This window comes from Drosophila arizonae, chromosome 3 (genome assembly GCF_054131065.1).
Source record: "Drosophila arizonae isolate 15081-1271.41 chromosome 3, UAZ_ARI_1.0, whole genome shotgun sequence".
Lineage (NCBI taxonomy): Eukaryota > Metazoa > Arthropoda > Insecta > Diptera > Drosophilidae > Drosophila > Drosophila arizonae.
Window position 1 is genome coordinate 29,949,511 of NC_142923.1, and position 122,201 is coordinate 30,071,711.

Here is a 122,201-nt window from a genome sequence, read left to right on the forward strand (position 1 = left end):
AAAGTCTAAAGACAACATTATAAGTCAACGCCCATCAGGGGCGTGGCAAATCGGACCTGAAGATTAAGTGATTTTTTAAATTCTCCTTTATTTTGGACACTATTGATGGCAGAGACCTCAAATTGTGTATATATACTCAGGCTGATCATCCAAGACCAAAAATTTTGTCGGCTATATGTCCGCCCACAGGGGGCGTGGCAAACCGCAAAAGTTGATATCTCCTAAAGTATAATAACTAGAAGCTTTAAAATTAGATAGCTAGGTTACCAGTAACCTCCTCTATCGATGACCCAAAAATAATTTTTACGCCTCTTTAGGGGCGTGGCATATCGAAAAATACCCTGTAATTTTCACATTTTTGAGGGTAAGCATTTAAACTTTGCAGTTAGGGTACCGTTCTCAGAACAGTAGGGGCGTAGAAAATCGGAAAAACTGTGCGAGCGAAACTGAGCTACTAAATTGTGTATGGGATGTGAATGAGTATTCCGCAGTCGGTAACGCCCGACTGCAACGTTCTTACTTGTTTTAAATAATATTTACTATTATTAAATATTAAAGCTCAATTACACTTCTGGTTTGAATTTCGCAGCAGTCTTGACCAACATCTTGATAGGACTGTTCATTCACATCCATCAGACCTACGACAACAATTCTCTCACCATATTTATTTATCGTCAGAATAGTCATTTGCATATCACGTTTCAGTTGCGCAATTAGCACGTTAAACCATTCTACGAATACTCATATGCATGTATACATAAGCACATATTGCATCTAAGAAGAAGAATATGGTGAAGAAAACACCCACAGCAATTGCTAAAATTACTCAATGAAATTTGCATTTAATTTGTTTTTGATTGCAGCTAATGAGAGAAATCTCCTCGGCAATTCTCACATAATTAGCGTCTAAATTGGTCAACTGCATAATTGTATTACATGAACCCCTCAAGTCGCAAATCCAACGAAAATACCCCTACGCTAACTAATCACATGTTAGATCTATAATTCGTGCGATTTCAGTTTATGCCTATTGGCCAAGAAAGGCCTGCTGTTGCTTAGCATAATATTAGTGATCAATGAGGATAAAACTACACTTAACACACTTAAAGTCTATTGAACTTGTGCAAAATACAAATTTGCAATAATTCAGAGGTCCACTCTGAACTTATTTGAGGGGTTCCTTAAATTCGTATCGAAGGTTATTATTAAGAGTAATATAATTTGACGAAAAGTAGTATAATACATTTTAAATACGGTTATAAATATGTGGTACATTCAACCACTATAAATAAATTATTTATATCTGAATAGATCTCCATTCTTAATTATTATAAATTGTATATTTTCACCATTAGTTCTTAAATGTCATAAATGATTTTGTAGAGTAATTCAGAACAAAATAAATTGTTACAGCTAAAGTATTTATTTCTTTCTTTCGTTATAACAATTTTATTTTATTTATTTATTTCCGACAAATTATTAATGTTTTTTTTTTACTCTCATTTATACAATGAGAAACAGAAGAAATAAAATAATAAATAGAGAGCTGACCGATGCAACTGAAAGCGAAGCCCATTCGAAAGGGGTTTAGTTTTTGTACTTTAACCAAGGAAACTCCCACCAAATCGACTCTTGTTAAAGTTAGCCGTCATTCAAGTAATTATCGTAAATAACTTGGAATCGCGCCTCTCTCCAAAGTTAATTATGAAACCGATGATGGGGATGGAATTGGGCTTGCAGGTGTGTGTTGTACTTTCCCGATTACTAAAGTCAATGACGATCGATCGTTACGAGTAAACAAAACCAGCTGAGAATCGAGAACCGAGAATAGAGAACCGAGCGGGTTGAGCGATCTTATTTGTGAGAGCGTCGGCATTGTCTTTATGTTAGTCTCGTCTGTGTGTGTGTGTGTTCTCGAGCTTGTGTGATTGTGTGTGTATTTCTCACAGGTTTTATAAAAGCAGCAAGAGGTGCAACAATTCGTTCAGTTCGGTTGTGAACTTCAGAATCATTGTCAAGAGTGCTCAGCTATATCAAGGATCAGCTACAACCCACCAGTCGCAGCAAAGGCAATTACTTTAGCTCAACTGAAAAACACAATCAAAATAAACAGACATCAGCCACTGAGAACGTGCTGCCAAATAAACCAAAACAAAAGAAAAAAAAAACAAAAAACAAAAAAACAGAACACAACCGAAACAAAAATGCTGGCCAGTGAAAATTTTCAAACACACCTCTACAACCGCAGTTCTATATATAAGCCCTACAATGAGGAATTGGCAAGCATGGCAAAGCAATTGACGACGGCCACGGCTGATGCAGCTGGTATCGATGCAGCGCAGGCGGCAGTTGACTACGGCAATCCAAGCAAGCAAATGTTGGGAAGCAACAATAGTAGCAGCAACAGCAGCGGCAGCAGCAGCAAAACCTCCTCCTCGAATAGCAACAATAACAACAACAACGTTGCCAATGGCCTATCCAGCTTTGTGGCCAGCCACCCCTCGGCCGAGTTTGAGGGCTTTATACGTGCCTGCGTCGATGAGATAATTCAGCTAGCCGTCTTACAGGGTACCAATCGCTCATCCAAGGTCGTGGAGTGGCATGAGCCTGCCGAGCTACGTAAGCTATTCGATTTTGATCTGCGGGATCAGCCCGACTCTCCAGATAAGTTGCGTCAGCTGCTTCGCGAGACAATACGGTTCTCGGTCAAGACTGGTCACCCGTATTTCATCAACCAGCTGTACTCGGGCGTGGATCCCTACGCGCTGATCGGTCAGTGGCTAACCGATGCACTCAACCCAAGCGTTTACACATATGAAGTGGCTCCTGTTTTCACGCTGATGGAGGAGCAGGTACTTGGGGAGATGCGACGCATTGTTGGCTTCCCCAACAACGGTCAGGGTGATGGCATCTTCTGCCCGGGTGGCTCAATAGCAAACGGTTATGCAATCAGCTGTGCTCGCTATCAATATGCACCCGAGTCCAAGGTAAGCATCGGGCCGAAGGCCAAAACCACTTTCGGGTTCCGTTTTCATGATCGTTGTCGCTTTTACGGCTAGCGTTGTGTGTTTGAAGCCAAACCAAGCGGAAGCGAATACGCGGCCTAGACGCTCACTCGACTAACGTAACAGCGTTTACAATATAGTTGCCCTCGAAAATATTAGTCAAAGCTTTATGCTGACTGCACTATACTCTTGACACTAGTGTTGCCTAGTTGGCTGTATTCTAATATTTGAATATCACAAAATCTGTAGAGATTTGAATACAATTTCAATTATTGGCCGCAACTCGAAACGAGACTATACACTAACGTACTCCAATCAATAGGTCAGATCAGTCTCAGCTATTAAGTAACTTGAGAAAATACTCTAGAGTCGAATCCATAAAAGTTTCAATTCTTGTCTTGGCACTAATACCGTTAGAATCTATCAATTCTGAAAATAAACTCTAGTTTAGAAGCTACAAAATAGAAATACCATTTACATACATGTGAATATATGTATGTTTATATATACGTATATGTTTAGTGGATCTTGATTTAAGAGTTAGCCCAATCAATTGAGGTTAGAGATTGTTTTTGGTTTGTGGAAGAGAAATAAGTGTCAGTGTGCTTCCTGGCGCAACATCCTTATCTGTTTGAACTCAAAAACTCAACACTGGTTCAACCGAATTATGTAGATCTTTGTAACAGACTGACTGACTGAACTAAATACTGCTGTAAGCTCGTGTTCTGATCATTCATTTAATGCTTCTTACATACATATGTAATTTACGGCTGGGCCGAGTTTATAGCCCTTACTATGAGAACTTTCTTATAATTCAATTTAAACACATTCAAATACATTCGACATATTCGTAATTCTATTTAATACTTATCTCAGAAAAATGGGTTATTTAATGCGAAGCCCTTGATAATATTCACGTCCGAGGATGCCCATTATTCAGTCGAAAAGCTGGCCATGTTCATGGGCTTTGGCAGCGAGCACGTACGGAAGATAGCTACCAATGAGCTGGGTAAGATGCGTCTAAGCGATCTGGAGCAGCAGATTCAGTTTTGCCTGGACAACAATTGGCAACCGTTGATGGTATCTGCGACAGCGGGCACCACAGTGCTGGGTGCCTTTGACGACTTGTTGGGCATATCTGAGCTTTGTCGCAAACACAACATGTGGATGCATGTAGATGCGGCCTGGGGTGGCGGAGCGCTTATGTCCAAGAAGTATCGACAATTGCTGAATGGCATTGAGCGGTAAGTTGCGAAAGAAAAAATGTGGAATAGCCAGTTTAAATTGTAAAATTCTTTGAATAGCGCCGACTCGGTTACCTGGAATCCACACAAGCTCTTGTCAGCCTCGCAGCAGTGCTCGACTTTCCTCACGCGGCACACCCAAATTTTGGGCCAGTGCCACTCGACCAATGCCGCGTATCTGTTCCAGAAGGATAAATTCTACGACACATCCTTCGATACAGGGGACAAGCACATTCAGTGCGGTCGTCGTGCGGATGTCTTCAAGTTCTGGTTCATGTGGAAGGCCAAGGGCACTAAAGGCTTTGAGGCCCATGTGGAACAGGTCTTCGAAATGTCAGAATATTTTACAAATAAGCTACGTGAGCGTCCTGGGTTCGAGTTAGTGTTGGACAAACCAGAGTGTACAAACATTACGTTCTGGTACGTGCCGCCCAGCTTGCGACAAATGGAGCGCAATCAAGAGTTCTATGATAAGCTCCACAAAGTGGCACCCAAAATTAAGGAGGCGATGATCAAGAAGGGTTCCATGATGATCACATATCAACCGTTGCGCAAGTTGCCAAACTTCTTCCGACTGGTACTGCAGAACTCGTGCCTGGATGAGTCGGATATGTTATATTTCCTCAACGAGATCGAAACACTAGGTCAAAAGTTGTAGCTGCACAATAGATGTGCTCCATTCATATTAAGAACATTCTTCTTAGGCATATGTTTGTATACATGTTGGTATTATATAACTTTTATTAGCTCAAAATAATCATATTTTATCGTATTCGAATAGATTTCGTACATTAAGCTGCTGCGATCATAAAATAAACCAAGACTATCACTAAGTTCTAATGGAGTAAACCTATTTCAAAAATAGAAATCCTTTTATGAAATTTACAAACAATTTACGAAGAATATACCACACTGACCTTTTTATTTTCACGTACAATAGACTTCGTTTGAATTAGCCTAAAAATTAATTTTATAAACTGACGATTTGCTGGATACATTAGAAATCTGGAAATAATATACATTTTTAAATACCATAAAAAAAAAAAAACAAGTAAGAAGACTCCAGTCGAGAATGCTCGACTAGGAGATACCCTGAACCCTCCAATCTGATATTCTAATCACTGTGCACTTCTTTTTGGCACACATATATACACACGCACGTACTAGAACGCGCTCTGCTAACTGTGCAATAAGCAGCGACTGCGCTTGGGCTGCGCTGCAGTGGGGGCAACATTATAAGAATTTATTGGTTGAATAATTTAATTTCTAGACGTACAATCTTAATGAAACTTTCAGAACATAATCATAATTTTCAACAATTTTCAACTTGATATGCGCGTGATATACACGGACCTAGGAAAAAATGTCAAGTCTCTAGCTCTTATATCTTCTGAGATCGACGCGTTCATACATACGGACGGACGGACAGACAGACGGACAGGGCCAAATCGACTCAGCTCGTCGCCCTGATCAAGAATATATATACTTTGTGGGGTCTGCCACGCCTCCTTCTGCCTGTTACATACTTTTAACAAAACCAATATACCCTGATTTCCCATTGAAAATGGGTTCAGGGTATAAAAAAAGAGTAGATTTCTATATGCAGGAAACTGCGGAAAATCGAAAATCTAATTTCTGCAGGTCCTAGCTTTGAAGAGCCTACTCTGTTGATATTTTAAATACAAGAGGGGCTGGAAAATTTTAGGAAACTTTATCTCCAATGGGTATTCAATTTCTCCAATTTTTCAACTACAAATGTAAGTCTAACTTACGAGTGAATATAATATTGCACTCATTAAAACTTACAATATTTGAAAATTAATTGCTTATGTATAAATTTATTTGCTTGGCAGTCATCTCATCTCATCCTCTATGGATTGAGATTAGATATGTGAACAAGTTTTAGTTACTAGTTTTGGGATGGCTTAAGCCAAGGCCATTTAGTGAGATCACCTCCGCCCGCTTTGACAATAGCTTCTTGGATACCTAAGCTCTGTCCAGGCGGAATGCCATACCCAATTTGCAGGCCGTGCGGATTGGAAGGCGTCTGACAGTCCATGGTACACTCTTTGCGCAGCACCGTGTCCACCTCAACTGAAGAAAAGAAAGCCACCGACATGGGCAGGTCTTTCAAGCCAATGCGTGAAGCACAAAATGAGCGAGTGAGCAAATTAGTAACATGCATGGCCAGCGCTGCCTTTGGCGCCAACTCATCCTTGACCAAATAACGTAACTCGTCGTGGAAACTCAAACAGAATCGAGCATGCGGACCCAGGAGCCAACGCATGCTAACGAGCATTAAGTGTAGAAAGTCCACTGCTCCGCTCTGCACCACCCAATTGATGCGAGTGGGCAAGAACCGTTGCTCCAAGTCCGCTTCTCCATTCGAGTCCAAAGCACGACTCAGGCGACAATTAAGAAATGGCGTTTCGGGCTGCTCGCGTGTGGCAATCTCCTCCAGCCGATTGAACATGGCGCTCTCCGTGCCACCCTGCCAGCTGGGACGGTGGAAGATTTCACTGATTGAACGATTGCGCTGCAGAGCAAAGCGCCTGGCCTCATAACTGCTGTAACTGTGAATGATGGAAGTACAGACATAAAACTGTCATTTACTCAATGTATTGTGAACGTACGCTTTGTCCTCCATCTCATCATGGAACTCTTCACGCAAGCGATACACTCGCTTGCCTTTCGTTGCAGCAAACATTTTCATGGCTTTCGCTTTGGCCTCGGTGGCGCTTAATGTTGGGTTGAATTGTTGCAGAAGCGTTTCTGCAAACTGCTGACCTGCGCCGTAGATCCGCGCATAGTTAAGAACCTTCGCATGATCTCTGGAGATGCCGACCACCTTTGCTGTAATGGAATGCATGTCACTGCCATTCGATTTGCTACCACTGAGTGTCATCCAGCCCAAGGGCGTGGCTCCGTGCTCGCCATGGGCATAGGCATCGCCTAGCACGGATGCAATCCACAACTCTTGTGAGTCCACATCGGCGCCAACCAACTTGTAGCCTGGTGGCGCTTGTACCATCGAACGTAACTCGGAACCAATGCGATTGGCGCGTGAATTGGAGGCAGTCATCCATGTGGATTCCATGGCTCGCCTTGTCAAAGTGCCAGCGACCACGACTTGGGGCAAAATAGCTCCATAAGAAGTGCGCTGTGCATGCGCTTGGAGTTCGCCAGGCAGATGCTCCGAATGTAGCCAGACCACCATTTGCCCTAAAATGCGGTCTCGATTGTTCCTCCAATAGGACATCATGCGAGCTATTTCAATGACACGCGCCGCAGCCTGGCACGAAGGATCTCCACTACTCAGTGCATGTTCAGAGAACTTATTTAGAAAATCCTTAGACAGCGGATTTCCCACGCGGAACGAGGGCCCGTTTTTGTGAGGCAGCTTCAAAAAGAAGCAACAATCATCTATCACATGGTTGCACCAGACCCCAGAGCCTGTAAAGCACAGAGGGTATATGAGAGCGACGACTATTTTAAGCTTTCATTACCTTTGTATTGCTTCTCGAGGTTCAGTTGTCGCTGCGAGATTTTTTTATAAAAATGTCGCTTGCTTAGATGTTCATCCACTTGTTTGGGCAATTGGTCCATGGCTAGATCTACTGCCTCTCCAACGGCAAACTGACGCGCAAACTCGGGAATGGCACAGCGACCGAGCAGTTGCTCAATCGGTATGTTCCTACTGCGGTTACTCTGGAAGCTACGAAAAGGCACCAGAAAACCCCAGCCATGTTCGCGAAGATAGTGAAGGGGATAGCTCTCCCAGCAGAGGGATAACAGCTTTGCAGCTAATTGCATACCCGTGCTAATGTCACACGCACCAGGTGTCCAGGGCTCCTCATCCCCATCTTCAGTGTAGTCAGGGGGTGGCTTGCGGCACAGCTTGCGATACCATTGCGGATAGCCAGGCAGTAGGGGCCGTCGCGAAGGCAGCAATGCACGCTGATTATAAAGATACTGGAACTTGCGCTGCAATCGCAGCTGCTCAACGTCGAGTCCCTGTTCTGGCAGTTGCACAGTGGATAGTTGCTTGCGCTTAGGCATCTGCTTTAGCTTCAACGCTTGGACGCTCCAATCCTCATCCCAAAGCCACAAATTATTCCGATACTTTTGATCGTGCAGCAACGCACAAGCTTCTTCCGCTCGCCGGCCCAAATGGTATTTAGCCTCAATGCTAAGATCCTCGTAGGCCAGTTGCGCATCGCGAATATAACGCTCCCAGTTGGAGTTCACGGGCAAATACGCAGTGCCCATTTCCAGCATACCCGCCAGCGTTACGGGATGTGGAAAGCGCTCTTCATACAAAGGATAGAGCTTGCCTAGAATGCGATGTGTCGCCTCTACATCTCCGGCACAATAGTTCACTAACGACTGGAACTGGTGTCTCACTTGCTCTAGTGTGCCTTCCACAAAAATATTGCGTGGCTCCTTGGACAAGGGCTCACCACCACAATACAGACGATGCACATCCACTAAGTTGTTAAGAGAGCTCTGCGCCAGCCAGTCCAGATCCTCAACAGCGGGGTCCTTCTTTGATTTGAGCATAGCACGTTGATAGCTAGTAACTCCACTGACGCAGATGTGCAAGGACATGGTATCCACAAAGCGGGTGTTCGTATCCTCTATTAAATACTGCTCGCGAATCCGCGCTCTATCGTAGGAGACATTGTGCCCCACTACTAAGGAGGGTTCCTTGTGGCCTAGAGGTATAAGCTCTTCTAGCGTGTAGTGTGGACGTTCATTGCTATCCACATCGATCGGCTCAACGTGCGGCACAGTTAAGCGATGTTTCGTGAGCTTTGGACTTACCCAACAGTACCAGCGCTTGGTGCTCACCGCTGTTGCCATTACCGGGTCGTTGCCCGCACGAACGCACACCTCCACATCGAAAATTATGCCTGTTTCGAGTGGCTGTGCAACGGGCGTGGCAGTGCCACTCACTGGATCATAGGCTGTCCAACCGGCATGGAAAGCCCAACGTTTGGGTTTTGCAGGCAGCTCCTTGCAAGCGATCAGTGCTTGAAGTAGTGTTTTATACGGAGCCACCTGCTCCTCGGCTATTGAGTGGAAGTGCTCCTCAATATTTCGGCCACGCAATGGAGGCAGCTTTAACTCCACATCTGGCATGGGCGATGTGCTGGTTACATCGATGCCATGACGCAGCAATTCGGCATTGTATGCCTTAGCTGCAAGGTGTTCTGCTTCAGAATACTCTCGTTTGGACTGTGGAAAGAGCTGGGCATGCAAATTCTGTGAGATCATCTGCACTTTTACCAAATTTTCAGCATATTCCACATTCTGTGCAGCCTTGGTCTGAACAGACGGCACGTGTTCTGTTCTAACTTTTGTTTTACTTGGAAGTTTGCGATAAACCTTTATGCTGCTGCTGGCGTAATGCTCACGCCCAGCTTTGGTAGCGTACCAACGTAGCAGACGCATTAAAATTCAACTCCTTAAAAACGTATTATTTTAAAACAAACATCAGCAAACTTCGGCGCTCACTGCAGCAAACTGAAACTTATCGAAAGTGAAATCGGTCAGCCGCCACAAGCATAAATAGTGGGATGACACCGGATTCTGGCCTGTTTATGATAATGGAATATTATTAGCAGGCGAATCGATATGTGAAATTATTTCGAATACTCACAACTAACGATGTAGAAAATGTGTCATGGCAATAAAATTAAAAGCATAATCGAAAAAATAATATAACTTTAAACTGATCAGCGTTAGTTACTTTTTTAATAAGTGCTCACTGTAACGTAATCTATCCAATAATTCAAACAATTTTTAGTTATTACTTTGCTTTTGATTCTTACGGGATTTAGAATTTTGTCGTTTCTATCGAAATATGTAACAATCCCTAAAGCAATCAATATTTAAACTAACCGCGTACAATGAACTATCATTTTAACAAATCACTTTAAAAAGTAGTTCCACCTCTTTTCCAAAGATAAAAACAACACTTTCAAATACATTTACAAGATTTGTTATATAAGTTGAGAGAATTAAAGAACATACTCTAATTGTTAAAAATTAAGATATTTATATATATATAAAAAGCTTGTATACATTAAACAATTGGAAAAGCATTTTTTTTTTTTGTTAACATTTTGGCAAAAATACTGCGTATCCGAACTGCATTTAACATTTTGTTCTTAACAAAAATAAAAAATTACTGCAGTTGAAATGGAAACGTACATAAAGAAAAACATATAGATGTGGAAATCAAGGGTCGAACACAGATTTTAGGGATACACTCAGATCTGCATGTTACGCATGCTTCCATTGATGCCATCTTGCTCCACCGTCCAGATTACCAACTGGCCATCGACTCCAGACGTGGACACCTTGCTCGCACTTGCCTTGTCACCAGAATACAAACGTATGCTGGTAATGGCGTTCTGGTGAATGGAGTCCACGACTACATCCGTATTTTCAGTGCGCATGTTACAATCCATAGACTTGAAGAAGTGCATGGCCGTGATGCCACCCGCTTCACGCTTCTGTGATTTGTCTAGCTTGCCGCTTAGCACAAGCTTGTTATCCGAAGTCAAGCTGTAGAGCAGCGGCACACAGCTGTAGCCGGCCACTACGACAGATGTGGGTGAGACCCATTCGCAGGACAGGAAAGGCAAGTAACCGGTGCGACAGCGAATTACCGTATTCCCATTGGTGGCATCCACAATGCTCACACAGCTATCATGACCCACCCAGCACACCTTGTTACCATCAATGGAGAAGCTGACACTATTGATCCAGCCTCCCCCAGAGGTAGAAGAGTTCTTGAATTCTGCCATGAGTTGACCCAAGGGCTTCCGATTGCCCCAGGGCGTTGGTGTCGGCGGTTCTTCGATGTCCTTGATGAATGCGGAAAAGACGCGTACCTTGTAGTCTGTGGAGCCAGCCACCAGTAGCACATTATTCGGATGCCAATCCAGAGAAGTAACCGTTGACCTTATCGGCTTCTTAATATGCTTCGATACCCACCAATCGTTCTCCGATTCAAAGTAACAGACCGAAATAAGACGCGCTCCAGATCCCACGGCAAATTTATTTTCTGCTGGCGACCATTTCACACAAGTAGCAGCACGATTAATCCGTAACAGCACTAAAGTTGGCTTCCATTTTCCGTCCTCCGCTTGCGTCCAAACATAAGCATTTCGATCTGCGGCACAGCTAACGATGCGATTCGTTTCTTTTGCCCAATCGATACCCATCACACGCAAATCGTGCTGGTTAAGCACATCGGCAAGCTTCCAGCCGTGGCCCTCGCGGCTGTAGATATGAATCTCATGGTTGTTCGGAGACAAAGCGATTTCTGAATAAAAAGTGAGTCATAGATTAAAAGGTCTGGGTCTCTTTATGTATATTACTCAACACATGCGTCACTTACGAGAGCGATCCTTATTCCAGGCGTGGCATGTTATAGCTGCTGGCGTGTTGCCAAAAGTGTACTTTTCAGCCATGGTAAATTTAATTAATAAACGCAGCTAAACAGAGAATTGATACCACACACGTAGTCGTATTTTTATCGCTATTTTTTGGGCGTTGTTTTTCTACTGCGTAAAGCTTGAGTGCCTCCTTTCTAGTTTTAATCGCGGACTCTGGGCCGTCTACACGATTAAGCTAGCTCCAAAAGTAAAACTTTGATTTACTTGCGCAAATTTTCAGGAAAATGCAAGCGCAAAGATTTTTAAGCGTTTGCAAATTTGTAAGGTGCAAGAATAAATTACATTTGGTGGGCAGTGTTGAGTAATATCGATTTGGTATATATCGATATTAGAGTGACTCATTTTAAGCCCAATGGCGCAAGTTAAGACTTTGAAATGGTTACTAGACATAGTCGATATCTATATCTAAGATGATGTGTTTAACTTATTTCTTACGGCATTTCCATTTGGGATGGTGCTGAAGGTTACACTGTTTTTTTATTAACTATATAAACTTTAAAGTTGCCGATTACGCATTCGCGAGACGGTTATAAAATGTTGTGTACCACTTCACGATGAATTCGTTAGTTCTGAACTATCGGTGACTTATTGTGATCAACTTAATCTATTCTAGAATTTGTTTTGTTTTTGTGGTGCACTTACTATCTACTCCTTACATTACTTACCATACCAAACATTCATACATGGTACATCTTCAAACATGCAACACGTATTACTTATGCACTCTAGCCTACACATACATTCATAAAAATATTTGATAGAGCAGATACCGAAGAGTAAGCATACAGAGACCATATAAAATCGGAATCTGGACACACACTAATTTTAAGGCTCATAATTTTTATAATTGAACCGAGCAAATTCGAAGCTGTGCTAACAGATTTTCGTAAAAAAAATTAAGTTAAATAACTGCACCTCTCCAACATCAATACCATTTTACGAGTACTCGATAGTTTTGTCCTATCATAAACACGAGATTCATATAGTTTCTATGTCTTATAACCAAATTTATATTAAAATATAAATATAAGTTTTTTATTTGAATATGTTAATTATTCTTGGATATATTAAATAAGAATGGAAGTATTATAAGAATATAATAATCATTCTTGGATATATTAAAATATAAATACAAGTTTTTTACAATAATCATACTTGGACGTAAAAGTGAAAAATTGAACTTCAAATTCTATTTGATATCAATATAAAAACCCGTTTTATTTTATATACAATTAATAAACTAACTAATCTGGAAATTTGTTTATAAGAAATGTAGCTCTGTTAAATTTACAAAGGCGGGCTTTTCGACTTTTACATTGATATCGATAGCAAAGTGTTTATAACATAAGGCGCGCAGCTGATTTTCTCGTTTGCCTTTATCTACCGTTTTGTAGTCATATTTCAGTTGTAGCTAAAGCATTGTCGAGGGAATTGAATGAGCTTGCGTTTAGTGTTTTCTCGCCGGAACTTTTAATTGAAGTAAATAAGCAATATGTTTACGTTGTGCGTGCTTATTTCGTCGCTACTTCTGACGCTGCAGCTGGGTACAGCTTTAGAATTTCAAGATTGTGGATCAAAGACGGGAAAATTTACTCAAGTCACCATTGAAGGCTGTGATACCACAAAGCCGGAGTGCCTTCTACGACGAAATACCAATGTTTCAATTTCGATAGACTTTGCATTGGCCGAGACGGCTTCGGCCGTTAAAACCGTTGTGCACGGCAAGGTTTTGGGCATCGAAATGCCTTTTCCACTCACTAATCCCGATGCCTGCCTTAACAGCGGACTCAAGTGTCCATTAGAAAATAACGAAGCTTATAGATATACGGCCACGCTGCCTGTACTGAAGAGCTATCCAAAGGTCTCAGTGCTAGTTAAATGGGAGCTGAAGGACCAGAACAGTGTGGATATCGTATGTGTTGAAATTCCTGCTAAAATACAATAATATGCGGGCACTTGAAACTGTTCAACTTGCATTGCTATATTCTTATTGTAATCTAATTTAAAATAAAGAAAAAAAGCAAAAAGTAAATTTATTTAAATGATTTTGTTCATTAAGAGGCCGAGCTATTTCGGTTGACTGTCACTGCCATCGTTTTCTTTGTTTGCATTTTTATTGCTTTTTCCGCTATGTGTGGATTGTATGTAATAAATAAAGGTGAAGAAACGGATAAATTATCTGTCTTGCCAATTGTCAGTGTACTTGATTATTTCTCAATTGCTAGAATGCTGTGGGGTAGTACTTATCAGCAACGTACTGATATGCAACGATTTAGCAAGTGAGCGATTAATGGCCATTCAGTAAGTACGAATCTATATTTAATATTCTATTTAGTAATTGAAAATTCTGGAAAAGCCCACACACCTTGAACCATTTTGACAAATTACATAAATTTTGCACAGTATTATATTATAAGCAAAATAAAAGTGAATTAATAAACATATAATAGAGATAGTTAGCTATGTATACTACTACTACTACTAAATATGCTTTAGCATAGGGGTTTGATGCATGTATATATATATATATGTATATGTATATATATTTACATATTAACAACTTAAACATTTCTAGCCAAACATGGATAAAAAGGTACACTGAGGAACGAATGGATAAAGCGCGGGGAAGTTCATGTATAAATTAAAATGTTATATCATAGCATAATCATCAATCTATTTGAATTATTTATTTTCGAAACTAGAAAGGGATTTCTATCAGATATCAATACTAACTTGTCTTGATGAATACATTTCAAATAAGGATATAAATTCCGAATGAATCCAACGCCGATACAATTGTTTTTAATTATAAATGATATTATTTATGCGGTTGCTCGAACAACAATTTCTTTGTCAATTCTGCGGGCTCTGATAACTTTCTTTGTTTGTTTATGTAGGCGACGCAGCTGATTATGAATCAAAATATATACATATATGATTAATATTTACTCATGTTTTTTGTGGAACATTTTCGAAACCTTATCTAACAGAAACACACTATAAGAAATGCCGTATTAAATTCATCGATCCTCGCTCCATTTTCCCAACTTAGTTAATATATTATTGAATACCCAACTCATATGACATGCTCTTATTGTTGGATATTAAATTAGATGGATCACTTTTGGATGCCAAGGCATTAATCCTGAAAAAGGTTGCATTTTTAGTCAGTATGGTGAAATAGATTATTCTTCAAAGCTTTTTAAACAGCGACATTAACATGTACCTTAGATTAGTTATATTCTTCTGCAGATCCTTACATGTCTTTGAAAATATCTTTCGCTGTATTCTTAAAGTATACCATTATTCCTAGTAGTTCCCTTTATTAAAGCTAATTAAAAACGTGGCAGATCGTAAATCTCATATAAAATTGTATCGTAATACTATTAATTAATCAATTATCACGAGTAAGAGTCGAGACTGCTCGACTAGGAGATTCTCTGTAGCCAGCAGAGAGCTGACTTTCCAATTATTCTACACTTTATATATATATATTATTATTATATTATATATATCAAATTATTAGGTTTTTTTTTTTCTTAAATTTGTGGCAAATCAAAAATCAATAAATAAAAGAATCTAGATTAAGAGTATCAAATGTATCAAAATATCAATATAAAGATAATTTTTTGTGTAGAAGATATATTTATATCGGAGCATTTTTATACCCTGAACCCATTTTCAATGGGAAATCAGGGTAAAATGGTTTTGTTGAAAAGTATGTAACAGGCGGAAGGAGGCGTGGCAGACCCCACAAAGTATATGTATTCTTGATAAGGCGACGAGCTGATTCGATTTGGCCCTGTCCGTCGTCTGTCCGTCTGTCCGTATGTTTGAACGCGTCGATTTCCGAAGATATAAGAGCTAGAGACTAGAGACTTGAATTTTTTTTTTAATGACCGTATATACAGCGCGGATGTCGAGTTCGCTTTTAAAATTCGATAAATTATCCCGTTATGTTTTTATCGAATAAATACATTCAAGTTCAAGTCAGATGCCACTATAGCTAATTGTGAATGATTTTTAATTTTTTTAAATTTTCTCAAATTTCAATATAATATGTAGATCATATGCTGAAAGTTTCATTCAGTTCAGTCAAAAATTAATTAAAAATCATCAAATATTTGGCCAATTAACAAACGCACGTGCAGCAGCTACAACATCATCGTATACGTGTGCACACATACATTCAAACTTCTTCTGGAACATTCTTTGAATCACATCAGCTGTTAGTTTGGTTTAGTTTTGGTAGATGGCGCTGCAGCAGTGAATCTATTTGAGTTTTGTCAGCGCAACATCCAAAAGTGAGGTGGCGCAGTGTGTTAGTGGCATAACACTCGATCGAAAGGTCGCGGTTCGAATCCCGATCGGCGCAGCTGATGTTAATTCTTTTAATTGTTTCAAAATATTTTTATATTTTATTATGTGAGTTTTGTATTTCATTTATATTTTTAAATACATCAAAATTTAAATTTTAACCATACTAAATGTGCGTATTTAAAAGATTGGTTATACTAGCAGATTCTTAAAATCACATCAGCAGTTAGTTTGATTTAGTTTTGCTAGATGGCGCTGCAGCATTGAATCTATTTCAGTTTTGCCAAAGCGGCTTCCGCAAGTGAGGTGGCGTAGTGAGTAGCTGCATGACGATTGATCGAAAGGTCGCGGTTCGAATTTTCATAAATGAGTTTTCTATTTAATTTTTATTTTTAAATACACCGAAATTGAAATTTTAACCATACAAAATGCCCATTTACATTTTTATTAGTTGGGTTCAGGGTAGTATCTAGTCGAGCACTCTCGACTAGAGTTTTCTTACTTGTTTTGCGATATTTTTGATGTATTTGCGTTGGTCGCTTCTGTACCAAGCGGAAATGCCGAATATTGGAGTTAAGCGGTCTTTATCATTTAAATAAAAAATACTTATTTTTCTCATTTTTATTATTATTATTATTATTATTATTATTATTATTATTATTATTATTATTTTTTTTTTTTTTTTTTTTTTTTTTTTTTTTTTTTTTTTTTGGGCGGACCATAAATTTTTTGTGGGGAAAAGCAAAAAAAAAAAAAAAAAGTCTACAAATCAAATAGACTTCTCTCGCTTTGTGAACAACTGTATGAGCAGATCAAAAGGCAAAATATCATTCTATTACTACACGAGTGAAAACAACATATGCTTAAAGAAAGAAAGAAACTGGATATTCATACTGTAGTTGCCAATAGCTGATGTTGATAGCCAATTACTACACCTTTACATTATTAATGCGGCATAATTTGTTTGCATGTACAAAATGCGCACAGTTATATCAAAATGTTTCATTTAGCAACATGTGTGAAATGTCTGTGATTAATAACAAATTAAATTTTAATTAATTACAATTTGTTTTCCTTTTGTTTAATTGCACTTGGCACCGGGCAGCGGGCACCGGGCTGTCTTCATTTAACAAGTCATCTACAACACCTGGCCTAATTACAAAAAAAATGTCATTAACAGATACATACATATGTATGTATAGTATGCGTTATCTCTTTGCCTTCAGATAAAGAGTGGTTCAAAATAAATTTCTGTTGCTCTGTGTGTCATTTAAATTTTCCCCTAAATCTGTATATATTTTATTACTTTTGAGTAGTATCATATTATACTACCGTATCGATTTACCTCTAGCTATGCATTAAAATAAAAACAAGTAAGAAAACTCTAGTCGAGAGTGCTCGACTAGAGACTACCCTGAACCAAACAAATTAAAATGCCCATTTAGTATGACTAAAATTTCAATTTCGATGTATTTACGCACGCACGCATAAACACGCATTGGCTGCAGTGGTGGCTTACTATGGGAACTTAATTGTTTAATAACTTTTGTTGTTGATAGACGATCTTCATGAAACATTCAGATTATGATTATACCATGGATATGCATTTGCCAAAGCACAAGCCTCTAGTATTTTAAATACGCTTTTTAAAATATGGTGGTGAAGGGGTGAATGTAGGGGTGGGAGGTAAATTTTGACGAAAATCGAAATTGTATAAAGTACATATGAATCTAAATTAAAAATTTGGCGACTCTAGCCTTAAAGATGTAGCAGATATAAATTTATTACTGGTTTTCCATATTGTTTTTTATCGATAACAAAATAACGAGGCAAGTTATCTCTGCTCGTTGCCCTGACACACCTCCTTCTCTCTGTTACATACATTTCAACAAAACCATTATACCCGGATTTCCCATTGAAAATGGGTTCAGGGTATAAAAAGATCTTCAGTGCCCTTGTAAACTAAACTCATGTATTAATATATGTGCTAGTATCAAACAAATTGTAGAATGATTGGGAAAAGCGCATTCGGCTTGCACAGAATTTAGAAAATTAATTTGATTAGAAAATCAATTTTAAAACGTAGACTATTTATACACACATGTGTGAATTTTTGACTTGGCACTGAATGCGTAATGACGAAGGAATTCCCACCTTAAATCCTAATATGAGCAATTTTTTAACCGTTCGCTTAAAACCGACTGACAGATAAAACAGAATTTGTTCACATATTGAGTGTACACTTATTATAAATCACTCGAATTAATTTTCATTTGCAGCACATTTACAACTTCATTTCATTACTCAACATTGAGCTGGTGGATGACTTATATATTAATATTTATATACCATGAAAATGAGATATTAAGATATATTGCTATAATGACTGTAACAATGAGAAGTGTCAGACCCCATAAAGTATATATACTCTTGATCAGGGTGACTGGCTGACTGGATATAATGATTTTTGTAATATCGTTCTGCCGAGAGGATCGAAAATTTAAATAGTATAGGGGTATATGCAGCATCTATAGATATAATATATTTTATATATTCTGATATTCCAGAAACGAAATAACTACTATATATACCTCTTGTAATCCCCAAAATCTCTATGAAGACATTTTGAATGTTTTTAAAGCTGTCATACAACTGAAATTTCTTCCCTGTTGATATATATGTCAGTTATATAGAGATAATTATGTTACGTGAAGTAGCCACAGTCGCGTATTGAATATATTTGTTCAATCGTTGATTTAAGCCCTTTGTCACAAACTAAAATCAGCTTCCATAAGAAGGGCGTAAAATCGAATTTAATCTGCGACATCGGAGAAATTCCTTTTCAGAAAACTATCGTTAAATGTAGAAGCACATCTTATGGGTAGCTTCTCCTGCAGTGGCTTTATTGAAATTCAATTTGATGCACATCAAGCTGAACGTATTCGTTGGCGGCTGCCACTTCTGGCTTCTGGCTGCTGTCGCGTGGCTCCTGTCTCCTATCTCCTGGCTTGTCGTTCCTCGACTCATTAAATATTAATTGTAAATTTTAATTAAAATAAACCTTTCCGATTACGGCAAGCAAGTTGATGCTGCCCGGGCCAACTATGTGCCGCTGCTTCTCCCCAGTAATATTGTTTACCGATTTTCCATTTCACAAACTGTTCAGCAAACGTGCTCACAACTACCTACGATTGTACACATGTTGGTTGATTGTGTGCTCGAGGATTATCAATAAAAACCATTAATTCGGATGCAAACTCTGGGCATGAGAAAAGATGGAAATCGGAAATTGGTCAGGAAAAGTCATTGTGATTCGATGGAAGATCCAAGCACAACTGGCTCTCTTACATAATTTACTTGACTTCATATAAATATTTCCTCTGAATTGATACAAAGCTCGCCTATTTTACTGACTAAATATATACATATTTCCATACTTTCTATATTTTTTATAATTATATTTTATATACACCATATACCATATAATATATCAGCCTACTCTCCCATATACCAATTTCCATATATCGGATATACATCACATATCATGGTGTATATCGTATACATATACCAAATACCATATACAATATAAACACGTTTTATACATTTAACTTCTTTTATTTCCATATAATTCAGATCCTCGACTTATCATCTACATGATTTCATTTATTTTATTATGTTGTATATTCATTTAAATAGGCCTAAATGAATTCACACTTATTGATTTGCTATGCTTTTTTAAGGTTTCTTTGCTTTTCATTCAACAACATTTATTTTGTTATTCTTGTAGGCTTTTCGTCTTCATTTTGTTTCATTTGTTTGGACTTTTGTAAAATTCATCAAAGTAAGTGTTTTCTTTTGTTGGGGAGATCTTATCCTAAAAATGGTTTGTTTAGCATAAACAACATTGATGTAGAGTGAGGCATTGACATTAAACGAGTTTATTAAAGACTTGACATATGTATGCACTAATGTATTTATGTATATATGTATATATATGTATGTATACCGTTGGATTGCCATTATACCAGTTGTAATGAAATGAAACCAAGCTACATTAATAAAAGCACAGAATGTTGGCAGCGAAATTGGCAATGGTCAAAGTAACTATAAAGCATTCTCCACTCCGGATAATTGGATTGCACATAAAGTCTATCACAGAAGATACACAAAAACTCAACTTACCAAAAATTAGCAACGATAATTACTAATAACAATATTAACTAATGCTACAGTAGACTTCGTTCATAATCCACATCCATCCTCTAGTGCCAGAACAAAGCAAGTCCTATCAAGACGTGGGTGCACCATCTATAGGGATGCCATGGGGAAGCTGCGCCAGCTGTGGCAAAAATCTTCACGCTGCTCCAATCGCTAAGTCCGGCCAAATTTCGTGAGGCGGCACGCATTAAATATGTTGTATTACCCTTTAGATGGGGTATGATGAAACGATGTCCTGGAAGGTTAAAAACAATATTTGCAAGAATTTAATAGCTTGACGCTACGCTAAAGTCTCTAAATGTACTTAGAAGGGATAATTAACCTTCCTGATGATGGAATTTTGATTTTTCAGCCAAATATTGTAGCTATACAGACGAAAACAAATTGTTTCACTAAAACTTTAGTTAGGGCTGGTTGAACTCTGCGAAGAGCTGAGCTCATTCCACATTTCATATTTGTACATTTCATATTTCGTGGTAATAAGGAAAGGGGGAAAATGTCTAAATATGTATATGTATAAAATTCAAAGTTTTTGTCTGGAATGATTTTCAAAAGAGATAACCTGCAAAGCTCATCACCGCGATAAGGAATAATTTATCCTACCTCAATCTGAAATATACCATGTACAGCCGATAATGTACACAACATACCATTTAACAAATCTGTATATACATATATATAGATATATGACCTACCACGATGAAACGAGAAATCCCTCTGCTTGGCATAACTCCAATTGCCGGCGCTGTATTTGAAATCGCTTTCACTTATGTAAGCGACACGATACCCATAGATTTGCATCTCGTCTGAGACATTGGTCATGCGTGGCGTCCGTAGATCCAGCTCGAAAGCATCCGGATAGAGACGCTTGAGCTGGAAGCGCGTTGGTCCAATGGGCTTGGCGCCAGGGCGCAACTTAATTATCCGCTCGAGCATGCCCAGCGGATTAGCCACCTTACACTTGTAGTCCCCGAACTGGCTGGCATTGCGAATATCCAGCTGCAGAGTTGCTCCGTAGTCCGCCATGAAGATGCGATGATTGAATCCCACAATCCCTTTGCCATTGTGCAGCCACGTAAACGATGGCGGCGGTTCGCCCATCGCATCGCAACTGAGATTCACGGAGCCACCGACATAGGCATATTGCACAGGCAACGTTTCGTTGTAGAACCACTGAGGCTTGTCTGAAATAATCGGCGAGAGAATAGTTAGTTTGAGGAGAGTTGGGTGCTGCCGAAAGGACTAGACCAGCATGCATGTTTAACTAGGACAAACAAGCTACAGCTAGACAGAGGAGTGGAGCCATGCCATTTGGTCGTTGGCTCAAAAATCCAACCGATTCCTTTGGGAGGACCAGCAGCCGCCACCCAAAAGCCCCCATGCTCCATTCAAGCGTAAACTGATGACACATTTTAGCATTGGCTGGTGCTCGTCCTTGCCGCCGACATTGCAGTCATCCTTTGGTTTTATTGCTCAGGAAATGCAAGCATACTCGAGTATGTTGCAGATTTTCAGCATTTCGACTGGGATACAAATTAGTTTCGTCATCTATTGGCTGTTGTTTGCCCAGCAGTGGGTCAGAAGGTGGTCAGCTTACTCGCACCTACTGTCCGCAGCCGCATCCGCAGCCACACCCCTATCGTCATCCTCCTCCGACGGGAGCTGGTAGTCAGCAGTCGTTAGTCATTAGCACAATTTAGATGGTAATGGCAACTCAATCGCAATTGCAAAGAGGGAATTCCGGAAGAAAGGCAAATGAATGTTGCCAATTTTCTGGTTTCGTGTTAGTTTGCTTAGAGCTCATAGAGCAGGCGTTGGCCCATTGGTCATGTTATGCGAGCCACGTTTAATTGGAGCTGTTTAGGAAACTGCCAGCAGCTGTGCGTCCATTTTCATAAAATTTTCATTCACAACAGTTCGATTCACGCAAAGCGACGTAAAACAGGCAAAATAGTTTGGCAAAGAATTAGAGAAGCCTTTGAGTAAGTTGATAAGCTATAAGATATAGCCGATATTGATTGATACACTGAAGAGCTCAACGGAGACTCTTCCTTCAGTCCCTCAATCGAGTCTCATCCTCAACTTGTTGTGCCTCTCATTATATATCAAGTCGAGGGTTATTCAATACTATTAGTTAGCAGGCAATAAATGCGTTGCAAGGGATTTCCAGAGTTAGCCATTTTAATACTTACGTTGTATCCTCAACAATATCGTTATTTGATCCGAGTCTGAGAATGTGGGCGTTATTCGCATGGCTCGACAAGTGTATTCTCCTGCATCCGATTGGCTAACATTCTTGATGAAGAGCCCGTCGGAGAGTCGTTTGTGTTTTGAGGAGTTAGCAGCTAAACGAAGCAGAGAATGGAGGCTTAGCAAACTATTTACCTTCTTCACTGCCATGATATGTTACTAACTGTTTATGTATTCGCCGTTGTGCAGCCAGGAGACTTCCGGTAAAGGTTGGCCGTGCACAAAGCAATTGACCAGAGCATCGCGCCCCTCGCGCACCGATTGCACCTGCTCCGTCTTGTCGAATGATATTTTTTCTGTTTGTGAATTGGGAAAAAGTAGAAAATGTAAAACAGCATATGTATCTTGCTGGTCGAAATCAATAAGGCGTTGAACAACTAACAAAATGGATCAAAAGTAAACTCTGAAAAAAATTGTTTGACAAAAAAAAAAAAAAAAACAAAAAACATTAAAGGCCGTTAAATTATTTTTTTCGGAATAAAACTAGAGCCTAGACGGATGGGAAGAGAGACTGCGTACAAAATGTTCAAATGTTCATTTATGTCACAAATTTGACGACGGACTGAAGGATGCTCATTAAAAACGCAATGACACCAAATTTATTCTGTTTTTCTTTTATTGTGCTTTATTTCCCATGAACATTATTATTTTCATTTATTTTTTACAGAGGTTAGCTAGGGCTTTTCACCTGAGATATTTATATTGATTCACTTCATTTCAAATTCATTTTATTAGTAAGTATTCATGCCTGATAGGAATTTTAATAATCACAAAAGGCACTTTCATACTACTTGGCTGATTGTTTAATTACAGTTGAGGTGTATAACTTACGATTTACAAGCAGCTCAAAGGATTTTCGTGGCTCTCGTGCAGCGGGCGAATCCATTTCACACGTCCAGTTGCCCTTGTCTTCCAGGGAAATATGTTCAAAGACCAGAGCGAGTTGACCTAAGAAGGAATCAATTTTGCAAATAAATAAATAATATACCAATAATGTATAAAACCACAAAACGACATCAGCGCTTTAAACTTCTCAAATAACTAACCCGTCTTCTTTTCAATGTGAACGCGTCCTTTGGTGTTCTCACGGGGCTGACCCCTGGGATCCCGCCACTTTGTGTCAACATCCTTGTGCACTGTTTTGCAAAAGATGATGAAGGAGTCATTCACAAAGTGCGTTATCGACGGCGTCGACGGCGTCAGAGTTAGGGGCGACGGCAGATGACTGGGCAATACATCTATTCTGGCCGTGGATGAATTCTCCAGCTCCACGGCTCCAAAGACTGCAGCTGCTATAACAAATAACAGATAACAAAAATTTAACTGAATTTATCATATATTCCTGGAACAGAACTGTCAGAGGGCACAGCAGATGAACAGATGCAATCGGGTGTAGCAATATGAGTATGAAATATGAATACAGCACACAATACTTGACAAAACCAAGTCTGGCAGCCACACCCATAAGTTTTAACAGCCTTTTTTTAAACATTCGCATGTAACGTAACAGAAATGTCGGAAAGGTGAAGCCTCGCTCGCCTTACTTTGCAGGTAATCCCAACAGTAGTCTCAGTTAAACAGGTAAGAAAGATAAATAGCGCAAATGAATTTGACGTAACCTTATGATCGGTCACATTCAAATTTTGTTAGCTTTAGCCGCAGGTCTTTAATATGACATAATGCATATATCCTTCTTACCCTGACACAGCTTTAGGATTCCGCAACTCTCTTTCGGTAAACAAGTTTGTACACACATATAAAATGCAGTTGATAAGAAATAATAAAGTTTTCGGAATGCCCAATGCACATGCCGGTCAATTCGAAAAATTTAAAAGGCTAAAGGGCAGAATACGGACGACAACGTCTAATGAGCCAGAAGCAAATGCAGCATAATTCAATCGAACAATCTGGTACGATGGCAAATAGGCCAGAGCTTGAACCATGGGTTGATCACACGAATGGCAAGACTAATTTTTATCCTTCGTGGCCAGAATGACACGGGTGCCCCCAGAGCTATCTGAGCGATTTGGCAACGACGCATCAGACGAGTGCTCCAGGTAAGGAATATGCTATTGTGGACTATTCGTCCTGGGAGGTCAGCACTGAGGGAAGCTCTGGGTCGCTGGAGAAGATGGTTGGCATTCAGTAAAACGCAATTCGTTGCAAAAATCAAGGTGGAGGCATATGTAGATAAGCTGGGCAACTTAAAACAGTGGAAGCATCGCGAGCTACTTCAAATAATGCGACTTGCACTTAATATTGTAAGCAAACGGGTGAAGACACGTACTCAGGTGTGGTATCGACTCGATACTATCGAGTAAGCCCACACAAGCACACAGCAGTCACACGCACACATACGCACGCAAATAGAAGGCATCCACCGGGTCTGTTGTTTTAACTATTTATTTAAATTATTTAAATAATTAATTGTCCTTAGACAAAATCAAAATAAGTGGATTAGGAAACTGACCTATCAAAGCCGAATTACTTATCCAATTTGATTGAATTATATGTGTTGGGCGAATGAAGCCTGATTGGCATCTAGCCTGGTCCCAAAAGTCCGAGGTTCTTGGAAGTGTTTCCAGAATGAGCACAAACAGTTCATAGCATACTAAAAGTTCATAGCATACTGAAAGCAAAACGTTTACTAAGTTCCAAGATTCACGAGAGGAAGAAAGAAGCACCTCATATCCACACACAATTTGGAATTACGTATACTTTCTATTCTGTATAAATATAAATTGTATATTTCGATCACTGTTTAAGTTTGTTTTTTAAATAATTTAATAATTTAAAATTTTTGTTTTTTACCCAACAGTTTTTATTTAACGTAAGTTTGCTAGTGGCTTTCAGTAAATTTCCTTACCGTTTCTCGACAGCTGAAGCAGACAGCAAATTAATATGCATTTATCCATGTTACATGTGCTGCTTTGTATTTTGTTCCTAGACGCTGATCCTTTTTGGCGTGTATTATCACGGTATCTCTGACGGGCGTCGTAATCCTTTGGAAGATTGCGCGATTTCTTTCGATTTTCTCTAATTGCGTTACTCACTTAGGTTCACTTTTGGCCAGGATAATGGCACATGACAGCGTCATAAAGAGGCAAAGAGGCGTGGCTTGGCCGAAAAAAACAAATTACTCATGGGTCGCCCACTGCCGAAATAGTTTGGCTAGCAACACATTCGCATTCACAGCCACTTTCACTTTTAGTTTCACTTTTGGGGTCGGTTTCACATCGAGGCGAATCAGGCGCGGATGACATCATCTTCATGAGCGAAGGCCTGGGCTATTCTTATCTCAACACAGCAACTCCGGCACGGCAAAGACTTGATTTCCGGCAACATATCCGCGCCGACTACTCTTTTTGCTTTATTCGTGTTTAGTTGCTCCGTCTTATATCGCATGGGCACTGGTAACTCGAAATACGTGTGACAATCGCGCGAGGCTCGGTATTAATGTCCAGAGTGAGTCTTGCGATTCGTGATCCATTTCAACCGAGTGCCAAAAACGGACTGAAATCCAAAATGCGTAGACGACAGGACCTGCTCCTCGGCTGCGAGTGCCGACTCGAATCGAAGCACTGCGACGCGACGCGAACTCAACTTTGACTTCAGCTTCAACTGTAATTTGCTTACACTTGATTTCGTTGCTGGCGTGTTCAAATCAGTGCAAAATCAGAAAAGGTACTGAAGGACATTGCGCCTCTTTTGGAATCCTTTACTTTCGTCACATTGTAGACATTTTGTCGTCATCTTCCCAAAAGCAACAGTTCGTTCTGGCAACATCAAACATGTTGCTCAACATTCGAAATGTCGGCTGGGGAATTTGACGATACTGAAAGTATCAAGCTTTCACGTTGGGGTAGTAGAAAGCTTTAAGCTTGCACTTTAGCAAACTTCTTATTACAAATATAACGGACAGTAGAACAGTGTCAGTGTGTGTAAGGTTAAAACTCACCAATAATTGTATAACACCAAGTTTGAGATCCTATAACGTATTATAATGGTAAATATGAATAAGTTGAAATATTTTCCAGTAGATGGCGTTTAAGCTTTGCCAGAAGTGAACTCAAACGAGTCGATAGAAAATATATATCATTGCATACTTTTTGGCAGCTAAAGAAGTGATTTTTTTGTCCAATCATTTAAATAAAACAAATTGTTCCTGTCGATACGTTGTAAATAAAATAATTTCTAATAATAATCTGTGAACACTTCTTCTGCCTTCTATTAAATTATTATCTAGCTGCATCGTAATATACTTGATTTCAATATAATGAGAGCATTATACGCCTTCAGCATGATAAGGTACATGCATTAGAAAAGTCTGGTGGTTGATAAATTGACTAGTATCACTTTAGAAATGCTTGCGTTTCTAGTTGTTTGTAAACTAGACATGAAGACATGATGTCTTCACTCTGGCGGTGTGTCAAAATTGATTATCATATTGATAAGTTTAAATGGAATTTCGTGTAATCTGTGACCTCGGTTGTCTAAAAAAGTATTCTATAGTAGTCAATTGCCAAATAATAAATATATTCGCAAGTCCTATTGCCTTGCTTACTATAAAATTGTCTTGCCTTACGGATTACACTATGGTACTAGGTAAATGGTGCTTATATGGCGCATGATGGTTGTTGAGCCAACTAATGCAATTTTACGGTTGCTGACTTCGCTGTCGTTTAATCAATCCTTCTTTATTCAAACACTGTTAAGTTCATTTAAATTGCAAAATCTTTATTGTCTTTTATGTCCATTTTGAAGAAGGGCATGCTAGCCATAATAAACATAAGGGGATGCATAGGCGACAGCTGGATAGCCTGCTGAATAAACAAATTGTGGGCTAGGCTTAGGATTCGGCCCTGGTGCAGGTACAGCCACAGCCAAAGCGAGCAGAGCAGCGAGCAGCAGGAAAACCTAGAATATAGAATATATAGAACTCTTAATATCCATCCCATTAAAAGTCCTTACCAGCTTCAACATGGTGAAAGACAACTATCTTCTTGGAGCGCACAAAAGTCAACTGTGGCGCTTATGTGCATGAATGCAGGCTTTTATATTCTGGAATAAAACGCTACCTATATTTCAATTTGGCATTCCATTCGCGTCACTCCTTTCCCGGTTGGGGACGTCATCGAGGCGGTGAGCTTTACCCCTATAAATGTCATCTACCAAGGCACCTATATGATCGCCCTCTTTCAATTCGAGAATACCCTTGCAAAGGGAGAAACAGAGTCGCTTAATTCTACTTCGCTTAACAGAAAAATGCAGAGACTATATAGTTAATATTACTGTTTATTAACTATTGTTTACTTTAGTATATATAAACTTAGTATAGATTATGTTTTAAGTGCCTAACATTTATTTTAAGTTCGAAGACTATATAACAACATTCAACATTGCAATATACATTAATTCGTAGTTCTAGGCCAGACTTGGAGGAAATGTTTATATGTGTATATTGATTAATGACCAGATTTTAGGGATTTAAAGATAATACTATATAAGCATGTATTCTGGTGTTCTTTTCTTTATATTTTGAATATATTCAACGTGAAGTTACGTCGCGAGAGCAAACTGACGCCGACCCCAAATTTTTGCAAGGGTATATTATTTATCGTCTTTTGAGTATATTTCAGAATTCTTAGTTAAAAAGAAAACAAAGTAAATAATAACAGCAAACAAAAATATATTTTTTTAAACAAAAAAATAACTCTTTAATCCGCTTATATATCACTCAAATGTGCAATTAACGAATTTCGCCAACTCACTTAAATCGCTTTATTTAGGCTCGTAACATTTTGCCTATGTCATGGACAGACTGTTTTTCATACACACATGTATGTATGCATGTAGTCGTGAATAACAAAAATCGAAACTCTATAAAATACATATGAATCTATATTTAAATTTTTTCGATTTTAGCTCTAAAGGTGTTGGAAATATAATTTCATAACTAATTTAACCGATAACCAAATAATGGAAGTTATCGATTTTCTGCGATATGAGCGTGATATTCATGGACATAGAAAAACAATGTAGTCTCTAGCTTTTACATCTTCTGAGTAATACGAGTTCAGACATACGGACGGACAGACGGACAGGGCTAAGCTTGTCATGATCAAGTATATCTGTATATGCTTTATAGGGTCTGCCAAGCCTCCTTCTGCCTGTTAAAGCATTTGACAAAACCATTATATCCTGATTTCCCATTGAAAAGGAGTTCATGGTATAAAAAACTTATACTTCTTTCAGTAATATAACACTAAAAAAGTTACAACAACATATAATAAATTATAGATAAACTCATACACCTGTATTTCTTTACATATATTTTATATAACTTTCAACTAATGTAACCTACTTTTGTTTATCACTTAGGTACAGATTAAGGTTAAAATTACAGTGAGATCTAAGGACTTATGAGTCTAAGGAAGAAGGCAGCAAGAATTATTGACCTAAATCAAAAATGAGGGCCATTAACAATCAATGATAAGTCTGTATACGTTGCTTCTATCAGATGTATGTAAATACTTATCGAACTTTGAATCTGCATAGATCTGTTATTTTGGGGCAAAGTCCGCAATTATTATTCAGAAAGGAACAAATTTAGCTTCTGTGGTCATTTGGAAATTTTATTCAAATCGCTTAATCATTTATCACGTTAATTGCTGGCGAATGTGGTCAGAGCTGCGCTAAAAGCCTCCTCCAAAGAAATGTCAATTGGTATTCAAGATGCATTTCAAATATATGTTTGGCGAGCCACAGAATCAAAACAAAGTACCAATCACTTTCAAGGTCAGCGTCAGAAGTTGAGCTTATTGCATACATTAGACAGATGTATGTATGTATATGTATATGTATATGTATATGGTTATTTATATATTCTAGTACGGACTTACCTATTGTTCCCGAAACATGAGTGCGCGATAAGAAGGCATTAGAATGCAAAGCCACTTTGATTGCTGACAAAACTATTAACAACTCTTTAAGAATAATGTGTGCCAAATAAAAGTGAAATAAATACGCAAAATGAGAATGAGCAAAATGATGATGTGATGTCGATTCGCTTATTCTTCATAAATAAGTCATGAGAATCTGTTTCGAGTATAAATAGAGACTGCGCCCGACCAGAAGGCATCAAAACTCATTCTGCAATTGATATTAAAACATCCCAATTGTCTCTTCAACCAAAAAACATCCGTCAAAATGATGAAGCTAGTGAGTTAATATACGAAAAATTACAGAAACTATATCTAATATATGCTTTTTCATAGTTCGTTGTCCTCTTCGCCGCTCTGTTTGCCGTTTCCATGGCTGTGCCAGCGCCTGTTGCCCGTGCTGCTCCTGCACCAGTTCCAGTGGCCAGCCCAGAGCCTGCTCCTCAGTTTTACTATGGTGCCAGTCCCTATGCCTACTCCGCCTACTCGGGCTATGCGGCTCCATACGCTTACTACGGTTAGGTGACCCCATCCAACTGATAACTGGCCTTCACCCCGATTGTTAATAATAGACACGGAAAATACACGAGCTGAAAAATTTATTTAGGTTTTAGTAATAAACAATTACGCAACAAAAAAAAAAAAAAAAAATTAAAAAAAAAACGCAGTGTTAACCATTTTATTGTTCTGAATTTATTGAGCATTTTTGAGATTGATGAGTGTCGTACAAAGCAGCTTCTATGCATGCATCACTTATTGAACAGCTTTAATGGCAATGTTGTGATAAGTTAAATACTATACAACACTTGACATGAGAAATGTAGGTGGTTCCATGGTGTAATGGTTAGCACTCAGGACTCTGAATCCTGCGATCCGAGTTCAAATCTCGGTGGAACCTGACACGAACTGTCTTTTTTATTTTATTATTTAAACAAAATATAAGTGTATATTTAAATATAGAGGAAAACAATTTTCTTTTGCTGAGATCTTTCAATTTTTATTTGTATATAAAATGTTGCATTTCTAAATGGTTGTGAACTTGAGCTTACAAAGAAAACGCACATCTTATACGTGATTTTTCATTGGGCCGGCATGTGGTTCCATGGTGTAATGGTTAGCACTCAGGACTCTGAATCCTGCGATCCGAGTTCAAATCTCGGTGGAACCTGACGGTATGGCTTTTCTTTTTTTTTTTTTTTTTTTTTAATTATTATTTATTGTCTTTTATAACAAAATATCTGTAAAGATCAGTCAACTCAGTTAATTTAGTTCACAAAATCTTACTGACCTAATACCAAATTCATGCAAAATTAAAGCTTATGTTGACTCAAGTGGTTGTTGTATCGGCTAACAGGGATGCCAGACTGCTGTGCTTGCTTTTCTGGTAGCCTTGTGCATCAGCTGTTCAGCAAAAACGCAAACACGCACACACAAAAATACAAGTCTGTTGTGTTCTTTGCCGTTTCTCGTTTTTGTGTTTCAAAACATAAATATGATGCCAAACAACTAATTAAAAGCTGCTAGAATGATAAACACGCTCTCTTATAATAATTAAAAAGTACATAAGTTCGAAATTGCATGCCCTGCGTTATGTGCGTTGCTTACACTGCTGCTCTGAATGCCAATGTATAAGTATTAAATATTAATCAAAATGAATTGCAAGTGCTTTGGAGGACACTTCTAAGGAAGAGAACAAACGCATTGGCTTCCATGCAATAGTGGTGTACTTGTGTATTTGTTTATTATGTTAAAAGGCTCGCTGAAAGTGTTGATTGCAATAGTGTTGAGTTTAATGTTTACCATTTCATTGGTAAAGATTGTTTTATTGATTTGGTCCTCGTATCCAGACTGGCTGCATCTCTACACAAGACCCGAGCATCCATCCAGCTTTACAGCCGACGAATGGCTTGCATACCGGAGACTGTTCCCAGATAAGGGTAAGTGCAAGACCCTGCAAGTCAATTTACCGTCAGAGCTATTTTATGTAGTGTTCGTTTAAGTTAGTGCTACGATATTTGATTGTGGAATTTATACACGTGTGCTATGTGTTTCCACGTGAATTAAAATAAAAAATAAATAATACAAAAATTAGACTAATATAGTCCAGGTTCCACCGAGATTTGAACTCGGATCGCAGGATTCAGAGTCCTGAGTGCTAACCATTACACCATGGAACCAATACGATCGTTGATCAAAAAGTCGACAGTAAAAATATATTTTAGGTAAATAAGAAATCAGCAAACAAAAATAAAATAACTTGTATAAAATATATTTCAGTAAACAATACTAGAAATAAAAAAAAAAAAAAAAAAAAAAAGACAAACCAAAAAAAAATACTGTCAGGTTCCACCGAGATTTGAACTCGGATCGCAGGATTCAGAGTCCTGAGTGCTAACCATTACACCATGGAACCACTTTGTGAATTTTGCCAATAATCAGTTTTGTCTTAGTGAGGTATTTTGAAGTGTTGACGATCAGTTTTACACAAAAACTTTCAACAATCTTTATTTATTTATAAATTTATAAATCTAGTTTTCCTTTCATTTGCTCTGTTTTGAATGTTCTGTGATTGGTTTGCAATGTTCTATATTAAAAATTTTACCTATCGTCAAAACGATCGGTTCACTTAAATTATCCTTAATTTTCAATATATCCTCTTAATTTATAAATTGCAAAGAAAGAACTTCGTATTTATAACATATAATATTCGTTATAGGAAATGTTTCCTCTATGTTACTGCAGACAATATTTCTTAAAAAATTCTCAACAATATTTTGGGTACTGTGAATGTGAATAAAAAATATTTAAGAAGCTAAGTTAGATGCTAGAGAGCTTAACCGGATTTAAAAAGTGGTAAATCTTAAAATGGTTTTCGAACGAAAATAGACCAAATTGTGGCATAATTAATTTTTAATAGGAGTTTCTGTAAGTGTGAAATTAAATCATATTACATTATTGGCGATCTGTACAAAATGCTTGTAAATCAAATCAGGCTTTAATACAGTGAGTAGCTAAAAATCACACATATCGTTACTGATTTAATAAGTGTGCGAAACAAAAAACAACCTGCTGGAATACGAACGCCCCGGTCTGACAAGCTTTTTACTCCGAATCACAGCTAGGTTGCTCGGCAGCTGGACAGCTCGGCTTTTCGTCCGCTCGGCTCATTCACAAAACGAAGTTTTCTATGTCAGAGCAACAAAAGCCAAACCAACAACAATAACATGCCCAAAGGCAATACAGAATTCGGAGAAAGTGGCCAGTCGTGTTTTCGGTATAAAATCAATCGTAAATGTCCTTAAACGCACAGTTTTCGTTATACGTCGGAGCTCACTGGTTGGTTTGTTGCGCATCAAAACGCCGCGAATCGTGTATTTCTTTTTACTAGTCAAAAAATAAAATAAAATAATAGTATACAAACATAACACAAGGCATTAATAGCGATATCATCGCACATAAATATGGATCTTACAAAATATTGATATGCTCATAAAAGCTGAGAGTGCGGCCCATTGACAATCTCTCGTAACTGCTTTATGTTGAATTCATGACAATGAATTCTGTGAAAACTAATGTATTCCTGCGCTAACCTAATTCGCGCTGCACGTGGGTTGTAGGTAGTGGGCTGAGAGGGGTCGCCCCTCGAACCATTAAGAATTTGCGACCAATCGAATTGCGCGCCAAGTTTCTCAGTTTTCGTTTTTGTTGTGTGCTTAACTTTTCTGTATTAATGTTTTATCCATTTTTTTCTTGCCAAATAAAAAATTTGTGATTTCTCATACATACAAACAATTCTTGATTTATTTAGTAATACAGTTCTCATTCTTATTCTTATTCTGTATAATATATACTTACTTACTTATATAATAAATTTTAAATTTAATACTCACCGGCAATTAATATTTAAAGCTTACTTATTTGTATACCCTGCACGCCGTCATTCTGAGTAAGGCATATTCATACATATTTTAATAGATGCAAAAACAATTATATGTACACATGTACATTTCATTAGTTTTTTTTTATCAGTTCTACGAAAATCGAAAGAATTTCGTGTATGAAGTTTAAGAACAATTTAATAAAATGCATTTATTTAATTTCGTGTACGGCTTGGTTTCTATACGACATATAAAATATATGTGTTTACTATACAAATTAAGCAGATTACTAAATAAATATAAATAGTCCTTTTGATTTCAAATTAAAAAAATTATAATAAAAGCTAAATATAGTACACTGATCCCAGGTTCCACCGAGATTTGAACTCGGATCGCAGGATTCAGAGTCCTGAGTGCTAACCATTACACCATGGAACCCAACTGATCAGCGATCGCCGAGAAACAAAACTTGAATTCTTTGTATCATCTATTTTATTCAATGCCTCTCAGTGACTCATGATATTGTATTTACAAATTAATTTGTGCGACTAGACAGACGGCGTATTATGCAAATAAAGTGTAGATGAAAGAAGAAAACAATAAACTCATGAGAACAAGTCGTTAACATTGAACTGCCTTACGAAGTGAGACTGAATAGAAAAAGTAGCCAATGAAATCGGGTGCTGTACTTGTTGTTGTTGAGGAAATAATTGTTTGGTAAACATTGACCAACGGTCGACAGAGGCAGCAGGAGAAATTTGCATTAGGTGCTTGTTATAGCAATTTGCTGTTGCTTTCCAGGGAAAAAGGAAAGGAAAGGAAATTGAAAGGAAATTGCGCTTGTTTTTCCAAGTAAGAGACATTGAAGTGCGCCACTTGGGATGCAGACTAAATGCGGAGGGAGGGCTAAGCAAATTAAAAGGATTTGCGGGCGCCTCTGCCAAACCGTTAAAAATGACTTGAGTGGCAATGAAAAGCAACAAGAACAACATAGCAGGAGTCTAAAAGACATGTGCACATAACAAAACAAGAGACCCTTTATTGCGTCGTTCTCTTCGTCTCCCCTTCTCACCTACTCTCGCACTCTCAGGCCTGCGTGACTTGCTCTCAACCCTAAGATGTGCTCGTAACAATGGAGCTGCAACTGTTTTTGTTATGTAGGCCAAGCTGCCAGCCGCCAGACGCTAGACGTGAGACGGAAGCTGCTGCTGCTGCTGCTGTTGCTGCTACTGCTGATGATGTTGCCATCTTGCTCTGACATGTTGTTTGCCATAGCTGTTGACGGCTCTGCCACGGCTGTCGCTGGCGGCGCTCTTTGCGGTTAGTTATCATTATTGCCATGGCCCTCGTGAGCGTTTTGTCTTTACTTTTGTGTTGCGTTTGCGTTTGGGTTTTCGTTTTCGTTTCGCCTGCTCTTTGTTCTCGCATTTGTCAGCTCACAATTAGAATATCAACTCAGTTATTCAGTTTATCCTCTCTTTTGACTGCTTATTTCGTTTTCTCCTTCGAAGACACTCAATTTGTTCCGCCTTTTCTCCGTCTCATGTACCTTGAATAAAAGCAAAACCCTCAAAACCAACAGACAACAAACAACAAACATTTCAAACGGGAATATTTTCATTTCAAATAGAAAAATGTATTCCAATAAGCTCCCTCTAAAAAGTCAGGCCAGCATTATCTTAACATAGTGTACATAGATATGTATATGTAAGTACGTCCGTATGTATGTAGCTATTGGTCTCGGCACATTCATGTTTAGTATAGCAACAGGAAGAAGAAGGGAGGGGAAAGTTAAATAGACGTCGGCCACTTGGCGACCCTAAAGCAAATGAACAGCTCACTTTCATTACAAATTCCGACAGTAAACACACATACATTTACACACACACATACACACAAATCGATTCACTTGGCGGGCACACACACAACCAGGCCCACGCACACACTCTCACACGGAAAGTGCTTATAACTGCAGCCAAACTTTGTCAGCTCGCATTACAAGCACTGTCAACTCACACTCACACAGATGGGCTAGGTGGCCATATAAAAGCAAAAAAAAAAAAAAAAAAATGGCGCCATCAATGGTGATGATGAGCAGTAGGATGCGGAGTACGTGGAAGGATCTGCTCATGCGGCTGCTACAAAATATATGACCTAGGTCGGCATACAGGGCCAGGACAGGCAAGTGCTTGCATAATCTGTACTCATTGCCCAGTATGACAATATGGGCATTGGTATGACAATATACCTCGTAATTAAATGAAGTTTTATTTGATACAGTTTCATATTCATTCATGTTCATATTTATCTAGAATTGTTTTTAATTTGATTACAAAAATTTGAGATTTTTTCTTACTGAAGGTTTGATCTTTAAAATACAATATATTCAACCAACAACAAACATATACATAACAATAGGGTATCCTAGACTACAATTTTCCTTTCTCTAAAATTATAAATATATTCACACTTTAAATGATTTAAATTTATAAAATGCATCATATACATAGTTATCATAGAAATTGGAACTAATGCTACTTCCAGCTGATTTCTGCGAATAAATAAAGGCAACAAAAAGCGATAAAATTTTCGTCATCTTTTATGTTGGAGCTCTAACAAATCCAAATCCAAATCTTAAATCCTATAGATGCCCAGAAGCTCATGTTTGAGCAATACATAAAGATGACAAGAAAGCCCATGAGTGGCTTTCGAAAATTCATACAACTTTGTATTACCGTTTTTTGTTGCCAATTATCGATTACGGTTTCATGGAATGTTAAATAATTGCTTTCATTCTTTCATTCCACACAAACAAACTTTAACATTTATATTCAGCTTTGTTTTTTTGAGAGTCTCTTTAGTTCATATTGAATAAAATATGAGTTTTTATACATGCAATTTAAAGTTTTTGGTAAATTATCAGAGCGCACAGATAGTCCTATATCATGTTTTTAAATAAATAATTATTTTTAAATAAATAATTATTTTTAAATAATTTGTTTACTCTTTAAAAACCGAAGCCTTAAATAATCATTCCATTCGAAAGTTGTAGCAAGTCATATTTTTAATGAAATCAAAATGCAACAAACGCAATATTATTACATTTTAATACGAAGACTTTAAGTACGTCACGGTCAATAAGTCAATTACATAATACCGTAACGTGAATCAATCTATAAAAAACAAAAAACAATAATGTGGTCACCCGAATCGGAGATAAGTTCCATCGCAATGGCCACCACAATGCGACACTCGCAATCCTCCTCCTCAGGTGAGTGTGCGGAAATTAAAAGTTAACTTTAAAGCTCCAACGCTGTCATTTACATTTCCTTTCCCATTCCCATTCCCATTCCCATTTCCATTCCCAAGGCGATGCGGAACAACGGGCCGTATGCGAAATGTGCTATAGCTCGATTTAATGCAAGTGTTTTCGCGTTTGACCCTGACCCTATTTATTTTTGGCGTACGGGTAACGAGTAAAAGCGAATGCTCTGTAACTGCAGTTAACAGTTGTTTTTTCTCCACAAGTTGTTGGCATAGAACTAACTTAGATTCAAATTATTTGCACAAATATTTGCAATATGCATATTGCATATTCTGATTTGATCTCATTGAATTTAAACATATTCAGTGATCAGCGGTTGCCTGTGCCTAATTAGTCAATTGGTTGAATCCAATTATGTTGCTCACGAACAAAGTAACTGAAAGTAAGTCACTGACCTCCATTTAAGGGATTTTTGCAATTTTATTATATAAATCAGAATATGCAATTTTGTCGTTCTTCCTTAAAAAGAGGATAAGAAAATCTGCTCTATGCTATAGTTTATAGCATCATCATCTGGTGGAAAATCAGCTGTGAGATGTGGTGATGCAACAACTGACCTCCAAATAAATGAGAATTGCATACAAATGAAAATCATTTGGCATCCTGACAGCAAAATTGTAGACTTTTCGCTCATGCGGTGATGTGGCGATGCTGAGAATCATGTAGGTATAATTTTATTAAGTAACAAGAGTATATTGGGTTTGTGCAATATGTGTGTCACAAAAGCTAAAGTCTTCATATTCCATTCATAATATACATAATATACACATATATATATTCGGTGATATATCCTTTTAATTGTTAAATATTTGGTCGTGCCAGTGTAGTATTCTAGTGGACTCAAATACGTCCTGGTGTCTTGGAGCTTAGGATCGAATGGTGTGAACATAACAGGATATTTTAGAATGGCGTAACAAATATAATTGAGACCTTGAAGGTGAAGTCTAACAGCAACTCTTTTATCAAATTGTTATAGCTTTAGCTAGTATAGTATTAGTTTCTAGTATTTCCCGATTTACCACATCCGAGAAAAAATGTGACGCAATAAGAAATATCGCAATATCGTTCAGCACTCGAATATGCTTCTTTATTCAAGTTTGTCAGTTTTCAGTCTGTAAAAACTTAGAGTAGCCGACGAGTTAAACTTCATCCAGTTTCCAAAAAAATAAGAATAATTCCAACAACGGTCAAACGAGGGAATTTGGATTATATTTAGAAAAAGTTTTCGAAAGGTAAGAATTTGTGGCTTACTAAAAGAAATTTTGCAAGCGTATCTGAGAACAAGTAAGAGTGCTATAATGGGTAATGCCGACTTCAAGATACATACACATGCACATATGCATGGACACATGAGTAGACGTGAATATTTGGTTGTACTATAGAAAAATAATTATTGAGTATCTGTCAAAGCCCAGCTCTCAATAATTTAAGGTTACTTTTACACACATTCACGAAAATGATTTGACTGTATTGGTTTTGTGCAGTGTCTCTCTGTGCGTCTGTTTGTCTGGATGTAAATCAAGTCGCCGCTTTTGAAGCAAAAGCCTTTATATTTTGAGTCTTCACACGTGTATTGAAATATCATTTTCCGATATCTTAGGAACCATGGTTGAAGTAATAGAGAGTTGATATTTGGAATGTGTGTATTACAGTTCTTGAGCTAGAAAGTTTAAATTTTACTATTACGATGGTAATAATAATGATTTATGAAATGTGTATATCCACACCTCCTGTGCGTTGTGCAAATCGAATTCGATTATATAGTGATTAATAAGAATCCTTATATATTGAGCATCCTTAGATGTCTTTTATGGAGATTGGATTAATGTAGTCCAGACCGAAGATGTTTATAATCTATATATATATATATATATATATATATATATATATATAAATCAGAGAAATAGGTAAATATTATGATTTAGTAATATTCTATTTCTAGACATACATACATAAGACATACATATTCTCAAGCTTTCAAACGAAATTTGTGCCCTTATACTGTACGACTGTATTTATTATTCTCATAGATTTTCGGCTCAGTAACCTTATGTTAGGTCGTCACTACTTATGATAAATCTCTTCTATATAATCCACACATTACTTTTTAATAGAGAAGTGCTCGAGAATTGCGGGTACCTTCTCATTTGTGGTCCAACCTTGGGCATTCGCCATTTGCAGAGGCTGCTGCCGAGCAGCCAAAGCTGCACCTACACTTATGGCGCTACTTGAGGCAAGTGTGGAAGGTGCCCCGACGGCAAGTGGAGAGTGCTTGTCATTTAAAATTTAATACGCAAATTATTCATGTTTTTGTTTCGTCAACATAAATGTTGCAACATTTATAATATTTGTTTACACATGCATACATCCACACAGACGATGTCCTTGTGGACCAGTCTAATTGCTTTTCACTTTAGAAAAAAAAACCCATTCGTAACAAGTAAGAAGGTAGAGTCGAGGCTGCTCGACTAGGAGATACCCTGAACCATCCAAGCTGATATTCGAAGCATTCTGCACTTCTTTTATGCACACATGCATACACATGCATCCACACACACGCATAAGACCACGCTCTGCTAACTGCGCAGTAGGCAGCGACTTCACTTGGACTGCGCTGCAGTATGGGAAATATGCGAATTTGTTTGTTGAATAATCTTATTGTTTCAGAACGTAATCATAATGTTTAAATGGGTCTATTCGTTTTTCTTTGAAATTGTCGACGAAAGGAGAGTGGTATACAAAATCTGTAAATTAAAAAATATTCGTATCCATTAAATATATGTATATACATATATAAAATGAATCCGAAGTCTCCAGGTCTTAAAATTAGGCTGAAAAAACGAAATCAATTTGTCGATTATTCTCGATAAAAAAGATATCGGGTTAGTATCGTAAAAAAATATCATAAATTCGTACTGCGCAAAATTTCAGCTTTGTAGCTCTTATATCTTCTGAGATCGGCTTGCTTGTACGGACACACGGGCGGACAGACGGACAGAGCTAAATCGACTCAGCTGATCAAGAATATATACTTTATGGGGTCTGCCACGCCTCCTTCTGCTTGTTACATACATTTAACACAACCATTGAAAATAGGTTCAGGGTATAATAAAAAGGTCGGGAAAACGTAAATGTAAGAACTTGGTTATACTAATTTACTTAGTCCTTATTTGTTTTCTATAGAAAATAAAAAAATTAAAATTGAGCAGTATATTTTTTGTTGCAGTGCACAATGTTTGACACACTGTAATATTAATACTACTAAAGATAATACATACCAATGCATTTCGTCATAAAGAGAATTGTATTCTCTTCACGTGAAAAAAAAGTTTTGCTCTAGGTTCTTCGCACAAAATTAGATATTTTTCGATTTAAAAGAAACTTGTTTCCCACAATAAATTTATAATCCATCACAAAAAATTAGAATAATAAGAAGAAGTAAGCTCCAGTATTCGGTACTCAAAAGTATTATAGTGTTTGTTTTTCATACGCGACACCATATTTGATGTGTTAACACTTGTTTTTATTACTTTAAAGCACAAATTACATTTGGCTGTTACATTATTAAAGTCAGAATAAATATTACGTTTTCACCATATTAAATTTTTTTACATTCGCAATATATTCGATATTATCGCAAAAATATTCGATATTTGGGCAGAAAATATTCCGCTACAAATATATTTTTGGTGAAATTATATCGATATATAGATATTTTTGATATATTTCTAATAACCCTATTATTTTAATTCGGAGTTTTGAAATAATAGAATTATTCTAATTGAATGCAGAAACACTTGAATATTTACAAAACTATAAAATAACATCGTTCCCACTATATTATAGAACCGCCTTATTTGAAATTAATTGATCAACTAATGTATGGGTAGAAGAGGCGATTGTTTTATACAATAGATTAAAACGGAAATCTGTGTCTGCTAGGCAACATATTCATTCTTAAGTTTAATGTAGACGGGAGCATTCTGGTCTGAAACTGTTATTAAATTGTTGATAGCACGAAATTGAGTTGAAAGTACTTTTTCGTAGTCGCCTTTGGGAGTTCCGTCAAAATTTTGAAAGTTATTAAAGTACCCACAAGATATCATTACTCTTATGGCTCAGTACCCGTTGCCGCCCGAGGATGCAGTGCTTGGTAATGAATTGATATTACTCCATGCCTGCGTCAAATTTAAGGGGCTTGTGGATCGGCTTAGCGGTAATTGTGATATGGCGCTTTTGATCTATAATATGCAAGTGTCTTGGCCATCTAGCAGAGCCATAAAAAAGAGTTTGCCCCGCGGCATACTTAAATTGTGTTTGACGTATGAGATTGGTGAGTCCACAAAACTTACAGCATATTAGCAACTCGCATTAACAGTGCATGGAAACTGATAACCGATAACCGATAAACATTTAAGCCTTTCACTTAATTACTGGGTTAAGTGGGACAAAATAATGGCAGGAATGGGTTTGTTCCATGTGCATCGTAAATTGTATTATTGAATTGCAACTCAAATATGATAATCGAAAACCATAAAAAATTAATGAAATTTCGAAGTATGTATGAATATGTGTATATCTAGATATCAACAAAAAATTTCAAAACTAAAAGTTGCCTTTCATTGTTTGGTCTGTGCATTTCTCGCCATTTTAATGCTGGTTATAGAATCAGCGAATCAGAATCAAACGGAAGTTGTTCGTTTCGCACGAACTAAGCAAACAAATATAAGGACATCAGAAGTTCTCCGCCGTACGAGCAGCGAGTGTAAGAAATTGGTAAAGAAATAAAATAGTTGCCAAGTGTCATGCACGCAAGCCTACTTCTTTCCGTTCGTATGTACGTATTTTTAGTAATAGTCAATAACGTTATTTTCGTGGCTCTCTGGCTAACGTTAGATTGCATGTAGATTAGCGTTGTATTTTACTCATTTGCGCCTTGAAAAGGGCCTATGGCTTTTCCTCCTTAATGTCAATGGTCAGGTTGGGAAAGGAATATTTCGGGTCAAATATTGAATAAATATATATATTTTTGCTGAAAAACAGCAAACAAACTCTACTGCCATTGTTGGCTCTGATTATTCAGAGTTTTTCTTACTAAATTTTATTAAGTTTTGTTAAGCAGTGTGTCTCTGTCTCTCTCTCTCTGTTTGTCCCTGCCTCTCTATCTCTCCACCCGAATGTTTCTCTGCTTTCTGTACTTTTTAGAGTGATACTTTTCAAATACCTAAATATATAATATTAAGTGGGGTTACCTATTAATAATGATGATTGCTTACTATAAAAAGACCTCAATGCTCAAATATTTCTACGAACAATAAGTATATTATCGAAATCACTAAATGGGTGACAATGCACAGAAGGTATTATTTGGAGGGTAAACAAGGACTGACAAGGTATATATATATATATGTATATATATATATATATATATATATATATATATATATATATATATATATATATAGTCGGGTCGTACATAAATATTTTGTGTTTTGGCACACGCGTTGCCTGTGAACTTAAGTTCCGTCAGCTCGATTTGGTTCGCAGGTTATTCACGAAAATTGAAATATAATTGATTGGCAAGGTGGTCAAAGTTTCTGCAGAGCGGCAATGCCGCAGTTGCCTGACTAAATAAGTACGCTTGTAATTGGAAACGCAATTAAGTTGATTTTTGTTGTATTGTGAGTACACAATGAACGTGTCCTGATGACGCTGCCACTTTCGATGTCGAACGTCGAACGTCGATATCGCAAAACTTTCGTATTTCTCACAAACTATGACCATTTAACTCAATTAGGCTTGACGCGAAAAGTTTGTTATATTTAATTAATATTTGCTACGTGTAACTAAATATTTATTCTCCGTTTCCGTTTGTTCTGTTTCTTTTTCTGCTTTCCCTTCCACTTCCGTCGTGTCTTCCGCGTAGGAATCTCGTCGTTATCAAGCTCTGGCGATCCGGAGCATCTGCCCGAGCTGCCGCCGGGGGACGAACAGCGCTTACAACGCGCTGCCCTCCACCTACAGCAGAAGTTGATCTTGCGCGAATGGCTACGGGAATATCGTATGCAGCATCATTACCAGCGTCTGCTGGCTGTTGAGGTGGCCTCGTTAGAGGACGTGTACTGGCTCGAAGATTCGCGTGCCAGTAAGATACTCGGCAAGGATTGGCAACTGTGGTCGACTGCCCGTCAAGGGCTGCCCACATCGAAGGCACAGCTGGACGCTTTAAAGGCCCAGCTGTGGTCAACGGTGGTCAAGTCAAGTCAACATCAGGACGCCTGGACATGGGGCGGCATGCTCGTGGTCTCAGTTTCCGTTGCCGGTCTGGTCACACTCGCCGCGATGACACAGCCTTCTCTGGCGCCCGAGGCGCGCCACTCGCTTCTGCAGTATGTAACCGGAAAGTATCTTCTGCCCGCCAACTGCAGGGTTCAGTGGGACTGGAAAGACCCGGCCCACGTCGGCGGCACCATGTGCTTCATTGTGCGCTTCTTTCAGCGCAACGGCCAGCCGTATCCCATCTGTGATACCGACCAATTCTTCGTAGAGGTCACCGAGGGCACACGCAAGGTGGTAACAATCAGTGAGCTGGGCTCATCTACAGATCCCAATAATGCCAACATTGCCAAAGTCAAGTTTACGGTTCGCACTGCGGGCCAGTACAACATTTCTGTACTGATCGGCGCCAGTCATATAGCCGGTTCGCCTTTCGTACGCAACTTTCTGCCCGGGGCCATTGATCCACGCAGATCACGATTCATTCGACCGGCTAGTACGCTAATCTGCTGCGCCAGTGCACCGACTCTGATGCACATTGAACCGAGGGACGAGTTTGGCAACGCGTGTATTTTCGAGCAGTCCGATGAGGCGTTGCAGGTACATTACACTTAACTCACAACCCACCTCAGAGACTAATCAACATATCGCTTTGCAGGGTTACCGTGTCGCTATTTACGACTTACACGGCGTGTCCGTCGAAAAGCTGCAGAACGCCATTGTCTTCAGCTACGACAGTGTCAATTCGCGGGTCTCAGTCACTGCTCTCTTTCCAGAGCCGATTTGCTTGAGAGCTAGCATCAGCTATCGAGATCAGCAACTTCCCAATGGGGACTTTGACATAATCGTGCTCAGCAGTAAGTATCAAATTAATTGGATTATCATAAGATATTTTTGATATTTAGATATAATCATTTTATCTCTTATATCCTCTTATACCAACTTATTGTAAAATTCCTGTAATATTTTTTATTTTATATATATTCCAATTAGTGTGTCTATCTCACTTGAACTACCCTTTTCTGTCCCTTCTGCCTGCACGTCCCACCGTACACTCACCCAAACATCATATTGATCTCGTCAATTTCATAATCTAAAAATAGGTTCGAGTCTAGAGGTAAAAATTTTAGTCTGTAGGATCCAATGTATTTGTAGTAAACTGCTCTTATATATGCGGATCTGATGAAATGGTCTTACTAAATATCTTAGATACTTATTTGATATTTCAAGTAGTTTACTCAAGATTTGATAATCTTACACATCGATCGCTGTTTTAGACTATTAGTTTCTAGCATTTTTGTACTTTGGTTCTTCAAGGTAGCGACACAACACTCGTTCATAAAAATATTGCATCCCGAAAGCACAATATTTGCTACGAGGCGAAGCTGCTGAGTATTTATGGAACAACAAAGAGCAAACCGCGGAAGGTGATGTGCTATGTGGGGCCGAAGCAGGTGAGTAGTGGTGTACATAAGGCTCACGTTATTTGTGCGAAATGTTGAGGCTCAGAACTCGTTGATCTTTCAGGTGACGATTAAGGAAATGATTTTGAAGTTCATACCGAAACGTATTGCCACCTTTCGGCTGTGTCCGTCGACCAAGTTCCATTTTCTGCCCCAGCTGGTAACGCAGCTGCATGGGCCAGTTTTCATTATAGACGATGGAGCTCAGCCACGCATTGAACTTGCCTCGAAGGACCGCAACATTATCGCTGCAACCTTCACACATTTTCTGCTGAAAAACATTGGTGGCTCAGAGACGTTTAAGGACAAACAGGATTTCTTCTATCACGAAGTGCGCAAATTTCATGCCAGTTACTACCACGAGAAGATGGCCCTCAAAGTAAATCGCGAAAAGATCCTCGAAAGCAGTATGAAGGCCACCAAAGGATTTAGCGTTTCAGATTGGTGTGGCAATTTCGAAGTCACCTTCCAGGGGGAGCAAGGTATCGACTGGGGTGGCCTGCGGCGCGAATGGTTCGAATTGGTTTGCAGCGCTCTCTTCGATTCGAGAAGTGGGCTCTTTTGTACGTTTCACGAGAAGCACCAGGCCCTGGTGCATCCGAATCCGACGCGGCCCTCACATCTGAAACTCAAGTATTTTGAGTTTGCGGGCAAAATTGTGGGCAAATGTCTGTTCGAGAGTGCTTTAGGCGGCAGCTATAGACAATTGGTGCGCGCACGGTTCAGCCGATCCTTTTTGGCCCAGCTCATTGGGCTAAGAGTACATTATAAGGTGGGATTCCATATCTGTGTATACCATTTCTTGTCCTAAAAGTTATATTGTGTCTCGTATTTCAGTACTTCGAGCAGGATGATCCAGATTTATATTTGTCGAAAATTAAGTACATTCTCGATACGGACTTGGATGGCACTGACACACTGGAGCTGTATTTCGTAGAGGATGTGTATGACACCAGCGGTCAACTAATCAAGTCCATAGAACTCATTCCAAATGGTGCCAAGACACGCGTTACCAATGCAACCAAAAATCAATATCTAGATGCTTTGGCACAGCAGCGACTTTGCAATAGCGTCAAAGATGAAGTCGACAGCTTTCTTAAGGGTCTCAATGCAATCATACCCGACAATTTGCTAAGCATTTTCGACGAAAACGAATTGGAGGCGAGTTAAACAGAATCTCCGAAATGTATATGAATATAATTATGTTAAGTACCTTATATTACTCCAGCTACTGATGTGCGGCACTGGCGAGTACTCGATAACCGATTTTAAGTCGCATCACATTGCCAATGGAAACTCGGCAGAGTTTCGACGTGTGCTCGCCTGGTTCTGGGCGGCTGTTAGTAATTTTAGCCAAACTGAAATGGCCCGTCTCCTGCAGTTCACCACAGGCTGTTCTCAGCTGCCGCCTGGTGGGTTTCAGGAGCTGAATCCACAATTCCAAATAACCGCAGCGCCCACATTTGGTAATCTGCCCACGGCACACACCTGGTGCGTATCTATCAGCTCGATCTATGTATGTATATATATTTTAATTGGTTTACCTTCTGCTTGCAGTTTCAATCAACTTTGCCTGCCGGACTACGAGAGCTATGAGCAGTTCGAGAAATCTTTGCTCCTGGCCATCAGTGAGGGCAGCGAGGGCTTCGGCATGGTCTGAGTCGTTGTCAACGAAAAACCTTCTTTATTTTGTGTTAATTAGAAATTGCGAATAATATAGTTCCTGTGCTTTGTGTCATAGTTTTCACTACAATTTCGATTATGTGTGAGATACAATTTTAGATGCTCATAATTTCCTATTTCCGATTCCTGAGTTCAGTAATTGATGAAAGGAAACAAAACGTACAGTAATATTAACCATTAAAGTAGCTTCAATGTCTGAAACGAGTCAAAATGAAAAAATTAATATATATCATCATCAAAAAGAATGTGATAATTGAATAATAAACAAACACAAGGTAATCCTAAATACTTATATAGATTATGATAATCAGCATATGGAAAAGCTAAATGCTTGAATATTGAAATCAATATTTGTGTAAATTAAAAATTTGTTAAATGTACTTTTGTTCCAAGTAGTTTTCCAATTCTGAACTTGATGGAATGATATTATAACTAAGGGAGAACGAATGTGAAGAGCAATGCTAATTAATAATACGAATGTTGGAACTAAACTTTCAAGGAGTTCTCAAATATCTAACGAGTAGTTAATATGTATAAGCAATATTCATATTTAAAATATACCTAGATCTTTAAGTAATTGTTAAAAGTTTAAAAATCACATGAATTAATTTACATAGATAATTAGTAATAGACTTCAACTGTAGTTCTTAAAGTGGTTATTTTTTATTTGCAAGTAAAGATCTCTTCTAATGTGATTTGAAGAATAAATTGAACATTTTATTCGAAATACTATAATTTATACAGTTAAATACAACTACGATGGCTATTTGAAACCCAATCAACTCCTACTATTTATGAATGTTCAAGTCGGACGCTATCGACTATACTATAATAACTATGTGCCTTTCTATTGTAGAGATGTGGGACTTGAAATTATATTTGTACAATATATAGTATACCATAAGTACTACAACTCGTATAAAAATCGTTAATATCCGATACTTTAGCTTGGATTTTGAACAATTCACAATTTTCGAATTTAGGGTATATCCTCAGCTAGAAATCCCATTGGACTTTCTTTTAATTAAAAATGCCGGGAACAGGTTAGATATACATAGCTATATGAAAATATGAATGAATAATGAGAAGGCAAAAAACTCATCCAGTCGTGTAAAAACACTTTCATCAGCTTTGCTTATGTTAGCTGCAATTACCTGAATTGCCTTTTGCACTTGCTAAAGTCTCTTGTCGTTATTCGTTAATTGCTATAGTTTTTACACCCTGAACCCAATGGAAATTAAATTTGTCTGCATGCATGAAAACTTAAAATTTATATAACAAGCAAAAACATTGCGGTCAACTCCACAGATGACGATCAACAGCCACGCCGTATTGCATGAAAAACTAAATGTAAAGTTGTAAAATATTCTTGAAACCATACAAATTAGCGCTATCTTAAGGCTTTCCCCTATTCGTCCCAAAACCTGAAGCAATTTATTTGTGAGTTTACGGTTAAAACATGCCCGTTAGCAAAAATGAGTTGTGTTGGTCCATATGAATTGTCGTGCATAGGTGTTTACCCCGGAGCCCTAATATCATCAACACGGCAGAAGTGTGCGCGCTTATTCTTGTTGGCCTTCGTCCAGTTCACTGATCTAATATCTCATACTTGTTAATAAATCCCTTTTTAATCGCATATGAATACAATTTCACCTGCTATGCGATGTAAGTGCAGTCGAAGGCAATAGCCAGACAGTTCTCCAGCATCTTTGTTCACTTTTTTTTTTTGCTGGCACAAAGCGAACATTTTTATACCCTGAACCCATTTTCAATGGGAAATCAGGGTATAATGGTTTTGTTGAAATGTATGTAACAGGCAAAAGGAGGCGTGGCAGACCCCACAAAGTATATATATTCTTGATCAGGGCGACGAGCTGAGTTGATTTGGCCCTGTCCGTCTGTCTGTCCGTCTGTCCGTCCGTCCGTCTGTCCGTCTGTCCGTATGTATGAACGCGTCGATTTCAGAAGATATAAGAGCTAGAGACTTCAAATTTTTTTTAAAATGTCCGTAATTACAGCGCGCATATCAAGTTTATCATTAAAAATCGATAACTCATCCCGATCTTTTTTTATCGATAAAAAACCTGATCGAAAACCGGTTATAAAATTATATCTTCTACACCTTTATTGCTAGAGTCTCCAAACTTTTAATGTATGCTTATATGCAATTTATACAATTTCGGTTTTTGTTAAAATTTACCCCCCACCCTTAAATTCACCCCCTCACCCTCACTTTTGTAAAAAGCGTATTTCAAATACTAGAGACTTGTGCTTTGGCAATTACATGCATATCCATGTTGTAATCATAATCTGAAAGTTTCATGAAGATCGTACGTCCATAAAAAAAGTTATTAAACAATTAAGTTCTCATAGTAACCGCACACTGCAGCCCATGCGTGTTTATGCGTGGATGCTTGTGTGTGTATGTGTGTATGCGTTTGTGTATGTGTGTGTGTATGTGTGTGTGTGTATGCGTTTGTGTGAGTATGCGTGTGTATGTGTGTATGTGTGTCTGTATGCGTGTGTGTGTATGTATTCCTGTGTGTGCGTACGTTCCTGTGTGTGTGTGCGTGTTTCTTGTGGAAGCTGAAAGTCGCGAAAAATTATTGAAATATCTATTGCTCCAAGGGTTCAGGGGATCTCGTAGTCGAGCAGTCTCGACTAGAGCTTTCTTACTTGTTTTAAATGAGGATGCGTGAGTGACAAATTAAACGGGAGAAAGAAATTTCTAAAATACGCTGTCGCGCGTGCTGAGTTTATTGTGTGTAGATCAATTTAGACAATTATTATATACTAATTATGGGAAGACAATCAAATGCAGATACGAGTGGAGAAAGTGAGCTTTCGGCCGAAGATTTCAAGAATGCCGTCACATAAAGTTCAATCGGACTTTTAGTTAGATAAATTATATTTGAAATCTTATATTGGTTATTATTATTATTATTTTTTATTTTTTTTCAATCGATTATGCAATTTTCATAGATTTCATACCTCCTGATGCTCTTGCTATATTCAACTTTTTAATTCTTTATTCGTATAGAAAGGTTCCTTAAAACAATAAGCTCTCAATATAATTATATATAATATAATAATAATAATATAATTAACAAGAAGCTATTAAATTAAATCATTTTTTTCTTATGTAATCATGCTTCAAATAATTTTTTTTTCAATCGATTAAGCAATTTTCATAGATTTCATACCTCCTGATGCTCTTGCTATATTCAACTTTTTAATTCTTTATTCGTATAGAAAGGTTCCTTAAAACAATAAGCTCTCAATATAATTATATATAATATAATAATAATAATATATTTAACAAGAAGCTATTAAATTAAATCATTTTTTTCTTATGTAATCATGCTTCAAATAGTATAAGTCGATGGATTGAATTTAGTACTGATTTCCGAGCAGTTTTCAGTTGCGTAAAAAATTCGCTATTAAAAATACACTCTATACACACTGTATGGAAATCTAGATTTTTCTTACTTTTCATTTACTTTGAATCCATAAACTTATAATACATGTTAAAATAGTTTCAAACAACAAAAGCCAGCCATTTAAAATTATTAGCACAATAAAATAGTGAAACTTCCTACCCATAGCAAGTAGCCGCCATGTCATAGCTACAGAAAGTGCCCTGGCACACATTTAAACAAGGAAAACAAGTAAGAGTGCTCAGACCGAGAGTGCCCGGTTTGCAGATACCCTGACAAGTGTGTCGAGCACTTATCTAAAACTAATCCTCGCTCTTATCCTCACGGATCTCTGCCATCTGCTAAGTGGTTGTCTTTTTTAAACAGTTGTTCATTTGATGTGCCCAAAACTTAGTACTCTTCTTGAATAAAATGGTTGTACTCATTGGAAGGGTATCATGTTATTTTTTCGGAATTTCGTATTTGTGTATACGCATATGTATACTTCCAGGCCTCGAGTAAGTCGAGTTTTATAAGAAGGTCGTTTGCGCTATTTAAGAACTGGTATTAAACAGCACTGCGAGTGTCATGAGAGAAATTCTGACATGCTTGACAGGTAGAATACAAAGAAAAAGATTACTTTCACAATGACCTCTTGAACTGCGCTGTAAGTAAATGTACACATGTATATGAAACAAAAACCATCTGTTGCGGTGTCAATGTTACTGTTATTGGTTTAATATAGGAATCATAGCTTAAGTGTAAAATAAATAACTTATAACTCTATTTAGCTTCGTTGCTAGCCAACTAGCCGGAGCATTTGCTGGCGAGAGTGCACATCAGCGTGCGCGGACAGAAAAGCAACCCCTTCGAACAGGTCATCTTGTGACCTTTCATCTGACCCTGGGCGGTCTTGTAGCAAACGAAATAGCTGCTGATGGAGGTCTGATCAGGTATCTTATCGCCCTCCCTGCAATAATATTTGCGCTTCTTCACCGATCCATTGCTGTTGCTGTTATTGTTACTGTTACTGTTACTGTTACTGTTACTGTTATTGTTGCTGTTACTGTTAATGTTAGTATTGCTATTAGTGTTGATATTGACGTTGTCATTGCTATTGCTATTGCTGATATCAGGCAGAGTAAGAATGACAGACGTTGGGCGCGCCGTGGTAGTTAGCTCAGGCAAACTGAGAATGTAGGAGTCCAGAAGACTGTGCTCCATGCTGGATGAGACAGCAGGGGCACTAGGTTCCGGCATGCTGCTATATTGTTGCAGAAGATTAGCAATGCTCTGGCTCTTAAGCGTGGCCTCTTGTCGTCGCTTGGCTTCGCTCAGAATCTTAAGCGCCTCAATCTGCAGTCGCTTGTTCTCCTCGATAGAATAGCCATTGAGCACTTGGACAGTGCCGCACTGGGCATAAGTTACTGCATCACAGATGCGAGTCTGCTTATTGAAGCCTGTGTAGGGTGGGCAGGAGTATGACAGGACTTTGCCGTCCTTCTTACTACACACAAAGTAACGAGTGCAGTCCGTCTGATTGGGTTGGCGTACTCCGGCCTGACATGTAATCACCTCCACCTTGCCAAGGTTGGATAACGCCGACGGCGATTGTGTCATTAATGGCAGTATCGACTTCTGAAACACATCCAAACTGATGAAGTTGCCATTAAAGTTCACGAGCTGATTCAGTGCAGACGGATATTTGGTCTTCCCAGGCAAAACCTGAATGCTATTAGCAGAGCTTATTGGAGATGGGTACATGCTGTTGCGCACTGGCTCGTTATATACACTACTCATAGTCGCTGGCGGATTGGGCATGTAGGCTGGATTGTAGTCAGGTCGGTGTTGCTCATTCATCGCAAAGCTCTGCTCCACATATGAGCCAGGTGCTAATTGATTGTTCATGCCCAATATATCCGCTGAGTTGCCACTGCTGTAGGTCAGTACATGGGGCCCATTTTGTCGATTGTTGTTCTGGTTGCTGTTGTAATTGTTGCTGTTCTGGTTGTTGTTGTTGTTGTTGTAGTTGTTCGTGTGCAGGTGGTTGGCATTCGCATGGTTGTTGACATAGTTAATATTACTCGCTTCATCAGCATCTAATTCCATGCTTTCGATTTTTTGGGAATTAGGTCGGATTTTTACTTGATCTGGCTTAAGATGCATCGGAAATAGATTGTGACTGTCCATGGGGCGCGGTATGTTCAAGTCGACGGACATAGACGTCGGATAACTTTCCGCATTAAATACGCGATGTGCATTATTCTCATTGAGATGCGGACTAGGCGTATAGTAGGATGATACGGTGGATGCCGATGGCTGATGCTCGAAGGGGCGGGGTGTTGTCTGTACAAATTCGCTAGCGTAAGGAGCCGCGTATTGACCCGTATACTGGCTGCTCATTGTCGTCACGGACATCCCCGATATGGAGCTGGAGCTGGAATTCGGTCGTGGAGTTGTCATTATAGCCATAAATTTGTTGAGATAGTTGTTGCTCTCCATTTGTTGATTTTGGTTGTTCTTGTTGTTACTGCTTGGATAGACACCCAAGCTGTTGCCATATGTATCAAGTACTTCCTTTTCGCCAGAGCTTGTGCTAGCCAGATGTACGGGTATAACATTATTGTGAATGATCGTAGTGCTAGGCTGCGACTGCTTTTTGTTGTATCCACTCGGCTTCTTATGATGCATGTAATGCGACCTTGGCGGCGAATGAGGCTCATAGTCTTGCATCGAGAAGTACTGCTGGAATGGATTATTATGGTTTGTCAGTATGATAGGCTGTAAGATTGGCTGGGCATAAAAAGCGCCGTTATATGCTGGATTCGGAATAACTTTTGGCATATTCTGAGCGGAAATCATCTGCTTGGACAGTTCCAGCACCGTTTTCAATGTTTCCTCTGATACCTTGGGCTCATGGTCGCCCATGTACTCATGACTCTGAGGTTGAGCATACTTGTGACTGTGCTCTTCGCTGGAACCGTATTGAGGGAGTGTAAATGTAACTGATCCCTCTGGACGATTCACCACAATTTGAGAGTTTGCATAGCCCTGGCCGTACGAGGAAAACGGCTGGGCATTTGAAAGCATCAGCTTGGTTTCCGGCTGCATTCGATGTTTCGTTAAATGCTCTTGTAAACGGGTCTTATTAGCCGTTGGCTTCGGCAGTGGAATTGTTGGTGCAGCCATGGTGCTAGCCGAAACCTCCATTGGCATTGTTGGTGTCATAGGCGTCGTATGTGTGGTAGGTGGCGCAGGAGTTGCGGTTTCTGTGTGGCTTTCTCCCGAAGGATTGAACATGTCGTAACGGTTTTTTAAATCAAAATGCGCCAAAAAAGCATTCAACTGATCTGGTCGCATTTCTGTTTGGGGCTTGTCTGTCTTCTGATAGGTTTGCTGCAGTCCATCAATCAGCTGCGACAGACGCTGCAAATGCGCTTTAAGAGTAGGATCTATTGAAGAGCTTGGATGCTTATTTAATGTCATTGGTTCTAGGTCCACAGCGGATGTAGGGTAACTTATATTGACCGCTCCCTCTCGATTTTCTAGCTGCACTTGGCTATCCAAGTCGACAAGTTCGCCATCGCCACTGGAATCGAATGTGTTGCTTGAGGAGCTTTCATACTCAGTACTTTCCTGTGCAGGCTTGAAAGGTTGAGCACTCTGCTCCTCACTGCTTAAGGAAGCATCCAGAACAATCTCCACATTATCATCATGTGACTGTGGCGACTCCTTGAGTAAAACACCCGATTCATCATCAGTATTGACTATAATAATGTCGGCATCTTTGCTTCCCATGACTGACAGCTTGTTGGTTGCATTATTCAGTTCATTAGGAGTTAGGCACTCCCAATCCTCGGCGGGCAGCACACAGCTGCCCACACTATGCTCATAGACAAGTCCCTCTTTACACTTGATGGGTATCCAGACGTGAGAGTTCGAGGGCAAGTCGCGGCATTTGTAGTAAGCATCACAGCGTGTCTTATGGCGACGGCTCTTTTCGGGACATGGTTTACCTAAAACACCAACCACAAGCGACGGGACAACATATAGGAAGAAAAAGAGGAAAAATTATGCAAATATTAAGTACACATAATAATTTCTAAACTTATGCACAGAATCAACTTTATTTTATGAACAAAACATCCAAATCACTTCGAAAATCAGGTTGATCAATTTTTAATATATCAAGCACACTTTGAATCTCAACAGTTTATTTTTATGTTTATACATCTAGCCAGTTTACAACTTAATAAATAAATTTGTATTTTTCAAATTATATCTGTATTTTGTTCACAAATCACTTATGACTCGTTAAGCCTTATAGTACCTTCCGAAAAGTAAAATAGGCTGGTTAAAAGACACAAATATATTAGAAGTCCATGCATATCGTTGGTATGAATGTCCTTTAATAAGCTTATTTTTTTAGAGATGACCAAATTCCAGCTCGCCAATTAAGCTTCCGTTATAGACAAAGTGCGCGATACGAATGGCTGAACTTCCACGAATCGTGGCATGTTAAATTTTAATAATTTTCTCTTTGTGCTGTCGAAGCTAGCGCTCAGACATCGCGTCTCGGAGAAATGTGAGTTAAAGCGAGACCTGAATATAGAGCAAAGCGTGATACAAGCTCAAAGAAAATTTGTTTACACCTCATCATTGGTATAAAGCGACGAGTAAACAAAATAGAAGGTATTAATTGCTTATATTAATAAATTTGACTGTGCACTCAAATACAGTTTAGACGAGGGTAAGTAAAAGTAAATTCACTTTTATCATGATTGACATATAGTTTATATATTTTAAAATATAGTTTCAAAACTGCATTTGGAATATATGCTGTTAATTAATATACTAATCATATGGAATTCAATAGAAAAGTAAATCGAATGAACTTCGTGTAGTAATGTATATTTTAATTAAATGGACCTACTCGTACACAATTAATAATAACTGAATTTATTTTAATTTTAAAAAATTTATGTTCCACATTTTTAATCTTTAACGGAGAAATGTTGCATCAGTAATCGATATGCGCAGTATTAAAAAACTCGCTTATCGATTGTTGAGATACGATTTTCAGAAAGAATAATATTTAATTAAATAAATAAGCCCTGTTATTTACTATGATGTATACATGCTGAAGACGTATTCATACAGAAATTATCATTGTTATAAATAACAAAAATTTATTAATTGCTTGTTGCTTTATGCCCCTAAGCTAAAAGTACTAAATATAAACACTAAAAACAGAAAATATCCTAAAAAATACCTATATGTTTACTTGGATGTTTGTTTTGTCTATATAAAATAAATATTTGTCTTAAGACAATAATTTTAGCACAAAAGAAAATTCGAAATGCATGTGTATCGTTTTGTTGCATTTAATAAAGGAAATAACAGTTTCTGTATTTCACTTTACAAAAATATACTGCTCATTTTAATGGTATTTCAGTATACCTAATTTTAGTATTTTTATATATCCCACAGCTGGTAGCTCTTAATCGAAACGAAAACTAATTTTTTTGCCAATGCATTGATTCTGTAATTTAAGTAACACCAACAATAAAATACAAAATGTTAAGCTGTATTATACTATCAAGTGCTTCGCACATTTTATAAATTATTTCAAATAGCTTGCGTATTATTGTTCGTTTCTTGTAAAATCGTATATAAATAAATATTTTGGCTGATAGTGCATAAATTGTAGGAAAACAAGATCAGGAGGTAAGCGAAATACTTCGAGTTTCAGAGTTATCGAAATAGGTGAGACACATTATTGGAAAATCACTTGTGTGCATTAAAAATGCGACTCATTATATTTTGTTAATTTTTCCAAGAAAACGGCTTGACGCAGGAATTAAGTTTCCGCCTTGCCGCGACCTTTGCCTCATTTACAAACAAACAGTGGCACACATACCCATACATATGTAAATGCACAAACACATACATAGCAGTAAACGGTTACATATGTAGAACTGTTGTGCATTACATGCGTAAGCGTACATTAGTACTGGTGAATGGTTTGCTGTGTGCGGGTGTATCATAGGTAAACCAATATGTTTGTTCGTGAGCACATAAGCTTCAGGTGTGTCAATGCATACCCCACAATAATCTCAGCACCCAACTGACCTTTGTGTTTGTGTTTGCATACGTATATATGTATATATTGAATGCATTCTTAGTTATTTATTTCGCATATCCCTTTAATAGATTTATACAAATTTAAATACGTATGTATACATTAACTATATTACCGCTTGTGCATATGGTTCACGCAGCTGTTGTCTCGATTCGTTGATTACATAGCTATTTAAGTTTCCTTTTGCCCATAATCTTAGCTTGCCCTCATCATATCAGTATATATACAAACACACACACTCGCACACATTAATAAAAAATACACCAAGCACACACACACATGCACTAACAAGTGCATACATACTTACACGATAACAACAGTAACTTTTTATTTCGGCCTTTCTATATACTGGTTGCTAATACATACTTAATTGTTTTTGCACTCGATTTGACATTAGAAAATAAGCAATTTATTGATCTTGTATTCCATACAATTGTAATTTATGGTCATACCACTTTTTCCCCTATTAAATAAAAATAATCAAATGAATATTTAGGTTTATAGTTTATTACTTAATATTTTAAACAATTGACAAACAATAAGTAACCCATTATAGAGAATATTGACTGCGATAATAAAAAAAATAGAGTGCTTTATCATTAATGACATAAAAATTAATAAATATATATGCATAGATCAAATTTGTATATATTGTGGATTGTACTACCTGCGTACTTTTCGTTTGTGACTCATTGTCACGATTATACAACTCATTCAGACAAGTGGCAAGTGGTAGTGGTTGTACTCATAAAGTGCGTGCTATCAAAATTATTCTATAAACCCCATATGTACACCTATGGCTTGAAAATCGTTAGAATGTAGTCTGCATGTCGATGATATGTGCATGTATATATTTGTATGTATGCTTATATATATATGTCAACTAAGATAAATATATAGTACTAATCAGTAAAAGTAGCTATAAGTTCTCTTTGTTTCTTTCTTAGAGTCGTTCTTTTTTTTCTGTAGCTTCGAAGTTCGAACAGATTGAAACAAAAAGTTTCTGAATAATAAAACTTTTTTGATTTAACAAGGTATCGGCATAAAAAAAATAATGATAATAAAGCTATAAGACAGAGCAAAATCTAATCAATTTACTAATACATAGCGCTGAGTCCATTGCAAATAGGTCGCTTTAAACTAATATTAATCGACTAAGATGTGGTGTCTGTTATAGTTTTGTCAGTCTTAAAAAAAATTTCATTATATCTTTAAAATCCTTGTGAAGATTTAATTCTTAGCTGTAGCTATCGGATATAAAACTTTTCTTGATTTCCCAACAGTCCAAACGGCAAGGAGCAGCTGGGCAGGATTAATAGGCGTGAAGACTAGCAAGCAGCTAGGAGCAGCATTTAAATGGCTGATGGAAATGGTCAGGCAGCAGGTGCAGCTTCTCGTGCTGGCAACGACAGTCTCGACGCTACACAAACTGTAACTAACATCGCCGGCAGTAATCCAAACCTACCGGGAACATCTGCATCTACAGCAGCAGTGGCAGTAGCTGGTGCAAGTGGGACTGCGAATGGAGGTGGTGGAAGCAACGGTACTGGGAGCAGTAATCAAGGATATTATCAATTAAGCGTGACAAGTAAGTATACAATAAGTTCGAAATCATAAAATTTTTTTGATATTCTGTTTTGATTTTACAGTTGAGGAAGCCTCGCTGCGCAATAATGGTTTTCTCAAACCGAATCCCTACGTGGAACTGTTAATAGACAGCAAGAGCAAGCGTAAGACAGATTTAGTAAAGAACAGCTATCTGCCCAAATGGAATGAGGAGTTTACAGTGCTAGTAAGTTACTTACAATGTATGGTTTATCCCCTTTTTAATTGATATAATTATTGTTCGATTTGCTCAGATCACGCCCAATTCAACGCTGCACTTCAAGGTTCTGGACCATTCGAGCTTTCGCAAAGATGCAATGCTGGGAGAGCGTGTCATTCAATTAGGCCACATATTGCACCACTATAACGGGCGCTGCGAGTACCTCGAACTGACAATAGATCTGTTTGTCACCTCCAAATCCGACAATCGACAAACTAAAAGTGGAGAACTGGTGGCGATTCTTAATGGCCTTAAACTAGACATGAGCAAGGTGGGCCAGTTGCAGCAAAATGGCAATGCCGTCCAGGCGATTAATCCTGTGGTGAGCGATGCTGCAGCTGCGGGCCGCAGCTGTATGATTTATGGAGGTGTGCGCGCTCGCATGCGTCTTCGCTCCAATAATGCGGAGCCGCCGGCGGCTACCCGCTCACCACTATCCAATGGTGTGACCCAGGAACAGCGACGCTCAGCTGCACCGCCAGTATGGGAGCAACAGCAACAACAGCAGGTGGCACAACCTCAGCAACCACTGCGAATGAGTAATGGCACCGCAGCAGCAGCAGTGCCACAAACAGCGCCGTACCCACAGCAACCACCGGCACCTGTACCGGTGCAACAACGTCCAGTTACTCAGAGTCCACTTTACGTAAACGGGTCGATCGAAAATGGAGGGCAGGCAAACTACATGCTAGGTGGCGCGCCGGATCAAGCCGTATGCGGCGCTGGACTACCTGTGAGCAATGGTGCAGATACGCAGCTGCAAACGCAGCCGGCGGAAGATGAGCTATTACCTGCAGGCTGGGAAATACGATTGGATCAGTACGGACGGCGATATTACGTTGATCACAACACACGCTCTACGTACTGGGAAAAGCCGACGCCGCTGCCGCCCGGCTGGGAAATAAGAAAGGATGTGCGGGGTCGAGTTTATTATGTGGACCACAATACGCGTAAGACTACATGGCAACGGCCGAACAGCGAACGCTTAATGCACTTCCAGCACTGGCAGGGCCAGCGCGCTCATGTGGTAGCGCAGGGTAATCAGCGGTTCCTCTACTCTCAGCAGCAGCAGCAACCTACGGCTGTGACAGCGCAGGTGACTCAAGATGACGAAGATGCGCTGGGTCCTTTGCCGGATGGCTGGGAAAAAAAAGTGCAATCTGACAATAGAGTCTACTTTGTGAATCACAAGAACCGCACTACCCAATGGGAGGATCCACGTACCCAGGGACAGGAGGTCAGCCTAATCAATGAGGGTCCACTTCCACCAGGTTGGGAAATACGCTACACGGCGGCTGGCGAGCGATTTTTTGTTGATCACAATACGAGGCGGACGACTTTTGAGGATCCCCGCCCAGGCGCGCCAAAGGGTGCCAAAGGCGTCTATGGTGTTCCGCGTGCTTACGAACGCAGCTTCCGCTGGAAGCTATCCCAGTTCCGGTATCTCTGCCAGAGCAATGCCTTGCCCTCGCATATCAAGATCACTGTTACACGGCAGACGCTATTCGAAGACTCATATCATCAAATTATGCGCTTACCCGCCTATGAACTACGTCGCCGACTGTACATTATCTTCCGTGGGGAAGAGGGCCTGGACTATGGCGGCGTATCACGCGAGTGGTTCTTTCTGCTGTCGCACGAGGTGTTAAATCCCATGTACTGTTTGTTCGAGTACGCAAACAAGAATAACTATAGTCTACAAATTAATCCTGCATCCTATGTGAATCCGGACCACTTGCAGTACTTCAAGTTTATTGGACGTTTTATTGCCATGGCATTGTATCATGGACGATTCATCTACAGTGGCTTCACAATGCCCTTCTACAAGCGAATGCTAAACAAAAAGCTGACCATCAAGGACATTGAGACCATTGATCCCGAATTCTATAACTCGCTCATTTGGGTGCGAGACAATAATATTGACGAATGTGGTCTTGAGCTGTGGTTCAGCGTGGACTTTGAAGTTCTGGGTCAAATAATTCACCACGAACTAAAAGAAAATGGCGAGAAGGAGCGAGTTACAGAGGAGAATAAGGAGGAGTACATAACACTTATGACCGAGTGGCGTATGACCCGGTAAATATTTGATCCAATTTAGATTTTCTTAAAACTTTGTGCACTTTATTATATTCATTAAATTTTTGTAGTGGTATTGAACAGCAAACCAAGACGTTCCTTGAGGGCTTTAACGAAGTTGTGCCTCTCGAGTGGCTGAAGTACTTTGACGAACGCGAGCTAGAACTTATACTATGCGGTATGCAGGACGTGGATGTTGAAGACTGGCAACGCAACACAATATACAGACATTATAATCGAAATTCCAAACAAGTGGTCTGGTTTTGGCAGGTGAGATTGCTTAACTTATCAATGTTGTATATATAATAATGTTTTATTTCCCTTAAGTTTGTACGTGAAACGGACAATGAGAAGCGCGCCCGTCTTTTGCAGTTTGTAACGGGCACATGTCGCGTTCCAGTCGGTGGCTTCGCGGAGCTGATGGGCTCGAATGGTCCGCAGAGGTTTTGCATCGAAAAGGTGGGCAAAGAAACCTGGTTACCACGCTCGCATACTTGCTTCAACCGCCTGGATTTGCCACCTTATAAAAGCTACGATCAACTGGTGGAAAAATTGACCTTTGCCATTGAGGAGACTGAGGGCTTCTGCCAGGAATGAGTGGTAGTCGATTTGTGGTCAGTTTGTTGATTAATGTTTAATTCTAATTGAGCGTCCCGTTGTCGTCCGCTATGTTAATAGTTACTGTTATTATGAAATACCTATTTGCATATACGTATGTATAACTATAATGTAGGCACTATGTTCAGATTTTTTTTTTCGTGAAATGCATCCTATTCAAGCGTATTTTGCATAGTTATTTGGCTCAATCTTTGCACTCCATGTTAAGTTTTGGTCATATGCTCTATTCATTATTAATAAAAAACATTCATACACATACCGGTGCGGCTACCCCAAAAAGAATGAGCATTGTAGAGAGTTTTTAGAGAAGCGAAATTTTAAACTTGTTAGTCATTCAAACGGTCCACAAATATATAATAAAACAAAATATATAAATAGCAAGTTGAGTAATAAACGCGGTATGTGAAGTTTTATGTTCTTTTATAGTTTTATATAAAGTTGTAAATATTTTAAATGCTGTTGTCATAAATGAAACAAGTATTTATTTGGCCATCAGTTTAATATTATGAAGTGCTGCACACTTGAAGGGTTTTAACTGTAAAGCAATTATTTATCATATACCAGCACAGAGAAACTCTAAAGTTAAGAGAACAAAATATCACGAGTACTCTTAACGTAGAAAAAAAAATGTTATATTTCAAAAATCGTAACGACATACTTTAATCTAAATACATAAAATAGCAATAATTGTTGTTACCAAAATTGAAGGCGATGTGAATTAAGAACTTCGAAAGATCAGCATTCAAATGTTGATGTGCTGTTTTGTGAAAAAAAGTTATGTGAAAAAGTCGCATAAAGTTTATAAATTATATGATTATATGAACGCATTATATATAATATTGAATTAGTTTAATGCAACATGTACTGTATTATATAAAATAAATGCAAAATTATTTAGTGATATGCGAATCAGCAACCAATCTAATATCTAAAAATCCTCTAAATTTAGACAAGAGCTCTGTAGTCGAGACAGTTCGACCACGACAGCCCCTGAAACCCTAGAAAAACTCATGTTCTAATAAATCTTCACTTTTCTGTATACACAAGAAATAACACATGCATACGATGCATTTACAATATTTTAATATATTTTCTGATTTCCACCAGACACCGGTGCACCGGCTCCTTCATCTGCTGAGATAAATTACATATCTATCTATCTGTCATACTTATTTTAAGGAATCTGAGCTACATTAGTAATATGACAGTTTCCAGTTTTTTAAATACCTGTTTGGCTTCAAAGGTGTACGCTTATGTTGACAAAAATATAACTATTTGTCAGCTACAGCTAAAGTAAAGCGCAAATTTTCAGCTCACTCATGCAAACATTGAAACGAAAATTTATTGTCAGCATTACTCTCTCATTTAAATAAAAGAGAAATACTTTTGTACTCTAAACTAAAAAAAATTAAACAACTCAGTGTAAAGTAGTCACAGAAATTACACTGTCAAAAAATTAAAACTTTTAATCTGAAAAAAAAAACTGGTTGGTTAGTGATTAAATCTACCCGCCAAATCGATCCTCTTGCCGGTTTTTCGATAATATTTAAATGTAATCGATTTCATATTACAAAAAGTGGCAACGCTGGTTAGACTGCGCATCAAATTAAAAAGGAGACAAATTAATTAATAATTGAAATGGATTTTAAACATTCCCAGTCATCAAATGACGATCCAGAGAGCAACGCCCTGCACCAACTAAGAAGCCCCCGTAAACATTTTGAGTACGTCACTATTAATAGATCACACTTTTAGATGATAGATTGTATTGCATGATCGAAATAAAGATGTTTCACAGAACCGCGCCGAATTGAGGAGCTCCTAAAATCGCCACTGCATTTCAAAGAAGTCGCAAACTGCCCATCTAAATCGCTGAATGCTGTTGGCTCCGCATCGAAAGGTATTTGTATGCAACCACGATCTACAAAGGAGTTAAAACAGTCTCCGCTGCACCTTGTGTCGAAGCAGTTGCAAACAAGATCTGCATCAAAATCGACGGATTTTCTCAGTCCTTACACGCATCCAAAGGAATGTGGCCGTCCATTTGGACGTAAGCTAGATTTTACCAAGGAGATTTTGATGCAAATGGAGACTCGCATCGTATCGTATCTACGGAATTTAAAGGACTTTCAAACGATGGTAAAACCAGGCCTGCAAAAAGTGAGCCTAAACGACTTCATGCATATTCTTAGTCATTTGATAAGATTCACAGGTATTCGGCTAAAACCGTTCGACAGGGACAATCAAATAGAGCAGTCGATCCTGGCTATGCGTCAGCTGAAATATCCATATAAAGTGAATAAATCTTGGATGTTGGTGCCCAGTGCATCATTCCAAAATGTTCTATTGATGTTTGATTTTCTTTTGGACTTTGCACCACAAGCAAATGAATCTTTAGCCTTTAATAAAAATGAGCTATCTGATGAAACAGACATGCGGCTGAAGCAGGAACTTATGGATATAGAGAGTCAGCTATTAGAACAAGCCCAAGCAAATCATTCAATCAGCCAACAGTTGGACCACAAGTTGCGATTTGAAGCCGAAATACAAGCTCAACTAAATGGAGCACAAGAAAAGTTAAATGCTTTGAATCAGAAAAGTGCGAAACATGAACTGAACATGGGCCGACTGTGCCTTCAAATATGGCGGAGCGAGAAGCAGCGGGAAGAATTAAAAAACCGATTAAGCCAGGAGTTTAGCAGTTACCAAGCATATGGTCATATATTGGAAGAATTTAACAATCAACGGCTACTTCATTGTATTAAAGCTCAAGAGCTATCTGAGCGAACGTCCAAAGAGCTTCAAAGTAAATTTGGAAATTTCAATCTCCACTTACATAAGATTTTTGGAAACCATTTCAACTGGTTCAAATTGCCCTTGGCGCCCACTTTATCTGAAATTCGAACCACTCAGCTTCAACTAAAACAGCTACGACAGCAAATTGAATTTTCTAAGCATACCCCAACACTAGGCAACGCAAGACCGCCATTAAATATATAATATTGCTACGTGGAACATACGGATTTAGCAAACATCATTTTGTTGCTTGTTGTCTGTTTAAGTATATCTAATCTTAAATGGTAATGAATAAAATTGCATGATATATATATCCCTATGACATAAGACAGGCTAAATTGGTATGAACATGTGTATGTGTGTGCATAAAAGAATCGTAGAATACTTGGACCTTAAGGACGTTTTGCAGAGTACAAGGTATCTCCTAGTCTTCCTTGTTAATGTGAATTCGAATTTTTAGACTCATTCACGAAAGTGAAATGAGTATATTGGTTTTGTGCAATGTCCGTCTTGCTGAAGCTAGAGAGTTGAAATTTGGAACACATACTCGTGTATATCTCCGATTTATAGTGTTAAAATTTTTCCGATCCGCCCACTAGGGGCGTGGCAAATCGGAAAATGCATTTCCAATATACCAGAAATCATGTTTGTTGAAGAGCTAGAAAGCTGAAATTTGGTATGTAGGTCCGCGCCGATCACCCAAGATCACAAGCTATGGCGGATATATCTCCGCCCATTAGGGGCGTGGCAAATCGGATAAAACTGTATCTCCTAAAGTTATAAACCTAGAATGCTGAAATTTTGCATGTAAGCTGATGTTTTAATTCTATTAAGATAGGTGAAAAAATTATATATCTACGCCCACTAGGGGCGTGGCAAATCGGACCTGAAGATATAGTGATTTTTCGAATTCTGCTATATTTTAGGCACTATTGATGCTAGAGACCTGAAATTTTGTATATATACGCGGGTTGACCACCCACGTCCAACGAGCTGCGGTAGATATATGTTTGCCTATGGGGGGCGTGGCAACCGCAAAAGTTTATATCTCCTACAGTTTAAGAGCTAGAAGCTTCAAATTTGGATAGTTAAGTTACTGGTGGCCTCCTCTATCGATGCCCCAAAAATTATTTTTAAGCCTCTTTAGGGGCGTGGCATATCGAAAAATACCCTGTAATTTTCACATTTTTTGAGCGTAAGAATTCAAATTTTGCATTTAGGTAACCGGTTGCTTGCTCTAAAAACTGGCTAAAATTGAGGAGTCTACGGCCACTAGGGGCGTGGCAATCGGCATTTACAGTACCCGAATTGCGCCATTTATGTATGTATATGCGTCAGCCATCTATTTATGTATGTATATGTACACATAAGTAGGCTTAATAGGCATTGATAGCACGGAAGGAAACATTTTTATAAAATTAATAAAATATAAAAAAGCTAAAATAACAAAAATTTGCAATTTACAAAAAAGTGTTTTCAGCGGGATTTGAACTCGCACCCAACCCAAACAGAATGTTTGTGAAAATAGCTAAAATAAAGATCGTCGGCGCTTCAGCCTACAGCACCACCGCGTCGTTTCGATCAAAAGTAGTTAAAGAAAAGCCAGTGTAGCGGCTGGAAATTCAAAAACAATGCACAGACAAATCAATCGCAACGGGATTCTTAGAATATGCTAGAGCACGCATTTATGTGGCTGGAATGCTTGATGCTATGCGTGCAGGGTTACATATATAATTATATATATGTATGTATGTATGTATTTGCGTATATGTATTTGAGGGCTATTTAAGAAGAAACAAATTTAAACTTATAAAATTATTCGACTAAGAAAATGAAAAGTATTAAGTGCCATTCAGTCAAGCTCGCACCTTCCCAATAAAATATCTATTTTATAAAAAACGAAATATGTATGAAAAAATAAAAAAAATAACACAGTAAAGGTTCGAACCTCCCCTACTCTAACATTACTTGCGTCGCCCTTAGCACCCGCGCCACTGCTTTGCCCAAGCAATCAGTTGCTAAAATAGAATAGCTTAATAAGAGAGCGTCATCAGACAAAACTACAGTAACGGCTAGAAAGTCCAGAAATCAATCGAAATTCTAAGAATGTGAGAAAAGGCGCGCTTCTGTCTGTACGCATAGAATAGACGATGAGTGTGTGCACAAGCATAGGAAAATCGCGCTGATCTGCTGTTAGCTTAAAGCCGGTATCCAATGTATGGATATAAATATATAATAAAAATCAAAATTGTATAAATTATATATGTATGTAATTTGAATGCAATAGCTATCGATGATTTTCCAATTTTAATGGCATCATGCCGTGTTTTTTGCTGCGCACTAGACTTGAAAATTGCACTATATACTCTGGTTGACAGCGTTTGGGCTGTGAATGAGTCTTCTGCTATCGGTATCGCCCGATTGCAACGTTCTTACTTGTTTATTCTTAAAACTGAAGTTCAGGCTCAAATTTCCACAAATTCAAGTTTGTGCGTAACTGTGCACGATTATATCAAAACAAGCGAATTTGTTTTCAAATTCTACTCAAAGATTTACGACTGCGATGAATTATCAACGAGTCCTATAGTCTTGAGAGAACAATTACATTTCATGCGATAGTAAGAGTTGTTACTTTGCAAATATAATATTTATTGGGCAATATATAGTTCGCACCATTTAGGAATATTTTGTTACATTATTAATATATGTATGTACATGCAACTATTACGAGGGCTATCTGATCTTTTCTATTTTCTGTTTGCAATCAGTAGGTGCTGTCTGATCGCCAATCGCTTCATCAGCATCAACATCAGTAAATTATATTTGCTCTACACGTGTGAGAGGAGTTTCAGCTCTGTGGCTGACTGCGTTGACCATGTTTACAGCGTGCTTGTGACCGTGTTTGCTCGCTCGGCTGGTTTGTTCACTTTTCCGCTGATTTATGCAAACTGTGGAATTTTCAATTGCGTTCTCACTCGTCCTACAGGACTTGTGTTGCCTGTTCTGCAGTTTGTTGCCTTCGCCTGCGTTGGCCTTGTTTGGGCAAATGTTGCTTCCAAATGTGCAACACATTGCCACGTTTATTGTGGTTGCTGCTTTAGCTGTTCGTACTCTTCTTTTGTTGTTAGCTCATGCGGCTTGACTCTTTTTAGGTAGCTTGGCGGGGGGACGGACAGCAGAGAACAGGACAAACATCTGTAGTAGTTGCCCTCTCGAATCGCTAACTGCATTTTATTATCGCACATGTGTTCGTCTGCTTATGCTTATGTGTTGGATTAATGGATATGCGTACGGTGCCATGTCCCGTTATGAACATTTAACACCAAGCGATTTTTAGTTGCAGTTGGGTCCGATATTTCCTTAAAAATATTAAGATTGGTCTCAAGATTTATTCAATAGGACAAACGAGAGTGAAGGTATTATAAACTCTCCTAGTGAAATGGAGAAAGTAAGATAAAACCTCGGCACTGTCCTCTACTTTTATTCAACAGTAAATAAGTTAACGATGGAATGTTCGGGACTCATTCAATGGCCAACCAAAACATTTCTCAAACACTTTGTTGTAGCTGATGCTTGTCAGACGATATTTTCGATTCAGAATCAAAAATTTGACTCCGTAACACAAGGATATTCGAAAAATGCTGTAGCCCCCCTTAGGTTAAAAAGTATGAATGTGGATAGTCTCTAGGTAAGGTATCATCCAAAGGAATGGGCGTTAATTAAATGCCTTCTGTTTATAGTTTGTTAGGCAACAAGAAAGCTCTCAATAACAGCTATTACCACAATAATTAGCCAATGAAGCGTGCCTTAATGAGAAGGCGTGCATGTAAAAATAGGTGAAAACTTTTACCAATGTCTAAACGAAACTTGGCTGAGCAATTAAATATGAGCGTATAAAAGGAGTCTAGCTGACATTTGAGTCTCTGTCTTAGTTAGTTATATAGTGATAATAAATATTTGAGAGAACAATGCTTAACAGTCATGATTCAGCCATTGGACAAAGCTTCTATAAGATACCACGTTTTTCTGGGCGAATAGTGGGCATCTGGCCAGAGTATAAACGCAGCTGGGCTACGAATCTGATCTGCGCCTTTAGCTTTTTTGTCATCTTGGTCGGTGCTTGTGGCGAGAATCTCTATGGCATTGCAAACTTGGATAATTTGATAAGAGCGTTGGAAGCGTTCTGCCCCGGCAGCACCAAAGCCGTTTGTGTGCTCAAATTGTCCATATTCGTAATCCATCATCGCGAGTGGCTCGAACTGGTCGACCGATTGCGCGTTATATTGTACAGCAGCAGGAGCTACGAGGCTCAGAAGACGCTAGTTAGTAAATCCACAATAGCGAACCGTCTAAGTCTGCTGTTGGTTTCCTCCGGCTCGATAACCAACATGGCCTTCAATATTCAGCCCTTGATAATGGGCCTTTATCGCTGGGCTTACGGAATACCGGGTCAACTGGATCTACCCTTCAATATAATGTAAGTGATCATTTTATATGCTATTTGTGTTTTGCAACGCCCTAAAAAATTTACTATTTCACTGCTCCAATCCGATTTCCATGCAGCTATTGCTTACGTTATACTTACTTGTATTTTCGTGGGAAAGAACTTTAACGCTCCTTTTGAAGGCTGTAATTTACCAAACGAAATTGAATCAGAAAGCAATATTATGTGCTCCATCAATTGACAGTGTAACATTCTTAATTACTACTATGATTGCTGTGGCTTCGCTATGTTCGTTTATATATATTATATAATTTAGGAAATAAAATGAAAATAAGACTACATTTGGTGAATTGGAGAAAGTTATTAAATTAGTGCATTAAGTACTATACATTTGATGAATTGGGCAATGATATTACAATTTTAATTTGAAGAGCTAGCAATGCTGGTTAGGTAGTTTAAGCCCAACTTATGTCAACTTGTGATGAATCTGCGCATATATTTATATGTACACATATACATTATACGTCTGTCTGTACGAATTCAATTTTCATCTACATTGAGCCCCGTAAAACCTAAGAGACAACATATTCAACACTTTAATTAATTTGATAAGCATATTTAACATCACATCAACTAAAATTTCACATGTTCTATCAAATGACGAACTCTTTATTATATCTGCTCATCTCGTTTTGGAAACCATCATACATATGATACATAAATTTACAATTAGCAACAAAATAACAAATATTTACAATTATAGACTACCTGCATTTGCGACGACGCCATCCGTCTTTCCTCTCACCTATTTGTTGCTTACGGCTTCTGGGGCTTGCACCGTGTTCACCTTCAGCTTTGTTGATGGATTCTTTCTGTGCAGCTGCTTGTACATCAGCGGAATATTTCGTGTAATACAAATGGATATTCGTTCCATTTTCTTTCCGTTAGATGAGTGTAAGTGAAATATTCATGTTCAACTTATGATTTTAATTGAATAATACTTTTCAATGTATAGTGGAGATATACACGCCTTCAGAAAACGACCAAATACGGACTCAGCTTGTCAGGATTGTCGAGCGTCATAATGTGATTATCGATTTGTGCACAGATCTCACCAGGCAGTTTACCGTTATAGTGCTGATGCACTTCCTCTCCGCTGCTTTCGTCCTCTGCTCAACTATTTTGGATATTATGTTGGTGAGCTCACAAAGTACATGTATTCTCTCTAAAATCGTCTCTACAATCAGTCTGAAATAAAAATATATTATTAAAGTGAAAATACAAACTATTTTTGTAACAAACATAAATAAAAGGAATAGAATGAATTCTTTATATCCAAAATGAAAATTCAATATTGACTATATTCGTTATTCGAAGTGCTGTCCCTCCATTTGTCCATAAATGCGCCCATATATCAAATTTGAAATATACCATTGTGTCGAACTGCAAAAACTTAAAGCGAAATCTCTTGTTACCATCTAATCACTGCTCTTATTGTTCTTACTCTTTACTTTATATACACGCGGGACTCACTGGTAGAACACTTCCTCGTTAAGCGGCCTAACCTATATATTTTACAGCGTTGCAGCCCTGACTCAACTCTTCCTGTATTGCTTCGGCAGCAATCATGTCAGCGAAAGTGTAATTCATAAATTAAATATATATATATTTTATTATTTAATTATATATTCATTATACCCTGAACCCATTGAAAATGGGAAATCAGGGTATAATGGTTTTGTTGAAATGTATGTAACAGGCAGAAGGAGGCGTGGCAGACCCCACAAAGTATATATATTCTTGATCAGGGTGACGAGCTGAGTTGATTTGGCCCTGTCCGTCTGTCTGTCTGTCCGTCTGTCCGTCTGTCCGTCTGTCCGTATGTTTGAACGCGTCGATTTCCGAAGATATAAGAGCTAGAGACTTCAAATTTTTTGTAAAATGTTCGTAATTACAGCGCGGATATCGAGTTTATCATTAAAATTCGATAACTCATCCCGATCTTTTTTTATCGATGAAAAACCTTATCGAAAACCAGTTATAAAATTATATCTACTACACCTTTATTGCTAGAGTCTCCAAATTTTTTATATATGCTTATATGCAATTTATACAATTTCGGTTTTTGTTAAAATTTACCCCCCACCTCTAAATTCACCCCCTCACCCTCACTTTTGTAAAACGCGTATTTCAAATACTAGAGACTTGTGCTTTGGCAATTACATGCATATTCATGTTATAATCATAATCTAAAAGTTTCATGAAGATCGTACGTCCACAAAAAAAGTTATTAAACAATTAAGTTCTCATAGTAAGCGCTCACTGCCGCCCATGCGTGTTTATGCTTGTGTGTGTATGTGTTTGTGTATGTGTGTGTGTTTCTTGTGTAAGCTGAAAGACGCGAAAAATTATTGAAATAGCTAGCACTCCAAGGGTTCAGGGGATCTCGTAGTCGAGCAGTCTCGACTAGAGCTTTCTTACTTGTTTTTATTCTATACTTGTATCTTGCTACAATTCTGTTTACATAACATTATTCTTCTGATCTTAGTACTTTATTCATCATACTACATAAAATTAGAATAAACATAAGTTAAAGAAAATAACTTTTTTCAATAGAAACAAGTAAAAAAGCTCTAGTCGAGACTGCTCGACTACGAGATCCCCTGAACCCTTGGAGCAATAGATATTTCAATAATTTTTCGCGTCTTTCAGCTTACATAAGAAACACGACACGAACTGCGAACTGCGAACTGCGACACACATACACTCACACATGCATACACACACAAACGCACACACAGGCACACATACACACACACGCATACAGACACACATACACACACACATACACACACACATACACAAACACATACACACACAAGCACCCACGCATAAACACGCATGGGCTGCAGTGTGCGCTTACTATAAGAATTTAATTGTTTAATAACTTTTTTTTTGGACGTACGATCTTCATGAAACTTTCAGATTATGATTATAACATGAATATACATGTAATTGCCAAAGCACAAGTCTCTAGTATTTGAAATACGCTTTTTACAAAAGTGAGGGTGAGGGGGTGAATTTAGAGGTAGGGGGTAAATTTTAACAAAAACCGAAATTGTATAAATTGCATATAAGCATACATTAAAAATTTGGAGACTCTAGCAATAAAGGTGTAGAAGATATAATTTTATAACTAGTTTTCGATAAGGTTTTTTATCGATAAAAAAAGATCGGGTTGAGTTATCGATTTTTAATGATAATCTTGATATGCGCGCTGTAATTACGGACATTTAAAAAAAAATTTGAAGTCTCTACCTCTTATATCTTCTGAAATCGACGCGTTCATACATACGGACAGACGGACAGACGGACAGACGGACGGACGGACAGACGGACAGACGGACAGGGCCAAATCAACTCAGCTCGTCGCCCTGATCAAGAATATATATACTTTGTGGGGTCTGCCACGCCTCCTTCTGCCTGTTACATACATTTCAACAAAACCATTATACCCTGATTTCCCATTGAAAATGGGTTCAGGGTATAAAAAAAAGATCAGCGTAGAGTTTTCAGTATCTACAAAATCAGAAAATCATCTACAGAGGTGCAAGTAAAATATTAAAAAACAAGTAAGAAAGCTCCAGTCGAGACGGCTCGACTAGGAGATACCCTGAACCCTCCAAGCTGATATTCTAATCATTCTGCACTTCTTTTATGCACACATACATACACATGCATCCACACGCACGCATAAGCCTGCGCTCTGCTAACTGCGCAGTAAGCAGCGACTGCGCTTGGGCTGCGCTGCAGTGTGGGCAATATTATGAGAATTTATTTGTTAAATAATTTCTTATATAGACATACGATCTTAATGAGCGTAATCATATGGTGAATATGTGTGTATATTCCAAAGCCCAAGTCTCTAGTATTTGAAATACGCTTTTTACAAAAGTGAGGGTGAGGGGGTGAATTTAAGGGTGGGGGGTAAATTTTAACAAAAACCGAAATTGTATAAATTGCATATAAGCATACATTAAAAATTTGGAGACTCTAGCAATAAGGGTGTAGAAGATATAATTTTATAACTGGTTTTCGATAAGGTTTTTTTATCGATAAAAAAGATCGGGATGAGTTATCGATTTTTAATGATAAACTTGATATGCGCGCTGTAATTACGGACATTTAAAAAAAAATTTGAAGTCTCTAGCTCTTATATCTTCTGAAATCGACGCGTTCATACATACGGACGGACGGACGGACGGACGGACGGACAGACAGACGGACAGGGCCAAATCGACTCAGCTCGTCGCCCTGATCAAGAATATATATACTTTGTGGGGTCTGCCACGCCTCCTTCTGCCTGTTACATACTTTTAACAAAACCATTATACCCTGATTTCCCATTTTCAATGGGTTCAGGGTATAAAAACGCTGATCTCTTGATGACTTTTCCCACCTAAATTTGTATCAAAGACTTAACTTACTTTTAGTAAGATGAATAAAGGAACTGCTGCTCAGCTTACCGATTCCTATTTCCCTATTTCTTATAGAGCTTAGCCGTGGCTGGGACGTTGTACGACATTGGATGGTATAAATGCGATGTGGCGACTAGAAAAATGATTTTAATGATCTTGCGAAGGTCGCAGAGGGCAAAATCCATTGAGGTGCCGTTCTTTACCCCTTCGTTGCCCGCCTTCAGCTCGGTACGATTTATATATTTCTTAATACAAACATCTTTGATTTTTAAATGTTTTAATTGCAGATACTTAGCACAACCGGCTCATATATAGCGCTATTGAAAACGTTTCTGTGAGCCGATGGTCCGTATGATTCGTTTGTGGACGAGTAGGAGACACCACTATGATGCCCATTTTTCACAGAGAGTGGTTTCCTCCAATGAAGGATGAACTGTTATATAAACTGAAAATATATTCCACAATTAGAATAACATATTTTTTTCCTCACATATATTCAAATACTACACGCATTGTTTTGTCAATATGAGGAATCGAAATTGTGATTGAAATCTAAATTATAAACGCCTTCTTTAGCTCTCATAATAAAAATTTCTCGCTTCAGCAATGAAGTGCCCGTGTTGATAAAGGCGATCTGTATGCTAAAATTATTCTAAAATATATATATGTGATCATTTGATTAAATGAATATATACATATATATAATGAATATATTAATACAATATATAAGCATTAAAGCACCTAAGCTTAAATCTGCACAAAATGCAAATAAAGCCGACCATTATGGATATTCAGCGTGCACGGTCTTTGTATTGAGTTAGTAATTCTATACGCCTTCTCCAATCTAAAAAAAAAACTCTAAATTTATGTATACTAATATATCAATATTATTTATAGACTTTTTATGAAGATACCTACACAAAAAACGTCGCTGGAGACTATTTGTTATCTTATGAGAAAGCGGATGTCAACAGACCGCAAATTGTCCAAAATCTTATTTTATAATGTTGGTTTACCAGTTCTGAATGGTGATTATCTGGGAAACTGGTAGATCGTATTACAATTAATTATAATAATACCTAAAATCGTAATGGGAGAAAGGACATTTCAGCAATTTTCAACATGAATTAAGGTTAGCCCTGCCCAATTCACATTTAAAGTAATTATAAATCCTTTGCGGAAGACAACAACGGTCACATACATTTACTTTATGTATTTAATTAAATTCAACGCATAAGCCAGCAGTTGATGAAGATGAGAAGATTAAAACACCTCAAGCAATCCACAGTTGCTAGCGAGTTGCTCATACGCTGGGCCTCGTATGCAGATAACGTCATTAAGAACGCTGTCAACACCTAACGAAAAGAAGGGAGTGGCTGTTGGCCTGTAGAAAATAGCTGTTGATGAGGAAAATCGAGTTGTTTCATTACCATGCATTAAAATGCACATTGTGGCAGGTAAATTTCATTTCTTAAACAGCTCCAACTCGAAAGATCGCTTCTGAAAACAACAAGGCGTTCACGCTCTAGTATTCTTGCTTGTCAATCGACATATAAAAGCTGAGGGCACATCTTGTGCATCTTGAGATCGAGTGTACACAGTTTTTTTTTTTTTTTTAACTCAGAGTAAACCATCTTTTCTACTAATCGATCATGTAGACGAATCAGTTATTTTTGAAAATTATTAAATTAAAAATTAAACAAGTAAGAAAGCTATAGTCGAGACTGCTCGACTACGAAATCCTTTGAACCTTTCTAAGAATTTATACAGGTATCCCCCGTATAACGCCATAGTTACGTTCCAGAAGAATTGCGCGTTATGTAAATCCGCGTTATCTAAAATATAGTTTTCATATAAATTTGGGGGTTAGGTTCCAATAGCTTATTTTTTCATTAAAATACATAACATAAAATAATAATAAAATACATAGCATTACATAATAACAGATGCACAAATATTTCAACTAAAATCAAGATATGAATAATAATACATATGTACATACATTTGTATATATTTCAAAATTCAAAAACTAAAATTTAAATAATTATGTGCACATTAAAAAAATTAAAAACAAACTAAAACAAATTAAAGGTTTATTAAAAACTTTATTGTTATTCTTCAAACTTCATATGGTAATTAATGTGTTTCACTGTCTTCAAAGATCTTTGCACGTTATAATTATGTATTTTCCCCTTCGCGTTATAATATAAGTCTAAATTTCGCGTTGTACTGAAATCGCGTTATATAAGACCGCGTTATACGAGGGATACCTGTAGGTCTATAATTATTCGCGTCTTTCTGCTTTCATAAGAAACACATAGGCATGCACGTATAAACACGCATGGACTGCAGTGTGGACTTACTATGGAAACTTAATTGTTTAATAACTTTTCTTGTCAATTGACTATCTCTATGATGTCCATAACATCGAAGCACAAATCTCTAGTATTTGAAATACGCCTTTTACAAATATGTGGGTGTGGGGGTGGATATAGAGGTGGGGGTTAAATTACAACAAAAATCTAAATTATATAAAATACATATATGTCTACATTTAAAGTTTAGAGACAGTCGCTCTAAAGTTGTTGGAGATATAATTAAATAGCTAGTTTTCGATAAGGGGGCTAATCGATTACAAAATATCGGGATTAGGTATCGATATTTAGAGCAAAACTTGATAGGCGCGTGGTACACACGGACCTAGGAAAAAAAATATCAGTTTCTAGCTCTTATATCTTCTGAAATCGACCTCAGGACAGACAGACAGACGGGCGGACGGACACACGGACAGAGCTAAATCGATTCAGCTCGTCGCCCTGATTAAGAATACATATACTTTCTGGGGTCTGCCACGCCTATAAAAAAAATTATTATTATTGACAAGCTACGAACGATATTTTCACAGTAAGAATAAGAGTGCTGAGACTGTCTCAACGATAAGTTCAAGTTGATTCGATTTAAATCGATTAGGAGAAAATCGAATCAAAACAATTATTTTATCTAATCGAAAATTTAAAACAATTAAGTTAACTCAGTTCCCACTTAGATTTGACATCCAAATTTTATTTGATGCACATTTGAGAACAGGTACACAAGCTCATACACACACGCACACATACATGTATCACTTCAGTGGTTCGTTACATGTTTGCTTTCTATGCTTTATGAAAAACCATATCCTCATTCAAAAGGCAAGACTTTGCTCTTTACACAGTTCTTTCGCTTTTATTGCATGTTTTATGGAGATTTTCAAACATTATACGCACTTTACACATCAAACGCAACCACTCCAAAGCGCGCAGACATACACACACGCTCGAGCCTCGCTTCTGTCTCTCTCTCTTCTACACAAGCTTCCGTCTCAGAGAGAGAGAGAGAGAGAGAGAGAGAGAGTTTTTACTCGCTCTTTCCCTGGCGGGACATCCTGCAAAGCAATTCGACTGCCCAGCGCACCTAAGCATAAGCATATATACGTTTGTCTAGCTGTCTGTCTGTCGGTCTGCCTCTTTGTCAGTCAGTCCTCAATCTCTTTTGTGCCTGGCGCACGAAATGCTCATTTCACATTTCGCATTTCGTACTTTGGCTTTGCCAGAGAAACTGCTAATTTGGTTTGATGTATGGCCCCGGAGACGAACATCAGCACAGTTGAAGCCAAAACTAACACTGACGCATTGCCTTAGAGCTACGCACTCATCAATGTTCCAGAGCCCAGAAGTGAGTCTCAATTGTAATTCCAATTATTTTCTTTGTCAAGTCTTTGTAGAACCGGAAATGCGTTCTGGCTCATTTTTTTCTGTTGACTTCTAACTATGGTGGGTAATATTTGGTATTTGTATGCCAGGGATATTTTACGTATATGATTTACTAATCTTAAAAAAAAAAAAAAAAAAAAAAACCAATTAAATTATTGTTATTGATAAGATCTTTACTGAGTTCGTTATAATTAAGATATATTTCACAACCTAGTTATAATATCCACCGCAAGAGTATCCAAAGTTTTCACGCCGTTAAGCATTCTAGGCTTTTCTTTCTTTCTTGCTTTCACTTCTGCATACAATATAATATACTGCATACATTATACTGCATACATTATAATATCCACCGCAAGAGTATCCAAAGTTTTCACGCCGTTAAGCATTCTAGGCTTTTCTTTCTTTCTTGCTTTCACTTCTGCATACAATATAAATCATATTTTACGGCCGCGTTTATAGATATACAATTTGTTTCATAACGTAAATAAGTCGAAGAAGCTAAATTAGCCGAGGCTAAAGCAGAGGCTATCCAGAGATTTACAGAATCAAAGGGAGCAGAGCAGAAGTACAACATAAGAACATTATAATGGACTGGCCAATAAAAAAAAAGTAGCGCCTAGCAACGCCTCATTCTTTTAGCCGTTTGCCCGTCTGCATTGACTGCGCTGCCCGTGCTTCATTTAACGCCCCGATTGGCGACGACTGCAATGCTGAAACACAATCTCAATTCTGCCATTTATGTTTTGTTTGGCTGGTTCTCTACGTCTTGATGACAACTATTTGACGCAAGTAAAAAGTTTTACCTGCAGACTGCAGTAGAGTTTGGCCACCTAAAACGGCTTTTATTATTGGGCCATCAGCCACCTCTTTATTTCCTTTAGTTGTATTATTATTTCCGAAAATATGTATCGTGTACGGCGACTTTATTTGCACATAAAATAAGTTATACATATATATCTGAACAATCTTTTTTTATTCTTTATATATGGAATATTCAGAGTTACTTCAATTCAAATCTAGAGGAATAAAGAATAAGTGAAAATCTAAAGATCGCACACTTTAACATTTACTCACCATATTATATTGTCCACTTTGCCGTTAACCCTAGATAACCGAAACATGATAATTGAAACATGATGTTTGATATAATATATTACATATTATATAAAAATTAAAATTGACTCACATACTGAAAATTAGCATTAATTAAAAGTCGATAATGGCAGCCAAAGAATCGTAGCTCTATAAACATGACCGATTTGCTGGAGCTCCACTACGATACTAGAAGCAGTGCAAACTTCTCTGCGAGGGCATCCAACGCCAATTTATGCACCAACAACGCTTATCAACAGGGCGGTCAAACAGAAGAACGCAACAAGCAACGAGAGCTTTTACAAAACAGAATTGAATTTGAATTTGCCGCAACTCCGAAAACTGAAGCATGCCCCTTAGGAGTCACGCAGGGGTCAACTTTGCTGGCCTACCTATGGTCCATGTTAAGAGAATTTGTATTTATATATCTGTTCTGTTGATAGATTAGATCTATAAAGAATTACAGCTAAAACTCCGGAACAATTTGCATGGATATGTTACAAACGCCAAATAATGGCGAATAACTTTTTTAATGTGAATATTGCAATTCATAATTACAAAAATTCATAATATTGTACCATTGGTTCTTCTTCACAATTGAGGGGTAATGAATTTTTTTTAATTTTTTTTTTTTTTACAATAAATACATTAGCTTCGTCCATGGTTGTCAATACTACAAGTCATTTAACAGTACCTTTCACGTTGGTCCTTTACAGTACCCTGTGTAAATTAACGACAATGTTATTTGCAGTGATGCTTAGCTAAGTTTTAAACCAACTACTGTCAACAAAGATATTATGTACTCAGTACTAAAAATTAAAATGAATGGTACTTTTTCATGTTCCCATATGTTAAGTTGTTTGACTGTTAAGGTTATGACAGAGTTTATTCAAGCTTGGATGCTCGTTTGCGAATTATATTTTTTTCTTTTGGCACAAGTATTAGCTTTACTGCAGGGAATTTCAGAATGCAGCCTTACTACAGGGAATTTCATAATGCAGCCTTACTGACCGTTACCATTGCAAAACGATAGTTCATGTGATTTTCCGATATTGGCGATGACCTTTCCAAATACCTAAGTACAGCTAGGAAACAGGAAGAGCGATACAAAGACTACTTAAGCCTTTCACTGTCTGTATTCATTACGGAAGATATTTAAGATTGCAATACATGACCAGTCATACCAAAGTCGCATTTAATTCAACAAAATACCAAAAATAGATAGCTAAGTCAAAAACTACGATTCGAAACCGGCAACTAATTAGGAAATACATTATTTTCGCCTTCCATACAATTTGAGTATCCCAAGGACATAATCATTCTGAGCACATCTTTTGAGCGACTTAAATTACAGGTGGCCCTTGAAAGCATGGGGATTATTTCTTATCAAATTTTACCAAACGCATATCATCCGCAACAGTCTCCAAGTCCTCTGGGTCGCGCCGGAAACGATAAGTGCCAATATCCTTGTGAGCCGTTTCCGGAAGCTTTACCTTAATGCCCTTGTATTCGAAGCTGCCCTCTCGTTTCTCGGGAACCACAAGCATATTATCGGCTTTGTACTCGCTATCGTTTCCAATTTCAATGTGTTGCGAAACGCTCTGGACGGTGGGCCCATCGTCATCATCCTCACTGCTCTTCCAACCATCGATTTCTATTGGCACAATGGGCAATCCGTCCTTGTCCAGTATGGTAGTATTAGCACTACCGATACCAGAATCTGGAGATTCAGATACAGGCTCGATTTCTATTTCTATGTTCGAGCCTGCACCGACAGCTGGTTCCGGGCTGAAAGCACTTGTTGCAATTGATACGGGGGAGAACGAGCCGTTATTAAGCGATGGGGCCGAGGTTAGAAAATCGCGCGCAAATTCCACATCTCCTTTGGCCATGTCGTATACATTGATGTCTGATACCGAAACGCCACTTCTGTTAGCCGACTCTGCTGCTTTCGATCGAAGTCTTGAGTAGGTGATCAAATTGGCTCTAATTGGGTAATTATAAGTCGAATAAATAATTCTAGACATTAGGATGCTTTTGCGGAGCATGCAAAGATTTCGAAACATTTTAAATCTAATTATTTTCACACGACTCTTGAACTGGAATTCAGTGAATTATAAGATTATAATTTTATTTCAAAACAGGAGTCCGAGCTTATGTATGCCGAAAGTATTGACTTATATGAATATATGACTATTCCATCCAGCTAGCATCTGAAAACACATAACACAAATATCAAACTCATCGACTACTTTGATGACACATATAAGGCACTTTATCATAAGATATACATATATGTATTGGTGGTTATTTAAGATTTATTTCAATTTTACAGTTAGACAGTTAGTTAGTTATCTATGGAAAATAGTTAATTTGAGCATTCCTAGCTCCATACGCTCGTGCGACCAATTTATTAATTAATTTATTTTGATTTTGTAATTTCATTTAATAATTACAATACAAAAAAATATAATACTAATATTGATATTCCACAAATTTTGCCAATTCTTTTTGATGAGGTCATTAGCCCACCAGAACAGCCGACAAAAGTAATAAGTAATAAAACAAAAAGAATTAAAATAACAAAATATTTAAATTATGTAAAATGATGTATTTATTGTATATATAATAAAATGCTAGAAAACCAAAATGAAATTACATCAAATAACATATGACAATAATAACAATACAATTCAAAGAATTTCGCAAATCTTGTTTGATAAAGTAACTACACCAACACAATTAGCAAAAGTAAATAAATAAAACTTAAAAAAAAATAAAAAAAAGAACCATCATATAAAACAGGCAACATCAAAAAAAGAGAAATCATTCAATTATTAAAATAAAAGACAAATAAACAATCTGAAGAATGCTTGGATGCATCATACACTTCACTTCACATTACTTCACGACTGACACTTCACTGGGCTTTGACAGAAAACAATTTTGTTAATTAAATTAAAATAGTACGAAAAACAAGAAAAAAAAAACAGTAAGAAAGCTCTAGTCGAGACTGCTCGACTAGGAGATACCCTGAACCCTCTAAGCTGATACTCGAATTATTCTGCACTCCTCTTATGCACACATTCATACACATGCATCCACACGCACGCATAAGCCTGCGCTCTGCTAACTACGCAGTAAGCGGCGACTGCGCTTGGGCTGCGCTGCAATGTGGGCAATATTATGATAATTTATTTGTTGAATAATTTCTTTTGTAGACATACGATCTTAATGAAACTTTCAGAGCGTAATCATGTGGTGAATATGTGTGTACATTCCAAAGCAGGTTCAGGGTATATAAAAAAAAAACGGCACTTCCCTATACCTTCAATAAAACTGAAACAAAGTCAAATTAGAGCAATACCCCAAACCAAAAAATTATGAAATATAAATTAAAACGGCTGCCCAAACCGGGCCTTGGTAATTAAAGCTATAATTAATAATACTAATGAAAAAAAAAAATTATAAATGAGAATAAAAAATAATACAAAAATAAATAAATAAATGAAATAAAATAAATAAAAGAAAAACATAAATAATTGAATTAATAAAATAAAAACTACAGAACTACGGCTTAGATGTACTGAGTTCACAAAAAAAAGAACCAAAAAATGAAAGACAATAATAAAACAAAATAAAATTTAAAAAATAAAAAACAAAAATAAGAAAAAAAATTAAACAAAAAAAATTAAACTATAAACAAGAGAAAATGAATTTAACAAAATTATAAACATACTACAAACAAAAAAATTTTTAAAAATTAAAAAAAAAAAAGAAAAAAAAAACAAACTGTACCGTACTGCACTGCACTGCACTACTGGCCCCACCGGGTCTGAGCGACTGAAGACATGCTTCAGCTGCTGCCCTTTATATAGGGCGCCTTTCACTCAAAGCTTGAGTGTCTCTCAAATTTTGAGCCCGGCGTCAGGTAGAGATCATTACAATCGAGTCTTGAGTGACCAAAGCGAACACTCTCTGCTGCTTCAAGCATTCTAGCTTCGTTTTAGTCAAATATAAATACCATACGATTACTGCTGCGTACATATAGAAAACAGGCGAAGGCACAGACTGTGAGATAGACAGGCAAAGAGAGAAACATACAGACACAAAAGATTATATAGGCAATCAAGCACTCATAGCTAACTTACCTCATTAAACTGCTCAAGAATATAAATATATGCATGTATTAGAGAGCTGTATGTATGTGTTACCAAATTTTTCATTCCCTTTTATGTTTCATTTATTCTCCCCCATTATGCTAAAGGTGGTAAGCTATAGCACCTAAAGCGCACTCCAATTCAAGATCACTCAATGCATCTTCCTCACTGATCCGTCCTGATATGGAAAGGCCTCTATGTGACATTCATACACATGTTGTGGATGAAGTCATGTAGCCCTCTAATATATGTATGTATGCTTGATAAAACTAAATTATTGCTAAATGATTAAATGATAATTGATAAATGCATGCTAAATAGCCTCAGTACATTAATATTTATTATTTATATTAGATGAAATCACTTAGACAGAAGTTTCTTCTCCTCTACACATAGTTCTCTTAAGGACTTAAGCTTAAGCTTCCACATAGCCAATCCATTCCCTACTCATTATCAATGGATTTATTAGTTATGGACTAGACCACTTTCAAATAGGATAATATAGACTGAAATAGGCTAAACTAGCAATACTGATTGCAGCCTCACGCGTGCATACTCGTATGTGTGCGTGTTTGCGGATGTATGTGCAGGGGCTGTTTATTCTGTAAGCGAAAAAGAAGCGAAGAATTATTGAAATATTAGTTGTTGGAAGGCTTCAAGGGCTCTCGGTGTCGAGCAGTATCGACTAAACTTTCTCACGTGGTTTATTATATCCTGAACCCATTTTTTTTCCTTTATTTTTGACATTTTCCCACGATTACAAAAAATAAATGCTTATATGTAAGCCCCATATCAAAAACTATTTAATTGATACCTTGTACATTCATTATTATATTTTGGTAAAATTTTATAATTCACACCCTTTTTTTATTTAAATAAAATAACTATTGCATTTGTTTTTACATAATGAGAAGGGAAAAATACTATAAAAAGTAAATAGATTGAATATACATTCATATATAAATATTTATATAAATATAGTGACAATGGCAATAATTAATACATTACAAATTTCAAATTATAAAAGTTTAGATAATTGCATTCAATAAATTCCTAATTATTTATTATCGAAATTCAATTTAACGCTTTCGTTTTGCAGTTGATCTCTTAGTTTCGAAGCTTGCATTACGTTTATTAGTAGTCAGCGACATCGACGAATCATAGTCTATTTCATCTTCCTGTTTGCCCGTGCGCACTTCACGATTTATTTTGTAGGCGGCGCTCATGCGTTTTATATTTTCCTTGTGAACGATGTCATGATTGACAATTCGATGCGGATAGTCTATGCCCAGCACACATCCAAACTCACGCTGATCCGCAAGAGTTGCTTTCCATGGCTCATAAATACAACCTGCTGGGTACTTAGCGAGTTCAGGAACATATTTCCTTATGTAGGCGCCGGTGCGATCAGTCTTCTTTCCGAAAGCAACGGGACTGTAAACACGAAAATATTGATGAAAGAATGCAGACGCTGAGAGCCACATCCAATTGCCAGCATTTAATGCCCAATCCTGGTCAAGCAGCAACTGCTCAAAGACACGTTGACCCTCCTCCCAGCTAATCCACAAATCGCCGCGCGTCAAGAAACACGCCACTGCATGACGCGCCAAATGATGGATCCAGCCCTCTTGACGCAGCTGCCTCATAATAGCATCAATAAAGGGATACCCAGTTCGTCCATGAGCCCATGCATCCAGATGATCGGGTCGCTCTTGCCAGGGTATTTGCAGGCAATAAACGTTACCCAGCATTCGATCGAAATTTGGCTCGACCGAAGCAGCCGTATAATAAAATTCTCGCCACAGCAATTGACCCACCAGTGAAACTGGAGGCTTTGAGTGCTTTGGATGCCGCTTTAGTATCTCCTGTAGCCGTTGGTGTACTAATCGAGCACTGAGGCAGCCGAATTTCAAATACGGGCTCAGGACCGTAGTGCTTGGCTCCAGCGAATTTGGTGCCGTATTTGGCTTCTCGAAGCTAGCGACCCAATGTTCGTCACTAAGCGAAGTATCTAAACGACGCAGCGCCTCTCTTTCACCTGTTAATTTAGAGTTTTATGTATAATTAAGGATCTGTGAACATATATTTGCTTTTCTTACCGCCTGGAAACTTGTTAATGCCCAGCTCCTGGGGCCGTTTGACCAACTGATCTAACGTTGGACATTCGTACACATCGGACTGTCCCACTTCAAGTTCATCTGCGATCGGCTGCACTCCATTGGGCAGTCGTTGAGGCTTATCTAAAACTTTGGGCAACTTTAACTTTTCAACTACACTTAGAAATTTTTGGTAAGTTATAGGCGCCCTGCCGAAATTTTTTGCAACAACTATCTCGGGATTGTATATGGTATGTGAGCAATGCGTATCCACTTTGACTCCATGAGCTGCTGCTATATCTTGGACCGCTTTATCACGTTTCATAGCGTATGGTTCAATGTCCGTTTCAAAAGTTAGTAGCTCTACGTTCCAGCGGTCGAATAAATTCGGAAATATATCAACTGGTTTGCCGCGAACAATATACAGACGCGAATTAAGTTCTTTTAAGTTTTTATCTAAATCTAAGAGACTTTGTTGGAGAAATCGCCAACGGTTGGCTCCCACTTGCATCCAATCCAAAATACCCGGATCCAATACAAATATAGGTCGGACAGAGAACTTATCGGGGGACGCTCTAGCTTTATTAAATATTTGAGTCAGCGCGGGATTGTCGTGAACCCGGAGTCCCTTGCGAAACCAATGGATAAGTGTTCGACGCTCGGCAGCCATCGAATTTAAGTTGAGTGGCTGTTTGTTTTCTTTACAACAAGCCCTTGGACCACGATTGAGTGTCTTTTGACAGTGCCGCCTCTTTTATGTGAACTGACAACTCTTTTACAGATTATAAGAAATACCGTCTTTAATTTGCCATTTCAGTTTTCAAACCGCTAAAAAATACTTCATAATAGTCAGTATTTATTATCTGGTATTTTGGTGCAGAAGCACCGGTAATCTATTTTGTACAATACATATGTATGAAAATATAAATATAATCCAAATGTCGCCATTAATTTAATAAACTAGCAACATCTAATAGAAATCCGTGTGTGCTTTATGAAATAAACATTTGAGTTCAGCATTAATGCGCACTCAGTTAATATCGCAGCGACAAAATGGATTTGCTTGACTCAATACTTAACTCAATGGATGCTCCGCCAGCAACAAATGAACAACAAAAGACGCTTATCAAAAAACAACGTGAAATGGTGGAGCGCTTGCAAAACAAGCAAAAGGAGGAGCTATTACGATTTCGAAAGTATGTAGAGGAGAGAATGGGTCGATTTGCCAAGGACGATCGGACATACATCGAGTTCCAGCCGTTGGATAAAGTGCATCGCTCTGTCATACATGAAATAGCTGAGAACGGTGGTTTCATTGCGATGAGTTTCGGACGAGAGGAGGAGGACCGTCACTCGGTGGTCTACAAAAAGGAACACCCACCAAGCGAGGACGAAGTAGCAGCCCGTCGTAACGGCGAGGGCTGGAACAAGGAGATAGCCAAAGAATACTCTGAGCGACGAAAAGAACGTTTAGCCCAGGAGCAAAGCCTGATTAATAAGGAAGCTAATTCTGAAGCCGGCACCAGTCGAGCTCATGGCAGCAGCAGCAGCACAGATCCCACAAGCATTGAAGTGAAACCAACCACTAATTATAAAGCGAAATATGCACATCTAATTGGCGAATCGGCAGCATTGCAAGCGGCCCGAAAAACAGAGACAAATCAGAGCTACGGCTTTGTGCCCAGTAAGAACAAAAAGGACATGCGTTCCATCGAGCAGACTCTAGCTGATATACAGGCAAAAAAACGCCTAAAGTTACAACAGCAACAGCAGGAACATAACTTGAACATGGCGGCATCCCTGGACGTTAATCCTGACGCAGAAGAGCGATAAATAATAGTAATAAGTTTATGTATGTATTTTTGTGTTTTGTTAGAATAACAGTTGATCTGCTGAAAAGTCAGCTAAAAAATTTGAACCATATACGGGCAGAATTGCGTATGTTCACAGTTAAAGTATGTATCTGAAAGCAATTTAGAATGTTGGCCAGTTAAGAACATTAGTTACGGATGCTTTAAAAACTAAAATTATATCAATTGGAGTGTCCAATTAGAAATTTCTATTTATATAATAAAATATAAAATGTTAGTAAATAGCAACAAACTAAGAAATGTACTATTTATTTAGTGCACATATTTGAGCTAAAAATGACGGAAAAAGTTCAAAATAACGAATCATATGGTATTTTAAAATGCACTAAAATTAGCAGACTTCAAATGTAAAGTTGATACCACGTGGAAGGAATGTCAACCCAGAACGTGGTTAGAATCTTAAGGAAAAATTGTTCGGGAAATGGTTTGTAATATTTACAACAATACTGATACTGTCGAAATATCAGTTTTGGTTTAATAAACTGCAGCTTTCCCTTAGTACTGATCTCTTTTTCAGCTGTGTACTTTAATAAGTCATCCTAATGGCTAAGACCTTAAAACCTGACTTCAATTACCTGATGAAGACTACACAACTATTAGAAGTAACTTCCACATGAACATTCTACCTTAAATATGAGTAAGAATATTTATGTTTTATAAAACTAGTTAATGTGATTACACTTTCGATAGGGACAACTGATGTCTATGAATGTATTTCAATTATTGACTGATCCAGTATACGGATAATCTTAAGGCTAACTATTTTTTTCATGGTTAACACTTCCTGTTTTTTTTTTCTTTTCTTTTATTGTGTATTATGTTAAAAGCTAGAGGCCTTTGAGAGAAGCTACTTCCAGATTCTTCTTCTTGAAACCCAGGTTAGAACATATTTTGATCAAATGCATTTTTAATCAACTAATATGATGACCTCTTTGATAGGGACAACTGATGTCTATGAATGATTTATCAATTGTTAAACTGATCCAGTATTGTGATAGTCTAAAGCTTTATTATTTTTGGAGAGAGTTAACATTGATTTTCTTTTCATTTCATTTTAGAATATTGTGGACGGTACAAACTTTGAGACGGAAATTGCTGCTAGGTGCTAAGTCGCTTGAAACACAGGTTAGAACATATTTTGATCAAATTAATTAATTTTTAGTCAACTAATATGATGACCACTTTGATAGGGACAACTGATGTCTATGAATGATTTATAAATTGTTAAACTGATCCAGTATTGTGATAGTCTAAAGCTTTATTATTTTTGGAGAGAGTTAACATTGATTTTCTTTTCATTTCATTTTAGAATATTGTGGACGGTACAAACTTTGAGACGGAAATTGCTGCTAGGTGCTAAGTCGCTTGAAACACAGGTTAGAACATATTTTGATCAAATTAATTAATTTTTAGTCAACTAATATGATGACCACTTTGATAGGGACAACTGATGTCTATGAATGATTTATCAATTGTTAAACTGATCCAGTATTGTGATAGTCTAAAGCTTTATTATTTTTTGAGAGAGTTAACATTGATTTTCTTTTCATTTTATTTTAGAATATGGTGGACGGTACAAACTTTGAGACGGAAATTGCTGCTAGGTGCTAATTCACTTGAAACACAGGTTAGAGCATATTTTGTTCAAATTAATTAATTTTTAGTCAACTAATATGATGACCATATTGATAGGGACAACTGATGTCTATGAATGATTTATCAATTGTTAAACTGATCCAGTATTGTGATAGTCTAAAGGTTTAATTTGAGTTTACAACAGCTAACACTAATTGTCTTTTTAATTTATTTTAGAGAATGTTACACAGCTACACTTGAGGGAAGTTACTCCCAGATGATAAATGGCTTGAAACGCAGGTTAGAACATATTTTGATTATATGAATTTTTAGTCCACTAATTTGATGACCACGATGATAGGGACAACTGATGTCTATGAATGATTTATCAATTATTGAACTGATTCACTAGTAGGATAATCAATGCAATGCTTAACAACTTTTTTTTTTATTTTAGAGAATGGTAGATGCTATAAACGGAAAGAAAGAAGTCACTCCCATATCACGTAGAAGTTTTATAAATTTTTTATCATCCTACTTAACTGTAAACTAAGCATCTGTTTCTAACAATCAATCCTATTTGAATTACCTCATTTATGAAGAAAAATAGAAAAAGGGATATGCCTCAGGTAACTATATTTTGTATTAAATATGCAATTTTTCTTACAAAATGGAATAAGTAGTATCATATTCAGTGATATATTTGTAGTTGATAATAAAACTAGACAATTAAAAATAAATTTGAAAGAAAAATCTATATATTTAAAAATGCGTCGTTTAATTTTAGCCAACAAATACTAGCTCCTTTCTATTTGTTGACTACACTAAATTCTTACATAAAAAACTGCATTGAACTGCTATGATTTTCGAGTAGAAAGAAATAGAAAGTCCTGGCGATCATGGTCCCTGACTTGTTGTTGTTGATCAGGCCAGAGTAATTTCCAAGTAAATAAATGGGTAACATTTATAACAAGTAAGAAGGCTCCAGTCGAGACTGCTCGACTGGGAGATACTCTGAACACTGTAAGCTGATATTCTACTCATTCTGCACCTCTTTTATGCAGACATGCATCCACACGCACGTATAATCACGCGCTCTGCTGACTGCACAGTGAGCAGCGACAGCGCTTAATTATGAGAATTTATTAGTTGAATAATTTCTCTTGTAGTAAAACTATCTTTATGAAACTTTTAGAGCGTGATCATATGTTTAAATGTTTTTAAATTCTAAAATCTCTAGTACTTGAAATACGTTTTTTAAAAATTGGGGGCGAAGGGGCGTGATATCCAAAATCTGTAATTTACAAAATATTTGTATCCATTAACTTTATATACAACTCAAATTTGAAGTCTTCAGGTTTAAAAGTGTTCAAATTAGGCTGAAAAAACAAAGTCGATTTTTCGATTATTCTCGATAAACAAATGTTATCGGACGAGTTATCGAAAAAATAAGATAAACTTGTATACATGAGTATGCATATGAAATTTCAGCTCTCTAGCTCTTATATCTTCTGAGATCGGCTTGCTCATACGGACGGACGGACAGACAGACAGGGCTATATCGAGTCAGCTCATCGTCCTGATCATGAATATATATGCTTTATGGGGTCTGCGATGATTCCTTCTACCTGTAACATACTTTTCACAAAACCATTATACCCTAATTCCCCATTTTCAATGGGTTCAGGGTACAAAAGAAAGTAACCATAAAAGCCTATAATGTGGTATTTTTTAAATACCATAGAATTCGATAATTAAATTTCTATTAAAAATAGGATCACTAACCACTCTGGCTAGTGATAGGACTGAAATACCAGCATTAAAACAATTTACTTAAAAAAAACGACATTTGTTTAGTTAAGGGAATAAATACTAATAGTATTTAATAAATTTGGCGGCATTATGTACATACATATTTTAAATACTGAACAAATTCAATCGCTGTAGTCCCTCAGCTGATACAATCAGCTGTTTCATTTTGTTCTCTGTTTAGCATTGAATGCATGATGCATGTCTGAAAACTGTTTAAAGTGAATACGAAACTGGCCAAATCAATGACACTCCGCATGATCTAATAGAAAACAGCAACTTTCCAAATATGTTGCCAAATAAGTCTGATTCACGCCGTCGCTTGAATGCAACTGGGTTGTCGACTGGTGATTACAACAAGGTTAGCACCGACACCACCGAGACAGATGGCTTTGTGAATGAACAATGGGTAGCGCCGAATGTGGAGGAACCGATACCATGGAAGACCATTGCAATCATTCTTATATTGTTCGTCGGTGGAACTGTATGCATTTCGATATATTGTATAATGAAGAATATATTCTAAAAGCATTTTTCTTTATTTAGATATGCATATGCTGTGCAACCTTAGATTGGCTAGCAGACGTAAATCAGGATAGGTCGGATCGCATCGGGGCACTGACGATCATAGGCGCATTGACTATAATTCCCGGCGGATATTATCTCTACGTTTTATTGTGTATTTTAATGCATCGCACTGGCTACACAATGGACGATATACGTCGACTGGGGTAGAGAAAAAATTTCCACGAAAGTGTGTTAATTATTGTATTGCATTCATTTTATATTTTTATATTTTACTATTTGTAAACATATTTGTTTTCTACCTTTCATTTATTTATTGTATAAAAATATTGTAAATACATACATGTTATAAAATTTTTTGTTGTGGTTGATGCTCTCAGGTTAAGAGTTTAGTAAGCGAAACATTAACTACCTAACATTTCATTTTGTTGTTTCAAAGAATATATATATATATATATATGGTATTTACATATATTATGGCATTCTAGCTGTAAAGTATAGTGCATAGTTTGAGCTTAAATATATATTTTTAATATATACATATGGTGCATAATAATTTGGAAACAATTGCTTTTCATATTACAATAACGGTAAGCTATTTGTGTTTATACAGATTAACAGCGCTATCATATATCGCATAGAACTACAGGAGACAGTACATTCACAGTACTCGGTTTATGTGAGACGAAAATAAATACAAATAAACATAACTACAGATGCAACAAAATTAAACTACATATCCTTAACAATTTACTCAATCACGGCTCTACAACAGTCACCTCAATGGGTGGTATAAATTTCCATATATGCGCCTGATGCTCGTCAAGGCCAGAACTCGAAACAGTGTTTAAATTGGCTGGTGGAGATGACATTTTTCCTAATTGACTTAAATTGGTAGCTTCTGGACAAGAACGTGTCAAAATACTGTCACTCTCTTGGGGCCTAGTTGCGCACTCAATGTTGGCCTTGAAGCGACCAGGCGTAAAAAATATCACAGAGCAATTGTGATCCAATTGCTCGTACTTCTCCAAAATAGGGATTGTAATTCTGCAAAATAAATCAAAATTATTTGGCACAAATTTATATTTTGAGGATAAGTGTTGTGTACCGGTTAGGTCCAGATATTGCAACGCGTGTCTCAAGATTGTAGTTTTCTATGCCGTTTAAGTAGTCTTGGTAGAATTTGATAGTTAATACCAAATGCTTAAGTGGCTGTAGTGATTGATTTGTGAGACTGATCGTTAATTTCGCACTCTGCCCAACGATGCACATTAACTCGCAGTGTGGCTGCACTACTATATCCCGAAAGCTTATAGCTTTAAAACAAATTAATTAATTAATTAAAAATTAATTTTTAAAAAACTCTATTGTAACTTACCCCATTGCAGAGGGGAGATTGTGGTCAAATTCACCATGCCATGTGACAGAACAATTCCACGCACTGAGGCAATGCCTTTTATGTCAGTGCCCGTCAGTAGCCAATTAATTTTCACACGGTCCGCTATATGGGTTGAGCAAAGCTTGCTGAGTGCATCATTAAAGGAAAGAATTTGCGTACGGAAACACAGCTCTGTGTTTGTGAAAATAGGGTTATCAAATGTAAACTATTAAATATATATTTTTTAAATACCGCGCTCCAGATTCTCAGCAACTTCAGCTGCACGTGCAACACATATTTGCTCTAATGAGCAACGGTCAACCGGGATAGGTACGCGACAACTTTCTTTGGCCTCGATGAGAATATTCTTGTTATCAGTGTAGTTGAGTGACATTTCTTGAGCGGTTAAGTTAGATATGTCCAGAACTAAGTAGAACTGCGAAGGGCTGCAAAAATTGTATAGATTAACACATCAATCGTAAATGCGAGTTTAAATTACTTATGTACATTTCTGCGGGTAGCACATCCCAACCTGTAATCATTGCACTAGGAAGTAGCTCAAGGTTAAAAGATACCGCGCACTGACGACAAAACCCTTCAGCCAACGCCTCTCCGCCGGAAAACTTGATGCGTAGTTGAGCTTCCACATGTTGACTGTTCTGTGCAGAATGTACGCCTGACCCAGCATTGGAAGAAACACCTACTCCGTTCGTCTGTAAGCTTAAAGTGTTCATTGAATACTGAGTCCCGGATATTTTTGAGCGAACATTAATATTATCTTGGCGACGATATTGGGGTGAACTGACACGTGACGGTAGACTAGCAGATTGACTGGAAATATTAGAGTATTGCGAAAGGGAACACGATCCATATTCTTGAGAAGTCACAGGACCAAATGAATTTATGGAGTCCGTTGGTAGGGGGCATACGAAATCAGCGTCAGCATATATAACAAGCTCGAACTCAATAGTACTTAGCGGAGGTACGGGTAGCTGAGTCTGAAAACGACCTGATATTACCAGAAGTCATTGAAAATATACTATTTATATTTACCACCAGTGCTTGTTCATTAATTTGAAACATTTTTCTTTGTGTTTCCTGCTCCACATTTGAATTAATGTATACTTCGAGATGCTCCAGCGGTATTGTATTACTCTCATTCCTTATAGTAATAATGCAACTAGAAGACTCACCATTGTATAGAGTGAGACTTGCAGATGTAACCACCAGGTCTGCACTGTTCATGTTGCTAAACGATGCTGACTGTGGAAGCGATGTTTTAATAGAAATACTTGGCAGGCCAGGTATCACATCCACAAGATAGTTAGGCGGAAAGTTGCGTCCTCGCATGTGCTTTAATCGGCAGTTCGACTTGACACCTAGAGTATGAGTACTATAACCCTGCAGATCCAGTTGTCCAGTTTCAATTGGTGTTCCATGCAAAGATACTTGTGTAGGCACATTCGGTTGCAAGACAACCGACTGGGGCACCGATTCAAAAACCACTCCATTTGTAAGCAGACGCATGTCTGTGACGGCCAGTTCAAACGGCAAGGGATTGCGCAGGGTTAGGCATACCTCGCAAAGATCGTTTTGCACCCATAGAAAGTCTATTACAAAAATCAGCAAATAATAAATACTTCTATTCTACGAATTATATGCACATGCCTATTTTGTTTTTCTCCTTCTTCTTGTCCCGGCGATCAACAGAGTTGAAGTGGATGGGAGTGAACAGAAATGGGCCACTGTCCGCTTTGGCAATCTTAATACGTTGCGGGCGCAAATGTGCAGGTAAGTCTCGTACAGCAAAGTGAGTTAAATAGGGTAAATCCGTAAGGTTGGCGGGCGGAATCACAGTCCCATTTTCCAGCACCAGAGGAACTGGCGAACCTTCACACTGTGCACTCAGATTCTAAAATAAATAAATTATAATTCATGAGTTTAATTCATTATGAATGTAATTAAAAGCCTATTAAGTAGGAAACAAAATTCTGCAATTACTTATAATTCATTATTATCAATTATCCTTTAAAGTCCATACCTGCAGTTGTACAGCCATTTCGCTTTGCTCAGTGGCTGACATATTGTCCCACTGCGTTTGAAGCAAAAATGTCATGTGACGCGTAGCCAGCGCCGAGAATCCAAGACGTCTCGCTGCAGATATAAGACTCTGTACAAGGTCTATTTGCAATGCTGGCCAACCAGCAGCATTCTCCAGTACTTCCAGGGGATCCAGGGACAGCAGATATCCTGTAAAGCTGCCTAGCATGAGGCGATAGCTCTGGGTCCAATCCGGTGTTTGGGTACCCTGTTGTACATGTTTTAGCGCGGCCAGGCGCTGAAAAAATGCAGCTTTGCGCTGGTAACCGATTTGCTGATATAACTCCGTTATGACTTCAAATCGCTTAACACGATCTGATTCGCTCATGCTCAGATTTATATACAGAATGTTTTGAAGAAACATGGCTACATCCAGCGGCCGATTCTGCTCAATACATATACGCGAAGCTTTTAGAGCAGCCTCTGTTTCAATGGTTGCTGCATGTCGATACTTGCTATAGTTTATTATTGCCTTCCGATAATAATTGGTTATATCTTCAGGCTTTATTATATTGCCAGGTAGCTCGCCATTGCGATGGCCATATTGCGCTACCGATATTGTCGATGTCGAGGAAGAGGACGTCGAGGTCGTGGGTGTACCCGACGCTGAGGAATTATTTGTCAATATGGATGAAACAGATGAGCAGGAAGATGAATGGGTGGTAAAAGCATCTGTGCAGTTTAATGATCCCGCGGTCGTAGTTACAGTGCATGCATTCGCATTTATCTTCTTCGTTGCGTCGCTTGCACGCCATTTCTCCGGCGTAGTGCGCAGCTGTGAAGCACCTAAAATTTTAAGAAAAATAAATTAGTACAATAAAGAAAATAAAACTAATCTCAACCAGCCTGTTTCTTGCAGAGATGCGTTCCTGTGTAATACTTCAATTTCCCGCATTTGTGGATACAGTATAACAGCAGAGGCTGCGCATAGACCTTCTTCTGTGGCACCCACCCACAGGGAATCGCCAACTGAGCGCAGCGTTTCGTTGGCATTGTGGTACAAGCTAAGTGCATCCTCCAATAGGCCAGCCTGCAGTGACAGATCTGCCAAGTTCTTCATCACGCGGCCCACACAACGTTTACGGTTGTTGCGTGACTCCATGTCCAAGCCCACAAAATCACGTTTCTCAAAGGGCGCCAGAAGGAGACTGACCTTGTCGGCCTTCTCACGCGATCGTTCAAGACGCCTCGACTCCAGTACCCAAAATAATGCGTTTAAAAAATCTTCGACACGAGCCTCCAGATCCATGCCGATATCCTGCTCGCGGTAAAAGAACGCTTGCGACTTGAAATTGGATGGCGTGGTAAACTCATCTTGAAGCCGACCAGAAAGCTGGGACTTCTTTTCCGTACAGCTTTGATCCGTGTTTGCGACATTCTCACCAATTGTTTGCAACGCCGGCTGCGCATCTCCTTTAGCATTTGCATTTGATGTATGTGTATCAGGTCCAAAAAATATGGCACGTGACTCGTACAACGTGCTACCATATCTAACTTTTAGGGATTCATGGTGACGACACAGCTCGTTCAATTCCGTTTGGTTCTCAAATTTTCCTATAGTTATGAGGCCGAGTAAGCGACGATGGGTTTGAAAGTCACCCCAATCGTTATGCTCCACGGGATGATCATGAATAAAGCGAAAATAAACCGTACGCACGGTGCCGCTAGAGTCTACAAACGAATAAATGTAATGTTCACATATCGAAATGTTATTCAATAATATAATGTGCGTGAAGAGTTACCCGTTACTTTGATATTATTGACACGTCGCACCTTCTCAAAAGCCCGTTGCAAAACGCGGGCACGTGAAGGTCCCACGCCGCGCAGCAGCACCAAAAGACAGCTATGATGCAGAGCAGTCTGCTCATAATCAAGACGTGACATAATTGGCTCCACGCTAGCATTAGACTGCACAAGCCCACCAGCGGCACGCATTTGTACCTCCTATAGCTCAAACGGTTCCTGTTTTTGGGTCCCCAACTTGCGATTGATCTTCACATTTCCACTTACACCTCGAATTGGTCGATAAGTGCTGCTGTTAATATTTTGTGCAACTGACGTTGACATTGACGTGCCTCAATTGATTTCCATTGTTTCGTATTTAGATATAGAAAACTTCGTACCAAGCGATAACATCGAATTGCCTCCCTCTTTTATGATGCTGATAGTTACACTCTTCACCTGTACTGATTTTTGCAGTCTACAAGCAAAAATGAATTTGGCATAAACTACAAGAAGTATACACGAAAATACCTAAATCAATTAATTTAATACCAAGAACGGCACAAAACAAAACGCAAGTTAGTTTTAGCAAATAAGAAATCCGTTTTCAGCTGTGCGATTCGCTGTGAATGGCATCTTTGGAGCTGCATGAGAATAGCAAATGTTGATTTCAATTACAGCAAACTCCTCATGTTAAAATACACATAATTCAAATTGTTGCTGAAGCGATTGAATATTGTTTTATTTTATTCTTTGGAAGAAATATACGACAAGGTATATTTGAAAGCAACATTGACAACAAATTTGTAGTGATAATTTAACTCAACCATTATACTCAACATAATTCAGAACAAATATCAGGTTTCGTTTTCAATTTTTAATTTATTTTCTTCGGTGCCCAACTCTATTGATACTATTTATACTTCTAAAAATACTTGCTAATTCATTGAAATCAGTTAATTGACAAATTAATAAAATAATACTGGAAAAGTTAAATTGAAATTTTTGGATGTAAACATACAGTTTCGTGACGTCACAATTTGTCGGTGATATTTAGCACATTCTTGAATAACAGTTAGATGCGTGATTTAATACAAACGTGTTCTGAACGAACAACAATTAATTTAATAGGACTTAACAATGAATTTGCTTCCAAGAACGCGCGAAGAATTTGGGCAAACAGATTACTGGAATGAGTTTTTCAAAAAACGCGGTGAAAAGGCTTTTGAATGGTAATTGCACTGTTTAATGGAGTACGCACATGACCCATCTGCCGGTTTTTCTGATTTTTTTTTTTAATTTTTTTTTTAGGTATGGAGAGTATATAGAACTTTGCGACCAAATACACAAGTATATAAAGCCAGCCGACAAAATATTAATGCTTGGCTGTGGCAATTCAAAGCTTAGTATGGATATGTACGACACGGGATTTCGGGATATTACTAACATTGATATCTCATCAGTTGCCGTAAAAAAGATGATAGATCTGAATACAAAAACGCGACCAGATATGAAGTTCATTAAGATGGATGCAACGAGAATGTCATTTCCGGATGAGAGTTTCTCTGTAGCGTTAGATAAGGGCACATTGGACGCCATATTTGTAAATGATTCCGCAGAAACCAAAGAGATTGTAGATAGATATTTTACAGAAATACTACGCACAATGCGGTAAGTCCTTACTTTCTGTAATAACATTAAAAATATAGATAATATAAAGAAAAATTGTAACTGCAGCAATGGCGGACGATACGTAGGTATATCCATGTTGCAGGAGCACATCATTGAGTATCTGTTGGAGTTTCTACCTCGAAATAATTGTATGTTGCGAATTGTCCATTGTCTGGATGTGGAGCGCGCTAATAGGGAAAGAAATTCAGAGGACTCGCTAATATTACCTGTCTTTGTCGTAATTGCAACAAAGTTCAAGAGCCTACCAATGCGGGTAAGCAAATGACATACTTCTATGTGATCGCCATTTAATAACAAACTTTATTTCCAGATTCTTGAGTTTGGACTTGGCAATGAAAAAATGCAACGTTTTAGTTGCACAAGGGAAATGGCAACTGCTGTGGCATCTGTGCAAAAAGCAGCACTAGTTTGCAATGGACTATCACGCTCAAGTATAGCTGGTCATAATGAAGTCACAATGGATCTATATCGAGCTTCGGAAGAAACGCCACGATACACAGTACACGTCTTAGAGCAAACGTCAGCTCGTGGGCTGGGAAAATATGCTGCATTTATTGTTCCACAAGGCCGTGAAACCGAGTGGCTTTTTGCGACAACAGAAGGTCGACGAAAACTACTGGAATCTGCCAAATTTCAACGATTAGCCGTGGTGACATTACATCGCGATCAGGTTTATAACACGCTTGAGGAGGTGAAAAGTGAATTAGGTTATAGCATTACGAATTTAGCGCCTGCTGGCCTTAAGGAACAGATTCCCTATTTATCATTGGGCTCTGAGGTAGGCAAGCGAGAGACGCTAATTTGTGGTTTCTCTAAGCTATCTGGCGACTTTCGTATTGAAGAGGTAGAAGTTGACGGTAAAACACTACGTCGCCTTATCTTTCTTAAGAATCAGTTTGTTGTCCAATCGGAAGCGTTGGTAAAAACAGGTATGAAGTTAAACTATGTATGAAGTCAAACAACTATAAGTGTATACTGATAAATTTTTTATAGTTAAAATTAAAGGAAAGAAGGATCGCAAAAAAATCGATTTTGGCTACCTTGCTTGCCATCATCATCTCTACATGTCTGTAGGTGTGCAGCTTGCCGTAACTATGGAGTGCTCTAAAAAAGATATACAGAACGACGTGCTAGTCATTGGCCTCGGTGGCGGTGGGCTGTGCAGTTTTCTACACGCAGCATATCCGTAAGCATTAACTAGTAAATGGATGCTTGAACCACTTCTAACTAATTTGAATTTCAGTCAAACGCGCATTACAGCTGTTGAAATAGATCCTATAATGTTAGAAGTAGCTGAGCAATATTTTGAGCTTAAGCAAGATAATCGCCTCCACGTTGTTATCGATGATGGACTTGCCTTCGTGGAACGCTGTTGTAATGAAGGTAAGGAAACGACTCAATGTTTACTAATCATCTTAAGTTCTTGTTTTGTTTGTAGGTATTCAGTTTGGAGCAGTGCTTTTTGATGTGGATAGCAAGGACCTTTCGCTGGGCATGAGCTGCCCTCCGAAAAGTTTTCTTGCCAATAAAGTACTTATAGACATAAAACAGATAATAGGACCAACTGGTCTATTTATGTTAAATCTGGTGTGTCGGGATGAAAGTTTGCGAGACGAGTCGATAGCCAATTTAAAGGAACAGTTTGTTTCAGTCTGTAGTTATAAATTGGACGAAGATATCAATGAGATTGTCTTCTGTGCAAACGACGAAAGGTATAAAACGATCGACCAATGGAAGAAACACATGGGTACAGCTGGACGTCGTCTTAACAATGCTGTTAAAAATCAGAAATTGAGTGACAAGGATGCGCTTGACGTAGCGGATTTTCTCAGTGAATTGAAAATATAAAAAATTAGTTTATAGTGCTATCAAAAAAATATTACTTTTATTTACTTTAAATAAAAATACATTTATTAATATACTTCAATATATAATTGTGGTAAGAATATTTCTAATAACAAACTAATACAGCAATGATTTGCAGTGTTCTTTATAGATTACAAACTTAATATTTAAATTAACGCTGGGCAAGAGGAAAGAATGCTTGAAATATTTTCGAAAGCTTTTGGTCATTCATAATAGCCATCCTTTTTAAATATATATTTATAAATATATATATATATATATATATATATATATATATATATATATATATATATATATATATATATATATATATATATATATATATATATATATATATATATATATATATATATATATAGCCTGTATATATATAGCCTGTATTTACAATTAAAAGCATTTGAAGATATAAATTATTGATTTTTTTACAGTCATTTGCATTTCACTGAAACACTAAGGAACTCTTTAGAAATAGGGAAATTAAAAACCTTGAGTGGTATTTTAGAGAGTTGAAGTTTAATTTACAACAAATTTTGTATTATCTACGTAGATAACATCAGTCGAATTGATGTCGTAGACCCAAAAGTAGGCCTAAATGAACACAATTAAGGGAACAAGTAATTAAGTAACGAATAATAATAAATAATTAGCCAGGTGACAATGGCTACATCAGAAGACTTTTCGAAAAATATTATTGAAGGCACGCTGCTTCTTTTTCGTTGTGGATGATGTGGTACTTGCGCCACTGCTGCTGCTGCTACCAGCGGCTACAATGCTGCTCTTGCCACTGGCTCTACCCTCGCCCGAGGATAGTATGGCTTCGCCAAGTATGCGAAATGAATTTTGGGTAGAGTTCAAAGGAAAGCTAACTTCCGACAACGACGAGTTGTCTATGCTCGCATTGGGCGAATTAGATGCAACTGACTCTGTCGTCAAATGCTTCGAATTGGATTGCTTATCACTGCGCTTTAAACGATACCACTCCCAAGAAGTGGCCTCGTGCGCCGATTGGCTGGCCTTGACGCGATTCCCACTGCCATCTTCATTTAGACTGCTTTCCTTATTTTTGCTTTTGCTGAAAGGTGACTTGAAGAATGCTGGTGATGAGACACGGCGACTTTTTTTAGTCGCCTGCCCCTTATCAGACTTTCCATCAACTGTGTCCACAATCTGGTAGCCTGATGGTCCATCGGGCATAAATTCGTTATAAGCCAAGTCAGTGGTGGGTATAAAATTGCATAAATCATCGTCGTCCAGTATGAGGCTCTCGTCAAAGTCGCTCTGCGTATGCTCCTCAGCACGGTATTCTTGTGTACAATTTGCAGGCGCTGACTCCTGACGCTTTAGTTCCTGTGGGAAAAATTGAAGCGATTTCTTTTTGGTTGGCTTGGTCAACATCTTTTGGGCTTTTAGTGTATCTGCAACGAATTGGTATGACATAAGCAGTCATTTTTGCAGGAAAGTCTAGTTCAACTTACCCACGTCGAAGAATTTGTCTACATTCTCAACGCACAATACCGGCGCAGAGTCCATGTTTGACTGCCACGAATGCTTTGCGCCTTTTCTCCTGTGCAAAGATGTTCTCGTGTTGACCATATGATTGGTTATGTTATTGTTGCTGCCATAACAAACGGAAATCTTGCGCTGCCTGCTGCCATGGCCAACCTCTGACTGCTCCTCTACCGATCTGTCTCCGCATCCGTTCAGTATTAGCATGGCCTCCTCACTAGGCCTCCGTTGCTTACCAGGCGACTGCTGCATCATTTCCTCATATGATTTACGACGACAGATATTACTCTTAGTCAGTTCCATAGCTGCCCTCGTCGGCATCAACTGCTGAGTTTGGCGTCGCAACTTACGATAGAAGACAGTGCCAACTACTAGCATAAGGAAGATGCACGTACCAACTATAATGATGACGAGGATGCACGCTTGCACTTGATACGTGAGCGCACGCACTTCCCCAGCCAGCTCCGCACTTTGGTGTTGATAGAGTTGTTCCTGCTCTAGAAAGCGTCGACTCTGATCCTCTAAGGTACGCACAGTCAGCGCCTGTTGCGTAAGGGTCTGCTGCAATTCCTCCACCTGCTTTTTATAACGTCGTGACAGCTCTTCTAGATATTGTCCTGACAGCGACATATTTCGTTCGAGTGCCTGCAAAAGACGGAATTTGATAGCATTTAATCCAGCTACTGCCTGCTTGGCGGCTTTGCCGTCATTGTTGTTTTTGCAATTGATGTAACCAAACAATGGCAATGAGCAAGGTCATCTGTGCGGAGTGTTAGACACAACGTAATATGTAGGTGTACCAGCCCTGAGCCTTGACCGTAATAAGTCTACAACATGCGAGGCTGCCATAAGCACGGCATGGAAACTAGCAAGAACTAACAAAGTTTCTTATGAAGCCAGTACTACTAGACCCCCCCCCCCCCCCCCCCACACACACACACACACACGCACACAAAATTAGCAAACGCTCCGCTAAGTGCGCAGTTGACGTAGCGAGTGCGTTTGGACTGCAATTTTAATTATATTTTGGTAACTTATTTGTGAAATAGCTATACTGTTCTTATAGATAGGCAAAATTTCAGAATGTCATAACATGACAGGCGTATCAAAAATATAATAAAAGAAAAATCAGAATTGTATTGTATTTTCCACCTATAGGCTATCTCGATCCAATTAAAACAAAATTTTCTATCAATTTTTTTACACAAGCTCCATCTGCGAATACTCTACATATGCAATATATAGTTTCTATTTGTGAAATATATCATTTTAAGATTTCACTCATTTCAGTGAATCAAGTTACAATATCGGTTTGGGGCTATGATCGTCATTGAAGCCTCGTCTGATAATGAGTTAAGATTTTCCAGATACGCTCAGGGGCGTACTAAATCGGAGAATACTATTTTTATAAATGTAAGTTACTAGCGTTATACCGTACCTTTTAGTCTCAGAAACTAAACTTTAAATCTTGGCACGTGAGTTTCTGTTAAGATAGATAGAACTCCGAATATATAGTTACCTTTATTCTATTTGACAGCCTAATGAATACGCTCTCCGATTGCGGTCCATGCGTTAGTTTAGGCTGTAAATTTAGGCTACCTGCAGTTCCTGCACCTGCAGAGTTTCCCATATTTGTATTGCCGTTGACAACAGCTGCTGCAGCTGCAGCTGCTCCACCACCTGCAGTTATTGAGGCGACCGTTGTGGTTAGTAAGCTGTCGATGCTTTCCCAGTTGGAAAGATTGCCGTCATCCAAGCCGTTGCCACTGCCTATCAAGTCTCCGTTGTCTGATTCGCCCGAATTTGATGGCGGGTGGTTGGTCGTCGTAATAGAAGGGGCCTTGGTGGGCTGCAGTTCGTTGGTGTCCACTGCAGATGAAGATGGAGCTGTGAGAGATGGGGGTAACGAATCGGGCACGAGAGGTGCCGAGGCTGATGTCGGGTCCTTCTGATTGGCAGGTGGAACATTAAATATATTCACATCCGATGGTGGGTCCGCTATTACACTGTCATCTGTTACTTGTCCATCCTGTTGCAAACTGACTACTGGTACTTCATTGCACGATGGGATTTCTGGCACTGGCACTATTTTCAAAATGGGTGTGGAGCCAGGCAAAGATTCATTTGGTTTGGTAATTTTAGCATCGCCTTCGAGCTCTTTTGACGGTTCACTTTTTGACACATTTTCAGATAATGTACTAGTCACATCAACTTGCTGTGCAGGCTCTTTCAAATCGACGATTTTTTCACTGGTGCTACTAAGGTTTGCCTCTAGAAGCTTGCAAATGGCACCCACATGTTCCGCTGATAACACACTCAGATAAAAACTCTGGCGTTTGTCCATGCCACTTGTCGAGGAATCGGCCTCTCTTGGAAAGCCCAGGCTAATATTGTACTCGGACTGACAAATACGAGTCTGCAACAAATGATTCCGCAGCTGAGGCAGCACAAGTAGCAGCTGCAGCTGCGGAGATTGACAAGATAGAAGGTTGTTGATGCGATCTACGATGGAGCTATTGCAGCTTTTGCAGCTAAACATGCCAACAGTGGGTGTATAACACAGCGAAGATTCGGAAGACCAGCGTATCGCTTTAGTGGGTTTCACCAGCACCTGGGCTGCCTTCTTCACCATTTGTATGACTGCATCGGACGCACTTTGGAAAATATTTGCACCAACACCATCGGTCCCGGTAATTGGTTTATGCTGCTGTTCCTGGCCCCCAAAATCATCATCAAAATCATCTAATTCCTCGCTGTGGCGGATCTCTGTCTCGAAGGCCTCGAATTCCGATGTACCGAACACACGAAAAAGCGAAATTGGGCAAAAATGTTCCTTGGAGTAATGTGAATGAATATCCACGCGCACAAACTTTCCAAACAGATGCGGATGAAGTTCAAACGTTTGCACTGTTCTTTTGTCCTCGGCAGCAAATCGGCCAACATTACTCCAATCACGCGTTGGAAACCGCTTAGATACTGCCACTGTAAAATTCTTAGGCGATGAACTAAACAGTTCAAAGTTTGCCAGCTCGACTTTTTGTGCCTGCACGGCCTCACAGAGTTCCACAACAAACCAGATTCGGCTGCCACATGTGCTTAGCATGTATTCATCACTTGAGTGGCTCAGCACCGCGCCCGTGTTGGTGGCATCTGCATTTGAGGCAATTATTTTGGCACCACAATCCGGCGAGGCGTAGTTTTTAGCGCGTAACTTTAACGACGTGGGCTTACCGCTTCCAGACCCAGTAGCATCTTTCCGCTGGGCTGATGTGTTTACGACCTGCTGCTCCAGCTCCATAGCTTGCTCACGACTTGCCTCTGCCTCGATTTGCTTTTGCGCCCACTCCGAAAATACCGGCATCGGCACTTCCTCCACCGTAGCATTTCTGCTTTCAATTGCCACAGAATCTGCGGCACTTTCATCCCCAGTCACATCGGCTTCCAATACAGTATTAGATTCGGAACCAGTTGATGAATTTATTTTCACTCCTCCGCCCGGATCATTGATGTTCAGTTCAGCTATAATTGTACTCTATTCAGAATTTTTTCTTTTATTTTTGCCTTCCTTAAAAAAAAAACTTACCCTTCTGCGCCACCTGCGCTTCTGACGGCGGCTGATTCTCTGTGTTATTGCTCGAATTGTGCTCGTCTTGCGGCATCACCAATGTCAACCGCTCCTTGACATGCTCAAGCTCTACTGGCAGCTCCGCCACAGTCACAGTGGGCAGGTCAGTTATTATTTCTGGTAAGCTGAAAAAATAAATAAATAAATAAGTATATGTATATATATATATATGCATATATAATTGCACATGGACTTAAATATAACCAAACTTTTTTATAGCTGTGTTGAATAGTGCAAAAATTTGGATTTCATAGGCTATTTGAATGAATCGGTTATGAACGTTAGTCCATGCACTTATTCAGTTATTTAGTCATGAACGATTCGATTTGTTCGGATCAGCTCTCAACTGATTACGTCGAATCGTTCACGAGACTGAATGATTCATGAACCATTGATCTAACTGATATAGTAAAAATATCAGGTGGATAGAGTTGGTGGTGTGAATATAATCGATTGAATTTATTCACCAAGTTAATTAATATTGTATATGGCTAATTTCCTTACCTCATAAACATTGTCGATATGGCAATGATTTGTGAAAACCACAAAATCCAAAAGAACATTAGAAACATTGTGATGTTTGTTCTTAACCTCTTCAACTCTGAGCACAGAAAACTAATTATGGGTTTTAACAGCATTTTGCTGGTACTCGCGACAACTCTAAACACAATAGTAAATTGTTAAAAATGTATTCCTTTCACAATGATCTTACGTAAAAAAACAGCTACAAAACTTATGAAATATTTATATCTTCCATTGCACTTGTTTTAGCAACTCGAAAATTCAATCCACAAATGAAACAATGATTTTAGCCCTGCACTCTATAAAAGCGATACTGAAAACAAAAGCCCGCCACAAACAATAAACCAGTTGGACGAAATAATTACGTAGATGTAAAGCTGCTCAACTAGGAGTTATCATATACTCAGTACAATTTATAAATTATTGGGTAGTCTAAAAAGTTTTTTCGTATTTTGCCAATAGATGTCGTTGGCGTCATATATCTCCAGTGCTACAAATCACATGATGTGCACATTATGGTGTTCGATTGGTAGCACTTTAAGCTTCGATTGCCAAAAAAAAAAATGTAATTCAAAGAATTTGAAAAAAGTTACAGCTGTTCAAAAATGAGTGAAAATAATGATGAAATTCGCTATATTTTGAAATTTTTGTATAAAAAAGGGAAGAATGCCACGCAAGCCACTAATGAAATTTATGATGTTTACGGTGACGATGCTCTATCAGTTCGTGTAGCACAACAATGGTTCGCTCGCTTCCGTTCTGAAAATTTCGATGTGAAAGATGCACCTCGCTCTGGTCGACCAATCTTTGAAAAAGTCTATGAAATTATGGAAAGGATTGACCAGGACCGTCACATAAGCAGCCATGACATCGTAAATGAACTAAACAATCGTCATCAAACGGTTCTGAACCATTTAGAAAAAGCTGGCTACAAAAAGAAGCTCGATGTATGGATACCACATGAATTGTCTGTGAAAAATTTATTGGACAGAATTAACATTTGCGATTCTTTGCTGAAACGAAATGAAATCGAACCATTTCTGAAGAGAATGGTAACAGGAGACGAAAAATGGATCAAATACGACAATAATGTGCGAAAAAGATCATGGTGCAAGAGTGGTGAAGCTCAACAAGTGGTCGCAAAGTCAGGATTGACGGCTCGAAAGGTAATGCTGTGTGTTTGGTGGGATTGGAAAGGAATAATCCACTATGAGCTGCTTCAGCCTGGTCAAACGATTGATTCGACACTTTACTGTGAACAACTGGTGAGATTGAAGCAAGCAATCGAAAAAAAACGGCCAGAACTGATCAAAAGAAAGGGCATCGTATTCCATCAGGACAACGCCTGACCGTACACATCTTTGATGACCCGGCAAAAACTGAGAGAGCTTGGCTGGGAAGTTTTGATGTAACCACCATATAGCCCTGACCTTGCACCTTCGGACTACCATTTATTTCGGTCAATGCAGAACTCCCTTAATGGAGTAAAGTTGGCTTCAAGAGAAGCCTGTGAAAATTACTTGGAGCAGTTTTTCAAAGAGAAACCACGAATGTTTTACACGAATGGAATTATGTCTCTGGTGGAAAAATGGCAAAAGGTGGCCGACCAAAATGGTGCATATTTGATTTAATAAAGTTTATTATAAATATTAAAAAATATGATTTGAAGTTTCACTACAAATACGAAAAGACTTTTTAGACTACCCAATACAAGCATTTATTTTCCTAGACAATTTAACGATAAAGTCCTGCACAAAATCTGTTGATAGAAATTTAAGGTTTTTTTTTATTTCAGGAATTGAAATTCAACCTATTTTTTAAAACTATCTATTTAGAAATATTTAAAGCGTATTTACAAATTGCATAAAAGTCCGCTTTAGTCCAATTTGAAATGGGTGTGCTGAAAAGTGCGGAAATAATTTGATTGTTCTGCGCGCAGACAACTTGGCACGAATTATGTCTGGTAGTACTAACTAAACGACTCGAACATACCACGTATCCGTACCGAGTTGATTTTTATACCCAAGACCCATTTTAAATGGGTTGTCAGGGTATAATGGTTTTGTTAAAATGTATGTAACAGGCATAAGTGGTGGCAGACCCCACAAAGTACATATATTCATAATCAGAGCGACGAGCTGAGTCAATATAGCCCTGTCCGTCTGTCCGTCCGTATGAACGCTTTATTTTCAGAAGTTATAAAAGCTAGAGACTTTAAATGTATACTCGTGTATACCACACACAGTACGAGTCTATCATATTTTTATACCCTGAACCCATTGAAAATGGGAAATCAGGGTATAATGGTTTTGTTAAAGTATGTAACAGGCAGAAGGAGGCGTGGCAGACCCCACAAAGTATATATATTCTTGATCAGGGCGACGAGCAGAGTCTATTTGGCCCCGTCCGCCCGTCTATCCGTATGTATGAACGCGTCGATCTCAGAAGATATAAGAGCTAGAGACTTGAAATGTTTTCGTAGTTCCGTGTATATCACGCGCATACCGAGTTTTTCTCTAAATATCGATAGCTACTCCCGATATTTTATTATCGATTAAAAACCTTATCGAAAGCTAGTTATTTAATCATATCTCCTACACCTTCAGAGCTAGAGGTTCCAAACTTTAAGTGTAGACTTAAATGTATTTTATATAACTTCGTTTTTTGTTACAATTTAGCCCCCACCCCTATATTCATCCCCTCACCATCACCTTTGTAAAAGGCGTATTTCAAATACTAGAGACATGCTTTACATGTCCATGTTATAATCATAATAAAAAGTTTAATGAAGAAAGTACATCCACAAGAAAAGTTATTGAACAATTAAATTCCCATAGTAAGCAACCACTGCAGCCAATGCGTGTTTATGCGTGCGTGCATCTGCGAATAATTATTGAATTATCAGTTGCTCGAAGCAACAGTCACGACTAGAGCTTTCTTACTTGTTTCAATTTCTTTTTATCGAGAATGATTGATACATTTTTTTTTCCTTCTTTTGTTTTAGCCAAATTTAAGAACTATTAGTTCTGGAGACTTTACATTTACTGTGCATATATATTTGACGAATACGAAGATTTTGTAATTTACAGCTGAAAGTTTATCATATTTTGCGATAACTCATCAGATATCTTTTTATCGAGAATAGTCTATGCATTGATTTAGTTTTTTAGCCTAATTTGAACAGTTTTAACCTGGAGGTTTCAGATTTATATACATTTGATGTATTTACAGATTTTGAAAACCGAATTTTAAGTACTAGGGACTTGTGCTATGGAATATACACACATTCCAACATTAGAGCTAGAAGCTGAAATTTTGCATGTAAACTCGTGTATACGTAGTACAAGATTATCATACTTTTTCGATCCGATATCTTTTTAGCGAGAATAGTCGATGAATTGATTTTGTTTTTTAGCCTAATCTGAACATTTTTGAACCTGGAGGCTTCAGTATTATACGATAAATTCGAAGATTTTCTAATTTACAGATTTAGGATACCACGCCCCCTTCGCCCCCAATTTGTAAAACCCGTATTTCAACTACCATTGACTTGTACTTTGCACATTTTAGCCTTATGATTACGTTCTGAAAGTTTCATAAAGATAATCCTAATACAAGAGACCTTATTTAACAAATAAATTCTCATACTAATTCCCACATTGCAGCGTAGTCGCTGCTTACTGCGCAGTTAGCAGATCGCGTGTTTATACGTGCGTGTGGATGTATGTGTGTATAAAAGAAGTGCAGAATGATTAGAATATCTGCTTGGAGAGTTCTGGGTTTCCCTAGTCAAGCAGTCTCGACTAGACCACTTTTACTTATTTTTTTTTATTATCGAATCACTGACACCTAGAAACTTTAGCGTCTTAGGTATTTACTTACTTTGAAATGGGAACGTGTTAAATCATAGGGACCAAAATTTTGTTCCCGCTTATGTTGTAGCAACCTTTTTATTACCATTCAAAGTCTTTGTTGCAAATGCAAGAATTCTAAATAAATTTGAGTTGCAGTCAGTCAGTCATATCAACAACGCCTACCTCGATGTCTAGCATGGGGAAAACTTGGAGTTTCCTGGTTTGGCATATTTATGACTACAGCCACTACCAAACGACAACCAAAATTCGTCTGGGCAGCATACAACACTGTATTGCCTATGAGTACTAGAAACCTGGCAGCCAACACCAACGACAAGTTTGGCAGGAATTTCTGGCTCTTACGTTTTTGAATAGCCACATGAGATAAATGGACTTTTCGTATATTCATAGTTGATTGTTGTGTCATTGTGGAAAACTTCAATTTGCTAAGCTTTTTTGTACTCAAATATGTAACATGAAAAGTTACTCAGAAGCATTGTTAATAACAATATCACAGAAAACGTAAAAAGCTTTTTTCTGCTGTTGGAAAAAGATGATTCAACAAATCTTAATTTTTTTTATAGACTCGGGTTTCCTTTACTTGAATTATTTCAACTTAACTTATATTTAAAATATGATTGGAGTTTTCAATTTCTAAATGTTTGTAATAAATGTGTATAAATGTCATTCCTGACCTTCATATAATCTTAGTTCATCGCACAATATGATGGAACTCTGATTTGATTGGTACATTTTTTTTGTGAATTGTAAGAATTGTATAAAAAAAGCAAATAATATTAATATATTCATGTTAATTTGATTGATAATTGAGCTGGTATCTGAAAGATTACAATCCTACAAAGCAAAGGATCCTTCAAGCAAATCAAGATTTAGTAGAAATAAGTAGAAAATTTTGCAAAATTAATAGGCTGAAATGTTGCAAAACCGAACATCTAATTCAGTATAAGTATAAACCAAAGTAGTAAGTCGTCGCAAGCAAAATCTAATAAATATTTATTTTATGAATAATATATATTTAATTAAATTAAGCCATTAAAAAAAAAAGTCACGGTGTAAAGTGTCTTAAAATACTATATATTTCCGTATTGAAGTGAGTTAAATATACTGCAGAGCATAGGTCGCTTTAAAATATAATATAATATTAGAATATTTGTTAAATTATGAATTGATTAACTTGTTGAGAATTAAACAATTCGACAAACGGAAATGCTTAGCTGTCGTTTTTTTTTCGGCGTAGATCGATATATCGATCTCTCGAAGCAAAAATCAACAGTTGACGTCTATATTAAATATTTGCTTGGTAAATAAATTCTTTTCGTGGCGACACTGAAAGATAGCAATTAAGCGCTCTTATTATTATTTGTGAAGAAACAAACATGCGAAACCACTTTAGCATAGATATTCATTAATGAGTGGCAATGGCTAAGAGCTTCAGTTGTGGTTATTGTAGCTGTTGGTTTCTACGTTGAAGGATCGAAGGATTTTGTATTACTCTGGCAAATGAACGATACAAATCGAGTGCACTGCTGGCACAACGTCTTACACGTACGCACTGCTTGAGAACAGAGAGACATGAATATTTAAAATTATTAAAAACACTTATTGAAATATCGCGCCTCGCGGACTCCCCGAGTCAGCGTGCGAGCGCACGATCGCACCACTGAAAATCGAAATGAGAACTGAACGTGTTACAACTTGATTCAGGTAATTGCGACCCAAGTGCGCAAAAATTTCAGCCATATGGCGTAAAGGTGAGAGACAACAAAAACAAGTAAGCAAAGAGTAACATGGACACACAGGTGCAAAGAGAAGTCCCTCTCCTCAATCACACTCTTTCTTTCTCTCTCTCTCTCTCGCATCATCATAGTTTAGCTCAGCTCTGTGACCAGAAGCGACGTCTATTGCAGCGCACTTGCAGAGGCAGCAGCGAATCTGAGCTTCTTACCGGCAAACGTGTCGTTCAGTTTCATATGCATACATACATAAACACACAAACATATATATATGTATATATATTATGTGTGTCTGTGCTTTGTATGCTATATTTTAAAGTACATACATGTGTGTTTACTGTTACTGCTATTGCTGTTGAAGAGGGTGCTAAACTAGCTTCATTGACAGCAAGTTGATGTTATAGCTGTTAAAACTTTCACATATTATAGACCTTCAATGAAAACAGATACAGAATAAGGACATAAATGATTTCTTAAAAAAAGATAAGTAAATAAAATACAAGAATTTTTCTCAATGAAACTTTCATTCCGAGTCAATTAATTAATTCGTTTTAAATGTTTATTAAAATTAGCTACTGAAGTCTGTTATTGTTGTCATCTGTTATTTAATCGATCATTAGGGGTTTTTGATTTGTTCATGATATATAAGTTCTATTAAACTGATTATTAAAAGCGGCTAATAAACTAAATAAATATTATTTACCGAAATGATCATTTGAATTTAACAAACTATTGTCAACACTATTGTTCAGACAATAATGTATACATATTCTATATATGCTGGATAAGAATGCAACTCAGACAATTCAACTCCGCTTCTTGGGAATTAATGCGGGGGCTGATCCGCTTCCGCCGCCTTTGCTGGTGCGGTGATTGAGCTCTAGAAAGCATAGCACGCAAATCAACTAATATCACTCCTATGCACAACCATCACTTTACATAACATATAAGAGTGCAATAGTAAAATACCTTATAACCACATGGGTGAGACATTTAGAATACTTTTTAATTCATCAATCTTAATAATACTTTATCCTTCATAGTAGTAGTAGTAAGAATGTCAAATAAGAATGATAACCGCTATGAAAATTACAATATATTAATTATAATCAGTATCCGACTCAACCGACTTGGGGTTAATCACTCGCAATAATTATCTATATTGAGCTAGAATTATATATAATACGCTTAAAAAAATGATAAGGTCTCTTATTAAACCCTGAGTCCATTGAATATGTCCGTATGTTTAAACGCGCCGATCTCAGAAAATATAAGAACTAGAGACTTTATAAAATGGTTTTGTTAAATGTATGTAATAGGCAGAAGGAGGCTTGGCAGACCCCATAAAGCATATATATTCTTGATCAGGGCGACGAGTTGAGTTGATTCCATCTGTCCGTCCGTCGGTTGTCTGTCCGTCTGTCCGTATGCTTGAACGCGTAGATATAAGAAGATATAAGAGATAGAGACTTTAAATTGAGTTTCCTAGGTCCGTGTATACCGCGCACATATCGATTTTCTTAAATCGATACCTCGTCCCGTTATTTTATTATCGATTAAATAGATTCTCGAAAATCAGTAATAAATTTATATCTGCTACATCTTTAGAACTAGAGTCGCCAAATTTTATTTTCATACCCTGAACCCATTGAAAATGGGAAATCAGGGTATAATAGTTTTGTGAAAAGTATGTAACAGGCAGAAGGAATCATCGTAGGCCCCAAAAAGTATGTATATATTCTTGATCAGAACGACGAGCTGAGTCGATATAGCCCTGCCTGTCTGTCCGACCGTCCGTCCGTCTGAGCAAAAGGATCTCAGACGATATAAGAGCTAGAGAGCTGAAATGTGGCATGCATACTCGTGTGTACCATACGCAGTACAAGTTTATCATATTTTTTCGATAACTGATCCGATAAATTTTTTATCGAGAATGACCGAAAAATTTATTTCTTTTTCAGCCTAATTTGAACACTTTTAGACGTAGAGACTTCAGATTTACTGTGTATACATATACAGTTGATCGATACGAAGATTTTGTAATTTACAGTTTTTGGATACCACGCCCCCTTCCCCCCAATTTGTAAAAAAAATTCAAGTACAAAATACTTGTGCTTTGGAAAGTTTCATTAAGATTGTATGTCTACAAAAAAAAATTATTCAACAAATAAATTCTCCTAATATTGCATAAAAGAAGTGCAGAATGATTAGAATATAAGTTTGGAGGGTTCAGGGTATCTCCTAGTCGAGCAGTCTCGATTGGAGCATTCTTACTTGTTTTAATATTGATGTGTACTTTATAGAATTTCGATTTTTGTACAAATTTACCCCCCACCCCTATATCCCCCCTAAAAGGCGTATTTCAAATACTAGACACTTGTGCTTTAGCATTTTAATGTTATAATCACGATCTGAAAGTTTTATGAAGATAGTCCATCCACAAGAAAAGTAAGTTCCCGTAATAAGACCACGCTGTAGCCAATGCGTGCTTATGCGTGTGAGCGTATGCCTGTGTATGTATGTGCGAATAATTATTTAAATATCAGTTGCTCGAAGGGTTCAGGTGATCTCGTAGCCGAACAGTCTCGAATAGAGCTTTCATGCTTGTTTTCTTTTTCGTTTTCTGTTGTTTGTCGCAGTCTTATGTGAAAGAGTATAAATAAACCATTTGAACAAATAATAAAGTGCATGATTGGAATTGCAACGGAAAGTGAAATTGTTGCTCATAAATTTGCAGAGACCAAACAACCTTTGGCTAAAGCGATAAGCCATAATCTTCACGCAAGTGCTGCAAGTCCATAAAAACCAATTGGAAATTTGCCTTCAACATACAAAATCAAGCATCCAGCAACCAGTATATGCCGTCGAAGAAATTAGTGGTCACCGCCAAGCATCGAACGCCTTGGATGATCCTTTGTTTTTGTTACTTTTACACACATCCGACATTCGACATCGGCATCCACATCCACATCCACATCCATATCCATATCTTCATATCCATCTACATTACCATCTACATTTACATCAACAATCCACATCGACACCGACAGCTCCTTTACTGCTTCGTGCGCTTTTCCACAAACCGATAAAGGTTACCGCGGCCAGAAAGTGACAATTGATTTTTCCGCTGATGCTGTTTGTATAGACAGTAGATACTTGCCGTTTATTACTTGCCGCCAACGCCGCGATTTGAAAAATAAACACATGCAATGCGAAAGTCGTTTGATGTCACATCGCTTATACAATGCAAAAGACAATTTAGCTATAATACCAAATAAGAGGTGCTAAATGTTTCACTCTGGATGAGGAATGAATGTGTCTTTTACTACAAAGGATGGGAGCTGCAAGATTACTGTACCCCATTTTCGGTATTGATCATAAAAGAGTAAGCTGCAATGCAATGACCTCTTTAAATGCCAATTTCTATGCGCCTGTGAGGCTATACCATCAACGGTTATGTTTTATATCTGCTTATTTGATGTATTTCTAAAGATCTTGACAGATATTCCATATGATGTTTACCCCGTTTCTTAAACTCTATTTTAAGTGAGATAAATAAGAGAAATGGATATTTAGATCTTGATTTTATGATAATTTAGTAATCCACGGAAAATTATTTATTGATAACTTCCCATTGACACTTTATCAAGAATATAATCAGCGTGTTGTTTTGATTATATAGAAATGTTTTTATACCCTAATCCCATTGAAAAGGGTAAATTTGAAAATTTGAAATTTTTTTCCTAGGTCCGTGTATATCACACGCATATCGAGTTTTTCCCAACTATCGATAACTACTCCCGATATTTTGTTATCGATTAAAACCCTTGTGTGTGTGTGTTTCTTGTGTAAGTAGAAAGACGCAAAGGAATTTTAAAATCTCAACTCTTCGAAGGGTTCAGGAGATGTCGTAGTCGAGCAGTCTCGACTAGAGCTTTCTTACCTGTTTACAATAGATTTGTACAAAACAATACACCTGCTATTTTACAATCGTGCATAGGATAGAAACAACATTGCGGTTGCCCCTTCTCCAAACCAAAATGCAACGCCTACGACTCGCCATTGCGTTCGCTGATAGACAGGAATTAAATAGTGGAAAAACGCCGGCAAAATAAAAAATAAAAATACAAAAAAAAAGCAATAAGATACTCAAACCGGAATTTTTGTGGACAGGCTCCGCTCCTACGTCACATAAAAAGCTTACGAAAAATGCAGTAGGAATGCGAATACAAAACGAAGTGAAGGTGTACGACCAAAGACCATCATTTGTAATGCCGATCTGCTCAACAGACTAATCGATACAGCTACACGAGATCAGTGATCGGCGATCGGCGATCAGTGATCAAAATGATTAAACAAGTCAACGTGCGCTCGCTCAATCAATTAAGTATGAAGACATTGACGATGGCTAGACGCTGTGTGTAGCTTTATTGTTGTTGCAACATGATCTCCCACATACGAGCCGGCATAAGCATTTGCATAGGCAACTATCGCTTCCATTAAGTCTGATGATAACGATAGTCGTTAGTCTGATAGCAATATCATGTTGTATGTGATTATTACTTTTTTTCAACTCTTGATCACAATAACAAGATCATGATGCACTTTCGAAAGCCTAAGCTGCAAAACTTATTCGCTGAGTCCTTACTGACTTGCTGAAAGTGAAAGTTACGATCATCGAAGCTGCGATCACCTGTCAGGTGTGAAATGTCTACAAGAAGATTGCAATACTCCTAATGCTTGATTATTGGCCAAGTCAAATTCTCGGTATTTCATTCAAATTAGAGTAACAAAATGGAATAAAAATGTTAGCCATTACCAAAGAGAAGAGTCAAGTCAGATACTTCATACAAGCAAATCGAGAGGAGTCTTTTAATTTGGTCCCATTTAACACTCTTTGAAATATCTCTTGCAAAGCCTTAAAAGGATCGGACGTCGATCTTCAATCGGCGTTGGCGTTAACTCCCACTGTGCCTCATCTGGTCGTAAATAATACAAAAAAAGTAAAAGTGCTCTGTCGGGTCTTCCTGACTAATATATGCCCTGAGTACCGCATTTCTGATACTCGATTAGTCTTGAATTTTTCCATCGTGGTATTCAAAAGGACAACCAGTAAGAAAACATCCCATCTACACATTGAATATTAGACTTTTTATAAAAATGGAAATTCATTCACAATTAGATATGCTTGCAACTGATCGTCGAAGGGAAGCTTACCCAAATTTAGAGGCACTATCCAAAAAATCGAAATAAAAATACATACATTGAAATTGAAATTCAAAGTTTGAAGAATCTAACTATAACGACATAATTTTGAAAAAGTCTTCAATAGGTAGCCAAAATACGGGATTTTTTGAAATAAACTCGATCATATGCCTCTGCAAAACAATAAGAACAAAATAATTTAGTATCTGAGGCTCGAAGTTATTAATTTTAAATAAACATAAACAAGCTAAATAAATTTGAAACTTTATTTGAAACCTACGAAGACCTCTAGACGAGGTCTTATAGATTTTGCGATGAACTTAGCCCATCCTCCTTCTGCATGTTACATACATTAAAAGAAAACCATTATACCCTGAATTACCATGTTCCAGGGGTTCAGGGTATAAAAAAAGAAAAACTAATACATCGCCCGACGTAGTTTGCTTTTTTGAATGAATTGGCCACCAATAGATAGTCCAGACAGCTGGATAGACCAACCGGCGACAGCCAAGGCATTTAGAAAGTCGCCTCTCACACGCCGCCGTTTAAAAGCTAAGGAAAATAAATTGAAAACTGTAAAGCAAATTACCAGTAAAACGCATTGTGACAAGACTTTACGTGGGCGCTTTTTAGCTTTGGCCTAAACGCAATTGGGATTTCATTAGTTACGTATAAGCAGTATTGTATATGAGGCCGTTCACTGAACACCCCAGTACCCAACGCAGTATATATGAGCCCCAAATTTAACAAAAATTCTTGAAAATATAACTACATGGTTAATAAAGTAAAAATGTGGTAATATGCAACAGAAAACTTATTAAACCAAACGATAGAGCTCTAAAATTATGGGTTAAATGTGCAACATTAAATAAGTAAGAACGTTGAGTTTACGAATACGGAATACTCATTCACAGCCCAAAAACTGGTCGTGTTTTTGGCGTTGGGATTCAAATATCAAAATCAAGTATGTTTCAGATATATGGGAATTTCTAGAAATCAATATATAGTTAAATCTTATTTGCCACAGAGTGTGAAAATCAAGTCAATTACTATATAATTTATAGTATGTAACAGTAGCTCCCATGCCAGTCAGGAAATTCTTAACTCTATGCAATTCAAGTCTTCAATAGCGCTTCAAGAGAGTCAAAATAAAACGGACATTGAATAAAGCCAATAATTCATTTCACTTTCCTGAATGGGTGTAAAAAATTTCAAAATGTTAATGCTGTATCTACCGCTAATATGTAAAAACTTAAAATTGATCTAGGCAAAAAAATAGCCAAAGTCTACAGGAATTCAATTATTGAAAAAATATCTTCCCATATATACTTCTGTGATATCTTTTGATCAGGAACTAATTTTTATAAGATTAAATTATTACAAAACTATTTGCAATATTTAATATGTATTTTATAATAATTTATAAATAATTAATGTGTTTTATTTCTTTCTCTCTCTCTCTCTCTCTCTCTCTCTCTCTCTCCCTCTCTCTCTCTCTCGCTATATCTTGCTTCTCTCTCTTTCTTTATTCCTTTTTATCTCACAATGAGACCATTTTTTCACGTTTAAATTAAACAGGAAAGTCGCGAAACATCACGTTTAGGGTTAAACATTTTTATATTGATAATTGCAATTACGTTACTACTCACATACACTTAAATGTATACACTTATACGTGTGATCTGGTATCAAGAAAGTTCTGCTTATAGAAATACATAGGGAAATTCCAATAACAACGTACCTCGCTGCCTGCTGCCCTTGGTTTTGTTGTTGTTTTTCCTTAGCTGAAATAGGTCTTACCACATTATCAACTAAATTTGTTGTTTGTGATTTATCTAGTTGATTTACATCTACATTATTTGTTATATACATATTATCATTTTGTTTATTTAATTGATTTTTTGGCACATTAGCGGTCACTTCATTTTCAGCATTGTTATTCTTTTCACTGTTAGGCACTACACTAAAATAGTTGTTATTATTGAAATTTACATCAGACGGCAGCACGTTCATATTCACTGACGTGTCTGTTACCGGGGCGTTTATTGTTTCTGTATCGGTACTTGGCTCGGTGCCCACTTTCATCATATTATCTGCATCTGGACGTAATGACGTCGAGCTCGACATTTTAGGCGCCGCGGCCGTTGTCTGCGCAGTGGCAGCTGGCGCCTTTTCTGTTGGAAAATGTACATCATTTTTTACATTCCGCAAGGGGTTGATGAAGAAGTCCTCTTCATTTGCTACTGGCCCCGGCATTAGGGGGCCTGTCTGCTGTATTTTTTCCTTGGCATTATGTACTGTTGCTGTATTTGTTGCGGCGACATCTGCCGCGGCAGCGATATCATATAGCCAGAAGCAGCAGCTGCAGGACAAAACGAAAATATGGAAAATAATGGAAAGAATGTTAGAGCCCATTTACATTTTTTAATATTTAGGGAGGAAGGTGTCTTACCTTAGTATAAGATTTATGTACATAAAACGTACTAAATGCAATCTAATTTTCATTCTTTCGTATTCCAGCGCAGACACGCAACGCTTATTATCAAGAACTCACAACTGAAGGCCTTCCGCAGCGAGAATGCTTCAATTGACTCGCCCACTATTGCTAAAACTATTTTATTTTATGTACATATTTGCCATTCGCTCACTAACGTTGTGGGGAAGCATATAAGCTCCGCACAAAGCTGTCATACTGTGTTGCCTTAACAAATAATAAAAATTAAACTGCTACCTAAAATTGTCGCAGCGTATAAAAAATAAAACAAATTTCAACTAAAGATGGATATTTCGCGATATATGATATCGATTATTTCGTGCAATGGTACCATATATCGTTGATAATTATTCTTTTATCGCATGAAGAAATTTCCCCTTCCTTAGAATTCTTACACTATTATTGTAAAATTATTTTTACTTTAAGCTAATCAAGAAGTACTGAACGATCTATAATTAAAAATACTGAATGTTCAAAAACGATTTTTAAATGGTTCCGAACCGATTCGATTTTTACTAACAATAATAAAACGATTAATCGAAAAATGCGGGATTCGTCAACAACAAACTAACAACTCTCTTTTGTGCTGCTTGTATTAATGCTCGTAGAAAAACTGGGTTTAATAAGTTTACTTTAAATATGTCATTCTTGCGAGGCTCGTTGAATTATGTTTGGTGTACAACCAGCGTGCTGGGAAAAGGTGCAACCGGATCTGTGTTCCAGGTAGGAAAATGAAAACTTATGTTTTTTGACAGTGACACACTTCAAATTCGCTTTTGCAGGGAGTGAATAAGACAACTGGGGAATCAGTTGCCGTAAAAACGTTCAATCCGTACAGTCACATGCGACCTGCCGATGTGCAAATGCGCGAGTTTGAAGCTTTGAAAAAAGTAAACCACGAGAATATTGTCAAATTATTGGCTATTGAGGAGGATCAAGAAGGACGCGGCAAAGTAATTGTTATGGAATTATGTACGGGTGGAAGTTTATTTAATATACTCGATGATCCAGAGAACTCTTATGGCCTACCCGAACAAGAATTCCTTTTGGTTCTGGAGCATCTATGTGCCGGTATGAAACATTTGCGTGACAATAAGCTGGTACATCGGGACCTCAAACCCGGAAACATTATGAAATTTATATCTGAAGATGGTCAAACCATATATAAGCTAACCGACTTTGGTGCTGCACGAGAACTCGAGGATAATCAGCCATTTGCTTCACTCTATGGAACTGAGGAATATCTGCATCCCGATCTATACGAACGGGCCGTGCTCCGAAAGTCTATTCAACGGTCATTTACCGCAAATGTAGATTTGTGGTCCATTGGGGTAACGCTATACCATGTGGCTACAGGAAACTTGCCCTTTAGACCATACGGCGGACGTAAAAATCGCGAAACCATGCACCAAATAACTACGAAGAAAGCCTCGGGAGTAATATCTGGAACACAGTTAGCCGAAAATGGACCAATTGAGTGGTCGACAACACTGCCACCACATGCACATTTATCACAAGGTTTGAAGACGCTTGTGACCCCTCTGCTTGCTGGTTTGCTGGAGGAGAATCGCGAGAAAACTTGGTCCTTTGATCGATTCTTTCAAGAAGTGACCTTAATTTTGCGCAAGCGTGTAATCCACGTCTTCTTTACAAATCGCACCACATCTGTGGAGGTATTTCTGGAGCCGAATGAGCAAATCGATAACTTTCGAGAGCGTATATTCCTGCAAACCGAGGTGCCGGTTGAAAAACAAATATTGCTCTTCAATAACGAGCACCTTGAAAAGAAAATCTCCCCACGTACTATTGGTAATTTACACTTGCATTAATAACATGTTTGCAACTTTTCATAATTGTGTGAAACATCAATATTACTTTGCAGCGAAAGCCTTTCCCATAACAACAACGGAACACCCTATATTTCTCTACAGCAATGACGATAACAATGTTCAATTGCCACAGCAATTGGAATTGCCCAAATTTCCAGTATTTCCTCCAAATGTTTCGGTAGAAAATGATGCGAGCCTGGCAAAGGTAATATCGTCAGAATGTTATTTCACAAATGCTCTCAATATCTATTTTCGCAGGCTGCTTGCAGTGTGGGCCACGAATGCAAGAGACGCGTAGACATCTTTACCACCATGGATATACTCATTAAGAAGGCAGTTGAGCAATTCATCGAAATGTTAATAACCACCATTACTTTGTTGCTGAAGTGAGTTAAGAATGTTAATAATGCTGAATGTTCTAATCGGCACTGTTCGAGTGAGCCTACCCTGAGCCAATCGAAGAGGGGATTCCAATCAGTTTACATTTCTTTGAGAAATGTGTACACAGCAAACAACACACGCCCGCACTCAGCTTACTGCGCATTTAATGCAGCTTCTAGTGTGGTCTGTAGTGTATAGAAACTGAATTGTTGAATATCGTGTGTTTTGATGGACTTTCTTAATCAAATTCAGAGCGTGATAATAACATATATGTATATTGACAGGTGTCATTTTAATTTTAGGAATCCCATCAGAATCAGTATATTTTATGCTTCCTGACCACTCCTCACATTATCACAAAATCAAAATCTAAATTCCAATGAGATGAGAGTATTGAGAAATGGGCTTTAACTTAAAATATGCATTTACAATATTTATAGAAAAACGGAAAGCTTTGACAATCTGCTGTCCACCGTTGTAGACTACGCAGATGTTGTACACGTTATGGCAAGCGTGGTAAGTTAGAGTACATTTATCTATTGTATATCTTTATATGATTTTATTTACAAAGACAAAGGGCGACCAGGAATTAAAGCCTCTTCTCTGTTCCCTGGATGGCGTAAAGAGTGAATTTGATGGTGCGGCAGATGTTATCACCCAGATGCACAAGCATTTTGTTACAGATGATGAGCTTAAGTATGCAAAATTTATAAGTCAAAGTCAAACTGTTATTGTTGACTACTTGCAGTGACCAATGGTCATCTTTGATGCACGGCAAAAAATGCCCTTGCCGCACAAGAGCTAGCGCACAGGCAAAGTATTTGGTAGAGCGCTTGCGTGACTCTTGGCAACATTTGCTACGTGACCGTGCGACACGTACCCTAACTTACAACGATGAACAGTTCCATGCCCTAGAGAAAATAAAAGTGGATCACAATGGCAAACGTATTAAGCAATTGCTATTGGAAAATGTGAATCCCGCTGTTGCTCAAATGGCGGAATGTCTGGCTGATTGGTATAAACTAGCTCAAACAGTCTACCTGAAAACTCAAATATTGGAGAAAGACGTGCGCGACTGCGAGCGTAAATTACATAGTATTCGTGATGAGCTCTACCACATAAAAGGTGAACAGAAGCTAAATGTGGACACCAAAAATATAAATAGCAACAACCAACTGGCCAAAATTGAGGAGCGTAATCGGCTACGCATTATGAAGCAACAGCAATTGGAAGTTATGGCTGTAATGAGAAGAAATAGCGAGCTTATATCTTTGATAAATAAAATAGGTATTTCCAATGCCAATATCAAGGGCAGCATGAACTAAAGAACTTTAAAAATGTAATGTGTAGTGTCTCATAATGAGCAAGTCCCCATATTGTATAAGTTTATTTGTATTATAAATATATAAGAAATATCTAATACCTATAGTAAAATTGTGTTATTTTATTTGATAATTAATAATGTATTTTCAACTGTTGATCTATCGAACATCAAATCAAATCGAGTGTAACTTTTGAGCTGTATCACTAACCGTGGCTAGTGGCTATATCGATGTGGAATATTTATTTTAATCGATAGTTCATGGTTCGTGGTTCCTCTCATTGTGATATTGTGCTATCGATTGAAGAGTCGAATATTCCCCTCACTTGGAGTGGCATTGCTATTGTTATCATTTTGTTCCTTTCGTTTCAATATATTTAAAATGTATTTGCGGCGTGCACTATGATTTCAATACTAACTACAGTTGGAACTGTAATTGATGCTTTGCTACTGCTGCCTATTTCGACCGTGATTGAGAGCATAATAAATATAATATATTATTTTCTCGCTGCCAGCTGGTTCATAGGTTACTGCCTCGTCGAAGCCGGTGGGCACATCTGGACCGCATTATGTGATTGTTACCGAATAGCAACTATTATTGCGAAGGAGTGCAACATTTTTTATAACGAGCTTCGGAATATTGTAGGCAATGTTTGGGACTACATTTACTATGGTACCGGAGACGGGCTCAATCTTGCGCGGTACTTGGCAGAGGAACTAGTCCTTTCAATAGGCAGCGTACTTATTGGACTTGGCAACTGCACACTGTGGATACTTATGCTGCTCCCTCGAGCCATTATAATTATAGTTGACTATATTATTCTAGCGCTTGATCAATTAGCTCGACATATTGTTGAGCGTGGCACATATTTACTCAAAAACGTCTTCCAACTCACGATTGGCATTGCGCTGCTTCTGGTGGTCTACATGTTTCGCAGATATGTTCATCTGCTAGCGCTTTATCTCCTAAGGACCCTTATTAATGAGATCTCAACAAAAGGGCGCTTGGCTTTACAGTGGTCGGCGAACTGGACTAATCAGCAAGTCTCCTGGGTGTTTCAGAAACTGGAAGTTTCGGAAGCATCGACGAATGCTTCGGGTCATCGATCAAACTGTGTAGTGTGTCTAGAAAGGAACAAGAACATCGTTATCCTTCCCTGTCGACATCTTTGCCTGTGCAAGGAGTGTGCCCAGCAGCTGCACCGCTTGGAGAGTGGCCATCGTTGTCCTATTTGCCGGAACGACGTCCACACATTGCTGCCTGTCTATGACTGATTATATATATTATATTGTATTTACTGTAAGCGTCAAATATTTTTGTAATTACTATAAGAAAATTTAAGAAACACAAAATTCTGATCATTAATATTAATATTAAAGATAATCCATACATAAACATTTTGTATATAAAAATAAATAAAATACAATCTTTAACTAAGTGGAACGCTGTAGTCGGGGGCTACTCACTGCCCAAATGCTGTCTGATCCATTTTTCGATTTTTCACGTCGCTGCTGGACGAATCTGGAAAATCTTGACACTTATAATTCGCCATTCGGATTGATTTGCGCCACCTATGTATGGATATCGAATAATTTAAAAAGTATAAAATATAGAACATTGCATTTATGTATGCAAGCGCCACCTATTGTTGTATTATATGAATGCTAACTTATTCATATGTAGATGGAGCTATGTAATCAAAGTTTTTCAATTCATGCGGTTCCACTAGAGTTAATGCCATCGTAATTCATAAATGCATTTGCATATTACGTTCGTCATCATATTACCTGGTTGATTGGTTTCTGATAATACATATCCCAGCTTAGGCGTAATCTAAAATACCATGAAGATTTAGCTAAGCTACAAGATTAATAATTAATGCATGGTGTGGTAACAATTTAATACATAGTAGTAAAATTAAAAAATATGGTTTATCTTTTTTGAGTTCACATTGTTAATAGTAAATAGAACAAATTAATAATATATAAAAATTGTGCAACAGAGTGTTTAGTTTTGGTGAGTTTACGTTGTTGAATTCAACAAATTTATTGCTCCCGTTTGTTTTGTCAATCACAACAAACTGATCAAGTTAATAAACTGGAGCAAGCAGTGTAAAGCTTTGGTGAGACCAAGCTGTTTAAAGTAAATTGAATGCAGTTATAAAGGTGAAAACCAGAGCAAAGCAGTGTAAATCTTTGGTGAGTAAT

At 37.9% G+C, this 122,201-nt stretch overlaps 21 protein-coding genes, 1 long non-coding RNA gene and 10 other non-coding genes across 75 annotated transcripts; 19 read left to right on the plus strand and 13 right to left on the minus strand.

The window, feature by feature from the left end:
• Positions 1-1,916: 1,916 nt before the first annotated feature.
• b (glutamate decarboxylase-like protein black) lies at positions 1,917-5,082 on the plus strand. Its single transcript, XM_018004664.2, has 3 exons — positions 1,917-2,987; positions 3,882-4,249; positions 4,310-5,082. Exons 1-3 carry the CDS (start codon positions 2,205-2,207, stop codon positions 4,905-4,907), a joined length of 1,749 nt encoding a protein of 582 aa, XP_017860153.1. The 5' UTR covers positions 1,917-2,204; the 3' UTR covers positions 4,908-5,082.
• Positions 5,083-6,067: 985 nt separating this feature from the next.
• PolG1 (DNA polymerase gamma, catalytic subunit tam) lies at positions 6,068-10,090 on the minus strand. The gene is made up of 4 exons (XM_018004662.2): positions 9,912-10,090; positions 7,756-9,846; positions 6,883-7,702; positions 6,068-6,822 (listed from the first exon to the last, which is right to left on the minus strand). Exons 2-4 carry the CDS (start codon positions 9,701-9,703, stop codon positions 6,159-6,161), a joined length of 3,432 nt encoding a protein of 1,143 aa, XP_017860151.1. The 5' UTR covers positions 9,704-9,846; positions 9,912-10,090; the 3' UTR covers positions 6,068-6,158.
• Positions 10,091-10,287: 197 nt separating this feature from the next.
• Positions 10,288-12,035, minus strand: Arpc1 (Actin-related protein 2/3 complex, subunit 1A). The gene is made up of 2 exons (XM_018004495.2): positions 11,661-12,035; positions 10,288-11,585 (listed from the first exon to the last, which is right to left on the minus strand). The coding sequence occupies exons 1-2, from the start codon at positions 11,731-11,733 to the stop codon at positions 10,525-10,527; spliced, it is 1,134 nt and encodes a 377-aa protein (XP_017859984.1). The 5' UTR covers positions 11,734-12,035; the 3' UTR covers positions 10,288-10,524.
• Positions 12,036-13,092: 1,057 nt separating this feature from the next.
• Positions 13,093-13,750, plus strand: LOC108611721 (NPC intracellular cholesterol transporter 2 homolog a-like). The gene has a single exon (XM_018004497.2). It carries the CDS (start codon positions 13,211-13,213, stop codon positions 13,661-13,663), a length of 453 nt encoding a protein of 150 aa, XP_017859986.1. The 5' UTR covers positions 13,093-13,210; the 3' UTR covers positions 13,664-13,750.
• A 5,879-nt stretch (positions 13,751-19,629) lies between these two features.
• Positions 19,630-26,198, minus strand: LOC108611719 (neural cell adhesion molecule 2). Of its 2 annotated transcripts, none has more exons than XM_018004494.2 (7): positions 25,370-26,198; positions 23,550-23,792; positions 23,335-23,451; positions 22,668-22,799; positions 22,446-22,598; positions 20,949-21,437; positions 19,630-20,488 (listed from the first exon to the last, which is right to left on the minus strand). In XM_018004494.2, the coding sequence occupies exons 1-7, from the start codon at positions 25,416-25,418 to the stop codon at positions 20,298-20,300; spliced, it is 1,374 nt and encodes a 457-aa protein (XP_017859983.1). In that variant the 5' UTR covers positions 25,419-26,198; the 3' UTR covers positions 19,630-20,297. The 2 variants fall into 2 exon arrangements, with proteins under 2 accessions (XP_017859983.1, XP_017859982.1); XM_018004493.2 differs by having other exon boundaries at positions 23,550-23,795.
• Positions 26,199-27,219: 1,021 nt separating this feature from the next.
• LOC108611722 (uncharacterized) lies at positions 27,220-27,629 on the minus strand. Its single transcript, XM_018004498.2, has 2 exons — positions 27,475-27,629; positions 27,220-27,420 (listed from the first exon to the last, which is right to left on the minus strand). The coding sequence occupies exons 1-2, from the start codon at positions 27,484-27,486 to the stop codon at positions 27,277-27,279; spliced, it is 156 nt and encodes a 51-aa protein (XP_017859987.1). The 5' UTR covers positions 27,487-27,629; the 3' UTR covers positions 27,220-27,276.
• A 1,942-nt stretch (positions 27,630-29,571) lies between these two features.
• Positions 29,572-30,118, plus strand: Nplp4 (Neuropeptide-like precursor 4). Its single transcript, XM_018001545.2, has 2 exons — positions 29,572-29,724; positions 29,781-30,118. Exons 1-2 carry the CDS (start codon positions 29,713-29,715, stop codon positions 29,964-29,966), a joined length of 198 nt encoding a protein of 65 aa, XP_017857034.1. The 5' UTR covers positions 29,572-29,712; the 3' UTR covers positions 29,967-30,118.
• Positions 30,119-30,270: 152 nt separating this feature from the next.
• TRNAQ-CUG (transfer RNA glutamine (anticodon CUG)) lies at positions 30,271-30,342 on the plus strand. The gene has a single exon. It is a non-coding gene; the product is annotated as a tRNA-Gln (tRNA).
• A 198-nt stretch (positions 30,343-30,540) lies between these two features.
• On the plus strand, positions 30,541-30,612 carry TRNAQ-CUG (transfer RNA glutamine (anticodon CUG)). Its single transcript has one exon. It is a non-coding gene; the product is annotated as a tRNA-Gln (tRNA).
• Positions 30,613-30,847: 235 nt separating this feature from the next.
• LOC108611860 (apoptosis-resistant E3 ubiquitin protein ligase 1) lies at positions 30,848-46,304 on the plus strand. 9 transcript variants are annotated; one of them, XM_089464925.1, is made up of 9 exons: positions 31,997-32,780; positions 36,369-36,593; positions 42,574-43,523; positions 43,582-43,780; positions 44,241-44,377; positions 44,433-45,158; positions 45,224-45,547; positions 45,615-45,877; positions 45,944-46,304. In XM_089464925.1, the coding sequence occupies exons 2-9, from the start codon at positions 36,518-36,520 to the stop codon at positions 46,044-46,046; spliced, it is 2,778 nt and encodes a 925-aa protein (XP_089321051.1). In that variant the 5' UTR covers positions 31,997-32,780; positions 36,369-36,517; the 3' UTR covers positions 46,047-46,304. The 9 variants fall into 9 exon arrangements, with proteins under 9 accessions (XP_017860168.1, XP_017860169.1, XP_089321051.1 ...); XM_018004681.2 differs by lacking the exon at positions 31,997-32,780 and adding an exon at positions 32,787-35,503; XM_089464924.1 differs by lacking the exon at positions 31,997-32,780 and adding an exon at positions 32,787-33,061.
• TRNAQ-CUG (transfer RNA glutamine (anticodon CUG)) lies at positions 31,550-31,621 on the minus strand. Its single transcript has one exon. It is a non-coding gene; the product is annotated as a tRNA-Gln (tRNA).
• Positions 31,786-31,857, minus strand: TRNAQ-CUG (transfer RNA glutamine (anticodon CUG)). The gene has a single exon. It is a non-coding gene; the product is annotated as a tRNA-Gln (tRNA).
• Positions 33,689-33,760, minus strand: TRNAQ-CUG (transfer RNA glutamine (anticodon CUG)). The gene has a single exon. It is a non-coding gene; the product is annotated as a tRNA-Gln (tRNA).
• Positions 46,305-49,437: 3,133 nt separating the features above from the next.
• LOC108611156 (uncharacterized) lies at positions 49,438-53,989 on the minus strand. The gene is made up of 2 exons (XM_018003638.2): positions 53,816-53,989; positions 49,438-53,501 (listed from the first exon to the last, which is right to left on the minus strand). Exons 1-2 carry the CDS (start codon positions 53,871-53,873, stop codon positions 50,293-50,295), a joined length of 3,267 nt encoding a protein of 1,088 aa, XP_017859127.1. The 5' UTR covers positions 53,874-53,989; the 3' UTR covers positions 49,438-50,292.
• Positions 53,990-54,031: 42 nt separating this feature from the next.
• On the plus strand, positions 54,032-61,055 carry Su(dx) (WW domain containing E3 ubiquitin protein ligase suppressor of deltex). 3 transcript variants are annotated; one of them, XM_089464935.1, is made up of 6 exons: positions 54,032-54,235; positions 56,911-57,215; positions 57,277-57,419; positions 57,487-59,528; positions 59,600-59,798; positions 59,856-61,055. In XM_089464935.1, the coding sequence occupies exons 2-6, from the start codon at positions 56,984-56,986 to the stop codon at positions 60,123-60,125; spliced, it is 2,886 nt and encodes a 961-aa protein (XP_089321061.1). In that variant the 5' UTR covers positions 54,032-54,235; positions 56,911-56,983; the 3' UTR covers positions 60,126-61,055. The 3 variants fall into 3 exon arrangements, with proteins under 3 accessions (XP_089321061.1, XP_089321062.1, XP_017859128.1); XM_089464936.1 differs by lacking the exon at positions 54,032-54,235 and adding an exon at positions 54,970-55,251; XM_018003639.2 differs by lacking the exon at positions 54,032-54,235 and adding an exon at positions 54,970-55,212.
• A 140-nt stretch (positions 61,056-61,195) lies between these two features.
• Positions 61,196-63,261, plus strand: Kebab (Kinetochore and EB1 associated basic protein). 2 transcript variants are annotated; one of them, XM_018003643.2, is made up of 2 exons: positions 61,196-61,870; positions 61,934-63,261. In XM_018003643.2, exons 1-2 carry the CDS (start codon positions 61,785-61,787, stop codon positions 63,144-63,146), a joined length of 1,299 nt encoding a protein of 432 aa, XP_017859132.1. In that variant the 5' UTR covers positions 61,196-61,784; the 3' UTR covers positions 63,147-63,261. The 2 variants fall into 2 exon arrangements, with proteins under 2 accessions (XP_017859132.1, XP_089321064.1); XM_089464938.1 differs by having other exon boundaries at positions 61,945-63,261.
• Positions 63,262-63,411: 150 nt separating this feature from the next.
• Or22c (Odorant receptor 22c) lies at positions 63,412-72,562 on the plus strand. Of its 3 annotated transcripts, XM_018001410.2 has the most exons (6): positions 63,412-67,419; positions 68,150-68,340; positions 68,402-68,583; positions 68,926-69,027; positions 71,940-72,092; positions 72,152-72,562. In XM_018001410.2, exons 1-6 carry the CDS (start codon positions 66,911-66,913, stop codon positions 72,200-72,202), a joined length of 1,188 nt encoding a protein of 395 aa, XP_017856899.1. In that variant the 5' UTR covers positions 63,412-66,910; the 3' UTR covers positions 72,203-72,562. The 3 variants fall into 3 exon arrangements, with proteins under 3 accessions (XP_017856899.1, XP_089321065.1, XP_089321066.1); XM_089464939.1 differs by having other exon boundaries at positions 71,940-72,562; XM_089464940.1 differs by lacking the exon at positions 68,926-69,027 and having other exon boundaries at positions 71,940-72,562.
• LOC149270029 (uncharacterized) lies at positions 68,035-72,054 on the minus strand. The gene is made up of 2 exons (XR_016269317.1): positions 71,913-72,054; positions 68,035-68,634 (listed from the first exon to the last, which is right to left on the minus strand). It is a non-coding gene; the product is annotated as an uncharacterized LOC149270029 (long non-coding RNA).
• A 5,300-nt stretch (positions 72,563-77,862) lies between the features above and the next one.
• On the minus strand, positions 77,863-78,925 carry LOC108611165 (uncharacterized). Its single transcript, XM_018003646.2, has one exon. The coding sequence runs from the start codon at positions 78,772-78,774 to the stop codon at positions 78,085-78,087; it is 690 nt and encodes a 229-aa protein (XP_017859135.1). The 5' UTR covers positions 78,775-78,925; the 3' UTR covers positions 77,863-78,084.
• A 2,754-nt stretch (positions 78,926-81,679) lies between these two features.
• On the minus strand, positions 81,680-83,795 carry phr6-4 ((6-4)-photolyase). Its single transcript, XM_018003642.2, has 2 exons — positions 82,968-83,795; positions 81,680-82,906 (listed from the first exon to the last, which is right to left on the minus strand). The coding sequence occupies exons 1-2, from the start codon at positions 83,632-83,634 to the stop codon at positions 81,948-81,950; spliced, it is 1,626 nt and encodes a 541-aa protein (XP_017859131.1). The 5' UTR covers positions 83,635-83,795; the 3' UTR covers positions 81,680-81,947.
• A 38-nt stretch (positions 83,796-83,833) lies between these two features.
• Positions 83,834-87,179, plus strand: LOC108620674 (sperm-associated antigen 7). Of its 23 annotated transcripts, XM_089464950.1 has the most exons (9): positions 83,834-85,259; positions 85,353-85,472; positions 85,663-85,713; positions 85,894-85,960; positions 86,145-86,211; positions 86,396-86,462; positions 86,528-86,593; positions 86,648-86,710; positions 86,868-87,179. In XM_089464950.1, exon 1 carries the CDS (start codon positions 84,018-84,020, stop codon positions 84,795-84,797), a length of 780 nt encoding a protein of 259 aa, XP_089321076.1. In that variant the 5' UTR covers positions 83,834-84,017; the 3' UTR covers positions 84,798-85,259; positions 85,353-85,472; positions 85,663-85,713; positions 85,894-85,960; positions 86,145-86,211; positions 86,396-86,462; positions 86,528-86,593; positions 86,648-86,710; positions 86,868-87,179. The 23 variants fall into 23 exon arrangements, with proteins under 23 accessions (XP_089321076.1, XP_089321069.1, XP_089321074.1 ...); XM_089464943.1 differs by lacking the exon at positions 86,528-86,593 and having other exon boundaries at positions 85,335-85,472; XM_089464948.1 differs by lacking the exon at positions 86,528-86,593 and having other exon boundaries at positions 85,335-85,472; positions 85,667-85,713.
• On the plus strand, positions 85,750-85,821 carry LOC149270030 (small nucleolar RNA Me28S-Cm2645). The gene has a single exon (XR_016269576.1). It is a non-coding gene; the product is annotated as a small nucleolar RNA Me28S-Cm2645 (small nucleolar RNA).
• Positions 86,001-86,072, plus strand: LOC149270031 (small nucleolar RNA Me28S-Cm2645). Its single transcript, XR_016269579.1, has one exon. It is a non-coding gene; the product is annotated as a small nucleolar RNA Me28S-Cm2645 (small nucleolar RNA).
• LOC149270032 (small nucleolar RNA Me28S-Cm2645) lies at positions 86,252-86,323 on the plus strand. The gene has a single exon (XR_016269575.1). It is a non-coding gene; the product is annotated as a small nucleolar RNA Me28S-Cm2645 (small nucleolar RNA).
• Positions 86,503-86,574, plus strand: LOC149270033 (small nucleolar RNA Me28S-Cm2645). The gene has a single exon (XR_016269577.1). It is a non-coding gene; the product is annotated as a small nucleolar RNA Me28S-Cm2645 (small nucleolar RNA).
• Positions 86,747-86,818, plus strand: LOC149270034 (small nucleolar RNA Me28S-Cm2645). The gene has a single exon (XR_016269578.1). It is a non-coding gene; the product is annotated as a small nucleolar RNA Me28S-Cm2645 (small nucleolar RNA).
• A 1,329-nt stretch (positions 87,180-88,508) lies between the features above and the next one.
• LOC108620673 (transmembrane protein 230) lies at positions 88,509-89,098 on the plus strand. The gene is made up of 2 exons (XM_018017570.2): positions 88,509-88,703; positions 88,766-89,098. The coding sequence occupies exons 1-2, from the start codon at positions 88,509-88,511 to the stop codon at positions 88,952-88,954; spliced, it is 384 nt and encodes a 127-aa protein (XP_017873059.1). The 3' UTR covers positions 88,955-89,098.
• On the minus strand, positions 88,979-94,639 carry brun (trafficking protein particle complex subunit brun). 2 transcript variants are annotated; one of them, XM_089464934.1, is made up of 11 exons: positions 94,497-94,639; positions 93,965-94,422; positions 93,069-93,893; positions 92,164-93,008; positions 91,791-92,034; positions 91,176-91,732; positions 90,630-91,120; positions 90,375-90,568; positions 90,123-90,314; positions 89,853-90,060; positions 88,979-89,791 (listed from the first exon to the last, which is right to left on the minus strand). In XM_089464934.1, exons 2-11 carry the CDS (start codon positions 94,155-94,157, stop codon positions 89,503-89,505), a joined length of 4,038 nt encoding a protein of 1,345 aa, XP_089321060.1. In that variant the 5' UTR covers positions 94,158-94,422; positions 94,497-94,639; the 3' UTR covers positions 88,979-89,502. The 2 variants fall into 2 exon arrangements, with proteins under 2 accessions (XP_089321060.1, XP_089321059.1); XM_089464933.1 differs by having other exon boundaries at positions 94,476-94,625.
• Positions 94,640-94,723: 84 nt separating this feature from the next.
• LOC108620680 (eEF1A lysine and N-terminal methyltransferase homolog) lies at positions 94,724-97,563 on the plus strand. The gene is made up of 7 exons (XM_018017585.2): positions 94,724-95,176; positions 95,256-95,615; positions 95,682-95,889; positions 95,947-96,565; positions 96,630-96,822; positions 96,880-97,019; positions 97,075-97,563. The coding sequence occupies exons 1-7, from the start codon at positions 95,085-95,087 to the stop codon at positions 97,482-97,484; spliced, it is 2,022 nt and encodes a 673-aa protein (XP_017873074.1). The 5' UTR covers positions 94,724-95,084; the 3' UTR covers positions 97,485-97,563.
• A 430-nt stretch (positions 97,564-97,993) lies between these two features.
• LOC108620678 (uncharacterized) lies at positions 97,994-116,773 on the minus strand. 6 transcript variants are annotated; one of them, XM_089464927.1, is made up of 7 exons: positions 116,421-116,773; positions 115,710-116,330; positions 103,138-103,293; positions 102,592-102,758; positions 100,528-102,527; positions 98,978-99,653; positions 97,994-98,917 (listed from the first exon to the last, which is right to left on the minus strand). In XM_089464927.1, exons 1-7 carry the CDS (start codon positions 116,471-116,473, stop codon positions 98,169-98,171), a joined length of 4,422 nt encoding a protein of 1,473 aa, XP_089321053.1. In that variant the 5' UTR covers positions 116,474-116,773; the 3' UTR covers positions 97,994-98,168. The 6 variants fall into 6 exon arrangements, with proteins under 6 accessions (XP_089321053.1, XP_089321054.1, XP_089321058.1 ...); XM_089464928.1 differs by lacking the exon at positions 103,138-103,293 and having other exon boundaries at positions 116,421-116,769; XM_089464932.1 differs by lacking the exons at positions 115,710-116,330; positions 116,421-116,773 and adding an exon at positions 108,584-108,757.
• An 85-nt stretch (positions 116,774-116,858) lies between these two features.
• Positions 116,859-120,106, plus strand: IKKepsilon (I-kappaB kinase epsilon). Of its 2 annotated transcripts, none has more exons than XM_089464937.1 (7): positions 116,859-117,185; positions 117,245-118,271; positions 118,345-118,496; positions 118,550-118,677; positions 119,113-119,188; positions 119,259-119,368; positions 119,421-120,106. In XM_089464937.1, the coding sequence occupies exons 1-7, from the start codon at positions 117,102-117,104 to the stop codon at positions 119,995-119,997; spliced, it is 2,154 nt and encodes a 717-aa protein (XP_089321063.1). In that variant the 5' UTR covers positions 116,859-117,101; the 3' UTR covers positions 119,998-120,106. The 2 variants fall into 2 exon arrangements, with proteins under 2 accessions (XP_089321063.1, XP_017859130.1); XM_018003641.2 differs by having other exon boundaries at positions 116,862-117,185; positions 119,244-119,368.
• Positions 120,107-120,273: 167 nt separating this feature from the next.
• LOC108611163 (uncharacterized) lies at positions 120,274-121,431 on the plus strand. The gene is made up of 2 exons (XM_018003644.2): positions 120,274-120,564; positions 120,640-121,431. Exons 1-2 carry the CDS (start codon positions 120,396-120,398, stop codon positions 121,266-121,268), a joined length of 798 nt encoding a protein of 265 aa, XP_017859133.1. The 5' UTR covers positions 120,274-120,395; the 3' UTR covers positions 121,269-121,431.
• The last annotated feature ends 770 nt before the right edge of the window (positions 121,432-122,201 follow it).

Excerpts from the sequence above, each read along its gene's own strand:
- LOC108611721 (XM_018004497.2), top strand. The coding sequence starts at position 13,211 with ATGTTTACGTTGTGCGTGCTTATTTCGTCGCTACTTCTGACGCTGCAG.
- Kebab (XM_018003643.2), top strand. The coding sequence starts at position 61,785 with ATGGATTTTAAACATTCCCAGTCATCAAATGACGATCCAGAGAGCAAC. Across the intron at positions 61,871-61,933 it reads AGCCCCCGTAAACATTTTGA|ATGTTTCACAGAACCGCGCC; the intron begins GTACGTCACTAT and ends ATCGAAATAAAG.
- LOC108611165 (XM_018003646.2), bottom strand. The coding sequence starts at position 78,774 with ATGTTTCGAAATCTTTGCATGCTCCGCAAAAGCATCCTAATGTCTAGA.
- LOC108620680 (XM_018017585.2), top strand. The coding sequence starts at position 95,085 with ATGAATTTGCTTCCAAGAACGCGCGAAGAATTTGGGCAAACAGATTAC. Across the intron at positions 95,616-95,681 it reads GAAATACTACGCACAATGCG|CAATGGCGGACGATACGTAG; the intron begins GTAAGTCCTTAC and ends TTGTAACTGCAG. Across the intron at positions 97,020-97,074 it reads GGAACGCTGTTGTAATGAAG|GTATTCAGTTTGGAGCAGTG; the intron begins GTAAGGAAACGA and ends TTTTGTTTGTAG.
- Arpc1 (XM_018004495.2), bottom strand. The coding sequence starts at position 11,733 with ATGGCTGAAAAGTACACTTTTGGCAACACGCCAGCAGCTATAACATGC. Across the intron at positions 11,586-11,660 it reads CTGGAATAAGGATCGCTCTC|AAATCGCTTTGTCTCCGAAC; the intron begins GTAAGTGACGCA and ends CTTTTTATTCAG.
- LOC108611156 (XM_018003638.2), bottom strand. The coding sequence starts at position 53,873 with ATGCATGGACTTCTAATATATTTGTGTCTTTTAACCAGCCTATTTTAC. Across the intron at positions 53,502-53,815 it reads CCTATTTTACTTTTCGGAAG|GTAAACCATGTCCCGAAAAG; the intron begins GTACTATAAGGC and ends TTGGTGTTTTAG.
- phr6-4 (XM_018003642.2), bottom strand. The coding sequence starts at position 83,634 with ATGGCTGCCGAGCGTCGAACACTTATCCATTGGTTTCGCAAGGGACTC. Across the intron at positions 82,907-82,967 it reads CATTAACAAGTTTCCAGGCG|GTGAAAGAGAGGCGCTGCGT; the intron begins GTAAGAAAAGCA and ends CTAAATTAACAG.
- LOC108620678 (XM_089464927.1), bottom strand. The coding sequence starts at position 116,473 with ATGAAAATTAGATTGCATTTAGTACGTTTTATGTACATAAATCTTATA. Across the intron at positions 116,331-116,420 it reads TACATAAATCTTATACTAAG|CTGCTGCTTCTGGCTATATG; the intron begins GTAAGACACCTT and ends TTTGTCCTGCAG. Across the intron at positions 103,294-115,709 it reads CAAGGGCAGCAGGCAGCGAG|AGTTGTCGCGAGTACCAGCA; the intron begins GTACGTTGTTAT and ends TATTGTGTTTAG.
- LOC108620673 (XM_018017570.2), top strand. The coding sequence starts at position 88,509 with ATGTTGCCAAATAAGTCTGATTCACGCCGTCGCTTGAATGCAACTGGG. Across the intron at positions 88,704-88,765 it reads TATTGTTCGTCGGTGGAACT|ATATGCATATGCTGTGCAAC; the intron begins GTATGCATTTCG and ends TTCTTTATTTAG.
- PolG1 (XM_018004662.2), bottom strand. The coding sequence starts at position 9,703 with ATGCGTCTGCTACGTTGGTACGCTACCAAAGCTGGGCGTGAGCATTAC. Across the intron at positions 7,703-7,755 it reads CCTCGAGAAGCAATACAAAG|GCTCTGGGGTCTGGTGCAAC; the intron begins GTAATGAAAGCT and ends TGTGCTTTACAG. Across the intron at positions 6,823-6,882 it reads GATGAGATGGAGGACAAAGC|TTACAGCAGTTATGAGGCCA; the intron begins GTACGTTCACAA and ends CATCATTCACAG.
- b (XM_018004664.2), top strand. The coding sequence starts at position 2,205 with ATGCTGGCCAGTGAAAATTTTCAAACACACCTCTACAACCGCAGTTCT. Across the intron at positions 2,988-3,881 it reads AATATGCACCCGAGTCCAAG|AAAAATGGGTTATTTAATGC; the intron begins GTAAGCATCGGG and ends TACTTATCTCAG. Across the intron at positions 4,250-4,309 it reads TTGCTGAATGGCATTGAGCG|CGCCGACTCGGTTACCTGGA; the intron begins GTAAGTTGCGAA and ends TTCTTTGAATAG.
- LOC108620674 (XM_089464943.1), top strand. The coding sequence starts at position 84,018 with ATGGATTTGCTTGACTCAATACTTAACTCAATGGATGCTCCGCCAGCA.
- LOC108611163 (XM_018003644.2), top strand. The coding sequence starts at position 120,396 with ATGATTTCAATACTAACTACAGTTGGAACTGTAATTGATGCTTTGCTA. Across the intron at positions 120,565-120,639 it reads GCACATCTGGACCGCATTAT|GCAATGTTTGGGACTACATT; the intron begins GTGATTGTTACC and ends GGAATATTGTAG.
- LOC108611860 (XM_018004677.2), top strand. The coding sequence starts at position 40,761 with ATGGCTCAGTACCCGTTGCCGCCCGAGGATGCAGTGCTTGGTAATGAA. Across the intron at positions 43,524-43,581 it reads AGTCCGATGAGGCGTTGCAG|GGTTACCGTGTCGCTATTTA; the intron begins GTACATTACACT and ends ATCGCTTTGCAG. Across the intron at positions 44,378-44,432 it reads GCTATGTGGGGCCGAAGCAG|AACTCGTTGATCTTTCAGGT; the intron begins GTGAGTAGTGGT and ends GTTGAGGCTCAG.
- Or22c (XM_089464939.1), top strand. The coding sequence starts at position 66,911 with ATGCTTAACAGTCATGATTCAGCCATTGGACAAAGCTTCTATAAGATA. Across the intron at positions 68,341-68,401 it reads TTTCTTTCCGTTAGATGAGT|TGGAGATATACACGCCTTCA; the intron begins GTAAGTGAAATA and ends TTCAATGTATAG. Across the intron at positions 69,028-71,939 it reads GCAATCATGTCAGCGAAAGT|AGCTTAGCCGTGGCTGGGAC; the intron begins GTAATTCATAAA and ends TATTTCTTATAG.
- brun (XM_089464934.1), bottom strand. The coding sequence starts at position 94,157 with ATGCGTGCCGCTGGTGGGCTTGTGCAGTCTAATGCTAGCGTGGAGCCA. Across the intron at positions 93,894-93,964 it reads CAATAATATCAAAGTAACGG|ACTCTAGCGGCACCGTGCGT; the intron begins GTAACTCTTCAC and ends ATTCGTTTGTAG. Across the intron at positions 91,121-91,175 it reads TTAATGAACAAGCACTGGTG|ACTCAGCTACCCGTACCTCC; the intron begins GTAAATATAAAT and ends GGTCGTTTTCAG.
- LOC108611719 (XM_018004493.2), bottom strand. The coding sequence starts at position 25,418 with ATGGATAAATGCATATTAATTTGCTGTCTGCTTCAGCTGTCGAGAAAC. Across the intron at positions 23,796-25,369 it reads GCTTCAGCTGTCGAGAAACG|CAGCTGCAGTCTTTGGAGCC; the intron begins GTAAGGAAATTT and ends TATTTGTTATAG. Across the intron at positions 22,800-23,334 it reads CTTTGAGCTGCTTGTAAATC|AAAAAATATCATTCGACAAG; the intron begins GTAAGTTATACA and ends ATTCACAAACAG.
- IKKepsilon (XM_018003641.2), top strand. The coding sequence starts at position 117,102 with ATGTCATTCTTGCGAGGCTCGTTGAATTATGTTTGGTGTACAACCAGC. Across the intron at positions 118,272-118,344 it reads AATCTCCCCACGTACTATTG|CGAAAGCCTTTCCCATAACA; the intron begins GTAATTTACACT and ends ATTACTTTGCAG. Across the intron at positions 119,369-119,420 it reads GTTACAGATGATGAGCTTAA|TGACCAATGGTCATCTTTGA; the intron begins GTATGCAAAATT and ends GACTACTTGCAG.